General features: G+C 38.3%; 8 protein-coding genes across 10 annotated transcripts; 4 read left to right on the top strand and 4 right to left on the bottom strand.

The window, feature by feature from the left end:
- The first annotated feature begins 32,031 nt into the window (after positions 1-32,031).
- On the top strand, positions 32,032-34,644 carry LOC141622368 (polygalacturonase-like). The gene is made up of 4 exons (XM_074438408.1): positions 32,032-32,545; positions 33,720-34,009; positions 34,108-34,336; positions 34,423-34,644. The coding sequence occupies exons 1-4, from the start codon at positions 32,087-32,089 to the stop codon at positions 34,642-34,644; spliced, it is 1,200 nt and encodes a 399-aa protein (XP_074294509.1). The 5' UTR covers positions 32,032-32,086.
- A 14,580-nt stretch (positions 34,645-49,224) lies between these two features.
- Positions 49,225-57,140, top strand: LOC141618879 (inorganic pyrophosphatase TTM1). Of its 3 annotated transcripts, none has more exons than XM_074435943.1 (12): positions 49,225-49,414; positions 50,497-50,853; positions 51,542-51,656; positions 52,036-52,231; positions 52,366-52,479; positions 52,581-52,754; positions 53,590-53,784; positions 54,695-54,817; positions 54,899-55,011; positions 55,798-55,927; positions 56,279-56,545; positions 56,709-57,140. In XM_074435943.1, exons 2-12 carry the CDS (start codon positions 50,517-50,519, stop codon positions 56,907-56,909), a joined length of 1,965 nt encoding a protein of 654 aa, XP_074292044.1. In that variant the 5' UTR covers positions 49,225-49,414; positions 50,497-50,516; the 3' UTR covers positions 56,910-57,140. The 3 variants fall into 3 exon arrangements, with proteins under 3 accessions (XP_074292044.1, XP_074292042.1, XP_074292043.1); XM_074435941.1 differs by having other exon boundaries at positions 56,706-57,140; XM_074435942.1 differs by lacking the exon at positions 49,225-49,414 and having other exon boundaries at positions 49,512-50,853; positions 56,706-57,140.
- Positions 57,141-58,412: 1,272 nt separating this feature from the next.
- On the top strand, positions 58,413-61,932 carry LOC141622367 (polygalacturonase-like). Its single transcript, XM_074438407.1, has 4 exons — positions 58,413-58,903; positions 60,107-60,396; positions 61,128-61,356; positions 61,665-61,932. The coding sequence occupies exons 1-4, from the start codon at positions 58,436-58,438 to the stop codon at positions 61,896-61,898; spliced, it is 1,221 nt and encodes a 406-aa protein (XP_074294508.1). The 5' UTR covers positions 58,413-58,435; the 3' UTR covers positions 61,899-61,932.
- Positions 61,933-62,673: 741 nt separating this feature from the next.
- Positions 62,674-71,024, top strand: LOC141618888 (integrin-linked protein kinase 1-like). Its single transcript, XM_074435949.1, has 14 exons — positions 62,674-62,944; positions 63,068-63,128; positions 63,970-64,440; positions 66,401-66,475; positions 66,581-66,685; positions 67,213-67,298; positions 67,494-67,614; positions 67,704-67,783; positions 67,913-67,975; positions 68,069-68,190; positions 68,682-68,767; positions 69,486-69,607; positions 70,277-70,443; positions 70,717-71,024. The coding sequence occupies exons 3-13, from the start codon at positions 64,021-64,023 to the stop codon at positions 70,413-70,415; spliced, it is 1,419 nt and encodes a 472-aa protein (XP_074292050.1). The 5' UTR covers positions 62,674-62,944; positions 63,068-63,128; positions 63,970-64,020; the 3' UTR covers positions 70,416-70,443; positions 70,717-71,024.
- Positions 71,025-71,106: 82 nt separating this feature from the next.
- LOC141618889 (protein GIGAS CELL1-like) lies at positions 71,107-73,705 on the bottom strand. Its single transcript, XM_074435950.1, has 3 exons — positions 73,595-73,705; positions 72,400-72,784; positions 71,107-71,998 (listed from the first exon to the last, which is right to left on the bottom strand). Exons 2-3 carry the CDS (start codon positions 72,745-72,747, stop codon positions 71,672-71,674), a joined length of 675 nt encoding a protein of 224 aa, XP_074292051.1. The 5' UTR covers positions 72,748-72,784; positions 73,595-73,705; the 3' UTR covers positions 71,107-71,671.
- Positions 73,706-83,375: 9,670 nt separating this feature from the next.
- LOC141618886 (mogroside I-E synthase-like) lies at positions 83,376-85,588 on the bottom strand. The gene is made up of 2 exons (XM_074435948.1): positions 84,748-85,588; positions 83,376-84,191 (listed from the first exon to the last, which is right to left on the bottom strand). Exons 1-2 carry the CDS (start codon positions 85,450-85,452, stop codon positions 83,478-83,480), a joined length of 1,419 nt encoding a protein of 472 aa, XP_074292049.1. The 5' UTR covers positions 85,453-85,588; the 3' UTR covers positions 83,376-83,477.
- A 7,405-nt stretch (positions 85,589-92,993) lies between these two features.
- On the bottom strand, positions 92,994-94,692 carry LOC141622365 (uncharacterized). Its single transcript, XM_074438405.1, has 2 exons — positions 93,525-94,692; positions 92,994-93,249 (listed from the first exon to the last, which is right to left on the bottom strand). The coding sequence occupies exons 1-2, from the start codon at positions 94,642-94,644 to the stop codon at positions 93,215-93,217; spliced, it is 1,155 nt and encodes a 384-aa protein (XP_074294506.1). The 5' UTR covers positions 94,645-94,692; the 3' UTR covers positions 92,994-93,214.
- A 13,509-nt stretch (positions 94,693-108,201) lies between these two features.
- On the bottom strand, positions 108,202-110,934 carry LOC141618878 (UDP-glycosyltransferase 74E2-like). Its single transcript, XM_074435940.1, has 2 exons — positions 110,200-110,934; positions 108,202-109,130 (listed from the first exon to the last, which is right to left on the bottom strand). The coding sequence occupies exons 1-2, from the start codon at positions 110,896-110,898 to the stop codon at positions 108,417-108,419; spliced, it is 1,413 nt and encodes a 470-aa protein (XP_074292041.1). The 5' UTR covers positions 110,899-110,934; the 3' UTR covers positions 108,202-108,416.
- Positions 110,935-118,561: the final 7,627 nt, after the last annotated feature.

The following is a 118,561-nucleotide window of genomic DNA, read 5'->3' as shown; positions in this document are numbered from 1 at the left end:
TTTTTAGTCAACAAGTATTAGAGTCTTAGAACACGATGGCAAGGTTTGAATTAAGACTCGTTTATCGCATACCAACCTCCTCAAACGTCTTTCATTGCTCCTCAAAATTTGTGTGGACACATCATCTGACCCGGAAAACCTTCCGTGTGATTTTGGGAGAATTTTGTTCCTGGACTTGTCCCTGGATTTCTGAAAACCGTGTATTATACACTTCAATTTAAGCCGTTCGGGATGTCGTACCAGACCACGTTTCTATTCCTCCCGTTTTTTTACACCACGTGTCCGAGGTCGATTTAGGAGTTATCTTATTCGATTTCACCCAAAAATAACAAGTATTAATCCATTTTTCGAGATTATCCAAGGTTCGAATCAGTCGGATTTATCGTATACCAACACTCTCAAATTCCCTTCAATACTTCTCAAAATTTGTGTGGTCGTTTTATTTGACCCGAGAAACCTTCTGTGTGATATCCGCAGAATTTTGTTCCAGGACCCTAAAATCCTGAAACCGTGTATTATTTACACACTTCATTTGAGCTGCTCGGGAGGTCGTACCAGACCATGTTTATTTTTCTTCTTATTTCTACCACGTATCCAAGGTTATTTCAAGAGTTAACATATTCGATTTTAGCTCCAAATAACAACTATTAATCAATTTCACGATTATCCGAGGTTCGACTAATGTTGGTTTATCGATTACCGGAACCCTCAAATGTCGTTCGTCGCTCCTAAAAATAGGTGTGGCTGTTTTGTCTAACTTGAGGAACCTACTGTGTGATTTCCCGAGAATTTAGTTTCGGAACCCTGGAATCCTTAAAAACGTGTATTATATACACTTCAATTTGAGCCGTTCGGGAGGTCGTATCATCAGACCATGTTTCTTTTCCTCTCGATTTTTCTACCACGTGTTCATGGTTATTTCACTCATGATTTTTGAAATAGCCTTATATAAGACATTACAACATGCTATAGGTCAAAATTGAGTAATATTTTGAGGCATCTCACATTTTGGTAACAAGGTTATGAATGTATGGTTAATTGTTTTTGGTGAAATGTAAGTATATTATAAAAAGGATATCATAGCACAAAGGCCATATATTTCAACTACAAGAAGTTCAAGCTATCTAGCCATTCAAGATCATCATTTTTCAAAAGCTTCATGTCCCTGCTCCTGATCCTGACCCTTACCTCCTGCACAATCACCTGACTAAGCTTTTCTGGCCTGAGAAGAACTAACTCCACTTTACTCTTATTCCGTTGCTGCCATACTTGGTACATAGCACTCATAACCAAAGCAAATTGAACTCTTTTCTGGACCTTAGTCCCAGTTTTATGCAGACACCTGTCCATCAAATCATTGGCAAGGAAATCTCCCCCTATAGTCTGATTCAAGGACTGTATAACTCTCCTGCTGTAAAGACAAGTCAAAGAATAAATGTTTCTGAGTTTCAGTAGCCTGCCCACACAGGAGACAACAATCATCAGTAACAATCCCATAGTGCAGCTGCTTGCTCTTAGTATGCAGAGCTTCATGAGCCCATAGCCATCCCATGAAACTGTACTTAGGAATATTCCAAGAGCTCCAAACTACATTCATCCATCTGACCTGAGGCCTTAGCCCTCTCAACCACCTATAACACCCAACATGAGAGTATCCTTCTGGCTGTTCATGCCATTTGCCAGTAGAATAACCTACTGCTAGCTCCTGTTTAACCCTGCATATATGTCTCCAAACCCAACTTGAATTGGTACTAGGCTCATACTCTGACCAGGCCCTCCCTCTCAGGTGGTTGCATTCTACCCAATGAACCCAGACAGTGTCCCTACTTTCATATATCCAGTCCACAAGTCTACCTACCAAGGCTTTATTCCACACCTCCATATCCCTAAGCCCTAGACTCCCTTCCTCCTTAGATCTGCACTCTTTTTCCCAAGCCACCAAAGGGGCTCTCTTATAGTTAACACTTCCATCGCATAGGAAGTTCTTGCAAGTGGTTTCTACTTTATGAACAATCCCTTTGAGAAGAATAAACAAAGATGCCCAATAAGAACAAAGAGTCTTTAGGACAGCCTGGACTAATTAAACAACAACTAACAAATGAAAATACATACTAAATTAAAATTACGACGTTTATTGTTAGAATATGTTGAACGACAAATAAAAATCACATCACTCTAATTTTCCATCGTTCATAAATGCAGCTCTTTCTTTTTGTTATAATCTTCCTCAATTTCATTATATATTATATACATCTATATATACCATATAATTTAAAGGCTATAACTTGAGTAATTTCTTTGGCGTCACATGTCAAGATTAGTTATTCAAAAAGTGTGTATCTAACAACACCAAAAAAAAAGTGTGTATCTAAAAAATAAAAATATATTATTATATCTCATAAGTTATTTAAAACAATATTAAAGGGGAAGATTAATAGGTGAAATTGATAGCTTCTAATACACTTTTGACTTTAATAGCCTCAATTGCAAAATACTAACTATTAGTCTCAATATTTTTTGAAATACTACATATTATATTTATTTTTTCAAATTACTAACTACAAATCTACAGCTTTTCCTAAGTTGCTACATAATAGCTAGATTTAGGGCTTAATTAACCATAATCTATATATAATATAAAAAGGAAGCCTAAACATTAGGTTTTAACATTCACCTTTTAAGACTATTAGAGCATGCCACATCATCATTATTATTTAAAAAAAAAATTGAAAAAATTATAACATTAAACACTAATTAAAACACAATATTAATATTTGCTTTTTATTTGTTAAGAAAATTAAACAAATATTAAACTTAAAACCTAAGCCAGTATATCTAATATTAAACACAAATTATAATTCTCACCATAATCTTTCAAAATAATAATAACCATTCAATCTACCTTGAATTATCGTTCACAAATAAAAATATAAAAATTTCTATTTTGAAAAATTTCTTTTAGATTGAATTACTTACATAGCTAAATAAAATTGAAGACAATAATAATAATAACAATTATCGTGACAAAACACTAATAAACATAACAATATTCGTGGCAAAATATTAATAATTCATGGCAAACGTTTAGTAAATTGTGGAAAATATATTTTGACGATATATTATGGCAGTGTAGGTATAGATTGATAAAAAAAATCTTACGAGTCCTTTTTGCAACTGTGCTCAATTCAACTGCAAATATGGGGTTACGTAACACCACCAACATGACAATACAGTTAACCCCGCGAATTTCACGGGAAATAGAACTAGTTGTGGGTTTCAAAGACGCGTCAACCAATCTTTGTAAAATCTCCACTTGTCGGCTTTTCACGCAAACCCTACTCCACCATGTCTCTTTCCACCCTCAGAGCTGCGATAACAATGGTTGTTTCCCGTCCCTTAATTCCCCAAAAAAACTCGTCGTTAAGGTCTCCCGTAAGTCTCACAAAATCAATGAAAAGTGGATCCCTTTCTACGGTCGTTGGTCTCCAGAAATATTGTGTGTGATAGGGTTAAATTTTTCTGAGATTTTAGCAAAGTTGACCTACTTAGTGTCGGATGATACTGCTGCTGAAGATCGTAACTTCAAGCTTGAAGTGCTTTCTTGCTCTTTTCTTGGGTTGACTGAACTGAATCCCATCGCGGTTGATCTCTTTTTAACAACGATTGAAGATGATGAAGTTAGGGATTATTTGAGTCGATTGCTTTTTCAAGTTTGTTTCTTGGTTCAATTTAATTGTTTTTGCTTCTATGTCACTCGTTTTGAATGAAATTAGAGCTTTGAATCTATAACCTTAGGGTTTTGAATGAAATTAGGGTTTTGAATAAAATTAGGGCTTTGAATCAATAACCTTAGCGTTTTGAATGAAATTAGGGTACAATTCGATCTGAACTGCATCAGATTTTACATTAAACAGCATGCTTGGACTTAAATTAGCATTCTATATTTCTGTCCCCTTAAAATGAACTTATCAACCTTGGTTTTTTAATCAAATTTTAATAGTGCAATTTTGAATTAGATTTTACAATTTATACTTTCTAAATTTGGTTAGTAAGAAAGTTGATTTATTTGTATATTCACTTGCTTGTCATTATGGTTACCTATCATTGAATAGAACTAATTGAAGCCTTGCAATTTCAAACAAAACTCAGTGTCGAGCAACGCTACTATGTGCCATTGGTTAGGTTAGCTCGTCAATCGCTGAATCCACGCTCCAATCATTACTGTCCAACTGCTTAAATAACTTTAGCCACCACCTCCTCATCAACACTAACCAAATTACGAAACTTGATAGTTTATGAACTTTTATCTAATGAGCTCGGTTAGAAATGGCGATTGTCATTAACAATACGCAAAATCAAGAATGAAAAAAATACAATCCTTATAATACTGTACATGGCTTAGGTTCATATCGTGACATCAATAACGGTTAAAACATAGCCTATTGAGAATGCATTGTAAGAAAATGGAAAAGAGTAGGTATCTATATTTTTGTGATTTGCTGCTAACGGTGGATCACAAACACAATATCAAGAGATGAAACACATACAATAAACTTAAAATTTTAAAAAATCTGGGAATCAATACTAATGGCATAATTGATGAAAAACTATTTCATTCCTGAATTTGAAAAATACTTATACCTTTGGAGAACTCAACAGCAAAATGTAGCTTGAGGACTATTATTTTTTTACTGGTATGCCTCAATCCTCACCTGCCGGATAGACCCGGATCATATATCTTCTCTTCCTTGAGAGACGACGCTTAGATCCGTGCACTCCGGGCCTCTGGCTTTATATTTTTTCTGTCACCGAGTATGGTGAAAGCGTATTGGTAAAGTAAAAAAAAAAGCGGTTGATTTATTTGTCAAGCATAATTAGCGTGTAAGACGGTTTCACAGTGTGAGAAGTGTTGGAAATAGGGGCTTTGTGAGGCTTCTCTCTTTTTTCCAATTGTCCCACATTGGTGAGGAAAAGAGAGTTTCATGTGTTTATATATGTCCTCTTACCTTACACTATCACTAGTGGGTCAAGGGAGGCTTTTGTAGAAGCCTTGCGAGGTGCTTAATTCAGCTCGCGCGCGCGCCGTGCCCGTGCCCGGATCCGGATCCGGGATTTGGGATTTGGCAATCGCCTGCGGCGAGCTTTGCCTATCTTTTTGGGCCGCATTCGAGTGGGCTTCTGTTTTGTTGAAACAGTCTAATGGGTTGTTAGTGGAATAAGTCAGTGCTGTTAGTGGGTGAGTTATTCTCTCCCCCTTTCTCTCGTTGACTGGCGTTTATGGAGGAGCAGTTTTTGGCTCCTAAAACCGCCTGCTCTGCTATATAAATATAGCAGCTATTCCACACCTTTCATACACAAAAAATCATTCTCTCCTCTATTCTTCTCTTCTCATCTATCTTATAATTTCTGGGTACTGCTTTTAATATTGTTCCAAGTCTCACAGTTCCGAGTGGGCGGAACTGCGTGGAGATTGTAGTGTTATCCTTGGGGAACTACCGGCACTAGCTGATCGCCACCACGGTCGTACCGGAGAAATAGTTTTCAAGGCAGTGGCTTCTACCACGACACTACTTACGGGTTTTATTCTCTTATTTTGCTGACCATCTCTATTACGGTATTTCTGTTCCCTCTGGTTACTGCGATTATTTTTCCTACAATTTGAAAACTATTTTTAGTTGCTGTAATAACCATGTTTGGGATTTCGAAAATTGTTCCTGAATTGGCGAAACTAGAGTCGTTGGATGGTCACAATTATAAGCGTTGGTCCCAGAAATTATTGATGTATTTAGAGCAGTTAGAAATTGATTATGTTTTATTTAATGACCCGCCTAAACCTATCACCCCTACTGATGTTGAGACGACCCCTCCTGCTGCTAAAGATGTTAAGTCCAATGAAGAGGATATTGCAAAATTTGTGAAGGACAACAAAACTGCTAGGTGGCATATTTTGAATAATATGACAAACACTCTGTTCGACTTATTTGCTGTGAATAAGTCTGCTAAGTTTATTTGGGAGTCTTTAGAAACTAAGTATGGGGCTGATGATGCGGGGAAAAAGAAGTATGTTGTGGGAAAATGGTTGGGATTTCAAATGGCTGACGGGAAACCTATCATGGATCAAGTCCATGTCTATGAAAACTTATGTGCTGATGTTGTGAATGAGGGCATGAAACTTGATGATATCTTTGTAGCTAATGTTCTGCTAGAGAAATTCCCTCCCTCCTGGTCTGATTACCGAAACCAACTTAAGCACAAAAAGAAAGACCTGTCCCTTAAAGAACTTATAGGACATATGAGGACCGAGGAGGCTAATCGCCTTAAAGACCTTCCTGCTAGTCAATCTGATTGTTCCTCGCCGTTTCTTCTTTGTTAAAGCTAATTTGGTTGAGTTTGGTGGTCCGTCTAATGCTGAGAAATATAAGGGTAAGGGTAAGGCCAAGGTTGGTCAGGGTAAGAACCAGGGTCCTGCTAAGAAGAATGGCCCAGGGAAGCATACCAAACCGGTTCCTAAGATTCGAAAGTCGCTAAGGGTCCTATTGTCTCACTATGTCTGTGGAAAACCTGGGCACAAAGCCTACCAATGTTCTCGAGAAGAAATTTGCGAGGCCAATGTTCTTTGCTGGATCGATGATGTTATTGCAAAATGTGGTTGTGGAAGCTAATCTGGTGGGTAATGTTCTTTGAATGGGTCTTGATATCGGAGCTTCGAGACACCTTTGTGCTGATAGGGGTTTATTTGCTGAGTTCGAGGAAGTTGCTGATGGGGAATGCGTCTACATGGGTAATTCTTCATCTACAAAGATCACAGGCAAAGGCAAGATCTTTCTCAAACTCACCTCGGGGAAAACGCTTGCTCTCAGTAATGTTTTATTTGTACCCTCATTACGTCGAAACCTTGTGTCTGGTGCCTTGTTAAACAAAGCTGGTTTGAAACTTGTTTTTGAGGCTGACAAGGTGGTAATGTCGCGTAATGGGGAATTTGTGGGCAAGGGTTATCTTTCTGGGGGTCTTTTTGTATTGAACACTGAATCTGCTATTAATAATATTGCATCTTCTTCTGCTTATATCGCTGAGTCTATTGATGTTTGGCATGGTAGGTTAGGTCATGTGAATGTGGCTTACATTAAAAAAACTTAGAACTATGAGTTTAATTCCGAGTTTGACGAGTCAAGAATTCTCTAAATGTGCTAGCTGTGTTGAGGCTAAGTTTACAAAGAAGCCTAGTAAACCTGTGACTACTAGGAACACGAGTCTTCTTGAGTTAATCCACACCAACCTGGCTGACTTTAAAAATGTTGCAAGTAGAGGTGGCAAAAATTATTATGTTACGTTTATAGATGACTGTTCTAGATACACTCGTGTCTATTTGCTTAAGACTAAAGATGAAGCAGAACAATCTTTTATAAACTTTAAGAATGAAGTTGAGAACCAACTTGACAGAAAAATTAAAAGGGTAAGGTCTGATAGAGGTGGTGAATATAAATCCAGTTATCTAGCCGACTTTTGTGCTGCAAACGGTTTAATACATGAGACTAGTCCACCTTACTTACCCCAATCCAATGGTGTGGCTGAACGTAAAAATAGAACCTTAAAAGAAATGATGAATGCTATGCTTTTAAGTTTTGGCTTATCTGACGATATGTGGGGGGAAGCAATTCTTTCAGCTTGTCACATTCTTAACCGTGTACCTCATAAGAAAATTGACAAGACACCCTACGAGATTTGGAAGGGCTATCCTCCTAACCTGAGCTTCCTTAGGGTATGGGGTGTTTAGCTAAAGTGGGTTTACCTGATTTTAGGAGACCTACCGTTGGACCTAAGACCTATGATTGTGTGTTTATAGGTTATGCTCAAAATAGCTCTGCTTATAGATTTATGTCTTTGAGTGACCGTTTTATATCTGAGGCTAGAGATGCCGAATTTTTTGAGCATGTTTTTCCTTTTCATAAAAATGTTGTACCATCTCCTAGTTTATCTGTTGCATCTCCTGATTTGTCTTCACATGCTAGTGCTAGCACTTCTATTGATGTTTCTGTTGAACCTAGAAGAAGTAAAAGACCTAGATGCACAAAGAACTTTGGTGATGATTATGATACAACTATGTTGTCTGAACTTCGATACACTGTTTGTGCTAGTGATGAGTTTGTTTCAGCCTTTTTAATAGAAGATGACCCAAAAACCTATAGTGAGGCAATGAAATCCATTGATGCTAATTTTTGGAAAGATGCTATTAAAAGTGAACTTGACTATATTGTGTCAAATCAGACTTGGGAGTTGACTGATTTACCTAAAGGTAGTAAACCCATTACAAGTAAATGGATCTTTAAAAAGAAAATGAGACCTGACGGTACAATAGAGAAGTTCAAAGCTAGACTTGTAGTTAGAGGCTTTAAATAAAAGAAGGGTATTGATTATTTTGATACTTACTCTCCTGTGACCAAAATTTCGACTATTAGGACTCTTGTCGCCTTAGCTGCTATTCATAACCTTGTTATACATCAGATGGATGTTAAAACTGCTTTTCTGAATGGTGAACTAAGGGAAGAGATCTATATGTCTCAACCTGAAGGTTTTGTGATTGAGGGTCAAGAGAGTAAAGTGTGTAAACCGAACAAGTCACTTTATGGATCAAACAAGCACCTAAACAATGGTATGAGAAATTTAACAACACTTTGATAAGTAATGGCTATGTGGTTAACAATTCTGATTCATGTGTTTATTCAAAAATGATGGGATCTGATTGTGTAATTATATGCCTATATGTTGATGACATGTTAATACTTGGTAATAATTTGGAAGTTATAATTAGAACCAAAGAATTTTTGTCATCACAATTTGAGATGAAGGACTTAGGAGAAGTTGATGTTATCCTAGGAGTTAAGGTCATCCGAAACCCCAATGGAATCTATCTAAGTCAATCTCATTATGTTGAAAAAGTGTTGAGAAAGTTTAACTTCTTTGATGATGTGCCTGCTAGAACACCCTATGATCCTAGTGTACCACTGTGTAAAAACTTGGGCAAGAGTGTTTCCCAAGAAGAGTATGCTAAAATCCTAGGTAGTGTGATGTTTTTAATGAACTGTACTCGACCGGATATTGCTTATGCAGTTAGTAGACTGAGTCGTTATACACATAACCCTAGTAATGAACACTGGAATACTCTTCGTCGTTTACTAAAATACCTAAAAGGAACAGTTGACTTATGTTTGCATTATAGTAAATTTCCTGCTGTGTTAGAGGGATATTGTGATGCGAACTGGGTTGCAGGTAACGATGAGATCTGTTCTACTAGTGGTTATGTCTTTACCATGGGTGGAGGTGCTATATCGTGGAAGTCTTGTAAACAGACTTGTATCACACGCTCTACCATGGAATCTGAGTTCATAGCTCTTGAGTTGGCAGGACAAGAGGCTGAATGGTTGAGAAAAATTTTAGCTGATATACCAGTATGGGGCGGACGGCTAACACCGGTCTCCCTGCACTGTGACTCGCAGGCTGCTATTGGTGTTGCAAAGAATAGTGTCTACCATTCGAAAAAGAGACACATTCGAATAAGGCACGCTGCAGTTAGACAACTCCAAGACAATGGAGTGATTGCTTTGGACTATGTGAAGTCCGAAAACAATCTTGATCCCTTTACTAAAGGGTGGCTAGAGACTAGTCATTGATACGTCGAGGGGAATGGGGCTTAAGTCCTTAGGTCAAGAGTGAGACTTGACTAGGTTTAAAGCTTCTATTCCTATGGCGTTGTATGATTCATAGCCTTTATGGTGGTGCTTTTGAGACGCACCTGATGAATCATACACCAGGTTGGACTTAGTCCTTAATGACTCATGTGAGAAGTGCTATTGAGAAGCACTTGAGTCACCTACGTAGGTGTAACGATCATTAGAGTATGAGAAGTCTTCTGAACACATCTATTAGTACCGAGGTAAACGCATAGCTCTAAAAGAGCGCGTTGCACTTTCGCGAACGATCTTAATCAAGGTATGATATGTGTTGTGGGGGTATCGATCAAGCTCGCCTAGGAATTCAAATCGCAAGATATTCTGTCGCTGTAAGTAAGTTGTTTCCTCATTGCACTAAAGTGTCAATTCAAATCGAAAGATATTGATACCTAAGTATCCAATCCTTCCTTTACCCAGAATTCTTTTCTTCTTGTCTTTGGCGCTCCTAGTGGGGGATTGTTGGAAATAGGGGCTTTGTGAGGCTTCTCTCTTTTTTCCAATTGTCCCACATTGGTGAGGAAAAGAGAGTTTCATGTGTTTATATATGTCCTCTTACCTTACACTATCACTAGTGGGTCAAGGGAGGCTTTTGTGGAAGCCTTGCGAGGTGCTTAATTCAGCTCGCACACGCGCGCGCGCCGTACCCGAGCCCGGCCCTGCCCGGATCCGTATCCGGATCCGGATTCGTGATTCGGGATTTGGGATTTGGGAATCGCCTGCGGCGGGCTGTGCCTATCTTTTTGGGCCGCATCCGAGTGGGCTTCTGTTTTGTTGAAACAGTCTAATGGGCTGTTAGTGGGTGAGTTATTCTCTCCCCCTTTCTCTCGTTGACTGGCGTTTATGGAGGAGCAGTTTTTGGCTCCTAAAACCGCCTGCTCTGCTATATAAATACAACAGCTATTCCACACCTTTCATACACAGAAAATCATTCTCTCCTCTATTCTTCTCTTCTCATCTATCTTATAATTTCTGGGTACTGCTTTTAATATCGTTCCAAGTCTCACAGTTCCGAGTGGGCGGAACTGCGTGGAGATTGTAGTGTTATCCTTGGGGAACTACCGGCACTAGCTGATCGCCACCACGGTCGTACCGGAGAAATAGTTTTCAAGGCAGTGGCTTCTACCACGGCACTACTTACGGGTTTTATTCTCTTATTTTGCTGACCATCTCTATTACGGTATTTCTGTTCCCTCTGGTTACTGCGATTGTTTTTCCTACAAGAAGGTCTATTTTTATTATATAATTCATCTAATGTTAATAAACAGAGTTATCCATAATAGGACCATCTCGGTGTCTCATACTATAAAACCGTCTCACGAATAATTACTGGTGGGTGGAAAAACCACCATTGACATTGTTTGGCGTGCCTTTGAATGAGAGAATGAAGTAAAATAATAAATTAAAAAAAAAAGGAAATTTAACAAATAGACTCCATTAACAAACCTCAGGCACATCACTTTCAATAACATCACGTATCATCATCATCAAGAAATTCCAAGAGTGACAATGTTCTTAGAGCTTCTTGCTTGTTTACTCCTCAAATTTCTTCTTGCAACTCTTAGCACTCCTTTTTAATCCAACCTCTCATAACTTTCTGCTCCAACCAAAATAAAGATATAAACATGGGGTGTTTATTTTAAACACGGATCGTAAATTCATTTCTCCATCAAATTTCTACAGTAATATATGAACACGTTTTGAGACATTACAGAAAATGAATCCGTACTAAAACTGCTCCTCTCCTATTTTTACACTTTCAATAACTTAATGTAAAATCATAAATATATTCCACTGCACCTATGACGTATACGGTTAGACTGGAAACCTGGAATACCTGGCAGAAATAATAGAATTGGTAATGAATTGATGAGATTATATTTCAGTCCGATTCAATGTGTTTATTACAGTATGTGTGCTCCATTATTTATACAAGAGGTAAAGCTAATATAAGTAATATTCACAAGATAAGATATACAAGGAAAATATAGATATTTTCCTATCATTTGCCGGAAATAGGAAAATGTGAAGGTCATACCGGCAACGGCTCTTTTGTGCATGATTTGAGCAACGGCTCTCTTATTACCCCCCTCAAGTTGGTGCGTGTAGGTCCGTAACGCCTAACTTAGATAGTAGTTCTTCAAATGGAATGCGTGCGAGAGCTTTCGTTGGAATATCGGCAAGTTGACTCTTGGTAGGTATATAACCTGTGATGATGGCGCCTTTTTGGACCTCGTCGCGAACAAAGTGACAATCGACCTCTATATGTTTAGTCCTTGCGTGAAAGACGGGATTTTGAGCAATGTGTAGAGCGGATTAATTGTCACAAAGAAGAGTAATGGGCTTTGTTTGCGGTATGCCGAGAAACAAGATAAGCCCTTTGAGCCATTTGAGCTCACAAGTAGTGTAGGCCATAGCCCTATATTCAGCTTCTGTGGAAGATAGAGAGACGGTCGTTTGTTTTTTCGTTTTCCACGAAATAGGTGAGGAGCCGAGATAAATAAAGTATCCCGTGAGAGACCGGCGAGTAGTTGGACATGTAGCATAATCAGAGTCGCAATAAGCATTAAGAGATAAATCAGAGTCCGATTTTAGTAGGATACCTTGCTCCGGGGAATTTTTAAGATACCGTACTACTTGTAGTCCGGCATTCCAATGTTCGGTAGTAGGAGCATGCATAAACTGAGCCAACGTGTGAACCGAGTAAGTGAGTTCCGGGCGAGTGATGGTAAGATAGACAAGGCGGTCAACCAATCGATGATATGGTTGCGGATCTTTAAGTAATGGCGGGGTAGAGAGACCCAATTGATGATTGGGTTCCATGGGAATGGGTTTGGGCCGAGAACCGAGACCTGCTTCACTAATAATGTCCAAAGCGTATTTGCGTTGTGAGACGAACATGCCGGTGGGGTTTCGAGCGATTTCGAGACCAAGGAAGTATTTGAGGTTGCCAAGGTCTTTCATGTGAAAACAGGTACATAAATACTGTTTGAGCCTTGTAATCATCGCGAGATCATTACCGCAAATCACGAGATCGTCCACGTAGACCAAGACGTGAACTTCGGTGGTCGTGGTAGAGATTGATAACAGCGAATGATCGTATGGGCAATGCTTGAATCCATAAGTGGTGAGGGCAGTGGCGAGTTTGGCGTACCAACACCTAGGTGCTTGCTTAAGACGATAAAGAGATTTTCGGAGACGGCATACTTTCCCGGTAGTAGAGGAATTGAAGCCCGACGGTGGTCGCATATACACCTCTTCGGCCAAGTTGTCGTGTAGAAAAGCATTATGGACATCCATTTGGTGAAGTGTCCATTGCTTGGCGGCACCAATGACAAGTAAGGTGCGGACCGTAACAAGTTTCACGGTAAAGTCTCGTTGTAGTCGACGTCTTCGACTTGTCGATTACCCATGACTACAAGACAGGCCTTGTAGCGTTCAATACTTCCATCGGCATTGTATTTGATTTTGTACATCCATCCAATTGCCTTTTTATTGGGTGGTAAATCCTCGAGAGTCCAAGTATTGTTTTTCTCAAGAGCATTGATCTCGAGTTGCATAGCGCCTTCCAGTTCTCGTCCTGCATAGCTTCATGAAAACTACTAGGCTCGTGATTTTTAGTCACGGCCGACAAAAAAACTTGATGGTGAGGGGCAAAACGGTCGCAATTAACATAGTTTGCAATAGGAAAGCGAGTACCTGAGACCAGAGATATGGTGGTGAGGCGTTTGTTGAGGGACGAGTAGTTTTGACAATAAAATCTTTAAGATTCAAATTCGGGAACTTCGTTCGATGCCCACGACCCATGGTTTCGGGATTGGGGGGAACCGTGTGGGTGTTTGGTTCGGTAGAGGCATCCGGTGTAGATGTGGGTTCGGTGTTTGGTGCGGTGGGAGACTCGGTGGAGGATGATGGTGTCTTGGTGCTCACGGAAGGTGAGGAGTGAGACGGAATCAAGGATTGCATAGTGGGAGAGGTGGATGTTGTGCTCTCTGTAGAGGTCATTGTTGATTGATGAACAACAAGAACGTCATCGAGAGTTGAAGTTTCGTTTAAAAAATTGCGAGAGTCGGTGTCGTGAAGGTGGATAGATTGATAAGGAAAATTTTCCTCCCTAAAAACAACTTCTCTTAAATCAAAATAGGATCCCGTGTCAAGATCGTAGAGGCGCCAACCCTTCTTACCAAAAGGGTACCCAATAAATACACATTTACGACTACGTGATGCAAATTTATCACGACTTCGGTTAATTGTCTTGGCATAGCAGAGACAACCGAAAATGCGCATATGGTCCATTGGTGGAGGGGAGTTGAATAAGAGTTCGTAGGGGGTTTTGCCGTTTAGAAGTTTTGAAGGAGTCCGATTTATTAAATAAACAGCTGTGAGAACGCATTCGCTCCAAAAGAAAATTGGTAAAGAGGCTTGAAATAAGAGAGCACGAGCCACATTTAAAATATGACGATGCTTCCGTTCAACACGCCCGTTTTGTTGAGGGGTGTCAACATTTGATGTTTGAAAAAGAACCCCATTTTCAGCGAAGAAGTTTTGAAGGCAAGAAAATTCAGTTCTGTTGTCGGTGCATAAACATTTAATTTTCTTGTTAAACTGACGGTCTATCATGGCGAAAAAATTAATTATTTTTTGACGAGTTTCACTTTTACGATGTAACAAATAAACCCAAGTAGACCGTGAAAAATCATCTACTATAGTTAAAAAAACGTAGAGCCACATGACCCATTTTCAGAATACGGACCCCAAAGGTCACAATGAATTAAATCAAAAATAGAAATAGCATTATTCGTATTTAAAGGAAAAGAAGCCCGTGTTTGTTTTGCTCGAAGGCAAATTTCACAAGTTTTACTATGAAAAGAGGAAATAGTACGAGAATTATTAATAGAAGACGGTAAAAAACGAGTTATTTTGGTGGAGGGATGACCGAACCTCCTATGCCAAAGTTCGTTGGCATCGATAGAGCTCACCATAAAAGTGTTAGCTTCATGGTTTCGAACCTCCTTCAAATAGTACAGTCCCTCGCGTTGATCACCCGCACCAATCACTAGTTTCGAGGAACGGTCCTGAATTAAACATAATTTTGAGGAAATTGTATAGTTAGACTATCATCAAGGAGTAAGCTAGAGACGGAAATTAAATGACAATGTAAATTTGCGGCAAAAAGAACATTCTTTAAAATGAGGCGTGGTGAGAGCACAATGTCCCCGCATTGTGTAGCACGAGTTCGATGGGATGCCCCGTATATTAATGAAGTGAGAGAGGCATCCCGACATGTGATGGGATGCCCCGGTGTTAATTATCCAAGAAGAGATAGGAACGATACCGTTAAGTTGCTCGGGCATTGCGACTGGTTTGTGCGACTGTACGAGCTTGGAGAGAACATCCAACTCCTCCGGATTGAGAGAATTTAAATCAACATTATCAAAGGAGGTGACGGCCGAGGAACTAGACGCCCCCTGACTTACCATATGAGCCCGTGGAGCACTGGTCTGGCGTTTGTTCTTATAACGTTCATCCGGGATAAGAATGGCATGACTGAGATCAGTGGCGTCGGGAGGAATGATGATACGGTCGCGAGGTCTGTCCCCCCACCAATCCGGGAATTTTCCCGTAACCCGAAAACAAGATTTAAAATAATGGCCGGGTCGTTTGCAGGCAAGGCAAGTCGGTTTCGGGACAGGCTGCGGATTATCAACCCGAGGATGTGTGCCCCTATTTCCGATCGGACCTCCCCCCCGCGTATTTCGGTTTCCATAGTTGGTCACAGTCGTGGCATAAGCCATAGGTTTTGGACGTGAGTGTAGGGTCGGGTTACCAAGAGTTTGACGCATACCTTCCTCATGTTGAAGACGACTATAAATCTGATTTAAGGAAGGTAAAGGATCAGTTTCTAAAATATAGGAGCGAAGAACATCATACCTCGCATCGAGATCCATTAAGAAGGAGCAAACTCTTTTCTTATCCTGACGGCGTTCCAAATGTTTCAGCAGATTACATGAACATGGATTGCAATGACAATCAGGCAAGGCATCGCTTTCCATGAGATCGTCCCACAATTTTTTGATACGGCCGTAATAGGCCATAATCGACTCCGTTGGTCCCTGCTTACAAGCAACGATATTACTTTCTAATTGAAAAATGTGAGCATCATTTACCAGTATAAAACGTTGCTTGATATCGACCCAAAGTTGAGTCGCTTCGTTCGGCAGGGTGATGGAGGTGCGTAACTCCGGAATGATGGAATTGTAAATCCACGCTGACACCAATGCACTGCATGTGACAACCCCTCTATTGATGAATCTACGCTCCATATCCTTCGAGATTGTACCCATGTTATCTGTGTTTGGGACAATTACACTCTCCCCCCTGATTTCTACTCCCTCCCCCTCAAGCTTTGGATCAAATCTAACTGTACCTCTTCTAATAAATCCTGGGTGACCCTCTTCTCCTTTCTCTTGTGGCGCCAATGGCTTCGACGTAATGATCTTATCTTCTCTGGAAACTGCCCTCCCATTAACTGTAATTGGCTTACCCAGTCTGCTCTTCTTGCCTCCCAATGGAGTTCTGCCCAGGCCTCCTCATCCCCTGCCTCCTCGGAACTCCCTCTTCTTTGCCCAGACCACAACTTGATCCCCCCTTTCGCCCTTAACCAGCACACCACCCTTCACCAGGCTCACAACTTTAATACCCCCCCTGCATACCTCCCTTTACCCAAACTGTTGGGCCCCACCCCCGCCTTGTTGGTCTAAGATTAACGTTGATACAGCCTTCTGTCTTACTTCCTCCCTTGCTGGTATAGCGTGTGTGTCCCGCTCCCCCTCGGGTGTTTGGATCTCGGGTTGGTCCTCTAGAATCTTGTCCCATAACCCTTTCATTTCCGAATTGCTTGCTATAAGGGATGGTCTCGTCTTCGCAACCAATAGACATGAAAACTTTATCTTAAGCTCTGATTGTATTCTTGCGGTTAATGCAATTTTGAATAATACGGCTCCTTGTGGCATATACGCTAACATCATTTTGGAGTGCAGGGATCGTTTAAGAGCCTCACCTTCAACGACCATCATCTATGAAAAGCGGTCTACAAACCAAGTTGCGGATGCACTTTCCAAGCTTGCTTTGAGTGACTCGAGCCCGAACTGTGGGTTTTATAATTGAGACTATGTGCCCCCTTTTGTATTACATTTGTATAACTCGGATCTTCTTCCCGTTTGTACTCCCTTATCGTCTGACCCTCTCCCCTAAGCTGTACTAAACTCTGGCCCTTGTGCTGTTTATGCGCCTTTTATTATATCGTTCAATTCCGCCAAAAAAAAAAAAAAAAAAAAAAAAAAAAAGACAAACAAATCCCAGATTTCCAACCAATTGTTAAGGGAGGATCGGCATAATCTACTAGTCGGGTGTAGCTTTATTTTGTCTGGATTGAATTCAATTATTGCAATAATATATTTTGGTTGCTTATAAAATAATACAACGGTTAGCAACACATAACTGTTGTAATTAAGTTTAGTAAAATTCGCGCTATCCATTCTACAACATCTTATGGTGATTTTCGTGAATAAGCGTTATTAAAGGGCCGTTGTGGTTGCCTGGATTTGTAGTAGTGCTTGTAGACTTGTACACACAAGAAACGGGATTTAAGAGGAATTTGAGATACCCTTCAAAATTTTCCAATTTACTTTTGTCACAATAACTCGTTCGTTTTTATCATTTGTTTACCCTTGATTAAGGTAAATAAATGAATGTATGGGATGAAGAAAGTATTCCCTCTGTCCCGGTTATTTGTTGTTTTATTTCATTTTGGGTGTCTCAATCAATTGTTATCATTTCTTTTTAAGAATAAAGTTTTGTTCATTCACACTTTATTTGATCCACTTGTCATTAAGTAATTCGCTCCCTCCTATTTCCTTGATCTTTATGCAAAAGTCAAATTACAACAATTGGTCGAGACAAACGATTGATTACAAAGGGTAAACTAGGAATGTTGAGCTAGGGACAATTAAGTGAAAATAAAACTTATTGCTCAGAATTCCTATATCTTAGTTACTTCGTAGTAGATTAAGAACTCTTTAATATTGTACGAGTAATTAAAAGTATACTTTATTAGTTATAAAAACCCGCAAGATTTCGATATAAGATCATTACATTAAATTTAAAAAAAATTGGCAATTTCTAATCCGATCATGTAACATCTCATTTATCTTTCCGAAAATAAAATCAAATACAGAATTACAAATATTAATCAAATAATACTCCGTATGATGATATCAAAGTCAACCATAAAATGCATATATACGCCTTGCAATATCTATTGGCATGTGTGTTTACGTCTTGAAGCAATAAGTTTCCTGTCCTTTTATCCTTTTTATTTCTTATTTATTCTTTTTATTTCTTATGTTCTACTCCGTACTTTGTATTGGTACATCCAATTGTCGAAAGGTGTATTTATTTACCAATTGGAATCCTAACCATTACATTTCTCTTTTTTCTCAATGGTTTAGATTTTATTTGAGACAATCTAATTAACAGTCAAGTATTTGATGAGTTTGAAAATAAATAATAATTAAATATAATTCTACTAGAATTTATAAAAGATAAATGGAAATTGAAATGGTCCATACATGTATACATGCATGTGGGTGATGATTATTTGGTCAAGTGTGATCACGTGCTTGAATGCTTGCTAAACTCTAACGCTACGTAAAAATAAGCAAAAATGCCCTAAAAGAAGGTATCATGCATGCATGCATGCATGCATACGTTGATTCTCCCTAATCATGATCAATTAATTATTCCCCAGTAACATGGAAACCGGGTTCTGTGGATCAACTATAATGCATCTGGACAATTTGCATGCATACGTACGTTCATTAGTTATGAGCTATTTATTACCTCTGTCACCGTAAATAATTTACATTTACTTTATTTTCATCTTATAAAATAAAATAAGTTTAAATTATGCATTAATGTGATAAAAGGAGTGCTCATGATCTGGATTTGAATTCTATCAGAAACATATTTGCTTTTATAACTCGCCTCTAACAAAAAAAAAAAACAGATTTCATTAAATAAAAACGATTAATCACACCCGATAAAATGACTACTGTTGTTTTTGTGAAAAAAATACTTCATCACACCCGATAACCGGGACGAAGGGAGTACGTTTCTTTATTATCTATGTATAAACAGTAATGGTCCAGTAATCGCATCTTTAATTACTATAAAACTTTCTCATATAAAAATTTGTGCGCATAATCGCATATCATCTGTTTTATAGCCATATACGGAGTATAAGATTAGAACTGACTGTACAATTCTTGTTTACGTATTTTTATTTACTTATCGATGTTTTAATTATTATTATTATGGGCAAATTGGATGTAATTCAAGGAAAGTTGGCAGGACCGATTGTCCATATTTCACATTGAACATGTTAACGTACATGCATGAAAATAAGGACTTCAAGTCTTCAATTAGAAGCAAGGGAGTTTATAGATTACGTTTTTTTTCGATCTTATACATGAATAATATGAATGTTACGGAGTACTTTTCTACAAGCAAACAAAATCTATGATTGCAATAATTGAATTAAATCCAGACAAAAGCTACACAAGACGAGTAGATCCTGACTTCCCTTTGCAATTGGTTGGAAATCTGGGATTTGTTTGTCTGTTACGTATTTATGGGGATTTATTGTTCCATTTTATTAGGGTTACAAACATTATTGTCAAAACAACACAACCCTAATCACTTGGGCTTGGTTTTTTTTTCGATTGAAAAGAGTTGAACTGAACTGAACTAAACTTAATGAAACTGAGTTGAGTTTAACTGAACTTATATGAATGAAGTCCAAGTAAAAGTTAATTGGAGTATATTTGAACAGAATTGAATACAACTGAGTTGAGATAATATAATGAACTGAATTGAACGAAGTTAATTAGTTGAACTGAAATAAGCTGAAATTCAGCTAGAAGAAAACAAGACTTTAGAATATTACTGAGTACGGTATTATAATTCAAGATATAATTTTGGCATATTTGTCCTTTATGAATTCATGTTTATGATAATATTAATATAATTTCGTTTTGAATTGTTGTGGAAGATAAACATGTTATATCTTAAGTCGTCATCAAAACAAATTTTGAATTTGATTAACAATAAATATAGTTTTTCAATAATGATCATTTATAAAAGATTGCTCAGAATTAAGGTTTATGTAATTACTAAATCGATCGAGTGGACTAATTTAAGTAAATACCCAAATGATAGTTTTTTACCACATGGTATGACTTGACGTAGGGGTGTTTTCAATGGGGGTTCATGAAGTTCAATTGAAACCCCATTAAAAAAGAATCTATATATTTATATCTATATATATATATATAAGAGAGTTTTTTCGAGCGATCTGAGAGCGTCCACGTCATCAAAAATCAATTTAGAAAAGTATAATTTTTGATGTAAAAAATAAAGTGGAAAATCTTTTAATTTTTATAATATGTATATTTCCTAAATTATATTCAAGTGATATTTCCAATTTTTATATCAAATTTTTACATTTCATTTGGCAAAAAAATATCGTTAAAAAAATTATGAAAATAATATAATTAGCTTTGTGTTAAAAAATGCTATCATTAGAGTATAAATTTCATATTATTTGCACATATTAAAGATGGTGTACTTCTTAATACGTAAAATTGTATAATTTTTATATATTTTGTCCCACATTGGAAAATAAGTAGGTGTGGTGAATATACTACATATAAATAGTAGAATTGTCCCACATCGAAAGATTAGTATAAGGTAATGTGATCCTATGATTATAAATAAGATGCATATTTGGAACTTATGTATCCACCAAAATTTTTTTGAGTCTCATAAATATTGTTTTAAAGAGCTCTTAAGATTTTCTATCGTTATCTACGATATGATATAAAAAATAAAGTTGAAATCGTTGGGAACTACTCGGGAAAGAGTTAAGAATATGAACAAGAAAATCAAAAAATAACTAAAGGTTGAACAAGAAAATCAAAAAATAAAAGGTTTTACTAATGGTAGTCTCCTGAAACACTACAAAACTAAAGATTTTACTAATAGTTGTCTTCTGAATGCAGTAATAGAGCTTTAATGAGTCGTTATATGTACGATTTAGAGATCCATATCTAATGATCGAGACTAAGTGGTTTTTACCTTCAAAGAAAAATAATATGTATACAATAGTGGTTTTTAAGAAGAGACATGTATTTCTTGGTATGTTATATCTTTCACATTGAAAAATAATGTAGGCATTATGAACATACTACGTCTAAATAATTAAATTATGTATCTCACATTGAAATAATAGAATACGGTAGGGTGATTCTATAAATATAAATAGGAGACATCCTTGAAACTTAGGTATTAATCCAAAATTTTTTGATATAAAAGATATAGACTTTTTAGTATGTTATATGCTCACATTGAAAAATAATGTAGGTGTTGTGAATATATTATGTATAAATAATAGAAATGTCTCATATATATACATTTTCTATATTATATTAAAGTGATGTTTATTATTTTGATATAAAAACTTTATATTTCATTTGAATAAAATATCGTATGAAAATTATATAATTAGATTGTGACAAAAAATGCTATCATTAGAGTGTATATTGTATTGTATTGTATTTTCTCATTATTAAATCGGGTTGATGTCAAAGTAGGTACAAAAAAATGGTGTACTTAGTAGTTACTATGTTATTTGTCCTACATTGAAAAGTAACGTAAGTGTGGTGAATATACTATGTATAAATATTAAAATTGTCCACATCAGAAGATTACCGTAAGGCATGGTGATCTTATGATTATAAATAGAAGTCATAACCCAAAATCTTTTGATTCCCTTAAGTATTGTCAGAGATAGCTCTTAAAAGAGTTTATATTACTGTCTCTACAATAATGATTTTTAACCTAAGTTAATGTTTGGAAAATCTTTTAGTTATTATATATATACTATGTATTTCTTATTTTATATTCAAGTGATGTTTCAATTTTTATATAAAAACTTTTAAATTTCGTTTGACAAAATAATGTCGGTAAAAAAATTATGAAAATAATATTATTAGATTCATGGTAAGAAAGGCTATCATTAGAGTATATATAGATTTCATATAATTTGCACATATTAAAGATGGTGTATTTCATAGTACGTTATATCCCCCACATTGAAAAATAATATAGGTGTGATAAATATACTACATATAAAAAATAGAATTTTTCCACATCAAAATATAGCATAAGGTGGGTGATTCTATGAGCATCCTTGGAATTTAGGCGTCAACTCAAAATCGAACTAAATAGCAATTGTCCGTATTCGGTATTGGGATCTGGTTGGATGTCGAACTAAGTGCAAAAAAAAAATGTGTAATTAAAGTATGATATTTGTCCCACATTGAAAAACAATGCAGGTTTGATGAATATATACTACGTATAAATAGTAAAATTGTCCCACATTAGAAAATAATCCAAGTTTGGTGAATATATTACTTATAAATAGTAGAATTGTACCACACCAAAATATTAGTATAAGACGGAGTGATTATATGATTATAAATAAGTTAACCCACGTATATATATTAATCCTTTATTTTTTTTGCAACTCACGGACATTTAAACTAAGTTAACGTCGGAACATTATTAATGAAGAGTACTTGATCATAGTATTAAATTTAAATACAACTATTAGATATAATGAGTAGCAATTGTCCATATTCGATATTCGGGATGTGGTTGGATGTCGAACTAAATGCAAAAAAGATGGTGTAATTATGAGTATGTTATTTGTCTCACATTGAAAAACAATGCAGGTTTGATGAATATATAGTACGTATAAATAGTAGAATTGTCCCACATCAGAAAAATAATCTAAGTTTGGTGAATATTACTTATAAATAGTATAATTGTCCCACATAGAAAGATTAATATAAGGTTGGGTGATTATAAATAAGAGTTAAACCACGTATATATTAATCTTTTATTTTTTTTTGAAGGAATATTTTAATAATATGTAAGCAAATCATTAGACATAAAATGTGAACATTAAACCCCTATAACGTGTTTTTTTGCATTATAAATAAGTTAATTATCCCGTTGCAACGCACGGGCATTCAAACTAGTATTAACAATATAGTGTAATTGTTTTAATATTGTTTGAAAATGGTGTAGTGGTAAAGCTCCTTTTTTTTTGTCCAGGAGATCCTGGATCAATACATACCCACGACTCCATTTTCCTCTTTTTTTTTTTTTTTTCCTTTCTTCTAAAATTACGATTTTATGTAAAATCGAAACCCCCATCGCTCTAATCCTAGAAACGGCACTGAGTCCATGGTAAATATATAACCAAGTCCATAGATTACTTATTTATAATAGCATAAAATGATGTACGGCGAGATTTAAACTTAATTTTGTGCCAAAATAAATACAGCACTCCGTAAGACCATAACCGATAAAAATACTCCGTACTTAATATTGTCCACATTTTTAGTTAGAGCCTGGTAATGGTGATTGGTACAGGAAACGAAAGTCTACCAATTAGTCTAAAACAATTCTAGTCAAAAGAGATACGACCAAGTATTTAATTTCATGAAAATTTGAAATTTATTACGGAAACGAGGCGTTGATTTTACACATAAACTTGGCGCAGTCAGACTATAGGAAATTGCGAGTTGCCCTAACCATGCATGTCACAATAACGAGTAATTTTAGTGCTCATTCGCCAAGCAAAATAAGTTTTAACTTTCAAATTACAAATAGTACGTAGACGACGATGACAACCTAACATAGAGAATGTTTAGGAATATGACCATTAACTTTCAATTTACCTCTAACCATTAGGCTAAGTTGTCCTCATTAGTCAATTAAACTACTTCGTAGAATATAATTTTATCGAATAATATGGTACTTTGAGTGTCCTTAATTTGAAAACGCATACAGTTAATTTTAATCTTAATAGTCAACTGAACTATGATTTTATCGAAGTATAACATCTGGTGTATTTCGGATTTGAGTCGGGTAGGACCAATATTGACAATAAAGCACTTCCTTATAAATTGCATTATTAGATCATGAACTCAAAACCTCTAATTAAGTGTTCGTGAATTGAAGCTATTAAAACAGAATGATGAAATCATCAAACAATCATAAGAGATAAAGTGAACAATCTTTAATGTGTATTATTGAATTGATATTGTGTTGTACAACTTGTGATCATTACATTGAGGGAAGATTGATATTTATAGTCAGTTAAGGTCGGTCTAACTAACTAAAGGTTGTTAGTGCTTGGTTAGTTACAACTCTAGTTAGTTAGGCTCTAACTAACTTAATCCTTCTAACTAACTCAGTATCTTAACATCCCCCCCTCAAGCTGGACAATCCTTGGAGAGATATAGAAGTCCAAGCTTGGTAGACAACTGCTTGTGTTGAAGACCCCCTAAGGGTTTTGTCATTATGTCTGCTAACTGTTGATCAGTGCTCACATGTTGAGTGTATAGAAAGCCCTCCTCTTGCTTGTCTCGAACAAAGTGGCAATCCACATTTAGGTGTTTTGTCCTTTCATGAAAGACAGGGTTCATAGCAATGGATGGGCGATTTGTTATCACAATACAATGGTATAGGAAGTGGGACAAAGGACTGCATATCCTGAAGCAAAGCAACTAGCCATACTAATTCACCGGTTGTGTAGGACATACTCGGTATTCTCGCCTCGGTGGAGCTTTTACTCACGCTTTTTGCTTTTTAGTTTTCCATGATATCGATGCTTTGCCAAAGAAGACACAATATCCACCGAGAGATCGAGAACCGAATGGACATCGTGCCCAATCTGCATCAGTGTATGCCCTTAAGGTCATATCTGATTTTGCAGGATAAAACAATCCAAGGTTCACAGTACTCTTCAAGTATTTTACCACATGTAATGCTGCAGTAAGATGTGGAACTCTTGGTTGTGTCAGAAATTGACTCAGATGTTGAACTGAGTGAGAGATATCAGGTCTACTAAGACTCAAATACAACATCCTTCCTATCAGTCTTCTATATTGTTCGATCATCAAAGAATTCACCTTTATCAATGCTTAACTGTAACCCCTTTGGTAATGGAAATTCAGTAGTAGTGCAATTCTCCATTCCAATGTCCTTGAGAATGTCAAGGATGTACTTCCTTTGATTGATAATAATCCCTGTGGCATTTCTTGCTATTTCAAGGCCAAGGAAATATCTAGCTTGTCCCAGATCCTTAATGGTGAACTTCGTGTGTAACCCATCTTTCACCAATTTAATCTGGTCAAAATCAGTGCCTGTAATCAACACATCATCAACATACACTAGTGCCATGAGAAAAGCTCCAGTTTTTGTATCTTTTCTTGTAAACAAAGAGTAATCATGCTTAGACTGTGTAAACCCTATGCTGAGCAAGTGTTTGGTTAATTCCTTGTTCCATTGTCTTGAGGCTTGCTTTAGCCCATACAATGATCTCTTTAGCTTGCACACTTGTCCTGGTTTAGCCTTTGTATATCCTTGTGGTACTGTCATATAGACCTCCTCATCTAGATATCCATGCAAAAAAGCATTGTTGATATCTAATTGATATAAAGGCCATTGTTTAGCAGATGCAAGAGCAATAAGAGTCCTCACTGTAGTGAACTTTGCCACTGGTGAAAACGTGTGTCTGTAATCTTTATCTTTCACTTGATTATACCCCTTTGCTACTAATCTGGCCTTGTATCTCTCTACAGTGCCATCTGCTTTGTATTTAATTTTAAAAATCCATTTGTGTCCTATGGCTTTGTGTCCAACAGGTAGGTCAGTGAGTTCCCATGTTTTTGTCTTCTCTAATGCTGCTAACTCCAAATGCATTGCTTCAACCCACTTTGGATTTCTAGCTGCCTGTGCATAATGTGTTGGTTCAGACTCAGCAATAACATTGGTAAAAGAAGCAACATACTCATCATCAAACTGACTTAGATCAGCTAAAACTGCAGCATTCAGAGCCTGCCTAGCATGTCCCCCACTAAACCTGGTAGGAGGTTTCAAGCTACACTTGTAATCTTTGTATCTTCCTGTTGGAATAACAGGTCTAGTAGACCTTCTTATAATTCTTTCTGGTGCTGTCTGAATACCAGGATCAGGAGTAACAGAAGTAGCTGTTGGAATAACAGTAGGTGTGACATCTTCAGGGGTCTCAATAACTGTCTCAGTAGTGTTTGCTGTATCAACAGTAGGATTTGTTTGCAATGTATTTTCTGTTCTTTGTAGAATAAGGTGCTGAGATGCAACAGGATTGACGAGTGCAAGAGGATCATCAGTGGTTGTATCAACTGAGTCCTTTGTCAAATAGTTCACTGTATCAGGTTTAAATGGAAATATATGCTCATGAAACTTCACATCTCTGCTAAAAAAGGACTTATGTGTCTCTAAATCATAAACCTTGTATCCTTTCTTCCCAAAAGGATAACCAATCATGATGCATTTCCTAGCTTTTCCTGCAAACTTATCAGACTGCCCCAATGGAATACTAGCATAACATAAACACCCAAATACCCTTAGCTCTTCATACTTGGGTTTATCTTTGAATAAAATCTCATATGGAGTTTTCCAACCAAGAACTATGGTTGGCATTTTGTTTATAAGATATGTTGCAGCCAGGATACAATCTCCCCAGAACTTAGCAGGTAGATTAGCATGTAATTTTAGAGATCTTGCAGTCTCAACTAAATGCCTGTGTTTTCTCTCTACACGGCCATTTTGTTGTGGTCTTCCTGCCATACTAGTCTGATGTATGATACCTTGACTGCTAAATAATTCTTGACATTGTGCTTGAATGAACTCAGAGCCATTATCACTTCTAAAGACCTTTAGTCTCTTTTCAAACTGAGTATTTATCTGATTTAAGAACTGATTGATAATGGCAGGAACTTGCATTTTATTTTGTAGAAGAAATGTCCATGTAGATCTAGAACAATCATCTACCATTGTGAGAAAATAACTTGCACCATTTAAAGCAAGTGTCCTATAAGGACCCCATAAATCAGCATGCAATAAATCAAATGGGCAATGAGCATGAGAAAAACTTCTTGGATAAGGTAGAGCATGATGTTTTGCAATTGCACAAGTCTCACAATGAAAATACTTAAGTGCTTGTCTATCCAAACCTAACACATGCTTCAATTTCTCAAAAGAAGTATGACCCAGTCTATCATGAATCAACTGAGCATCAATAGACTTTACATTACACACTTTGCTTGTAAGAAGCTCATTATTAGCTCTAAAACTACAACTACTTATTCTAGAATTCCTGCCACAAGCTTCCCGCAATCGGTTTGTTCTCGCCAGCTTGCTCCCCGCACTGCGGTGGTTTAAGCTTGTATAAATCTCCTACCCTTCTAGCTCTTCCAAGAATGGTCTTACTTGAATGGTCCTGTAAAACACATTCAGTAGGAGTGAAATGGCAGTCATCTTAGACTGCTCAACAAGCTTATGAAAGAAGGTTCTGCTGAACCCGAATGACTAGAACATTTTCCAATGTAATTGTAGGAGTTAAATTTACTCTACCCATCTTATAAACAAACTTGATGCTACCATCCGCAAAGCAACAATAAGAGGCTTGTCCAATTGCTGTACATTACTCAACATGGACAACGAGATGTCATGTGATCGGACGCGCCCAAGATCCACTATCCAATTATAAGAATCAAAACTATTGACAACAAAGATTAGACCAACCAAATTTACCTGCAAAGTTTGCAGTAGCAGTAGAACTAGAGCTGGCCTTATCACTCAGACTTTGCATAACTTTCTGCATAACTGAATCAACAATTCCATCCACTATGTCAGAATTAAAAGCAGAATTAGCTTGAGAATTTGAATTGAAATCCATTAAGGGCTCATCTTGTATGTATTCATTATACTGCATAACATCAGCATTGTTTGCATTTCTACCATTGTATCCTCCTGAATAACCTCCTCTAGTAGATCCTCCTCTAGAATAACCACCTCTGCCTCTACCTCTATTGCCCCTGCTTTGCTTATACCAAGTGCAAATAGACTGAATATGACCCTTCTTACCACAGAAAGAACAAGTCTTCAACTGATAACACTCATCTATGGAGTGCCCTTTCCTGTTGCATTGAGTACATTTCTTGAGGGGAATTTCAGTATCAGCACCTGCTGAACTGTCAGTCTTGGCTCTTTTTGAATCTGGTTGCTTGACCTCAGCATTAGCAACATAAGCATTAGCCTCAGCAAGTACATCAACAGCCTCAGAAACTTGCTTTTGCCTTTCAATCTTTTGAAGCAATGACAAGGCTTTGTTCAGTGGTGGTAATGGCTCCATGGACAAAATATTGGTCTTAACACCCTCATACCCACTGTTTAATCCCATCAAAAACTGTATTAACTTGGTGTGAGTGTCCCTGTCAAGAATTCTCTTAAGTAATTGACAAGTACATGTAGACAATGCTCCACAAGTACAGGTGGGAATGGGATCAAGGGTGTCAAGATTCTCCCATGTCCTTTTGAGGTTACTGTAATACTCAACCAATGGTGTATTACCCTGACTTATAGCATTCAAATCCTTACGCAACTGATATATTTCTATGGCATTAACATCCCCATACCTTTCAATCATTTCATCCCACAAATCTTTGGACGAATTAGCATATGACATATTTTCTTTAATCTCATCATCCATGGAGTTACGCATCCAATGCCTAACTAATATGTCACATCTCATCCACTGGTGATATTTCTTATCAGAAATGTCAGGTTTCTTGACAGACCCATCAATAAATCCTTCCTTGTTTTTTGAAATTAAAGCAACATAAGTGTCTCTTTTCCAATTTAGAAAATTTCTACCATTAAACTTGTAATCAATAAGTTTCAGGTTTGGTTGATCATTAGTGGATAAGAACAATGGATCATCAAAGAAAGCATATGGAGAAACATCAGAATTATTGACTGTTTCAGGCATGATGATATCGTACAGCAAGATAATCCAGAGAATTTGAATACAGAATGAGACAAACAAATCAAGAAACAAGCTCTATAACAATGGTGAAGAATGAAGAATGCAATACCAGACTGAACAAGGGAGATGAATTTACAGCGGAAGAAAGAAATTAATATCCCAGAAAAGAACTTGCGATTGATACCATATTAAAACAGAATGATGAAATCATCAAACAATCATAAGAGATAAAGTGAACAATCTTTAATGTGTATTATTGAATTGATATTGTGTTGTACAACTTGTGATCATTACATTGAGGGAAGATTGATATTTATAGTCAGTTAAGGTCGGTCTAACTAACTAAAGGTTGTTAGTGCTTGGTTAGTTACAACTCTAGTTAGTTAGGCTCTAACTAACTTAATCCTTCTAACTAACTCAGTATCTTAACAGAAGCCATTCAATATCAATATAGAAACGGAAAAAGAAAGGCAAATGGAGTAAAAGAGGACGATAGCAAAGGATGGGGGAAGCCGAAATCTTCTCCGTTGTTCACTCCGTTTGTCACGTTTCGGCAAATAACTAACTTTGATTGTTATTCCAACTGCCATCATATCATGTTGTTAGTTAACTTTCCTCCTTATTTTTCCTCAAATGGAAATGTGCCTTCCCCGTTTTTCTTGAATTATACGTTGTTGGTTCCCTTGCTTACACATTCTTCGTACGTGGAACATTTTTCATATATTTCAAATGTTATATATCGATTTTTCAAATATGTGTTTAAGGGTACATATTAAGATACTAATTAAATAAAGACTGACGTTCTATTTCATGTAGTGTAGCTATATTTTAAATATTTTTTGTCTATAAAATGTAAATGAAAACTAGGCCGGAGTAGAGATGGCAACGGATCCTGGACCCTATCCAGATCCGCGGATCCGCACCCTGATGGGTAGGATATGGATCCTAATTTTTCGGACTCCGTGGATATGAGTTGGATATGGATCCACTTATTTGAAAATGGATATGGATATGGATCTAGAAAATTTGGATCCGCCGGATATGGGTCGGATATGGATCCAACGTTGGTGTGGCGGATATGGATCTGGATCCTATCAGACCCTACCCAGATCCGGTCCATTGTCATCCCTAGGCCGGAGTCTCTTAAAATTCACGTTAGAATATCCGTTACCAGAATGATGCTCATACTCGCTTAAATTTTTACAAAGTTGACAAATTATATACATCAAGTTTGTATGATGACAAATTATGTAGCATCAAGTGATTGCCGGAAACGTATTACAACATTATTCCTTCATAAATCCTACTCTATAATATACAGTCCCAATAATTAAGCTTAAATGCATGTAAGTTGAAATCTATCTCGAAATCAATTTAATATTCCCTCTAAATTTTAATGTTCTTCCCATTGTTCTATTACTCCGTATATGTAAATAGTATTTTAATAAAATGAGAAGAACATTAAAATTTGGAGGGAGTATGAATTAACTTATTATTACTGCGTCTGGTTCATGTCAAAGTACATACACTCAATTAAAACGCAACATATTTCTAACTTTTAATGTAAACAAAGAGTAAATGACATGAGAAGATAAGCAAGTATCCCGTACGTTATAAACCGTTCGAACTAATCTTCATTTCTTCATGTTCACGTTGGAAATACGGTATTGGTGCATGTAATGCAGACAAAATATATAAAAGCCTTTAATTCTTGTGGTTAAAGCAAGTTTATATAACATGGAAAATACGGTCATTTGGACTATATATACTTTAACTCTTCTAACAACATCTTTTATTACATCTTTGAGGTGTTTTGCAAAAAAAAAAATATATATATAAAAAAAGGATAAAGTGATCGTCTTATTGTTTAACGTGTATTTTAATGACGGTCTTGTTTATTTGTATGATGATTTACCTTACACATAAAAGTTAAGGAGACGAGATTTGATAAATATTCGGTGGTAATACACTTCTTCAATGATCTTGATTAGTCTTATGTAAAATTGTTTTACATATAATACAACATAGTGAACATACTGCTTAGTCGTTGATGTATATGTACAACAATTTTGTTTGAGATTTTTGTAAAACGATAAAAAAAAAATGTTCATTCAAACCGTCTTCTTTGAGATTTTCACTTTTGATCAACTTGCTTTATTTATTCACTCATTTAATTACCAAAATTTATATAAATAAAGGGAAATAATCCACATGGAAAAATATTATGGGATATTCTATGGTGTACCCTCGAGTTTTTAGTTTTCTATGTTGTACCCCTACATTTTTGAAATTCTATGGTGTACCCCTAAACTCTATACAGTAGTCTATACCATGACCTTTTTTTATTGTATTTGTTAACATAGTTTCTTAAATGACCTATTAAATCGTATATTTACCATTCCAATTACTCGATAACCTACTCATTTACTTATTAGTTCGCCGAATCACTCATTAACCCACCAAATAGTATACGAAATTAACTAAAAGTTCATCAAATCTCCATCATCATGTCATGAATCATAACAGATGTTTTTAATAGTAGTTCGTGCCTTTTAAAAGCGATTTGTGATGTTTCTCATATAGGATGATGATACAATATTAATAAGTTAGAATAAAGGTCAAATTACGGTTGTTTGATAGTGATAAAGTTAATGGATAGTTCAACGAGTTCATGATGGAGAAATAAGTATGAAGTTTAGGGGTACAATATAGAATGTAAAAAAAGGAGGGGTACAACATAGAAAACCCAGGGGTACACCATAGAATATCCCAAATATTATTAGATAGTTGGCACAAGGGTCAATGCTATACTTCCTTTAAAAGTAGAGAACATCCTCTTGCTAAGAGGATGTTCTATACATATCTACAATAGAGAGAACCTCCTCTTATAGGAGAGAGGGTGTTAAGAGGAGGGTACATCCTCTTTATTGTAGGTGCTCTTACACTTATACACATGCTTATTTCGTTCTTATTATACACTTCATCATCTCATTAATTTGTATACCTTTATATTCTTTGCGAAATTTTAATCAAATGTAACCAATGGTTGGGACATGGAAAGTATCACTTAATAAGTACGAATATATTCAGTATACGATATAGTAGTATTACACTCCGTATATCATACGAATTAGGAGTATTTTATCTATATAAATTATTGCGGCTTTCTTTACTACTCATGAACTTTTAAAATGCCTTTGTAACAAACCATAACTGAAATACAAAGGCTATAAATACCCTTGTCACCTCTTCAGCTTCCTCATCAAAACCAAACCTCCTCTCCACCTTTCGGCTTTCACTTTTTTGCTCAAAAATTAACTTTTCTAATATTCTCTCCGTCCCGATCATTTGTACGATGACTAAATTGCCATCAACTGATCTATACTTAATACTTACCTTAATAACACTAATAACTTGTGCTAAAGGTGTAATTGGAGGTGGCACGTACAATGTACAAAGCCTAGGTGGAAGACCTAACGGTCGAACCGACTCGTCTAAGGCATTTATGGCTGCATGGACCTCGGCTTGTGGTTCAACTGGCCGGTCCACTATTTTGGTGCCATCAGGCCGGTTCTTGGTCCGGAACAAAATAATATTTTCAGGGAATAGGTGTAAGAGTGATGGGATCACGTTTGTTATTAAAGGGACGATTTTGGCCCCGTCTGATTTTCGAGTTCTAGGGAATTCAGGCACGTGGTTGTCGTTCGAGAATACGAATGGCGTTACGCTTTCCGGTGGGGTGTTTGATGGTCAAGGAGCTGGGTTGTGGGCTTGTAAGAGGTTTCGCAATGGTGGCTGTCCTAGTGGTGTCACGGTAAGTGGAATTTTACATACCTCTTTTGGTTGATTATATGTCGAGATATTAATTTGAATTAGTGGTGTAAGTAGGAGAAGGCTAGTAGCGGCGCTCCTCCCTAATGACGAACATAAATTTCAAAAGTTTTCGTTAATATTTTCGAACTATTTTCAAATTTCCGTTATTATACACGTTTTTTCCCATTAAGATTTTTCATTCCGATGAATTCAAATCTTGGCCCCACCATTAGTTCAAAGTTTCAAAGTATGTCTATATTATAACTAAATCTTACATTTGACTCTACGTATACCCAAATTAAAAAAAAAAAAAAAAAAAAAAAAGAAAAAAAAAACTCTCCAAATGGATCTTGTTGTATGGGTAGTCAACGCCATAACATGCAATCTCCAATAATGCATGTAGAAATGTACAAGAATATAATTTGAGATTTCAGTCATCAATATAATTAATTTTGTAACTTAACAATCACATGCAAAAGGGTAAATACGTAAATTGCGTTTTATGGACACCCCTAATTTAAGTAAAGGGTATAAAGCTGAAGTGCAATTGACATGTTTAAGTTCACATTTATAATTCATTAGCTCAATGCGTACCTTTTGTTACCCTTGCATAGTTACGTGCATGCATGGTTTAATCTAAGTTTTAACTAACAATATACTGTATATTTTTGCCCTTCCGTCAAATTGTTTTAAGTTTCAGTCAATTGAAAATTTCTGTTGGTTAGCAATCAAGAATTCAAGATGAATACGGAGTAATTAACTAGGACATCAACAATTATTAGTCAATATAAGAAGAATTTTATAATATTCTCACTTTTTCAATTATTAGTCAACAATTAACAATGTAATAAAACTCATAATTATACCACCTTTGACAACCTCTCAATAATGAATTATGCCTAATTTACAATTCTTATTCCATTCATTATTAATTTATAAATTTAGAATATTCTCACTTTTTCAATGTCGTATTTTCACCACTACATGTGTATGCACTTTAACGAATACATCCATAAATACGGTGTAAAACAGCATACAGTTGAAAAAAAAAAAATTTGTCTCGCGTTGTAGTGCGACAATAGTGTATACAACGAAGTTTATTTTATTTACAAATTAAGTAATTTTTGTTAAGTTATAATCATCATCTGATATGGACTTTAATTATGGATATGCAGACATTGAGCTTTACAAACTCAATGAATATCGTCATTGATGGAGTAACATCATTGAACAGTCAATTATATCACATTGTTTTCAACGGGTGTAAGAACGTAAAAGTACAAGGCGTTACAATCTCTGCTTCGGGTACTAGCCCTAACACAGATGGTATTCATGTCCAAATGTCGATGGGTGTCACAATCTTAAACTCAAAAATTCGCACAGGTGACGATTGTATCTCAATTGGTCCTGGTACTAATGGCTTGTGGATAGAAGGGATCCATTGTGGTCCAGGCCATGGTATTAGGTACGTTTATCTATATAATGAATTATAAAACACTTTCCCTATTAAATATATATAGAATTATTATTGAAATCTAATTTATTTTACTTGGGAAATTTCAGTATTGGAAGCTTAGGGAAAGAACAAAATGAACCAGGAGTACAAAATGTAACGGTAAAAACGTGCAGTTTTACAAATACACAAAATGGAGTTAGAATAAAGTCATGGGGAAGAGCAAGTAATGGATTTGTTAGAAACGTTGTTTTCCAACATTTGACTATGGTCAATTCTCAAAATCCAATCATCATTGACCAAAACTATTGTCCCGGGAATAAAAATTGTCCTGGACAGGTATAACATATATTACTCTCTCTATTAATTTTATCGAATTTTCTTAATTTCATATAAACGATCTTATACAAGTGTACATTGAATAGGTATCAGGAGTAAGAATAGACGGGGTGACGTACCAAGATATACATGGAACATCAGCAACACCAATAGCTGTAAAATTGGATTGCAGCTCAAGGTATCACTGCGCAGGGATAATATTAGAAGACGTACATTTGACATACGGCAGTAACAAACCAGCATCAGCGTTTTGCACCAATGCAATCGGCTCGACTTCCGGCATGGTTCAGCCTAATGGCTGCTTGTAAGAGCTAGCTAGCAGTCTGGCACGGATATGATGCAACCATAACGTACCCATGATTAGGGTTTAAGGTTCGACTTGTGGGGTTGCGGGTTTAGATACGTAAATTAGTGTTTATTGTATAATTTACTCGATTATTGAATATGATTGTAATATCTTGCATGGTGCCAGACCCTTTAATCGGTGTTTGGATGCATGCTTTTTACATAATTTATTGGAAATTTAATTTATATTTTACTAACGTTGTTGCCTTTTTTTAAAAAATTTTGGATAATGAGTGTTTATTAGCAAATTAATTAGGTAATTAGCGTTCGTTTGAAATTATTTTGGTTCATAGTGTCTACGTCATCATTTGTATTTTTTTTTATACTTTTATATAAAACCGCTAAGATTGTTAACGGCTTTACTATTTTCATAACATTCTATAAGGTTAGTAGATTAAAAATTCAAAAAAAAAAAAAATTTAAACCATGAAAGCCGCTGAAATTATTGGCGGCTTCCCACAAACATCAATATTTTGCTAGCACCCACAAGATATTCAAGAAAATATGAAGGGCCGAAACTGCTAAGAACATTAGTGACTTATCTAAGAACGATTAAAACCGCTAACTATTCTAGCGGCGTCATATAAAAACACGACAAAAAATACAAATGATGATGTGGACACTATGAACCAAAATAATTTCAAACGAACGCTAATTACTTAATTAATTTGCTAATAAACCCTCATTATCCAAAAAATTAATTATTATACATTTTCCTTTTTTTGGGTGTGATACATTATGTAGTGTATGCTGTTTTTAATAACGGACATCTTATTGAATATTGAATATGAATGTAATATCACAAAAACTCCGAAGAGACGGTCTTTCAATAGCGTTATTGAGAGACCTCTCACATGATGGAGTGGAGAATTTACTGAATATTTTTTACCCCTATTAAGTCTCCACTAAATTAGTGAGAGACGATCTCTCATGACACCTACTGTTAAGAAATCCATTTTTATAAACCTGAGTACCCGACCAACTCATTGGTCCGGTTATTTGGTGAATTTGTCATTTATATCAGAAAACTTTAATATTGTATGTAACAAATTTTTATTTTTTTATAAGGGCTAAAGAATCAAGTCCCGGACATTAGAGCTGTAATACTACGGATTTCTTAGGCTAAGTACTCGACCGAGTAGAGCCTACTCGGCCGAGTAGTGTAGATTGTGTAGTCTGTTTGGCTACTGCCGAGGAATACTCGGCCGAGTATGATGAATACTCGACCGAGTAGAGGATACTCGGCCGAGTATACTCTATACTCGACCGAGTATCCGGTCTGGCGAGTAATATTTCAGCAGTTTGATGCGGGAGTGTTAGGGATTATTTATTCAATAAAGCAGTTTCTAAACATCATTTTACAAAGCCTATCATACTTACGACATCCTAATCACTCCCAAATCTCTCCTCTGTGTGTGTGGTCATCGTAGCTTTTGCATTCAATCTTTCATTCTTCGGTCGGTAAGTCCTTATCCCTATGTCATTGATGATTAATTCTAGGGTTTACTTTATGTATGAATTGGGGGAAAGGGAATAGTGAATTGTGCAATGTGTAATTGTGTTATATGATTATTGTATAGGAGGAAACTTCGTAGAGGAGCCATTCTAATTGTCCGATTCTCCATATTGTTGTTGTTGTTAAGGTAGGGTTTCCCTACTCAGTTACCGTTAATTGATTTAAGACTGTGTTTGTTGTAATTGTTGTTATCTGCTGATCATCGGAGTATGGGTGTTGTGGTGATGGTGGTGACGTGGTTGTGTTGTGACGGTTGTGGTGTTGTGACAGCTGTGATGCTGTGGTGGAGTCACTTGCGGGAGTGGCTTCACACCCTAGTTCGCCCTCCGTGGAACCCAACACGGGAGGGGATGTGCACATTAAGGGACAGGGATAGGCGCTCGTTGATGAGTTGGACTTGGTTGGGATGGGCTGCGGTCCCCCACCGGCGGAGTGGATTACCTGTTGCGATGGGTAATCCGGCAGGGTTACACACTTTGGTGTGTGGTCAGTTACTGTGGAGGATGATCAGCCGGTTACATTGTTTGTTTGTCTTACATTGATTGAATGGTACTGACCCCGTTGTTGTTTTGTAAAACCTGCGGTGATCCATTCGGGGATGGTGAGCAGATTGTGACAGGTAATGCAGATGTTTAGCTATGAGACAGTCATGGGGAGTCATCACTCGAGTCTAGCTTCCGCCGTCAAGAGACTTAGCTTGCATTCTTTGTAGTTGTTAGACCTTTCACAGTTGTACTTTGGTTTGGTTTCGGAAACATGTAATCACTAACTCTTTATACTTTAATAAAGGTTGTTTGGAATTGGTAACTTTGATATACTAACCTCGGAAAACCGAGATGGTAATAGTCTGTCATGCTAGGGTAGTCCTTGGTAAGGTACCTTGGTATGAGGGGGTGTTACAAAGTGGTATCAGAGCCAAAGATTCTGGCACCTAAAACTAATCAATCCAATGAACTTAGGGAGTCTAAATAAAATGAACCCGGCGAGAGTTGTTTGGAGCTACCGCAAAGACTTGGGAGACGTCCCAAAGTCGCACTAAGGCCCTTACGATCTCTAACCGGTCACATAGGGGAGTCTTGGAAACTGTTGTATGTCGAGTCATGTATGTGTAGTACTTGTAATTTGAATTTTGTGATATGATTGGTTGAAATGGTGAAAGTGATGGAATATGGTAATATATGAGAGGTGGATTGTGAATTCCTATATGATGGATCTTGAGCATGAAGAATGTGATCATTTTACCTGTTTGATAGAATCTTGAGCATGAAGCATGGTAGTGGTATTTGTACATATGAACACGATGATGTTAATGTTTGGTTGTTGGTAGTAGCATGTGATTAAGGTCATGTATCTATATATATGAATGTCATGTTTAGTTTTCATGTGGGTATGATAAAAGTTCAGCTATGTACTGGTTTTTAGAAGTGTTGGGTTGTTATTGTTGCCTTATGCATGTTCAAATTGTGTTGGTTTAGAAAAGTTGATTTGTATGAAGACTGATTATGGAAGGGCTGTCTTAAAACTGTCATAAGTCGAGTTCTAGAAATGATATTGATGTGATTCCAAGTTGAGGTGATAACTTGTCTTCTTACGATTCTAATGATAGGTCACACGCCCAAAACGACCAAGTAATGAGTGAGATATGACTGTTTTACGAAAACTGGACGGTGCTAAGAACTGTGTCGATACTCGACCGAGTAGTCCCTACTCGGCCGAGTATCTTTCATACTCGACCGAGTATTCCATATTGGGCCGAGTAATCTGTCTGTGATAAGTCTGTTCAGCTTCTGGAGTCGTGAACTCGGCCGAGTAGTCCCATTACTCGACCGAGTATCCTGTACTCGACCGAGTACGCCATGTACTCGATCGAGTACCTCAGTGGGCGGTCATTTTGAGTCGGTGGCTATGTTCTTACATTTGTTTCGAGTCGTGGGGTATGTGCACACGTATGTTTTGAGTCTTAACACATTCTTTTATATATGTGACGGCCTTGATACGTAAGTTACCGGATGTTATGATATGGAGAATGCCGGCTTATGAGGGACATGTGTTGGATAGGAAGGACATGAGTGATATGTGGTTGTGAGGGAAAGTGGAAAAAGGAAAAGGAAGAATGGTGAGCTAATTGAGGTAAAGAGCATGTTTTGTGAGATAAGGTGGGTGATATAGTCGTGTGTTGAGTAATATAAAAATAAGTATATATGAGCAAGGGTAATGTAGGTGTACAGAAACGTAAGAATGAAATATTGAGATGAGGGATGTGAATAGTGGCAACCTGAGAGATGTAAGGATTTATAGAGGGAGATGGTTAGGATTGTGTTGGTTAAGAATATATAGGTAATGAAAGGCTGTTATAGAGGGATTGAGAAGAAGGGTATAAAGTGAACTTAGATGGAGCTATATCGCGATGTGAATTTGTAGAAAATGAATGAGTTTGGGAATTTGGAATATCTAGAGGTGAGCCTAGTGTGTAATTCTTTGGACAATTAACGTTATGAGGTGAATTTTGGTTTCTAGAGATACAAAAGGGAGATACGATTAATTCAAGAGTAATCGTTAGTGTGTGGACTTGATGGTGACAAGGGTGTATGCGAAGCGAGATGAGAGGGGATAAGTGATAAGGAAGAATGATAAGATATTGATATGAATTAATGGAATTAGAGTTGTGGAGCTACGAGAAAATAAACAAATTACTAAAGAGTTAGGTAGAAAGAGGAAGGAGATGAATTATTAATTGGTATTATTGCGTGAAAAGGGGGAAAGAGGGATGGAAGTAAGTAGGAAATTACGGAAATTTATGATAGCCTCATTGGAGGGTGTGAGTTAATGGTTATATAAGAGAACAAGACAACATGCTAGCCATGAGTTTCGAGGTATTAAGGGAATAAGAATCTTGTAGAGTGTTTGCGCGATCTGAGATTTTGGTGGAGAGTTAGGTGACGATACGATAAAGGATAGAATTGGGAATGATGTTGAGGAAAATTTTGTTGATGGATCAGATGCTCGTTATAGGGGATGACAACCAAATGAGGAAATAAACTGTTGTATAAAGAAGTGATAGTGAGAGAGCGGTCATATGAAGGATGGTGGTGTCGTATTGTTGTCACTAGATGATGTTACATTAAGAAAGTTAGTTGTCCTAATGGGGTTGATTCTGTGGAGATTGATTAGTATGTATGGTTATGAGGGAGTACAAGAAGTGGATATATGAGGTGTTCGCTGGAAGTTGGGTACTGATGTTATGGCTACGTTTGCCGGGGGTGATAATTGTGTGTATGAGAGAATATGTTATGAGGGGCACCTGAGTTAAGTCCGGATGAGAGGTATTCATTATCAAGTGGTAACTTACGTGATCAGGATTGGCTAGTTAGATTCGATTATGGGTCCATGAGGTGTGTAAAACTTTGTGTGAGGTCTTGGCCTCACGAGTAATGGTGTGGCGTGATAGTTACGAGTCGTTACATGGGTGTTCCGCGTCATATGTTATACTTATATGTGTATGTATGATATCAGTAAGTAATGGTGTGAGGCTCCGGCCTCAAGAGTCATGGTATGGATAATATTCATAAGGTTGGTATTTGTGATCCCGTATAATATGCTGCGTCGTGATCTGGTAGAGCAGTTTTAAGAAGTCTTGTGGTCAAGGAAGTTGTGCTCAGTCAGTGTTATGCGATTGTAAAAGTTATGAAGGCTATCAATGTGGTGTTGTGCACTGGGCACGGTAATTCGTGTCGTGATATGAGTATTTTCATGTTGTCACAAATTGTTGTTTGTTTACTGTTGCTTGTTGTTAGTGTCGGTGTTGGCATATCGAGTGTTGTTTTTTGTGTTAATGTTTCTTATCAGTTTCGGCTTCGGATTGAGGGTAGAGTGGGATATGGAAGAAAGTTGAGTATGTTTCCGTTGTGGTCATGGTTTAATGGCATTCTGTCAAATGGGACATAGTTGTGAGAGATTGTTGGCGTACTTTTGATCTTGTTTTAGATGAGGCATTGGTGAACATAGTTGTGGCAAGGGAATTGTGGAGCATGTGAGGCATTGAACTGGAACTACATGTAGTTTAGCACCTTTCCTTGGGACAGTGAGTACGGGACTTAGTATCATGTTAGGTCAAGGGTGAGTTTTGTGGTAATAAAAGAGATGAACTTAAGAAGCTAATGTGAGTATGTGTAACAATTGTGGATTGTGAGCTAAGATCGTGGAGATTAGTGTATAAGTATATAGAAGTATGTTGTTTTGCGGTAATGTGGAAGAGATGGAGTGGTGGTTATGCTGAGGATTTTATGAAATATGTTATGTGAGTACAGAATAATTGGAGGCACGAGAACTGTTAGAGAAAAAGAGTCATGGATATTGGAATGGTGGTAGGTCTTGAGGTTATAGTGGTGATCGTTGACATACGGTGGTAATGAGGTTTATGGGAGGTATAGCAAAGGACCTAGTATTAGCGAGTTACGAGGACGTAACATTTATCTTAAGGGGAGTAGAGAGGGAAAAGAGAGTTTGATGGTTGTACATGTTATAGTACATTTGGAAGTTTGAGTGTTGGTGTAGAGTAAAGGATGGATTCGTGTTGTGGTTGATTTTATTACAGGTAATGGCAGTGCTCGTAGTAGTATGATGTTTAGGTGTGGGAGTAAACTTCGAGGACGAAGTTCGTTTTAAGGATGGTAGAATGTAACATTCTGTTTTGATGGTTGATCTTGTTTGGTAGATTGTCTTGGTATTAAGGTCCTAGTGAGAGTTATAGTAGTGAGACAGAGTTGGCAACACTTATGTTATGGTTATTCGATGGTATTATGGAGTTAGTGTTGAGAGACTATGCTGTAGTTGGGACTATATCGTGAGTCATGTTGTGGAAGTAAGTGTGCTTGGTAGACTTAGTGTTAGGTGTCCAGGTTTTATAGATTGGATTGGAATTTTGGGGACGAAGTTATTTTTAAGGATACAACGGATTTCTTAGGCTAAGTACTCGACCGAGTAGAGCCTACTCGTCCGAGTAGTGTAGATTGTGCAGTCTGTTTGGCTACTGCCGAGGAATACTCGGCCGAGTATATGAATACTCGACCGAGTAGAGGATACTCGGCCGAGTATACTCTATACTCGACCGAGTATCCGGTCTGGCGAGTAATATTTCAGCGGTTTGATGCGGGAGTGTTTAGGGATTATTTATTCGATAAAGCAGTTTCTAAACATCATTTTACAAAACCTATCATACTTACGACATCCTAATCACTCCCAAATCTCTCCTCTGTGTGTGTGGTCATCGTAGCTTTTGCATTCAATCTTTCATTCTTCCGTCGGTAAGTCCTTATCCCTATGTCATTGATGATTAATTCTAGGGTTTGCTTTATGTATGAATTGGGGGAAAGGGAATAGTGAATTGTGCAATGTGTAATTGTGTTATATGATTACTGTATAGGAGGAAACTTCGTAGAGGAGCCATTCTAATTGTCCGATTCTCCATATTGCTGTTGTTGTTAAGGTAGGGTTTCCCTACTCAGTTACCGTTAATTGATTTAAGACTGTGTTTGTTGTAATTGTTGTTATCTGCTGATCATCGGAGTATGGGTGTTGTGGTGATGGTGGTGACGTGGTTGTGTTGTGACGGTTGTGGTGTTGTGACAGCTGTGATGCTGTGGTGTTGTGTGAATGTGGTGGAGTCACTTGCGGGAGTGGCTTCACACCCTAGTTCGCCCTCCGTGGAACCCGTCACGGGAGGGGATGTGCACATTAAGGGACAGGGATAGTCGCTCGTTGATGAGTTGGACTTGGTTGGGATGGGCTGCGGTCTCCCACCGGCGGAGTGGATTACCTGTTGCGATGGGTAATCCGGCAGGGTTACACACTTTGGTGTGTGGTCAGTTACTGTGGAGGATGATCAGCCGGTTACATTGTTTGTTTGTCTTACATTGATTGAACGGTACTGACCCCGTTTGCTGTTTTGTAAAACTTGCGGTGATCCATTCGGGGATGGTGAGCAGATTGTGACAGGTAATGCAGATGTTTAGCTATGAGACAGTCATGGGGAGTCATCACTCGAGTCTAGCTTCCGCCTCAAGAGACTTAGCTTGCATTCTTTGTAGTTGTTAGACCTTTCACAGTTGTACTTTGGTTTGGTTTTGGAAACATGTAATCACTAACTCTTTATACTTTAATAAAGGTTGTTTGGAATAAGTAACTTTGATATACTAACCTCGGGAAACCGAGATGGTAATAGTCTGTCATGTTAGGGTAGTCCTTGGTAAGGTACCTTGGTATGAGGGGGTGTTACAAGAGCAATAGCAAAAGTAAAAATTTATAAAGAGTTCTTTACATGCACGTCATAATATACCAACCCTAATTTTTAAGAATTTTTATTCATAATAGAAAAACTTTATTATATGGAAAAAAACTATTAAATGAATAATGTTAAATGATTTCTCACATTTTACAAAATTATATTTATTGGTTGTACATTTTCCAATATTTACAAACTTGGTTCTTAAAAATAAGAACAAACTTTTAAATGTAACAGAAGAACTTTTAAAATAAAGTTCTTGATAACAATTTTAATACTAAAAACTACTATTATAGTATTGCTATTGCTCTTAGTTATTTTGTTCATTGATTTTCAGGTTTTTACTACCGCATTAATTTAACTAATTGAATTAACTTGTGAAAGCTACCTACTTACGGTACCATTAACATGTTTCATTAGTAATTTAGTACTCCGTATTACTTTCTTCACTAAATTACAATTAGAAGTCATTTTGTTTTAGGTTGTTTTTTCAATTTATGTGCAATATGTAGTGATTTTTTCTTATTTGATTAATCTGGTACGGTCATTAGAGTATCTCCACTGGTTGGAGAAAAGGACTTGTTTACAAGTTAAAAAAAATTCAAGCTAAGTCCTTTATATAGCTTAGCTTAATTTGAGCTACTAGCTCAAATGAACTTACAATGAGAAATATGCCCACTAAATAGATTAATGTGAGTCCATTTAAGTTAAAATACTAGTAGCTTATCATTGAAGGAACTTATAGCTTAAATTTGTTGTAGTTTAAAAAGGTGATGTGAAAAGTTAAGCTAATAGTGTTGCTTACCATTGTAAATGCTCTTATGTTCAAATTTAGCAATACTTTGTAAATTGTAATAACCTAATTGACTTATTTTGCTTGACTATTTTTATTCTGTTATCTCTAAGTTTTCAGACCAAGCTATAAAGAAAACGTGATACGGAGTATTTTGTAGATATAAGGTTACATTTATACTTGTGACGACACATTTCGACCTCCATTATTAGTATCACATAAAAATATTCCATATTCACAAAAAGTAAGAGTTAATATTCTATATTGACAAAAAGTAAGAGTTAATCACTTCATAATTAAGGCCGATGAGTCTTTGACGACTATGGACTCTACCTTTTATTTTAGGTTAAAATATTTCTTGATTTTAAAGTGAATTATATCTTCTATCTTTTTTTTTTTTTTGTAGTTACCTATATAATTTCATCACGACTTAACTGTAAATTGACTTTAGTAATTACCCAAATTCCATCACACTCGATCCAAACTAAGATACTAGGTACGGAGTACCTTTTATGGTCCCAAAAAATACAAATGCAAATTCAATATGATTTGACCCAATTACAATAGGGTCCTGCTATACGTCGTCGACAAATTACTAAATATCGTCGACAATTAACGTAAAATTCCAAGTTTGCCCTTCATATCATGACTCCATATTGGTCTCACCAAAATGCAATTTCCGTCTCAAAACAGAAATGAAATTACCGTCTCACTAAAACACAAGTCACCGTCTCACTAAAATATTTCAAACAAAAAAAAAAGTCGGGTTTTGTAATTAACAACATGAACGGGAACGATTTTAACAACGATTTCAACAATGAAGATAGTAACGAGGTTAGTTTACGATTTAGTTTTGTTAAAAATTTATGTTTTATTATCGTTTGAATCCCGAATTAGGATAGATGCCATGAATGTAGACGGAATTATGATAGAATTTGTGACGGATTTATATGAAAAAGCAATTGAAAAAAAAAAAAAAAAAAAAGAAAGAACACGGAACTGGGCTGAGACGTGGGGGTTCTTCGTCCCAGGCCCAGTCCAGACGAAGCAGGGGCTCGTCTCATGTTGGGTTTGGACGAAGGATTCCTTCGTGCCTGGCTTGGTGTTGACGAAGGAATTCTTCGTCTGGCCCATTGTTGTTTGTTTTTTTTTTTTTTTTTTTTTTTTTTTTCTTTTTGTTTTAGAGTTTCTCGTTACTTTTTTTTTTTTTTTTTTTTTTTTTGTTTCCGACTCGTTTTGTATAAAATAATTAATTTCCGTCTTTGTATTAAAATTTTTTATTTTTTATAGTTTCCGACAATTCAAATAATTATAATTAATTTCCGTTATTTCCGACTCGTTGTGTACAAAATAATTAAATGCCGTTTTTGTATTATAAAACAATTGAATTAATTAATTACCGTCTTTATATGAAATTTTTATCTTTAACATTTCCGACTCGTTTTGTAAAAAATAACTTATTACCGTGTTTGTATTAATTTTATATTATTTTATATTTACTTCGACTAGTCCCGTAGCAAATAATTGAATTAATAACTAACTTGTTGAAATGCGTCGCGCAGGATTAACGATGGAGACGGTGTTGATTACTCGAGATCATTTTACGACAACCGCATTTTTTGCATCTAGTATTGAAGCGTTTAATTGGGCATATGAGATCGGGCTCCGACTCGGGTTTGGTATAAAAAAAGCAAGCAACAAGAAAGTTGGTCGTAACACGAATTTGAGACAACGTTATTTTGTTTGTCGGATGGGTATAAAAAATGTCTTCAAAACCGTACAACATAAATGAAAACAAACACAAACTAGTCTCCCGACTACTTATCATCCTCTTGGTCGCTATCAGTGTACACACCATCTGATCTACGCTGAACAACATCACCGGATGTTTGACGAGGTCCTCGGCGACGTATGATATCCCCAAATTCTCAATCAATGGGCCGACGTTCTTCATCATCTTGCGGAGGAAGGCAAGTCGTTTCTTGTCATCCTTAATTTTTTGGCCTCGTAAATCGAAACATTACAAAGACGTGCGATCGCAAATTGACAAGAACAACTAAAACATTATAAACATTATCGAGGAACAAAAAGAAAATTATATCGATTATTACAACAATCGTAAGTAATATTATTACCTCGGCGGAATATCAAAATCCTCATGTGGCAGGGGGGCATCATGGTGGTCGGGATCAATGATGAACGGGTGAGAATTCCCATTAAACCAAGCCTCATACTCGCTCCGTCTCACCCGGAAGCTAATCGGTCTCGATTTACGAGAAAGCCGAACCACGTGATCCTCCGCCAAAGAATCCCAAAGATGATCAGTCTCCCCAACCCCAACACTAACCTCGTACCCTAAACCCGAAGCAGGACGATGCGCTGTCAATCTCATAATGGGATTGGGTATGATCTGCACATACCCAAACTGTCGTAAACACCGATCAGTGGGTGCGGCTCCGCTATGTCCATGAAACGAATACAACCGGTATACAAAGTACGAGGATGATACTCCTCCTGACGCGGCCCGTACGGATCCCACCTAATGGAAGCACAAGTAAGCCCATCTAACAACCTCCGATACTCCAACAATTTCTCCGCATTTTGAGCGAAAGGACCAACGGATCTCCAAGAACACGACCGAGGCTGAGTAGGGTCAATTGCCGAAGGTGGACCGGGTCTGAACATAGGAAAATACTCATAGATCCACGATTGCAACAAGGTCAAGCAACCACCAATAGTCTTCACACCAAAGACGTGAAGCCACCCCAACCGTCGGTACATGAAGGCAAGTACACCTCCCCCAAGCGTAGTCGTGTACACCATCGATATCATACACTAAAGGAAACAACGAGGACGTAACCTATCACACGATTTGTCGACAAAAAGTGTCGACCCCAACACCACAGCCAAAAACCCCTGAGCAAAAACAACATCACAATTAGCTCTCGCCGTTTCACAAACTGCATCTACCAATATACCCCCACTCTTGTAAATAGGGACCTTCTTAGTAGAGTTTAACGGCAACCTCAATTGCTCTGATGAAATCCCAAAGAAGCCACATACATACATAAGGGGATCCGCCAACGTCCCGTCATTACTCTCCACCTTACAACAGTTACCAGCAACCCGAACGCCTAAGATCTGCGCCACATCGTGAAGGAGTATGGACATCTCCCCAAAAGGCATGTGAAAACTGTTGGTGTCGGGTTGCCATCTCTCAACAAAAGCAGAAATAAGGGGCATGTTATAATTCTCGGCCATGGAATCTAATAGGTGAGAAAGACCAATACCGTCATAAATAGTCTTAACGCCCGGAGGGAGTCGCCAACAACTCAACAACCCCGTCTTACCAAACCGGTGGTAACCACAAAACCCAGGTCGACCAACCTCATTAGGAGTCGCCCATATGGTGTTGGCAATGTGGCCCCCGGCTAGGAATCACGTGGGAAAGTCGGGACCACCGGAACACGATGATCGATCAACCAAGAGACATCCTTACCCGACTTCTTCTTCGGAGCCACCACACTACTAGAACTACCATCCGACCTCCGCTCGAAACGCCCCTCCTCATTCCGTCTACGTGGCACCCTACGCACTCGCTCAATACCCGCCTCCTCCTCACCTATCACATCACCAGACCGAACCAGCTCCTCCTCCACCCGCTCATCAGTCCACGAATCGGTACTACCATCTCCAACCTCAGACTCAAACTGGAGCCCCTTTCGAGCTCGAACGTGACGGTCATTTCCTCCACCGGCCATCTATTCCAAAAAATAAGTTTAAGTAAATTAAAATTTAAAAAAAAAAAAAAATTAACCCGGAACGGGGTTTATTAATAATAATTAATTAATATTTTACGTAAACTAAACGAGACGCAACAAAATTATATTTACAACAACTTGATTACTTAAATTAATAAAACAAAGAATTTATAAATATAAGTTTATGTAAATTAAAAAATAAATAAAAAAACAAAATATCCCCAAAAGAAGTTTATTAGTGATAATTAATTTATATTTTACATCGACAAAACGAGACGGAAAAAATATATATTTACAACGACTTCGCCACGAACGACAATTATTATTAATAATTTATTACTTTATAACGATAACAAAACAAGACGGAACAAAATTTATTTTTTAAAAAAAAAAAAAAAAAAAAAAGTATCGACAATTTCTAAAACAAAAAAAAAAAAAAAAAAAAAAACTGAAAACTGGGCCAGACGTGGGGATTCTTCGTCCATCACCAAGCCCAGATTTAAAGAAAATTTCGTCAAAGCCCATGATGACGAGAGAATCCTTTCAAGTCGGGCGCATCTTGACGAAGAACTCTCTCGTCCCCAGTTTTTCATTTCCTTTTTTTTTTTTTTTTTTTTTTTTTTTTTTCGATTACGATAATTCCGTTTGATTTTCGCGTAACACGACTAAATCCGATTGAAATCGTAGCACCTATCCTAATTCCGTCACTAATTTGGCATCTATCCTAATTCCGTCACAAAATTACAACCTTAACAAAATACTACAAAAAAAATTTTAATAGTAATCACATACCTTGTTGAATGTTTGAATTCGTGACGGAAATTATGCGGTCGATACGTTTTTTTGTTGAAATTTGAGTCGGGTTTTTTTTGTTTTCAAATTTTCGAATTTTAAAGGTTCTTATTGAATAAAAAGGAAAATATAAGGGGGAGTGTGAGGGAGGGGCAAAATTGGAAGTTCATTAAAATTGTCGACGATATTTAGTAATTTGTCGACGACCTTTAGCAGGCAGGTTACAATATGCACCTTTTATGGTCCAAAACATGATCAAATGGGTCAGAGGTTTGGCCCAAACTGCTCGTACTCGAATCGCATGACGACCAGTTTCACACTATACTCATCCCACCCTCTAAAAACAATCATGTATGATGTACCTAAGGGTGCTCATTCGCGGCTCGGTTCACCGAACCTCTAATTTAATTTGGTTCGCACATAGTTCGGTTCGGCAAAACTCCGAACCTAAACCGCACCGTTATAAACGATTATAAACGGTTCGGTTAACCACTTTAAACGGTTATTAGCGGTTCGGTTACCGGTTAACCGATAATCGTTCTATATTACTTTTTCTTTTTCAGTTTTCGTTAATTTTTCTAATAGTTTAATTAAATTTTCATTATATATTATACCAAACAATAAAGTTAATAAGCTAAACTTTAGCATTAATCAATTTAAGAAATTTTAAATTTGGATACACTAAGAAAATTAGACGAAAGAACAGTTTTTTATATAATATTTTAATTTTTTGTTTACTTTTTTGTGAAACGGTTCGGTTCGCGGTTAACCGGTTATCTAAAATTGTGAACCTTAACCGAACCTTTTCCATAATAAAGTTAACGGTTCGGTTCAACGAACCGCTTTGTCGAAACGATTCGGTTAATCGAACCTTAAAAATGGACGGTTTTTCGGTTTTGCGGTTCGGTTATTGCGGTTCGGTTTATTCTGAACACCCCTAGATGTACCCCCTCCATCCTAACTTGTCGTTATCTTTGTTTGAAATCTTGCTCAGTCTTCATAGAAAAATAATATGAATAACTATTATTCGGGATTGATTATTGAGACAACATATTGCATTCTGAAAATCAATTAAGTTTTATAAGATCGCTAAACGCAACATTTATCATTAAACAGAATAATAGGTATTGACTATGATACAAACCTAATATTAGGACCATATCGATATTCATTGAATTCGATCTTATTTGAATTTTTATAACCAATAATAAAGAAATTGAGGCAGACTAATAAAAATCTTAAAAATCTATACAAATTCTTATTTGTGACGGGCATATCCGTCGCAACGAGTCAAGTACTATTCATATGCGTTAGCTAAGACAAAAACAGAGTACTTAGTGAGACTTATTCTACTTGACTCGTTACAAGTTTATAACGGATATGTCCGTCACAAGTAGACTTGCTGAAAAATCTAAGAACACCCAGACACTTCGGAGCAAGCATGACTGCGTGAGCACGACTGCTGAACGACTCTCGTATCAGTCTTTTTTTTTGTCTTTGATTATTTCCAGCTTCATAAATTTCCACTATCTTCATTAATCAAACATATTCCCTCCAATTAATCATAAATACTCCTAATTTTCCATTCCAGGTACGTTAATGAAAACCCTTTTTAATTCGAGTAATTATTGTGTTAGATGGTTTCTTTAATTTGTGTATTTATTGACTTTTTTTGACTTGATTAGTTTGATTTTTCAGTTCCTAATTCAATTGTCACCATACACCCGAACCAATTGGAATTAAATTAGAAAGTTGGAATTGTCAATACTTCCCATGAATAACAGAACATAATCTAAGTGATATTGAAAAAGCGTATTCTCATTGGTTAGGGTGTATGATGATCGATATTGTAAACCCGGTGTACCTTAGAATTTTTCATGAAGCTGTGTTTGTGTTGTTAGTCTGCTTTCTGTCCAAATTCTTTGGAATTAGGAGGATAGGTGGAGATTGGAGAACAATTTTGGTTAATTCCTTTCTAGAATTTGAATGAAGTAGGGGTTAAGGCGCATTAGGGATTCTTGATCGTCGATTTAAGGTTTTGGGTTTTGGGTTGTGATCATTTTTAATTAGTTGTATACTCCCTCCGTCTCAATCATTTGTTACCATTGAGTTTTGGGTTGAAATAGGGGTTGGGGCGCATTTGGGATTCTTGATCGTGGATTTAAGGTTTTGTTTTTTGGGTTGAGATCATTTTTAAATAGTTGTATACTCCCTCTGTCTCAATCATTTGTTACCTTTGATTAAAATACCCCTCACGAAGAATAAAAAAGGTTTGGACGGAGGGAATACTCGTTTAGGAGAAATTCTTAGGTACAGCCGAGATGAGAGCAATTATTTAGAGTCTGCTTATATACTAGTAGTTCTCTTTATTAAAACTTGGTTATGTACTTTCAAGGATTGGTTTCGTTATGGTGGTTGACATGTAAGATTATGTCAGGCCGAAAGAACAATCTGTATTATGTAAATGTGTCTTGTTTCTAGGTAATCTTGACACATTGATGATAGATGACAAGAAGATATTCTTCTGTTTAATTTGTGTTTAGCTGAAACTTCACCTTGATAGCGAATCTATGATCTACTATTCTATGTGGTGTAATAGCTTTAAAGGATTTAAGGCAATACAAGATTCTTTATGCATTGGATTCACTTGTTGTTCTATTCCGGCATTTGCAGTTACTGTGTGAATCTTGCAAATGGGTGAAGATCTACCTGTATTTGAATCACCGCGGCCACGATCAGGACTGTTAAGAGATCAAGTCCGATTAACTAAAAGAAAGGATTGTGATCGATATGAGATTGTTCCAATTGATGGTCGTTTGTCGTATGAGAAGGGGTTCTTTGTAGTCATCCGTGCTTGTCAACTGTTAGCTCAGAAGAATGATGGAATAATATTTGTAGGCATAGCTGGCCCGTCAGGTGCTGGGAAGACGGTTTTTACCGAGAAGATGCTCAACTTTATGCCTAGTATTGCTGTTATATCAATGGACAACTATAATGACGCCAGTCGGATAATCGATGGAAACTTTGACGGTGAGTTCAGACATTAATGTCATGTTTTCTGGATCCTAGTACAATTCTGGATTCTTGGTATACTTCCTGTAATTGGTACAAAATTGGAAAGGATTTCATGGGGATCCAAAAGGGATATAAGGAAGTTCATATATGGACAAAGGAAAAATTTATTATTAAAAAAAAAAAAAAAAATCACCCATTAAGTATGCCTCAAGTGCTTTGGTATATGCATTCAAATGATGTGATGAATATTCCATACTCAGTTTCTGGTTAGTAGGAATCTTAAGCCCCACGCAAGTGTCGAAGCTTGTATGTTGATAAATGGTGTAATGAATTCCTGTAGGCTGAATGTATCATTGGGAGACACCATGCTTCGATGTAGTAATTGTTTAGCTATATGTAATTCTTCTATTTAGCTTGTCTGCTTGCCTACTTTTGTAGGATATTTAACGAGTTTGATACATATGTGAAAACCATTATGCACTCGTTTGCCCAGTCATCCTTTTTTGTAAACGCAGGTTCTCCTTTGATGTGTTATTGCTTGCCATTTTAAACTTGTGTAATTCCTGTATAACCTTATACGCTATTCTCTAAATGCGACCAACACAATTATTCTCGCTGCCTTAGCCATAGATCATGTTATGCAGTAGGTTTGATGTGTTTAGTTTTGATGGCTGAGAGTTCTAACGGTATTATTTTCAAACAGATCCACGGCTGACAGATTACGATACTCTACTCGATAATATACGTGGCCTAAAAGAAGGAAAGGCTGTTCAAGTTCCAATTTATGATTTCAAGTCTAGCTCCCGGGAAGGCTACAGGTTTGGGTGTCTTGGCCATACTCTTCTATGTGGATTTTATCTTCCCTTAACTAATTGTGGCACATATTTTGGGCCTTCAAAGTAAACGATCTGATAGAATTCCTTCCTCGGCTTCTGGTCCCTTCATTGTGATTTCGACTTTTCGAGGATAGTCAAGTCTAAAAAAGGATGCTTATAGATAGTAGTGGGTTAATGGGTTGATGTTTCATTGATGCATTTTATTAAGATATGCCTTTTCTTCACCTCTGTTTGCTTGTGCTTGTTGTCTTCTCTAATCGCTAGGATTATTTTGGAAATTTCAAGTTAATGCTTATGCAGTACTTTTCCAAGTTTTGCCTATAATGCTCTTTGTTTTCAAGAATGTGTCTTATTTCTGCAGAACAATTGAAGCACCCAGCTCCCGGATTGTGATTATCGAAGGTATCTATGCGTTGAGTGAGAAATTGAGGCCTTTTCTAGATCTTCGTGTGTCAGTCACGGGTGGAGTACATTTTGACTTAGTAAAACGTGTTTTACGAGACATTCAACGTGCTGGGCAGGAGCCGGAAGAAATTATCCATCAGATCTCTGAAACGGTTTATATTATCACTATGTTTCTTTATTTTTTTTTTGTTTTTTTTTTTGTTTGAAATTGCATGTATAACTCGTCTAGTCTATGGGGCTTTCTATACCCTGAATTTTATGCGTGGTTTTTTTCATTGATTGGCAGGTATATCCAATGTACAAGGCTTTCATAGAGCCAGATCTTGAAACAGCCCATGTAAAGATTATCAACAAATTTAATCCATTTACTGGCTTTCAGAACCCTACTTACATTTTAAAGGTTAACTTTCCAAGTGTATTTTCAATAAAGTTTGTTCTGAAGCATTCTAAGCTGGTTTTTATTCCCGTACCTCTAGCACTGAGTGGCCTCTCTTCTTGTAGTCAAGAAGAACTGTGACCGAGGATCAAATCAAGGAAGTGATTCCAGAGCTAACTAAGGAAACTAAAGAGGAGACCTATGACATATACCTTTTACCCCCAGGTGAAGATCCTGAAGCCTGCCAGTCATATCTCAGGATGAGGAACAGAGATGGCAAGTACAATCTCATGTTTGAGGTATTGTGATGTCTTCTTTTGCAATGTTACTTGGAATATATTTTTCATCCAACTGTTGTAGGATTTTGGAGAATTGCAGTATGTTAGTTTTCCTTGATGTTGATGTTTAGTTGCAGCATATGTTATTTGGGCACGATACGAGTGTCCGATACGGGAATGGGGTAGATATCTAAGTGTGTAACTCGTCATGGCTCAAATTTTGTGTTGTCGGGACTTTGTCCAATATTAAGGACAGGTCTTCAAAACTATAATTTAACTCAAAGGTTGAAATATTAACAGTATTCTGCAGGAAAATCATGAGACATTTGAGATATAAGGCTTAAAGTTGTCAAAGATCATACTAGATGTTTCATACATCTCTTCCTTTGCTTTTGGTTATGGGAGCATCACTTTCTGCCTGGGCTGTGAGAAGTGTCGGATTGGTAACCTTGAGTTCCAGTTTACATACCCATGTCCTTGAATGTTGTGCTGGACACAGAGATAAAGTAACATAGTTTACACCAGGCTTCTGGAAAGTTATCTGGTTCGCCAAAAATAGCTGTCAACACTCGTGCACTTAAAACACATACTATAGGGGTCATTGGGGCCCAATCATAAATATCAAGGACATTATATTTAGTAATGTATTTCAGATTTAGAAGATGCGCTTATTGAATCAGGAGAAAAAACGCAATATTAAGAAGCAGTTGGAGAATAATTTGCAGAAATTCAACTGGCTCCTTCACCAGTTTGACTTTGAAATTGAGTTTGTAACGGGAAATTTGCTAAGAGCAGGACTGTTTGCATTTCAGGATGAAGCCTTTCTCTTCTAAGTAGTTATACTTGCTGATTTCAGGAATGGGTAACTGACAGTCCGTTTATAATATCACCTAGAATAACTTTTGAAGTCAGCGTCCGACTTCTTGGTGGTTTGATGGCATTGGGATATACTATTGCCACTATCCTGAAAAGACGCAGCCAAATCTTTGCTGATGATAAGGTTATTGTGAAAATTGATTGGCTAGAGCAGCTGAACCGTCAGTATGTACAGGTATTGACTTCTGGAGCATTTTTTTCCCATGGTAATGTACTGCAATATTTAGTTCTGTTGTACTTTGTGAAGTAATATTCTGATGGTGGTACTTAAAAAAAAGACATACATCTATGTAGACTGGACTTATGGTGGTCTGTAGAATTTTCAGTGTTTCTTTTATTCATGATTTTTAGTGTATGGTGCATACTACTCCATATTCGAGGTCCTTGTGTAAGCTTGATTTGGCACGGTTACTACTTATTAGGTGAGCAAGTGCAAGTGTGGTTTGGGTTGTTTACACTTCATATCCAACTTTATCCTCAACCACACGTCCACAGCCACCATCTCCATCCCCATTCCAACAACCCCCATGGCCCCACCTTCGACCTTGCAGCCCATCTATTCAACAACCCAACTCTCAACTCTCAACCCACCTGCCCACGCTCAACCTCTCCCCACCTTCATGGCCCCATAGGTCAGACACCCTTAACAACCACGAAAACCCACCACCCATCCTTGAATTTCCCTCCACTTCCTCGAAAATTCCTTTTCAGTGGCTTGTGGCTGCTTGTTGGGTGCTCAGAGTCCATTGTGGCGGTTAAATTAGCTGGTGTGGTTGGGGTTGTGGCTAGGAGAGGGAGAGAGGGATGTGGGCTAAAGGTAAATTTGTAATTTGTTGTCTAAAATATACCTATAAAGGAAAAGTAAACAAATGGGTGAGACAACATTGGACGATTGAATTGCCTCCCTCATTAAATTGAATGCTTTTTGCTTTTTAATGCTCTGTTCTTTTATGTCCAAATGTCCAATTTCTGTAGTGGATGCAATGCAAACGGCCTATCTAGATACTTTAGATTCTACTTCTTGTCTTTGACCCTTTCACGAGTTTTCGGTCTTGCAGTGTTTAAAGTATTTCCGTCATGTGTAGGTTCAAGGAAAAGACCGCTCATATGTCATGTTTGTAGCGGAGCAACTGGGTTTAGATGGTTCATATGTTCCACGAACTTACATTGAGCAAATTCAATTGGAGAAACTTGTAAATGATGTCATGGTATGAGCTCCTACTGTATCATGTATTGCCTCTTTACTAGATCGTAGTCTCTTTCCAGTGATAATATCCACCTATCTACAGGCATTGCCAGAAGATTTGAAGACGAAGCTTAGCATTGATGACGAGGTAGCTTCTAGTCCAAAAGAAGCACTTTCTCGAGCCTCAGCAGACAGAAGGGTCAAATATCTCAATCGGTATTCTTACTATTCTACATTTGCCTTCTGCTGTAGCTTTTAGTTTAAGGCTAACAAACTGAATATATATTGTGTTTTTGTTGGTTTAATATCCTGGTTTGTTGCTTCATTCTTTTTTTGTCAACTTGTAATCGTAACATCAAACTTATTTAGCATGAAATAAAAATAAAGCAAAACGCCTCATGAAATTGGCTGCTTCTTATAATGTAGCAGTCTGGTATGATTTATAATACTATGGATCATTTGGAAACAATGTCTTTGTGCCCTTTCAATAAGGGTAAGGTTGCGTACATAGATCCATCCATGCCCTGTCATTTTCGTGAGTTCTTGAGGCATTGGGTAATGTTGTTTCATCATCACCGTCATCATCTTAATGGCTTAGTTTTATATCAGAAACCACTAATCTTTATTTTTGTTAGGTATGGTAGTTGCATTAATCATATCTTCATTAATATAATGTTCGGCGCATTTAGAAAGAGATTTTATTAGGCACGTATGCGCCAAAAAAAGCACTAAACAATTTAAGAGTATGGCCATCTTGTTTATGTCAAATTCACTATTTCTTTCCCTAATAGCATGAGCAATATTGAAACCATCAAGCATATGTCAGTGACTATCAATGAAGTTAAAGATTTATAAATGCTGAGGTCATCTTGCATCTGAATGAGTTAACTAATTTGTGGCTTTTCATGAACTGCTCTCAAACATATTTTTCTTATGTTATGACTCCTCAAGGCAAGTTCCTCTGAATTTCTTCTGAACATCTCATATCTCGTGTTTTTGCAGTAACATGTCTCGTTCATTCTCAACAAACCGGGAGAATCATTTGTCTAAGCTGACAAAGCTTTCTGTCAATGTCAATGAGAGAAATTTCAATGGAATTTTACCTCGATCGCCTGCAGGAGTTGCAAATCAAGTCAGTATTTAACTTTATACACGGCAAACATGCCATTTGGTACAAATTGGAGTCGGGTAATTTAGGGTTGAGTTGTTTGGGTCATTTTGCCTGTGCTGTCAACAGGCCATTTTGATTTGGTTCGTTGTTAGGTCAATGATACGAGTCATCTTAGGGACATGGCTGTCAAAGTTTTCTCTTATATAGGTCATTTTGGGTGGGCCGATTTCCAGCCGAGTCGTTTCTGATCTGTCAATTCGGGTTTGAGTCTGCTTTGGGTTGTTTTTGAGTAATGGCGGGTTAGTCTCTTTCGCAGATGAATTCTGTTTCTAAAAACAATTCTCTTATCATTTATCTCTTGATTATAAACAGGGAGCCGTAAATCAACTTTCGGACCAAATTTCTACGTTAAATGAGAGGATGGATGAGTTCACATCTCGCATTGAGGAACTGAATTCCAAGTTTTCCATGCCAGTAATCTCTGCTAGCCATCAAAACTTGGTTGTGTCATCTGAAGCCTGTAACGGCTCCGCAACTCCCCTTCTAATGGCCGGTTTAAGCAACGGTCCAATGACTGGAACATTGTTACCACATTCCTCATCTTCCTCCCAATTAATGGACTCGCAAGTTATGGAAGAGGTACAATGTCAATTATTATCCATTTTTTTCTTAATTAACGCTGCACAATACCATCCGTGTCTGAACTCGATGATTTGGAGAGATGGTGTTGCAATTGTTATGGCTTTCCGGGTGTTACTATTCCTTTATCGTTGCTGTCTTGTTTCTACCTGTGTTGCAGCAGATAATGCTGATAGCAAGAGGACAACGCCAAATTATGCACCAAATGGACATTCTGTGCAGCCTTCTGCACGAGTATTTTGGGGAGAAATCGCGGCATGACAGGACCGAGAGGACTGTCAGTATTCTTGATTCCGCTTCTGTGATCCTCCCTCTCGCTTTAACAGTGGCGATTGGGGGTGTCCTTTTCTTCCGTAAATACTGATTCAATGTTACTCATAACTCTGTAGTCTATAGAAATAGAACGAAGAGCCGAGGAAGGAGCTTTGTAATTACATAATAATAGGCAGTATACACATACAGAATGCTTCTGTTCAGTGATCTGTGTTTGCACTACACACAGCTGATGTAATCTTAACGAATTTTGTGTAATAAATTTTGTTTTCAATACTTTTTAGTAGTTTTGAAGTATTATATCATGGAATCAAATGTTTGGCCAGAGGTTGCGATTGGGATTCGTAATCATCCTCGGACCGTGACAGTTAACTGGTGTTTAGTGTTGTATCTTCCAATTCCCAAAGTCAGGACCATTCCATAGTAAAGGGGTTTAGAAAGATGCTCGCTTATTATTCAACCATTTGTCAATTTGTGGCTCATTTTTCTGGTTGAAAGGAACTTTAATTAAGAATATTTCGTCGTACATACGATTACCCCTTTAATCTAACTCGTTAATCCTGTATTTAATGTCGAATACATACGGATTTGTGTTAATTTTGCATACGGAGTACTGTTATCTTGTACAAGACTCGCTAATTATTACTTTTTCTAAGGTTTAATTGAAATAAAGGACATCTTTAATTTAATTTTTGCGACAATTTATCGAACAACTCTCAATAATTGTCTTTTTGTGACGAGTAATCTTTAGTAAAAACTAGTTACTCCATCCCAAAAAGTTGAACAATACCATAAATGACACCGTTTTACCTGTAAGACCATTTCATATGACATCGTTGAACAATGGAGACTAATTTACCTTCTATTATACAATAAACGTTAATTCATTTGAGACAAATTATAAGAATAAGACTTTTTTACACAAATGAAGATATTTTCTATAAATAAAAGAATTATGTTACAACGTAAGACGGCATGGTCTTATACGATAATTATTCGAGGTACAGAAACTACAAATAAATGAGTGAGTTAAATGTCATCGAACGCTGGAGATTAATTGTTTACCTTCTTTTTTTTTTTTTTTTTGAGGGGATTGTTTACCTTCTTTTGTAAACATTAACCCGTACAAAAGAAATCATAGGAATAAAATTATCTTACATTGGGAGAAGATATTTTTAAATAAAATGACATTCTTCCACCGTAAGATGATCATTAAGACGGTTTTACGCGATAATTATTCGAGGTACAGAAACCAAAAATAAATGAATTAATTAATTGTCCTACAATTCCTGAGTTCCTGACTAAGTAACGTCTGCATTATCGGCTACATAGAACTATAGAAGTAGTGCTTTAGACGAGAGTTAAACACTAAGCAAAGGTCATTACCAATTAATATGCATAACTCATTATTAATACAAATAAAACTTTTAATAGTAATCTAATTAATAGCTAATTAATTTAAATAATTAAAACCAACAAATTAAATTAATTAATTTGATAATATCCCATCACTTACTCTACTAATAATAATAACTTCCAACTCCTCAAATAACTTCACAATTAACCTACCATTTAATCCAATTAGCTCAAAAAATAAAAATAAAAAAATAAAAAATCATGGAAACAATAATAATTTCATCATTACTAATTTATTTCATATTCATACCACCTACATTAATCAAAGGATACCGATACAACGTTATCGACTATGGAGCTAATCATCGCGGTAAAAGCGACTCATCAATAGCGTTTTTACGTGCATGGGAGGCCGCATGCAACGTAGACTCGACTTGGGTAGTACCACCAACTATATATGTACCGCGAGGAAGGTACTTAATTAAAAATGCTCTTGTTTTTTCGGGTAATAATTGTACGTCGATGGATAATGATATTGGAATGGTGCTTAGAATTGAGGGTACATTGGTAGCTCCGGAGGATTATATGGTTCTAGGGAATATGGGTGCTTGGATATCATTTGAGGAGGTTTCGGGTTTTACTGTCTCCGGTGGGACGATTGACGGTAAAGGTGGCCGGTTGTGGGCTTGTAAGTATGGTGAAGATAGTAACTGTCCTAGTGGTGCTACGGTAAGTTATTTTATAAATTGTTTAGTAATTGAAATTGTTTTACTCCGTAGTATTTTAAAAGGTATTAATTTTTAGGGAAATTTTATGGTTTGTACTCGAGTTAATGGCGAATCCAAGATTTGATGTTAGGGGGCGAGACAGTAAACTAGAAAAAATCGAAATTCCAACTAAAATTATTGATTTTTCAATATTCAGCATTGTTTGAATATTAAAACAATCAACCACAAACAACAAAGAATCGATCAATAGGTAAAACATCAATTTGTTTTTGAGTGAAGCGGTTTTCTAGTAATGTAAGACAGTCCTACACAAGCAATTACTCTCTTACAAAATCGCTTTATAACGATAGTGTGAAACAAATAAAAATACATTCCAAGTTCATATAAGTAGAAAAGCAGTTCTTGAATAAAACCGTCTAATAGAAGATGAGGCTGCACAAAGTGATTTCGATTATTTATCATGGATTCATAACTCAATAATACAAAATTGACAAAGTCGGGTGCTTAACCAAACTACGAAATGCACTCTAAAATAAACAAATGCATTTTAGTCAAATGAAATAGGTAAATAAATGACCACGGAATAACCAACTTCTAGATTGATCCCATTGCAATATGAGTGATTAATGATTCTAAATCGTACAAAAGCCGAAACCAATATATCAAGCAATCATTTAATCATTAAGGTAAGTCAAACGAAACACTAAATAAACAATGCATCTTAGTCAACTTTTTCCTTTCATTTATATTTTTTTCCCTGACAATTTGAAGGTGTTCGAGCTATAGCCTACCCCCTAGCTTTGTTTCAGTCAATAATATACATTTCCATTATTTCTCCCTCACAAAATAAAGCAAATTTAATTATTCATTGGAACAGAGGAAGTATTGGAGTAATACGGAGTATTATTTACGTCTTTTATCAATCGTTCACCATTTATTAATATTTGAAAAATATATTAGTATCATTCATAATGTCAAATTTTGATATCATCGTCTCACTTAATCATGCCCTTCGATTAATACCTACACGTTGCTCGATGTGGCATTAGTCACGGTACCTAATTATTAGGTAAAAAGACCCGATAACAAGGTAACTTTACATGAAACACTGAGTATCATGATTTTATCAGTTAAATTAACTAACATTGACTCGATATTACTCGGTATATATCTAATATATTCCTTTTCTATTCTTTATATACAGACATTGTCCTTTACAAAATCTAAAGATATAACGATCAGTGGACTAAGATCAGTGAATAGCCAATTATACCACATTGTCATCAACGAATGTGACAATGTCTTATTGCAAGACATAACGGTTCTAGCGCCGGGATCAAGCCCTAACACAGACGGAATACATGTACAACAATCGAATCATGTCTTGATCTCAAACTCGAATATTGGTACTGGTGACGATTGTATCTCCGTCGGGGTTGGTACAACCGATTTGTCGATTGACAATGTTGTTTGTGGCCCTGGCCATGGCATTAGGTACGCACAATTTAATTATATATATATATGTGGCATTAGGTACAATTAGTAATCAACTAGTATGAATCTTGCGCGGTATTTATAAATCTTTTAGTTTATAATGTATTATTTATATTTAAAATTGATATATTATTATTTTTCATATTTTAATATAAGGATAAAAAATTAAAATGGAAAACTAGTCAAAAGAATTAAGTAAAGTGATGAAATGTGTATTTTAATGAATTTTTTATCACAAAATTAATGATTTCAATTTATAAATTTTCTCAAATAATTTTGAAGGTTTTTTTTTTCACGAAATGAATAATATCAGTTCATAATATTTTTTTATATGTGGTAAATTTGTTTTATACGAAACTAATAATATTAATTTATCAATTTTTCATATACCAATTTTTAGATTTATACCTGTTTTATTTTATTTTAATTCAAAGGATTGTAATTTAGTTAAAAAAAATTATAATGATTAAAGATTATACTATACAGTAATTGATAATAATTTAATAAAAATAGAGTCTTATTTTCTTATTTAGCTAGATTTTTTTTGGAGGGAAAACTATTGAAATGTTTTATTGTCTTAGTAGTAAGGGAGATTGATTAATTGATTACTGACGGTAACAAAAAAAAATATACTCGGTATTTAATTTCAATTGTTTATGGTTTTCTATAACAGAGACAACTTTAGTTATAAAATCAAAGGGATTTACATTTGGTTACGGTTTATTATGCAGTATTGGCAGCTTAGGAAAGGATGTCGACGAACCAGGAGTCGAAAGTGTGACCGCTACCGGGGTAATTTTCAAAGGTACACAAAATGGTGTGAGGATTAAGTCTTGGGGGAGGCCAAGCCATGGATATGTTAGGAATGTTCTCTTCAGAAATATCACCATGGATGAAGTTCAAAATCCAATCATTATTGATCAAAATTATTGCCCTAACAATCTTAATTGCCCCGGCGAGGTAATTAAACTATTTCATTGTCAATAACGCAAAATTCCGGTTAAATTTGTGTTATACATCACTTTAGATTCGTTATATATGTTCGGTATGACCAGAAGTTGACCAGAACCCAAATTGACCCTATAATAAACATGAACGACTTGAATGATCCAACTTGTTACCATTCAGCTGAAAATGAACTAAACCTGAAATAACCAAAAAATAATAAATACGATTCAAAGTGACACATGAAACATTTGTTACAAAATGTATATGGTAAATGATGTTCTAATTTTGGACTAATGGAGTTAATTTTAAAATTGATAAAGGAGTCGGGAGTTGAAGTTAGCGACGTGACATACGAAGAGATATACGGGTCATCGGCGACGGAAGTAGCTGTGAAGTTTGATTGCAGTCCTAAATATCCATGCAGTCGTATAAGAATGAAGAATGTTCAACTTACGTACAAAGGTCAAATAGCAACAGCTTCTTGTGCTAATGCTGTAGGGACTGTGGATGGCATTATTGAGCCAATAATAAGCTGTATTATTGATCCTAATTAGATTAACACAAAGAGCTTGTTCTATCACAAAATTACAAAAACACAAAAATTGGTAGACTCTTATTAAAATAATACAAAAATCCATAATTTTTTTGGCGTCTCTAATACTCTGCTAATTTTCTAATGATTTTTCTAACGAACACCTATTGAGTACACGTTTATGATGAACATAATAAGTGTGAATTTTAAAAAATATTGATATTTTTGTGATTAAAACCCTTTTTTAAAATGTATTTCTCATTTCGCTACTTTATTACATGTCATTCTTGTGTAATACTCGAGACCGGTTTCTCTTACATCCATCCAATTACATTTTAATCACCAATTACCATATCATTGATTTGTCGGATCATCATGGGATAGTAGACTAAGGCCCCGTTTTTTTGGATTGAAACTGTCGAAACTGAACTTAATGGAGCTGAACTGAACTAAGCTAAACTTAATGGAGCTGAATTGAGCTAAACTGAACTGGAGCTAGAGTTAACTTGTGAAGAAAATAGCTGAACTGAACTGAAATGAACTGAAATTATGTCCCAAAAAATGGGGCCTAACATGCCTTCTAATATTCGAAGATGACCATATTAGTCCTATACTTTATGCAAAAGGTGAAATAATACTCGAACAAAACCATCAATATTCCAAAACTATTTTGATCTTCGAGTACAAGCTGAGTCAACCCAACCTAATCCGATCCGAACCCGTCTCCAAAGTAGACGCTGACAATAATAAAATCGGGTCCACACGGCCAATAAAAAATCTAGACGTAGATTAAAAGCAGTTAAAGAAAAGAAAAACGCGAAATACGGAGAAGCGAGTGGAACCCATACTTCCCCGCTCTTTCTTTTTCATCTTTCATCATTTTCACCTTCTTCTTCTTCCTTCCGCCATTTTTACACCTTCTTACCTTCTCTATCTTACTTTCTCCCTCTTCTACATATCAATTTCAATCCCTAATTTCTCCCCCTTTTTTGACGACGGACAAATTCCGCTCGATTTCGAGAGCTTTCACAGCTCTCGATCGAGCTCTTCCTTTGATTCTTCCTCAATGTATGTAATCGAACATTTATCTATTTTTTTCGTCATTTTTTAGTATTATTTATTGATTTATTGATATGATATTCTCTGACGTTGTAATTGACATTGATTTTATGCTTTTTTTTGTCGGTGCAGGAATTTAATTCGTTTTTGAAGATTCTTTATCGTCATCGTCAGATTAAATTCTGTAATTTAGGTATTTTTTTACACTATTTCTGATTGATTTAGTTTATTTAATGTTAATAATTGTCAGTTTTATTTGATTTTGTTTTGATGCTGTGTTTTTTTGTTCGGAATTTAGTTTGATTGATTCTAAGAACTGTTATTGTCACTTGTTTATGTATTTTAGTTCGTAATTGTAATTTTCGCAAAGATATTTGTAATTGACAGCTACGTTTCAGAAGAATTGGCTTATTTCATCGGTTTTATATGTCTTATTGTTATTGTCATTTTTTCTAATATCAAGGTTCAATCACTTGTAATTTTTGGGTTTTGATAAGGATGTTCTCGTTCCGGTCCGTCTCAATAGTTTATTTACCTTTAATTAAAATAATCTTACGAACACTTAAATTGGTAAACAAATGATTGAGAGGAAGGGAGTATATTTATCCAATAGGTCTCACTTGTAATGGATATATCCGTCACAAGCTTGTGACGGGTCAAATATAACTCACATGGGTGGATAAGACAAGAAGTAGAATGCATAGGGAATCACAGATGAGTTGTCTTTATCCTCCCATGTGGATTTTATTTGACCTGTCACAAGCTTGGATATCGTCCGTCAAAAATGAGAATTTGTGATATTTATCATAGACAATTGATATGCATGTGGACAAATTACTGTGAGAGGAAAAGGTTGGAGAAGGTAAAAATGAGAAATCTGGTAGCATTCCTTGTACAATTTTTATTATTTAAATTGCTTAAGAATTGGTCAAAGACTTGTTCGTTTTCACTGCAGCTAGATTACGATCGATTGAGTCCTTGTTTGGGATAATTTGACTATAAAATCCTTTTTCCATGTTCTTCTTTAATCACAGTGTTGCTGAATAATCTATTTCGGAACAAATAATCAACATCTCCATACAAAAATGGAGCTCGCAGCGCAACTAAAGCGAGGAATATCCCGGCAATTCTCGACAGGATCACTCAGAAAGTCAGGGAGGTTTAGTTTTAAAAGGCAGCCCTCCTTAGACCCTCAGGCTAAAAACATCAGGTTTAGCTTCGGGAGGCAGTCGTCCCTCGACCCTGTGCGACGTGCTATTCCTGAGGACGCATTAACGGTGGTGCCGGATAACTTGGATGCCACTATGCAATTGCTGTTCATGGCGTGTAAGGGGGATGTGAAGGGTATCCAAGACTTGCTTGATGAAGGAACTGATGTTAATAGCATTGACTTGGATGGAAGGACTGCCTTGCATATTGCTGCGTGTGAGGGGCATGTTGACGTAGTCAAGTTGTTACTGAGTCGTAAGGCCAATCTTGATGCTCGTGATCGTTGGGGTAGTACGGTAATTTCCTTTCTTATATTATCACTCTTTTCACATTTCATTTAACGAGTCACGTTCATTTTTTGTATGAGACTTTTCTGCCTGGATGTTGGATTGCTCTTACATATTAGGTATGCCTCAAATTAATCCTTTAGACTTTGTGAAGTCTTAACATCGATAAAATACTGCTCAATAAAACTTCTTAGAACTTTAACTGTGTACAGACTGTACACATTTACCATCACATTTGACTATGACAAAGTTCGAAGTTAAGTCTTGAAAGACTTAGACTCGCCTAGGAGACTAATAAGATGAGAACTCGACAGTGATTCAGTGACAGGCCCATGTCGAAGACAGTCTCATGCTAGCATAGATACACAAATAGTTATTGAGTTCTGTGATCGGGATTTGATTTTGTGGTTGATTCTCGGTTGTTTGGTTATTGGATTTGGTATTACTGTCCAAGGACTTGGATACTAGATTATCGCGGGGGTGCACATTATGTATATTTTGTGCCAGAAATTGGGTCATTATGAGTGGAAAAGTCATGTGAATTAATAATCCCTGTATATAAGCCATCTAAGGCGGGTGTCAGATTCTCATATGGTCGAAACTTGAAATCCAGGTTACATTAACCATCTAAACAAATCAGGGTAACATATGTATGTGTCAACTGTCAAGCATCGGCACGTCGTGTCACGCTTGAATAATTGGTGATATATTCTGGAGAAAGTTTGTACACTACAATCCACAAGAATATTATATTGGTAGTAAATTGATATGATTGGAGAAAATCTGGTAGAAGTGCTTAATGGAAGGACAAATCTATAGGGATATGGACAAGCTATGAATTATTAGTGTTTGACAAATATGTTCACAACGTATGACTTTAAACTCCAATAATGTTGTCTGTCCTAAAGACAAAAGTGATTAGATTTAAAGAATAACCCATCATTACATTCTTTAAACAATTTAAGGCTTTAAGCAAATAGCATACCATCTTTCTCTAATGTTTTTGTGTTAAGCATATCTTTTGTGCATCTTGTCCTTGATATTCTCCCTTAAACTAGTCAGACCTAAATATTCCAATTAACTACTGAATTAAGAACCCTCGTGAAAAGGATGTGTCATGCAACAACGATATAATAGAGGATGTGCTGAAGCGGAGCATATTAAGTTTAGAGATCTTTGTTTTGTTGAGAATTTATTTTGTTTGATTTTTATAGATTTGATGTCGTATGACTTTTTAATAATGAAATGATCTATTTGCTCAAAAAAAAAAAGCGTGTTGTATTAACAAATATGGTATGCGCTCATGCCGCTCAATGTTTGTCATTTATAATTGGTTGATGTAGCTTGTAAAAATTGATTGAAGAACTAGGCTAGGATTGTTGGTTTAAAACGCATTAGTTTTAAGTTCGTCGTGACAGAAAAAATACAGTTCCAAAGAAGTGAACATAGTGAATGGCTGTATGGTATTCTGTTAACAATATTGATATTGTACATGGCCGCATGGGTATGGGTTTGTTATGTAGGTGTTTCTGTGTGTTCTGTTAGTAAGGATGCTGATCCTGAATTCAGTTACATTTCTAAATTAATATCTATTAGTAGGAATTTTATAGGAGGGAGACTAAAAAATTTAAGAACTCAACTAGCTGAGTCTAGAAAGTGGGAATTTGGGAACTACGGAGTATATGTATCTCATGTTTTCTTAATGCTTGCTCTCATCAAGTATCTATGCAAATTGCCCTTAGATTAAAACATCGGTCAGCTTTTCACTTAGGGTTACATGTTCGTATATTGTGTTTTAGACAATCTACATTGCACTACAAATGCACATTTGAAGCAATGTAGATTGTTAGTTGCATTGTAGTGTTATTGTCGAACTTCCTTTTAGTTGAGTGACTTGTCTCCATGTCTACTATCCCCAATCCCAGTGCGATTAAGTAATCTACTGATAATTAGTGTGTCATTGTTACAGGCAGCTGCTGATGCTAAACATTATGGGAATACGGATGTCTACCAAGTTTTGAAGGCTCGGGGAGCTAAAACTCCGGTATGAAAGAAGACTGTCTCCTCTAATTTCTTTCTTTATTTCCTACCTTTTGCTTGTTAAAATTTTAGTAAGTTGACTTCCTAAATTATTACATTCTAAATTCAGAAAACCAGGAAAACTCCAATGGCAGTTACGAATCCTAAAGAAGTCCCAGAATATGAACTCAATCCATTTGAGCTTCAAGTTCGCAAAGCAGATGGGATTGCGAAGGCATGAATTTTTCACCTTGACTGTATCAATTTTGTGAAAAATGCAATATGTATTGGTGATGTTCATGCGGTTACCAATGTATTTATCTTCTATTTTGTGTTTTTTAGATAGCTTTAGTTAGTATGCTTTGCATTGGGAATGATGGGATCACAACATTAGATACTAGGTCTCCAAACGACTATTTAGTTTAGATTTTCATTGCTTTTCTTGTATCTTGATTCGTAGCTCACGTTGTGCATAGCAGAGATCAGAATATTTTGATTGCTACCTATAAGCATCAGTTAAAAGCTAGTACTAGTACTTAATTAAGCTCTCTAACTCCTCTGAGTGACGCCGGTATCTGCTATAGTTCATTTTAGTTTCACTCAGTGTGTCTGGTTCATATAGTGTTCTTGTTCCAGTGTGATGCTTCAATTTTTTGCTGTAAAATTTGTCTGTTTTTTCTTTTTCCTGACAGGCGCTTGTTTCATAGCTTGTTACCATTCTCTTTTTCTAAGTTCCTTTCATGTTAATCTTGCTGTTAGCAGGGTGCATATCAAGTGGCTAAGTGGAACGGCACCAAAGTTGCTGTAAAAATACTTGATAAGGAAAGTTACACTGACCCAGAAATAATGTACTACACTAAACCTTATACTTTAATCAGATATAGTCACCTTTTGTCATCCGCTATGCCCGCAGTGTTCTTTTCAGATTTTCAGAGATATCCGTATAATTATATGGCTGTTTCTCAAGTCATTGAGTGTTATGTTAACATCTAAATGGCAGCTGAGGGTTCGACATATCATATTTGTAATAAATTTCATTGCAGAAATGCTTTTAAATCTGAGCTGACATTAATGGAGAAGGTGCGCCATCCTAATATCATCCAGTTTGTTGGAGCGGTTACCCAAAATATCCCTATGATGATTGTAATTGAATACCATTCAAAGGTAATTTTAATCAAACTCCAGATATTTCAGTCCTTATACCCTGTTCCTTTCATATATCTTAAAGACTGAATTAGTCTATTTTTATACAGGGTGATCTAGGAAGCTATCTTGTAAAGAAAGGACGTTTATCACCATCAAAATCCTTGAGGTTTGCTCTTGATATTGCAAGGTATTCTTCGTTTCTAAGATTTACCCTTTATTTGGAAACAATATGCGGTTGCGTAGAAAAACAGCTTTTATTACAGTAATTGCACAGAATTTGGCGATCTGTATTCCTCACAGAACTGAACAATGTCAGGGGCATGAATTACCTCCATGAGTGCAAACCAGATCCTGTTGTCCATTGTGATCTGATGCCCAAGTAAGATGACCAAATGCAAAAGACAACTTTTATAAGTCACTGATGCTGATATTATTGTTCTTTAATAGTTGAGAATTTTTTGTAAGGTGCCAGAAATATTTTGCTCGATAGCAGCGGACAACTGAAGGTAGCTGGATTTGGTTTGGAACGAGTGTCAAAGATATCAGCAAATAAATTTAAGTTAGCGGAGACTGGGGCATCCACTCGTCATTTGAGTAAGTGCTAGGTCAACAGAAAACTATCTTTCTCATGGTTTGGAAAAAGTGGTGACTAATTCTTATGCTTTATTTGCACTAGACTTTCTTTCTGGGGCTCTTGGTTTATTTCAATTCATATTCTCGTGTGTATATCATGACGTTACTGCAACATCTCGAGGAAGAAAGCGGTGGTGTAATTGATTATCTTTGTCTGTCATGGTTGCTGATGAGTATAAATTTTGGTGGCAGTTCTCTCATAAAATGCTTGTCACTGAACCTCTAGCCTAACGAAAACTGGAATGTAGTGTGCCTATCTAAATTAACTTTTGTCACTTGTAGAAGGATTTGTTGGGTTTTACCAACCAAATAATTAAAGCTAGTGATGTAACCTTCGTACTAGTTCAGATGAGTAATTTTCATCTTGGGAGTAAAATTTTCAAAAGTTAACTAGGTTGAAGTAATATATGTATATTATGTAATAACCAGGCCTTCTTTGTTTCTGGATGTAGGTATCTACACAGCACCTGAGCTCTATAAACATGAAGTATTTGACAAGAGTGTGGACGCATACTCCTTTGCTGTAATCCTTTATGAGGTAACTTTGAGGCTTGTTTTTTTTTTTTTTCCGGCCTGTGGGGGCATCGAGTGGGTTAGATGAACCCAATCGGATGGAACACTTCTATCTACTCCACCTGATACATAGATTACATTATGTTAAGCTAACCTACTGCTTGGTTTTTTTCCTATAATACCATAATGTCAAACCAGTGCTCCCAAATTTTAAGCCGATGGTGTTTGTGTGAGGTTAAGTACAAGTGTCTTAACAAGTGTACAACCATGCTTATATCTACAATATAGGAGAGGTGAATACTTGAATAGTTAATTTTCAGATGCTAACCTGCCTGTTGATTATCATTCTGCTGTGTATGCTTACAGTGAGCACCAGGCAATATTTTAAATTTCTAGCTAGTAATTCATTTTGGTTATTAACCTTCTTAGTTTCAAGGAAGATTTGTTTTTCATTTATTCAGTAATAGTAAGTTTAATTTCATCTAATCTACATATTAATGGATCTTAACATTCTACCCGGGAATTATTATCGTACTGATAGTTAGAAATGCACTATAATATGCGAATTTGGAAGAACTAGTTGTTGATCCCCTCTTGATTTTGCCATTTAGGAAGGTAAATGAAAACCTGAAGACGAGACAGGGTGTTGAAGAAGTTGTCATGTATTCTTATTTGCTTTTGTGAACCAATTTGGAATTGCTTGATCTTTGGCTCACTATGTATGATTCTTTTTCTTGCTTTAGATGATTGAGGGTGTTCATCCTTTTCACCCGAAGCCTGATGAAGAAGCTGTCAAGCTTATGTGTTCGGAAGGAAAGAGGCCACCTTTTAAAAAGTTGAAAAATTATCCATCGGACTTAAAAGAGTAAGTTTTTTTATGCACTATTTCCTTTCTAGGGCTTGTTGAATCTTGACTTCATGTTTTAATAATTTCTGCTGTTAGTTTCCACAGTGATTCTCTGTAGTAGTCTTAAAATATTGTTTCGAGAGAAAGTCTCCCAATAAAAGGTGCAGTCCTTATTATAGAAAATCAGAAACTTCACTTGATTGCTGTGATCGGTAGTTATTGAGCAACTATATTTCGACGACATAATGCGGACTGATATTTCTCAGGTTCATGCCCTTTTGCGAATTCTTGGATCCGCCAATTCTTTGGTTAATTGTCTGAAATGTTGGTAAACTGTCCTTGATTGACAGGGTCTTGTCCCAACCCTATCAAATATTGTGAAATTCCTGATTGGGATTTGGATTTACCTGAAATCCCTAAGATTTAGAATACTACACCATAAACAACAGTACACAGCTATTTACGTGAAACCTTCTGATTAAGATTAGGATTACATTGGAATCCCGTTGATCTGTCGATAATTCGGTATGGCTTATTTGTCCAATATGCTAAGTGAACCCCTGATAAGGATTTAATCCCATTGATCTACCGTGATAACTGAGTGATTTGATGATGTTTCTGCCTAGTGCTGCTGTAATATATAAGCCCATGAATGTCTGAACTAATGTAGTTAGAATGCAAACACAGATTGCTGGAGGAATGTTGGAGTGAAGACCCTACTATTAGACCGAGTTTTTCTGAAATAATTGCGCGGTTGGACAAAGTAGTAGCCCAAGGTTCTAAACAAGGATGGTGGAAGGACACCTTCAAGCTTCCATGGTTGTAAGGAGTGGGAGATTCATAAAATTCACGTGGTATGCATCTCGTTTAAGTATTTGCAACATTCAAATGCTCACATATTACATAACCATAGGGTTTGAAGTTAGAACTCGAGTGATTACTAACTTACTATAAGACTTCAGTTTTCACCTGGAATCGGTCATGGAACCATTGCAGTCTAAACTGAGTCTTAGTGTGGCCAATAACCTTCCGAATCTTAACGATTTAATATCATCATTTTTGCTGAAGTGATAATATGACTAGCTATTAATCCAAATGATATGTAAAGGACTTTTTTTTTTTTGTAGGGATTGCAAGAACTCGCGTGTGGAAACTGCCCGGTGCTTTGTAAAAGATCACCTAACCCCTCAAGAATGGGCGTTAGAGGTTCCAGTGTACTACCTCTTGTAATTTTTTTTGGCTATGGCACCTGCTGGATGAAGAGAATTGGTCTGTAAACAAATAAACACGTTACCACCAGAGTACCAGCCCATACGAGTCTTTAGTTTTTTTTTTTTTTTGGAATGATTCAGAACTGTCTCGTTTCTTGTATATTTTACGCAATATATAAATCAAAATTGTTTATACCACATTAATACAGTTAATGTTTCTGTTCTTTCTTCCGCAATCCCTTTCCATTTTCCCTTTCTTGTAGGATTTGCCAGTAAATTTATGTATGGACAGTATGACTTCAGAGATAATAAAAAAAGAAGCATGGTATTCGGGTAATTTGCCTTCAATACTTGGAGCTCAACAGTTACAACTTACAATTGCCATTACAAATACTCATGATCAACAAAAAATAGATCTGCAAAAGAAGACGGAAAAGGCACCGTCAACAAGGTGATTGGGTGATTTTTATGTACATACAGGAACTGCTTAAATGGCCAACATCAGAGGGCATCTGCTGTCAATAACTTTACACTGTTAGCAGAGGCTAACACTTAGTCGTATGCACAGAAACCATCTTCTCCGATCACCCTAAATCAGATACACTCGTGCCAAAGCCGAGATAGTCAGGCACAAATTGTGAACGAGAGAAGCCGCCTTATCTTCAGTAAACCCACATCATTTCTACACTTCTACCCATGAGCCCTCTTGGCATCTCTCATGCTGCACAAGCTTATATGAGACGGTCTTACCTATGAAACTAACCCACTAGCCCTATACTAAATGAAACAAAACTATGGGTTAGTCTCACATTTGAGATCGTCTCATACAAGATTCAGTCATCGGTCTAATACTCTAATGTCATTAAGCAACTCATCGCATTGACATTAGAGTACGGACCTTTCTTGCCCTCTCGGCCTTCTTGGCAGCCGGTGTATTTTCTACCCTCTGTTGCTCTTCCACCCAAATTTGCCTCACCTTATCTATTGAATTAAGCAGCTTCTTCTGAGGAGTTGCCATTTCTAATACATTCGAGTTCTCATCAGTTACATTGTCCATGTTCTTTGCGGCCAAAGCTAGGACGGGTGCCAATATGTTTGTTTCGTTCTCAAGTTGAGAACTGGATGATGGAGCATTCACTTCTTGTTCTGGTGCTTCATCTCTCTGATCTCGCAGTTCAGCTCTTCTCCTTTCTATTGCCTGTATAGCACCAAGAGAATCTTATCATTAGCACCAATTCTCATTGAAAACGAACACTTTTCGTCACAAACTGAAGACGGACTAAATGTCGTCATTTTAACAACAAAATGTGACCATATTAATGACAAATTATTGTAGTTTAGGAAATTGTTCTGGCAACTTTTTAGGTAAAATGGTTACATTTTAGTCTTAAATGGGTCACATTTTACCCCGTGTTCAGCTTATGACAAAATGTACCCGTCACAAGCAAAGACGCTTTGTATCATTAGACAGTCTCGTGTGAAAATTCAAGACCACTGAAAATTTAATGTCCACAGCACATAAACAGAAACATGAAATCTGTGACGATTTTCAGAAGATAAAGTACATGAGTGAACAGCTTATGAAGTTAGAATAATTACCCTAACAATAGCAGTAATGTCTCGTAGAGGGGTGCGAGGATAGTAAGATGGTAACAAACTGCGCCTCCCTTGACCAGATCTAACAGTCATAGGAGATCGATTTTCTTGATCAACAGGCAACCTATTCAAGTATCTTTGATGTCTCATTCGCGTTCTTTGAGCTTGAAGGCTGCGTCTACGCAGCCTTCGAGCACTACCACTAGATTTTCCTGTCATAACATTTTGTGAGGATAAGGTCCTCAACCGTAACCCAGGCTCATCTACTGTAAGATTTGCTCGTCGTTGAGCATTTGGTAGAAGGGTTGAAACATCAACTGGTCTTGACCGTCTGTCTCTTGATACAGGCATCTTTCAGCCGCTGTCTGTTTAGTACTCGTAATTTTTACTGCATAAAGTCAAATAAACTCCCATTAATCGTCTAATTTCTGTAAACAGCATCGCTCTTTTGTTGCAGAGCCGATGCAAACAGCAGCATAACAAGACTAATTTCTGTAAACAGCATCGCTCTTTTAAAAATAAATAAGCGTAACAAGTTTATTGAGTCATTTTACATTATTCCACCAAAATCTCGAACCAAAATGAATGAGCCAATTTGATGATTTGCTTCAAATTTTAAATTAAAATTATTTATAGTGCTAAAGAAATGCAGTATCTCCACACTGTGCACATTGATACACTTGTTTTAGATTTGATACTCAATTTATAAATGTATTTGCCGAAAACATAATTAGCTATTCTTCATCTTGTAAAGCCCAGATTTCGCATCTTGTTAATTTGTTTCACTTATTACTAATAAGCAAAACAAAGATGCGAAAGCTTTACAAGTTGAAGAATAGCTAATTATGTTTTCGGCAAACACATCTTATCCAATTAATTATTATTAATCATAAGTTGAAGAATTACTAAAAAACACACTTAAAAATACATACATCCTACGTCTCAATCATTTATTTACCTTTTTAATTCTTTGTAACGGATATTTAAATCAAATGTAAACAAATAACCAGACCGGAGTAAATACAATATAACACTATGAAACTAAACTAACTATCCAGATGAACTAATTCAAAAACCCAGATAAAATATACACAGAATTAACCAATTAAACCAAAAAGATCCAAACTTTCATCAAATTTCACAAAACTAAAACCAACCCAGATGAAAAACACAACTAAATAATCAAAAGAAAGCTTACCCAGATTAGATTTCTGCCAAAAATGGTGAACTAAGTGAATAAACTGATAGAAAGAGAGTTGAAGAGGAGAGAAGAAGTGATGAAACGATGAGTTTGAAGAGAAGAAATGAGAGGAGTTTTTAAAGGAGATGATATTGGTAAAGGTGTCAGGAGTGTTTGTGTAGTGCAAAAAAATGGTCACATGCCTTCTTACAAATTGAAATCTTTGAATTTTCATCAAATTTTTCAACGGTGAAACTTTGGTTTGTGTTAAGGGCGGGATTTTGAACTTGTTTGAAATATTTTATGTCAAAAATTGAAAATGAAAATGAAAATTTCGAAGCCATTGGTTTGGTTTTAGATTGGAATATTTGGAATCTTGGATTGTTGGACATAAATTGGGCTTGGTTGACTTGTTAGATTCTGTGTTTCTTTTTTGAGTTGGAAGTAGGCTTACCAAACGGGTAAACTGGGTCGGGTTAATTTTGGATCGGATTATTTTTGAGTTTGCGAGAATTCAGGTTAAATTGGGTTAGATAGGGTTATTTCGAGTTCGGTTCATTTTCGATTATATTATTATCAAGTTTTTATGCATAATAATCATTTTTGCAGCGATAAGCGTATGGTCGGACCATATTGGTTCGGGTTTATTTGGGTTATGACTCATGCTCGGGTTCTGAGTTCAGTTGTCGCGGCTGTTATTTGGGCCGGATCAATTTTGCCAAGTCTAGTTGGAAGTCATATATATATATGGGCTCAAACTCTTGTTATCTTGATGAGAATAAATTCGACGGTAAAATGACCTGATTTGATCATGGATGGTAGTGGATTGGGATGGATTGGATCTTGCAAGATCCAAACCCGATCTAACTTAGTGGATCACCGATTCATATCCAAACTCGCTCCATAACCAGAATTTCAAAATCCATAGCCAATCCATTATTCATTTTCTGAATCTATCCCCGCTCCAAATTCATACCCGATCCACCATATAATCTAAAACTCGATCCAAAACTTGGTTTGATTATATAAAAACTTCATCTTATATGACAAAATTGAAATTTGAAGTACAATAAAGCCTAAATTTTCAAAAAAAAAAATAGTGGATCGGGTTCTGGTACGAATGGATCGGGTTTGGATTTGATTCGGGTTTTCCAATAGTAGATTCATATATGAGTTTTTAAATAGTGGATCGGGTATGGGTTATTAAGTATTTGGTTTGGATTGAATTTTTCCCTTCGGGTTTATTAGATTTCGGTTCAGTTTAAGCCATAATTGTCATCCCTAATATGACATTATGACCACCGAAGACTCGTTTTAGACAAAGACGTTAATAGCCAAAGCTGAAATATAATACGACTATCCTCTCCTTAATGGTCACTTAAATCAATTGAGATTCTCTCCCAATTCCTTTTTCTCTTCATTTACTTCCATTTCTTTCAATGGTTCAGATTATATGTTAGATCGATCTAACGGTGTAAGTAGTTGATGAGATAAGTGAGGAATAATAATTAGACCTGGCAAACAGATCGGGTCGTGTCGGATTCGTGTTCGTGTCACATGTAAACGGGTCACAAACCCTTCAACCCAAACCCGACCCGTTTAAATCTCGTGTCGTGCTCGTGTCGACCCACTTACATAAATGGGTCGTCAAGCCTCAACCCTAACCCGCTAATATCGTGTCGGGTTCAAGTCGTGTTTTCGTGTCATGTCAATATTTGGAAAGTTTTAAGTATATTTATGTGATGAAAGATAAAAAAATTAGGATTAATTTATTAAACAGGTCATTCGTGTCGGGTTCGTGTTTAGAGAGCTCAACCCAAACCCGACCCAATTAAATATCGTGTCGTGTTCGTGTCGACCCACTTACATAAATGGGTCATTGAGCCTCAACCCAAACCCGTTAATTTCGTGTCGGGTTCGTGTCGTGTCATTATTTGCCAGCTCTAATACTAATATAAGATTATGAGAAAAAATGGATAGAAAATGGAGATAGGATCCTTACTCAACTTAAATGTCTTGATTCACGTTCAAGTGACAAAATGATTAAATAACGACGATATTCACCTGCAATATTAGGGGGTGGGGAGTAGGGATGGCAATGGGTCGGGTTGCATCGGGTTTTGCAAGATTCAAACCCGATTCACTTACTTATTGGATCACAGATCCATATCCATATCCAAAATTTTAAAATCCATACCCGATCCATTATACTTTTTTCAAACTCATACCCGCTCCAAATCCATACCCAATCCACTACATAATCCAAAACCCAATACGAAACTTGATTTGACTACATAAAAATTTAATCTTATATAAGAAAATTTAAATTTCAAGGTTAATAAAGCCTAAATATTCAATAATATCCACTTGGATCGGGTTCGGGTATGAATGGATCGGATTTGGATTTGGTTCGGGTTTTCCAATAGATATGGATATGGGTTTTTAAATAGTGGATCGGGAATGGGTTTTTAAAGAGTGGGTTTGGATCGAATTTTTTCCTTCGGTTCGATTCGGGTTCGGTTCAATTTGGGTCATAATTGCCATCCCTAGTGGGGGAGCGAGGGCATTCGTGCATTTGCATGGTTGCACTCCCAAATATTTGAGATAGAATAAATTTGGTGTAGTAAAGCATGTATTTGTTAGATGGGCTTAGGCCTTGTTCTTTTGGACTTCAAGTCACTTAATTTAAGTTCACTTCAGATCCTATAAGTTCGATTCGATTCGATTCGATCCTATAAGTTCGATTCGGATCCAATAAGTTCGATTCGATTCGAATCCTATAAGTTCGATTCGATTCGATCTTATAAGTTCGATTCGAGATCCTATAAGTTCGATTCGATTCGATTCGATTCGATCCTATAAGTTCGATTCGAGATCCTATACCTCACTTAATTTAAGTTAACTTCATCCTATAAGTTAAGTTCAATTCGATTCGAGATCTTATAAGTTCGATTCGATCCTATAAGTTCGATTGATTCGATCCTATAAGTTCGATTCGATTCGAGATCCAATAAGTTCAGTTCAGATCCTATAAGTTCAGTTCAGTTCAGTTCAAATCCTATAAGTTCAGTTCAGTTCAGATCAGATAAGTTTCAGTCCAAAAGAACAGGGCCTTAGTGTTAAGAGTCCCCGTTTTTTTTTTTTTTTTTAAAACAGGTGGAAAAAAAGTAAAATTATATACTAATGGCTCTTTTAGCTAGTCTATGAACCATTTTATAACAAATTTTAGGGATATGACTAAAAGAAACACAATGAAAATAACAACTTATGCTTACAATACCCCTTACGATAACTTTGGTATCAATGTTGGTTCGAAACTCACATAGATAAAATTTTGTGATTGTTTATTTATTTATATAAATCACACAAATCTTATATAAAATGGACTTTATAACATATACTCCATGCTTAAATGCAATATTGTGTTACATACTTAAGATTTGAATATTGTTAAGACTATATTTAGTCTTAAAAATCTCTCACATCAGTTTTTCACTAATTTTTACCCCCTCATGTTTTATACATTATCTCTCATTCTTACATAAAACTCTACATTTTCATTTTTGATGTGAAATTAAATTACACATGCGGGTCATTTATTGGATAACATCTCTAAAAGGTTGTGCAAAGACTCATGGTGAGTCTTAAGTTGAGTTTTGGATTTAAAAACTCAAGTTATAAACTTCGTCAAGACTTTGATAGGCAGTAGGTGGATTATACATGTGATGTAGGTTATTGATAGTTTTAAGTGAGCTTATGTATCTAAAAATAAAAATTTTGAATGAGTTTTGTCTCAAAATTTACCAATAATCTTATCATTACACTGTGATTCTATTGCCTAATTGGTAGTCTAATGAAATTCTATTTTATGGATCTTAAAACTTAATAGCATTTATTGCGGATTTTCTTGTTGTCTTTCAAAACAATTTTGATGTGTTTCATATTGATAAAATATCAGTCTATATATCCTCTAAGTTCACTGCTGAAATGACATTATAATATTTCAACCAAGATGACATGACATCTCATGGTAAGACTAAAAAATAATACGTATGATATATGAAATCACATAATTGATGCATTCAATCAACATAATTATTGCTATAAATGAGAATGGCAAAAGATTTCTTCCAACTTAATATTTCCATAATTTGTGTAGAATATCATCTACATTTTCACCACCTCCAATGAAAATGAGTCTACAACATAAAAAAAAAGGAAATAAAAAGATATTATTTCTATGAAATAATATTAAATAAAAATACTGTTCCGGGTGTAATTCCAGAGCAGTTATTTGGTACCACCCGTGCTTGTAGAATGACGTCTTTGATTGAATCCTCCTTGCGGTCTCCTGAAACAATGAACAAACTGAGGGCTCGGCTTTGGACCGAGCGAACTCACTCCGACGCTCAAGTCAGTAAACTTAGAGATAAGTTGTTGTTACTTGGCGAAGTATGTATTGTAGAGAGATAAGGAAGATATTACCAGATGAATAGTGTATTTTAGGTTCGATTGTGGATCCTCTCCCCAATGAGAGTTGAGGAGTATTTATAGACTTTCACCTTTTGTCACGTAGTGGCCAAGTGGCCAAGTGGCTAACAGGTGGAAAGACTGATCTACCCTCGGCCGAGGGACCCATGGCAGGTCGGCGGGCCTTGTTGACTCGCCGCCGAGGGGTCTTGGATATGAGTTCGCGGATGTGTGCCCCGGCTGGCTAGTTGCCCCGGCCGGGACCCAAGAGACAGGCCGACAGGCTGCGTCGGTTAGGCTGTCCAAGTTGTTGACTTGTTTGTGGATATCTTTGACCTTGCGCAATATGTTGACTCGGTCAGAGGGTGCAGAATATGCCCCATCAATTTTCCCCCAGCGTAGTCTATGCCGCGGTATGGGCTCCGATGTCTTTTGAGCGTATATTCTGCGTAAGACAAAATTTTATGCCCCGACTTCTTCTACCTCGGCTTGGTTCTGCTTAGGCCGTACCATATCCCCCCCTCCACATGGATGTGTAAAGGGCATCCGATGTGGAAAAGAAAGTGACGCTGGCTGAGACCAGGGTTGAGAGTGCCGGTTGTTTTTGATTGCCCCCGGCCGGTGCTACCTAGCTTGGTTGATCATGTGGCCGGCGGAGAACAGATACTTAGGAATTTGTTGTGGAAGATGAATAGGCAGAGAGATATGAAGGGGCGTGTTGAAGACGCTTGGTCACTGTTTCATTGATTGACGTTCAACTGTTGCAACGATTGACATTCCGTGGTTGCATGTCTGACACGTGTCTGTTCGCTGATTGGCTGACGTTTCATGGGCTGTGCCCTGATTGGTCCTTCTTCATGGGCTTTCCCCTATAAATAGGGCGATTAGTCCCCAAATTGGCCACCAATTTCATTCTCTCTAAAATTTTCTTCTCTCTAAACTTTCGAGGGCTTCTTTCTCTTCTAATCTTCAGAGTCGTTGCTTCGGCTAGTGCTTTTCTTCAAGGTAAACAAACAAATTTTTCTTAATCTCTTATTTTGTTAAGTAATTGTTGCTACCATGTCGTCTGCTGATACCGGACCTAGTAACCGTGCGCCGGGGGGTACCCCGCCGCGTCTTGATGAAGAGGAGGCACTGACCGCCGTCCCGCTAATGTCCGGGGGTCCTAGGTCTCCTTCTCCCGAAGTTGATCCAAAGGCTCTGGAGGGCTGGGAGGATGATGATGATGTTGACGATGACTTTGATGATGACGGTGAGGAAATGATTCCTTCTGGTGTTGAGAGGCCGCATATCCTGGATCACGTCGAGGCCTGCATGACTGGTCTTGACTGTGGCTGGACCAATAAATTCGCCAGTTGTTCCGGTGGAACTCTTTTCGAGGGTCATTTCTCCTTTGGTGAGGGGTACAAAATTGTTATCCCCGAGGAGGGTCAGCGGTCTGTTGCCCTCCCGGTCATATCGGCGTATATATCGTGCACCGGAGTATGGGCTCCGGTTTCCTTTGAATGAATACGTCACGGCCATCATCAAAGCTATGAACGTCGTTGTGGCTCAACTGCATCCGTTGGCCATTAGGACGATAGTTGGCTTTGTGTGGCTCTGTCTCTTTAAGGGGGAGGCCCCTACGCTTAACCTATTCCGCCGCTCCATCATCTTCGCCATCGACCCCGGTAAAGTGGGGTGGTACAGCGTGCGATGATGGAGTCGGGCTACATTTCCGTTGATAAGCTTTCCTCCTGCAAGGACTGGAAAGAGCGGTGGGTGTACGTTAAGGTGCCGGATGACTATCCGCTGCCCCGGTCCTTCCAACACCAAGTCAACTTACGGTGCGAGAGTAAGGGGGAGCGTGAAAAATGGGTCTCCCGAGTAAGCTCAAGATGGACGCCGTAGGGGTTCCTCTTAATGCGGATGAGGAGCGGGTCGATGCACCTGTTTGATGCTTTGAGAAGGGATGGGTGCCCCGACTCGATTATTCTTCGTGATGAGCCGCTTTGCTTTGCGTCGGCCTCATACCGGCCCTCAACCAGGGTGAGTAGGGTCGGTGTGAGGCCCATCTTTGCCTGTTATGCTCCTGTTTTTAGAGCTTTGTTTTGCTTTTTTTTTTTTTATGTAACTCTTGTCTGGTTTCTTGCAGACCGGTTTGGCCAGGATCTGTCTGAGGGGACCTTGAAGAGGTTAGGGCTTGATAAGGACGGGAAAGTCGTTCAGCGGCATCCTCACCGACGCGCATGATCGTAGACGGCTCCCGACGAACTCATGGACAAGCAAACAAAGCACCGGATCCGCGCCGGCTCAAGCACGGGTTCTCGGTGGCGTGCCAAGAGAAAACCAAAGGCAGCGTCCAGTGTCGGCGACGGCGTCGATCCCCAACTCCCTCTTCAACCCCGGCGGTCCGGAAGGAGCACGTGGAGGTCGTCGATATTACCGCGGAGGTGGTGATCGTGCGAGGGGCCCTCCTCCTTCAAAGAAGAGAAAAGAACCACTCGGCTTCTACCGTTTCGGGAAAAGAATGATTCACCCGGTCCTTCATCTAAGAAAGTCCAGACTGGTACGGACCTAACTCCGTGGTTCGACTTAGCCGGTTCATTATGCATTCCCGATGACAGACTCTCGATGTGTCAATGAATGTTGACATGGATGCGCTACTGTGTAAATTTTTTGTAGATCCGCTGTCGGCACTCGCCGTTCTTACCGATCGGCGATTAGAGAAAGCAAACCTGAGAAGGCGGGTGATAGGAATGTCACCGTTGACTCCTTACTCCAGAAGGTTCCCCCCTCCGAGCTTGTGGCAGAGGGTATGAGAATATACAAGAGACTAGCGAAATGGACTCAACTAGCCGGCTCCCACATTATGGAGCAAGAAAAGGCTATGGCCCAAGCTGGGCCATTGATCGAACGGCTTAAGCTTGATCTTGTATATTCTCATACCCTCTGACCGAGTCAACATATTGAGCAAGGTCAAAGATATCCAAAAGCAAGTCAACGACTTGGACAGCCTAACCGACGCAGCTTGTCGGCCTGTCTCTTGGGTCCCGGCCGGGGCAACTAGCCAGCCGGGGCACACATCCGCGAACTCATATCCAAGACCCCTCGGCGGCGAGTCAACAGGGCCCGCCGGCCTGCCATGGGTCCCTCGGCCGAGGGTAGATCAGTCTTTCCACCTGTTAGCCACTTGGCCACTACGTGACAAAAGGTGAAAGTCTATAAATACTCCTCAACTCTCATTGAGGAGATGATCCACAATCGAACCTAAAATACACTATTCATCTGGTAATATCTTCCTTATCTCTCTACAATACATACTTCGCCAAGTAACAACAACTTATCTCTAAGTTTACTGACTTGAGCGTCGGAGTGAGTTCGCTCGGTCCAAAGCCGAGCCCTCAGTTTGTTCATTGTTTCAGGAGACCGCAAGGAGGATTCAATCAAAGACGTCATTCTACAAGCACGGGTGGTACCAAATAACTGCTCTGGAATTACACCCAGAACAAATACAATATACACAATATATATAATGGTATCACAAATTAACACCCATTCATATATTTCATATATTTCTTATATATATTTCCGTGAGTTGTGCAACATAAGCGAAATCAAAAAATATTCTTTCTATTCTATATTCCTATATTTCCTATAATCTTTTCTATATTTCTATATTAATAATATTCTTCCCAAAAAATATCTTTACAATAATTAGACATGTATATAAATACATCCTTACACAATGTACATTTCTACACACATTCAATCAAATTGTTATGGCTCAACAAAAAACCTCGTGACATACATAACTTGAAAAACCACCCTTGTGACATCCTCATCACTCAACTGAAGGAAAACGTAAGAAATCAAACCGTGATCGCCCTGACTATCTTATCACTAACCAACATGCGAGCATTGAAATGCTATTACTAGACACCGAGATAATTTTTGCTTAATACAACCTAACAAGTACAAATCATCATCAATATCAACATATAAATATATTTGTATTTGTTAGATTGTATTAAGTAAAAATTACCCCGTGTCCAGTAATAGCATTTTAATACTTGCATGTTGGTTAGGGATAAGATAGTCAGGGCAATACCATTTTTGGACAACTCTAGCAAGCACAGTTTGATTTTTTCCCGTTTTCCTTCGGTTGAGTAATGACGGGTGTCACAATGGTGGTTTTTTGAATTATGTATGTTACAAGGGTTTTTTGTTTAGCCATTTTCTGGTAGGTATCCTTGAAAAATAGGAATGGCCGTGATACCACTATATATTACGTATATTTTATTATTATTTAATATTATTTTATAGAAGGAATATTTTTCGAGTTCGGTTTTTATTTCCTTTTCTTATGTTGCAGACGCATTTTCATTGGAGGTGGTGAAAATGTTGATGATTGTCTAGACAAATCATGGAAATGTTAAGTTAGAAGGAATCTTTTGCCATTCTCATTTATAGCAATATCAATAATTTTTTTTTTTTTGGAAAGTATAATATTCAATAATTACGCTCATTGAATTTATCAGTTATTCTCATTCATATCAATAACAATAATTACGTTGATTGAATGTATCATTTGTGATTTTATATATTATATGTATTATTTTTTTAGTCTTACCATGAGATGTTATATCATCTTAGCTGAAATATTAATATTGACATTTTAGGAGTAAACTTAGAGAATTAATATATAGAACTAGTTTAGATCCCGCGCAATGAATGCGCGGTATTTATAGAGTTACTAATATAGACCCCGTGCAATATATGCACGGTATTTATAGAGTATTACTTTCTAGTCTATTATTTATAGAATTTGAATTGACAATTCACTTATTTTTCATGTTTCTCTTAATGTATTTTGATTGGTGAAATAAATAAAAATTTAGATCGTAAGAAGTAATAAAATGAATATTTTTTTTTGTTTTTTTACTGAGAAATTAATGATGTTAATTTACAAATATTTACTAATAACATATTTTTTAGCTGTAAATTTTTATCATAAAACGTTAATGAATTTTTAGCAAATATTGAATACTCCGTAATATCATTTTTTTTAGCCGCAACTTTTTATTATCATTAAGTTATTTAAAAAAAAAAAAATTCCTTATCCTAAAAATATCGGAGATAAATTTGTGCAGAATGTGAAATATTAAATGTATAAATATTTAAATACAAAAGATTATGTCCATTTATAAGTTATCATGTCCACAACTTGTATGTTAAAAATACTACGCATTATTTTAGGAAATATCTTTTAGGCGGGAAAAATGGGAGTTTCGCTTATTTATTTAGTAAATAGGGGATGATGCTGACAAGATTTACATTAAATCAGGAGTACATAACAACACAAAGCTTATATCATAATTTCTCTTTGTAAGCAACAAGTATACAAATTAACACAAAGTATAGATGAACAGATTCTCTTTTGAGATAATTTTTAAGTTGCAAATTGTAATTTGGTTACAAACTCTTGAATATTGTTTGCCGAAGTATGACCCTCAATAGCAATTTGCTTCCATTTCTTGGCATTTTCTCTCATCTCTTTAGCACTTTCACCTTCCATGACTTCATCAATACACAATTCAATTTCCTCCCCTGTCACAAAACCGTCCTCGTTAGGCTTCACTCTAACTCCGATTCCCCAATAATCCTCGATACATTTGGCATTTGTGGCTTGGTCCGACCATTGTGGAAGTCCCACCATAGGCACTCCCAAGCTTATGGCTTCTAATGTCGAGTTCCACCCACAATGTGTTACAAAACAACCTATTGCCTTATGAGCCAAAACCTCGAGTTGTGAACACCAATTGACAATTAAACCTTTTTCTGACGTATCTTCCTTGAAGTTCAATGGGAGTTTGTTCTCTTCCGATGTCCTAACAACCCATAGGAAGAATCTATTACATTCCGACAATGCCATTGCAATTTCTTTCATTTGATCGGGTTGTAGAGATGCCATGCTGCCCATTGATACATAAACAACCGAGCCACTCTCCCTTGCATTGAGCCATTGTATGCAAGCATTGGTTTCGGGCTCAAAAAGGCTAAGGCCATAGTCAATGTCATCCGGTATCTGATTATCCAAGTACTTGGAGGGGATACATGGTCCTATGGCCTTCACCGGACATATATTTTCCATCCACTCTATAACCTATTAATTCAAGAAACAATAAATATTTAATGTTTTTCATTTTAAGTTGCGATGAATAATTAGGTAAAGGCGTTAACTATAGAGTTATACAAGGATAATCACAGGATTGCGGGGCTTTTGGAGGACCTTCGGGGTTCTTTTAGTTTCTTTCATTGTTTATGTTTTAACTTTATTCCGAGGCAGCTAAATGGCCCTGCGCATAGCCTTGCTAAGCAAGCCATGAAACTGTAAAACCTTCATTTACAGCTGACCAAAAAAAAAAAAAAGAGTTATAAGGTTCTCTTGGGGTATGAAACTATCACACCCTGATATAATAAGTGTCGGAGCCAGAATGGTAGTGATTGTTCACTCTTTTCCTCTTTTATTAATCTTTTGCACGAGAGCATGTTAACGAGACTCAAACACAGGTCATGATCACCCGCCTATAAAGACGACTTTACTTAGTTGTTATCTACCATAGACGATAACTTACAAGTCCAAATAGCATTTCACTAATTTTGTAATTATACTGGCATTGCGCCTCATATCAACGAAATAAAAAGCTAAAACGGCGTACCTCAATCTCAAGCTTATCCAAGGTATTGACAAACAAACAAGCTGCTTCTTTCACATTCGAAAATTGATTAATAACTATATCCCGAGCTGCAGCAGGGTATGCTTGCCCTGCAGAAGTTACAAAGCTAGGTAAATCATCAACCTTCAGCAATGATTTGATGGCAGGGAGAGACACAACATTCGACCCGGTAATTGGAATCTTCAACTCTCCTTGACTGACATGGTAATAAATGGAATTCACCACACAAGATTGAGTAAAAAACGGAGCTCCCTCACACCCATCTTTTTTAACCACATCTAAAACCCAAGGCATCAGTGAATCATAAATTACCATTTTCGGTGTAGGGTGAAGTTCTTGGTTATTTTTCTTGTAGTGATCAAGGATATCAGACAAACTTTGAGAGGTCGAAGTCCTTAACCGATGAAGATAAGCGTCTACATCACGCTTATCGGGTTCTTCTTCATAACCATCGAAGATTCTTACAAACTCAAGGTCGAATGATTGGTGCTTATTTTGAAAGGATGCCTGATGGGAAATGCTGGAAGGTACTAATATAGTAACCTTAAGGCCTTTAAATGCCAAGCGTTTCGCAAACTGGAGAATCGGGTTTATATGGCCTTGAAGGGCGTACGGGAGAACTAGAACATGAGCTCCTCTAGTAATTGTTCTTCCAAGGATGGTGGCTTCATTGTTCTCCATCACCATTTTTTTTTAAAACTTGTATAAATGTATTTGTTTGATATAATTGGTATATAGTTTGTGAAACTTTTTGTGATAGAAAGATAGTGGAGTTAGTTAAAGATAGTGTATCTCTCGATGTAACATGTCAACAGCGTCCTGTGACCAAATTTTGGAAATTTTGGTTGTTTTATATATTGCGATAAGTCGATAAAGGCCGCTGATAAATTGTAAAATGGTTTCCTTTCATTTCCTAAAAAAAAAAAAATCGAGGTCCAAACTCCAAACTCCTCTTCTCATCTAGAAGACTACTACAAAAATATGTAGACTCTTTAAATGAGTAAATGGACCGTCATTTCTTTCTTAGAAATAGAAAACCTCCCTAGTACAAATCAGTAAACGATTTTGAGTCGGTTTGAGTTCAAATTAACCTAATCGGAAAATTGGCCAATCCATACAACAATAACAACATCAGAGCCTTAATCTCAAAATGATTTAGGATTGGGTGACATCAATTCCCCTAAACAACCAAACCCGAACCATAGTCAAAAGCACAAAATAGCTCAAAAGGTGTTCACGGACCAGAATTGATGGGAGTGTACAGAATACAGATATAAACAAAAAATATATAATTGCAGTTGTTTAGGACACAGTGGGGTAAGGGGAACACCCACACTATAATATGGACAACGAGATCACGCAAAAAAGTTGGCAGCCTAAACAATTTACATAAATTCTCATCTGTGACACGTCATAAGTTGTGTTGGAAAAATATGATCATTTTATGATAAAATGTAACCATTATCTGATAAATAAGAATTTGTAAATGATTACTTTTCATCATAAAATTACCACATTTTCTCTGTCACAAGAGAGACCAACTCGACAATTTAAGTTGTACATGCTTGAAAGATAGCCATAAATATTGCATCCAAAGTCAGCTTATTTGCACATGCTTGAAAGTTGGGGAGTAGATGGGATAAAAGATTGAAAATTACGATTGAATAATATTTGATCGGAAAATTATGGCTAGAAAAGTTTGACAAATTTGGAAGTGCATTACTCCGTATAATATAGGAGGAATTAATCAAACCTGGTGGCTCGTACTTGTTGTCCATAATTAATACGTTTGTCTTGACCATTACTGCATGCCATCAGAAATTGAAGACACTAAAACTGCATTAAGGGTGTGTTTGGATTGAGGGATTTGGAGGGAAAAGAAAGTGAGGGAGAGTAGGGGATTTTAAATCCCTTGTTTGGATAGGAAATAAGTGTGGAGGGAAATGGAGGGGGAGAGATTTGGAGGGATCCATTTTCCCTGCAAATCGAAATCTCTCCACAATAGGCGAGAGATTTGGAAGGAATTGTATCCAAATACCCACACGCCATTTGCCCTCCCCTTCCCTTACCTTCCTTTCTCTTCCCTCCTTCTCCCTCCCCTCCTTTTCCCTCCGCTTTTGCTATCCAAACACACCCTAAGAGATTTCAGCCAGACATTAGATGGCCCAACTATTATAAATATTCCTATTACGCTCCCTCACTCAAATGCCCGTTGAGGCAGAAGAGTGGTTAGTTATCTTGCAAGCTCCCCGTGCCGTGTGTCTTTGGGTTTCCACTTCGAGTTTTGAGGTTGCCAGGATTTGAACCCGTGACTTTCGGTCACACTGGCTCTGATACCATGATAGATGAACCAACTCAACCAAAACCTTAAGGTGATGGTTGAGGCCCAACTATTATAAATATTCCTATTAAGAGTTTACATGGGTTTATTTATGGGTAGGAGCCTATACAAATATTGCTAAATAATTACAATGTGATCTTTTCTATATTTACAATGTGTAATCAATCAATTAGCCTTGATTTGAGGGGATTGTGATGCTGTAATATGTTTGCTAATATTATTGCTGTTAATAGGGTTATCAAGCTAAGGTTAACGTGTATTGCCTAGATTAAGATGGAACACGAAAATGGGTTAAAGAATCCGTACTCCTATAAATACGACAATACAAAAACGCGAAAGGAAACAGTTGTAGACTATCAAATCCAACAGTTCACGAAGGAAAACATAAGCAATCAATTGGAGTAGCGGAGTATGATTTAAAATTGAACTGACCATTTTTTCAAGCTCTACAGTATGTTGCATCAGCAAGAATCCTCTTAGTTGTACTGATGTAGAGTACTGCATATAGATAACAGATTTAGACAGCATAATTGAAATAATCAAGGGTCGAACAAAAGGAAAGGAAATAGAATTCAGAACAGAAATGGAGTTTCTCGCTTTCTTGTAGTTACCATTGTTTCCTCGAATGAATGTGTCACCATATTTGTTTTTCAGTTGGCCATTAACACACATTTTTGTTTGCTCCATTGCAATGTTCATGTATCCATCAGGGCAACCTGCAAATGTTAATGTTTCCGAAAACCGGACAATTACAGCTTGTTACGGACTTACGGTGTTTGTTTTACTAATATTGCCTCTCCATTGGCTGTTTTACTCCACCAGGCCGGCCTCTAAGTCACATTGTAACATTTCAACACATTCTCCGACATTGAAAAAACGATACTGCCATACAGAATTTATAATCTGAGGAGAAGGCAGACTGATATGAAAAGTTTTCGACTTTAAAATGATCACCACAAAAAAAATTATTTTTGGGAAAAGGAGAAGCACTGATAACTTCACCGTATCATTCTAAGGTACTCCTCCAGTTTATCTAGGTAGCACCTCATCGTCTAGTATTCCAACTTTATATTTCCAGTTTTGGGGTGTAAGAACTAAGAGGAGCATTTGAGTGGGAAAAGAATATATAATCAAGTAAAATCAATTATCTTCAACAATATAGAATAGCTGATGCAGACTATGTTTGGCCCAAGCTAAATGTCCTCAAAGACAACGATAACAGAGTTATGGAACATTTCACAAAGTCAGATGTACATTCTCAGAATGGCCTTCTCCCACAGTCGAAAGATATTACATTCTCAACTTAACAAATTACAGCTTGATGAAAATATACTATTTCCAATCTCACGGAGTATGCATCTCGTTAATGCAATAAGATTTTGTTTATTTTGAACCTCTGTAAAATTTCACTAAAATATACTATTTCCAGACTGCTGCCACAATATATTATAGTCATCTATGGCTCAAAAATTACGCTACACACAAAACTGATCATATCAAATTACGAAGTTCATAGCTAGTATCCTCTCATTTTACTCTGACCCCGACAACAACATACCCCTACATTTCAAAGGATCCTGCCATGAAAGAATGGGCTGAATGTAGGCTGCCTTATCCCACTAAAATGAGGCAACTTTTTCTCAAAAGAAGACATGATTATACCTAATTCAGCATCCCTTGCACCACAGAAAAGCAGCATTCCTTCTAATCAACTAAAAAATATATGTCATGGACTTGTGAAATATATGTTAGATATCATCAACCTACAATTCATTGAAGACTTTTTCATCCATGATAAACCACACAAATATGTCATCAATCAATATAAGGAACTAAATAAACAAACAGCCTGCAACCAAACTACTCCGTATGTTATAAAGGTGCGTACAAAAAAAAAAACGCACCAAACCAACAAAACAAGGCTCATTCAGATGAAAATCTAAAGATAAAAAAGGGGCTAAAATGCTAAAATATCGCGATAATTGACACCGTGAGTTAACAGCCTCTTATTAGGGTTGAGTTGGGAAGGTGGTGATTGAGTTATCAAGGTTAATGAGTTTTCGATGGAACACGGAAATGGAACAAAGAATCCATACTCCTACAAGTACAACAATACAAAAACTCGAAATAAACAGTTGTAGGCTATCAAATCCAACAGTTCATGAAGGAAAACATAAGCAAACAAATGGAGCAGCGGAGTATGATTTAAAATTGAACTGACCATTATTTCAATCGACAACGCTGCATCAGCAAGAGTCCTCTTCGTTGCACTGATGTAGAGCACTGCATATCGATTTAGACAACATAGATTAAACAATCAAGGGTTGAACAATAAGAAAGGAAATAGAATTCGGACAAGAAATCGAGTTTCTCACTTTCTTGTAGTTACCACTGTTTCCTCGAATGAATGTGTCACCATATTCGTTTTTCAGCTGGCCATTAACACATTCTTTTGTTCGCTCCATTGCAATGTTCATGTATCCATCAGGCCATCAGAATACCTGCAAATGTTAATGTTTAAAAACCGAACATTTTTACAAAAACCAGGATGAATTAGATTACATTCCAACTCAACCATTTTCTCTAGCAGGCTATAAATTTACTAATACTGCCTCTCCATTCGCTGTTTTACTCCACCAGGCCAGCCTCTAAGTCACACACATGTTGCAAAACATTTCAAAACATTCTCCGACATTCAGAAAAGGTTACTGGCATACAGAATGTTTAATCTGAGCCAAAGCAGGCCGATATTAAAAGTTTATAGCCAGTATCCTCTCATTTTACAGCTTCCCTCTACAACAACACACTTCTACATTTCAAAGGATCCTGGGATGAAAGAACGGGTTGAATCTACACTGCCTTAATCCTTATCCCACTAAAACAAGGTTAATGTTTCTCAACGGAAGACATGATTACACCTACTTCAGCATCCCTTTGGAAGTGTACCACAGAAAAGCGGCATTCCTTCTAATCAACTAAAAACATGTCATCGACTTGTGATATTTATGTTTTGCTAAAGAATAGAATAGATAGGAACATACAATCTGCCTTCCTTTTGTTATTAGAATCGGTATTTATACAACTTAAGACCTAGGGAACGAATTAGGGTTGGTACACAAACCAAGCCCAATACAAATATCTCATAAACCCGATACTTAGCTTATTACCCCCCCTCAAGTTGGAGCATACGGATTAAGAATGCCCAACTTGCTAAGTAATGCTAAAAGACGAGTGGAACCAAGCGCCTTGGTAAGGACATCAGCCAATTGTTGAACCGTGGAAACATAGGACGGGGAAATCAACCCATCTTTGATAGCGTCACGCACAAAATGCAAATCAACCTCAATGTGCTTAGTCCGTTCATGAAAGACCGGATTGTGAGCGATATTTAACGCCGACTGACTGTCAGAGAAAACAGGTATGACCTTAGGGAGAGCCACACCCAAACTCAACAAGAGGCCCTTGAGCCATTTTATTTCACACGTGATGGCCGCAAGGGAACGATACTCAGCTTCTGCTGACGAAAGAGATACGGTGGGTTGCTTCTTAGTCTTCCAGGATACAAGAGAAGAGCCAAGAAAAACAACCCACCCAGTAAGGGAACGCCGATTAAGTGGGCATGCTGCCCAGTCAGAGTCACACCATCCTGTGAGGGACAATTCAGCATCAGAACGTAACAAAATACCCTGTCCCGGGGTACCCTTCAAGTAACGCACAGTACGAATAGCTGCATCCCAATGATCCTGTCGTGGGGCATGCATAAACTGAGATAAAATATGAACCGCATACGTCAAATCAGGACGAGTCACAGCAAGATACACAAGGCGGCCAACAAGTCTGCGATATTGCTCGGCATTGACCAACGGTGCATCCTCTGTCCGACCAAGCTGATGATTCTGCTCTAAGGGTGTGGGACACGGCTTACAACCCAAAAGTCCAGTCTCAGCCACAATATCCAGGGCATATTTCCTTTGACACAAAAAAATCCCATCATTATTCCGAGCCACTTCGAGCCCGAGAAAATATTTTAACACACCCAGGTCTTTCATATGAAAGCACGAATGGAGATATTGTTTGAAAGTGGTTATTGCAACGGAGTCATTGGATGAAATAATTAAATCATCTACGTACACGAGTACATTTAAATGGACAGGACCTTGGGAATAGGTGAACAATGAATAATCGGAGAGGCTTTGGACAAACCCATATTTTTTTAATGCTTCTCCCAATTTCGCAAACCAACACCGTGGAGCCTGCTTGAGGCCGTACAACGATTTTCGCAATCGACACACCATTCCTGGTACATTAGGCTGAAACCCAGGTGGAAGCTTCATATACACTTCCTCGGTTAGATCCCCATGCAAGAAAGCATTATGGACATCCATCTGATGCAACATCCAATTTTTAGCAGCTGCAACTGCCAGAAAAGTACGTACTGTAGTCATTTTAGCAACCGGAGCAAATGTCTCTTCATAGTCTATCCCTTCCGTCTGATGATTACCAAAGACAACTAAACGAGCTTTCAGTCTTTCAATCGAACCATCGGACTTGTATTTTATTTTGTAGAGCCATTTACTTCCAAGAGCACGTTTGCCCTCAGGTAACGGCTCCAATGTCCATGTGCCGTTCTCGTCAAGAGCTTTCATTTCGGCATCCATGGCTTTACGCCACCCTTCATCTGCTACTGCCTCTTTGTATGAGCGAGGCTCCTTGTGAGTCATAATGGCTGCTAAAAAATTACGATACTCGATAGAAAATTTATTACAATTTATATAATTCACAAGGGGATATTTACCTGAGAACGGTGATGACGTAGCAATATGAGAGGCATTGGACTGACGGCTACCTCGAATAGTGTTGTCAAGTACATAATCACGGAGAGAAGTAGAAGGTATTTTAGGACGATGACCACGTCCCATTTGTTGCGGAATTGACGAGCTAGTGTCAGTCCGTATTTCGTCCGTAGCTGACGGTATATTTTCATTCCCACCTTCTGCGCCATTATCAGTAGTACCCTGGCTATTGACGGTAGAATCCGTAACCGTGGGAGTCACAGTGGGACCGTCATCAACACGGGCTTCCGTCGGTGGCACTGTCGTACCATGGTCAGCCTCATTGTCACTCTCCACAAACTCCTCACTTGGCTGGTAATCCCCCTCTGCAGCTAACAATTCCTTACGTAAATATGGGAATTGATCTTCGTAAAAAATTACATCGCGGGACACAAAAAATTCCTGCCGATCCATATCATATAAATACCATCCTTTCTTTCCGGAGGGATACCCTAGAAAGAGGCATTTACGACTCCTACTAGAAAATTTATCCCCCTTTGCTCGTTGATTATGAGCATAACACAAAGACCCAAAAACCCGCAAGTTTTCAAATGATGGAGGCTTACCAAACAAAATTTCATATGGTGTTATCCCGCCTAATAAAACCGATGGCGTGCGATTTATAAGGTAGGCAGCTGCAAGGGCACATTCTCCCCAAAAGGTGATGGGCAAACCAGCCTGAAAGCGAAGGGCGCGAGCTACATTAAGCAAGTGTCGATGCTTACGTTCCACCCTACCATTTTGCTGGGGGGTACCAACACATGAGCTATGAAACAAAATACCATTCGTTTTGAAGTAAGGTTGTAAACAATTAAATTCAGTCCCATTATCACTTCGGACAATTTTGATTGCAGCGGAAAACTGACGATTTATTAGAGCAACAAATTCCAAGAATTTTTCATGTACTTCCGTTTTAGTGGACAACAAATAAATCCATACGGCACGCGAGTAGTCATCAACAATAGTAAGGAAATAGCGCGAGTTACTCGTAGATGGAGGGTCGTAAGGCCCCCATAAATCACAATGCACAAGCTCAAATAAACTACTGCTTTTATTATTACTCAAAGGAAAAGTATTTCGAACATGTTTCGCACGATGACAAGTCTCGCATGGTTTTGTCAAAGTGTCCTTATTACTAACAAACGGAAGTAATTTAACAACTTTTTCGGAAGGATGACCCAACCGCCTATGCCATAAAGAAATACTTGTACTAACACCCACTGTACTCGTGACAACACTCGGCTCCTGTCGAAGGTAGTATAGTCCGTCCAGCCTATCACCCTTGCCAATCACCGTTCTCGTACATCGGTCCTGAATAAGACAAAGGCTAGCATTAGATACAAATTCACAATCAATGGCATCACTTAATTGTGATGCAGAAATTAAGTTACACCGTAATTGTGGAACGTAAAGGACAGGATCAAGAGAGATAGTCGGAGTTAGAGTGGCGCAGCCAACTTGAGAGGCATAAACTTGCGTGCCATCCGGGAGACCAACAACACGACTAGGAATCGCACGGACATTAGATAGAGAATCCAAGTGTCCTGTTACATGATGTGAGCATCCCGTATCAATGAGCCACTTACCAGAGAAGGTATGAGACGGTGTGCCATAAACTGTCACAGGAGGTTGCGACGATTCTTCGACTTTGGAATTAGTATGGATGGCATTACTACTCTCTGTTTTCGAGCCCGAGGCACTGTCAGTCCTAGGCTGACCAGTGCGAGATGTTCCAGTTCCTCCACCGCGCCCTTTAGGCACATACCCACCACGAGATGCTCCAGACCCGCCATGGCCTGGTGGTTTTTGTCCACGAAGTTCATACCACCAATCGGGCAACACTTCCATCAAATCAAAACACATACTACGATCATGCCCCTTTTTATTACAATTACTGCAAACCAGTTTCTGACGCTCAGAGCGCGACAATTGAGACGAAGGACGATCAATACCTGGCCGCGGGTTATTTTGACGCAGGGCAAACGTTGCTACTTCAGCGTGGGGAGCGAGTTCAGTGGTTTTATGGAGGCCCTTAACCCGCTCTTCTTGGCTAATTAGCTGAAACGCACGGCCGACAGTGGGTAAAGGAGATTGAGACAGAATAACTGACCGAAGGGTATCATACGGAGAGAGGAGACCGAGCAAAAATTGATGAAGACGGTCTGACTCTCGACGCTCCAAGTGTTGTTTCCCGACATTAGCATCGCACTTGCAGCAAATAATTGGCTCATATTTATCCAATTCATCCCACAGTTGATTTAAAGTACCGTAATAGACAGCAATGGACATCGTCTCGGTTTGACGACAGTCACGTAAGGCACCCTTAATATGCTGGATGCGAGGTCCATCAATAATATCAAAACGATCATGAAGATCGTCCCACAAGCGCTTTGCATCCTCATACTTAGATAAAAGACAGCGTACCTCAGGATCAATTATATTCATCAACCAGGAGACGAGCATGGAGTGAATCGTTTCCCAGTCATCCTTCGTACAAGGAGGTTTTGGCTCGGTGAACGTACCATCGAGGAAACCAAACTTACGTCGCGCACGGAGGGCGGTCCGCACCGCATGAGCCCACTCATCAAAATTGTGGAGATTAAGCCGAATGTCAGTTAGACGATCACCAGGTTTATCATGGTTGCCGATATAATATGGGGAAGAAGAATCAATTTTTAGGGGTGGTGGGTCAGCATCCCCAGACATGACGGCAGAGACGGATGTTTTGATGATTTTAATTTTGGGTATTTTAGGTTTTCCCTGATACCATGCTAAAGAATAGAATAGATAGGAACATACAATCTGCCTTCCTTTTGTTATTAGAATCGGTATTTATACAACTTAAGACCTAGGGAACGAATTAGGGTTGGTACACAAACCAAGCCCAATACAAATATCTCATAAACCCGATACTTAGCTTATTATGTTTGCTAACCAAAGATATCATCAACCTTTATCCCACACATAAATATGTCGTCAATTGATATTAAGGAAATAAATAAACAAACAGCCTGAAACCAAACTACGTTTTAAAGGCGCATACACGGAAATGAAGCACCACTTATCCAGATTAAAATCTAAAGATAAGAAAGGGGCTAAAATGCTAAAATATGGCAATAATCCGTAATAGACACCATGAATTAAGCTTGACAAAAACACGACAGTCTCAAATGAAATTAAATGAGAATTTCAAATGATTGTAACTACATATAACAAAAGCAACAACAATCAAAACAAATAATTCTGAATTAAACAAAGCTAATCGCGCGTAATGCTAACGGTAATAATAAAATGAAAACCTAATTTGAAAAGGGGAATTAGGGTTTATGAAATGAATAATTCAACATCATGAGATCTGAATCAAATGCTACTGCTCTAGGGTAATAATATCAACAAATCAATTTGATTATTAACATTGAAGGATGAAGAATGCACCTGTCTTCAATTGAGAGCCTTTGACAGGGAAGATGTTTGAGGGTTTGTAGTTGGAGCTCAGTTAAATCTTCCCGCCACAAGCATTCAATCAACACTAAAAATAAAAAGAGACCGTTGAAAACTGTCAATCTTCCGCAAAAACACTTGCGGTCTTGTTTGGATACCAAAATATGAGGGAAAGGGAGGTGTGGGCGGAACCGTACACCTGGCAAACGGGTCAACCGGTCGGGTTTGGATATCAAAATAGGATGGAAAAGTAAGGGAGGGCCGAAGGGGAGGGTACCGTAAACCTGGCAAACCGGTAAATTGGATTGGGTTAAATTTGGGTTTGCGGGCTTTGGGTTGGGTTTGGCTGGTCCGCCAAGTCATTTCAGATTTGGTCATTTTCAGATCAACTATTATCAAGTTATTCATGGATAATTATCAGGCTATCAGCGGTACTTAGATTTTAGAAGATCACCGAAAACTGTTGATTTCCAAGGCAATTATTATTTTATTATCCACATTTTTTGCGCTGATTAACCCCAGAATTAAAGGTCTCAAAATTCAAACTAAAATTAGGTTGCGCTAATTAGGTCGCGGCTCGGTTTTACTCTTAAGCTCACTTTATTTATCTTGACCCAATTTCACCCTCTCAAGCAGAAGGTCACGACCTAGTTCATCAACCCAATCATTTTTCACTTTCCAACCAATTACATCTCTGCACATTATATCACCTTTTCATATAGGAGTATATTTCTTTTATTAATTATTAGACCATCCTCAAGCAAATGTCGCGTTAATTAGGTCACGACCCTGTTTTACTCTTAATCCTACTTTATTTATCTTGACCTACTTTCACGCTTCCAAGCAGAAGGTCACGACCTTGGTTATCAATCCAATCTGATGGGGCATATTCTGCACCCGCTGACCAAGTCAACATATCGAGCAAGGTCAAAGATATCCACAGCAAGTCAACGACTTAGACAGCCTAGCCGACGCAGCCTGTCGGCCTGTCTCTTGGGTCTCGGCTGGTACAACGGCTAGCCGGGGCACATATCCGCGAACTCATATCCAAGACCCCTCGACGGCGAGTCAACAGGGCCCGCCGGCCTGCCATAGGTCCCTCGGCCGAGGGCAGATCAGTCTTTCCACCTGCTAGCCACTTGGCCACTTGGCCACTACGTGACAAAAGGTGAAAATCTATAAATACTCCTCAAACCTCATTGAGGAAAGGATCCAGAAATTAACCTAAGAATCACTCTTCATCTGGTAATATCTTCCTTATCTCTCTACAATACATACTTAGCCAAGTAACACACAACTTAGTCCTTTAAGTTTACTGACTTGAGCGTCGGAGTGAGTTCGCTCGGTCCAAAGCCGAGCCCTCAGTTTGTTCACTGTTTCAGGAGACCGCAAGGGAGATTCAACCAAAGACGTCATTCTACAAGCACGGGTGGTACAAATCACTGCTCTGGAATTACACCCGGAACAATTGGCGCCGTCTGTGGGGAGGGCATACTAAAAGCTAATCAAATCCCTTAAAAACACAAAACAAAACCCACCCAAAAAGCTAAGAAGATGTCGAAACAACAAGAGGTATTCGTAACTGACGAAACCGAATTCCACCAAGATGATATTGTCCACAATTCTGGAGTTGCGCAGCCCTCCACCGGTCAGGTAATTCAACCGGAGTACGGGATGCCAATAATACCAGATACGCCGCTGCCCGCCAACCAGGTCACCATCATGGGACATGTGGTTGACGCAGCAAAACTGAAGCTACTCCTGGACCTAATTGGTAGTACGCCGGCTCACACTGTCACACCGACAAGAGCGGCGGAACCCGTCCAGGAGACCAGGGCCCAGAATGTGACTCCGAGAAACTCGAACGGAGCGCTGGAAGAGGCTGGCCCTGTCGAGACGCCGGAGGAACCCAGAGTGCCAGTGGTAGACCTAAGTCCTGACCGCACTCGCGGGAGGACAGCGTCGCCGCGGCACTGACGAGGCCTGCCTCAGAGGAGCGAAAGAAGTCCGACTCGTCAGAGTCGGAGAAGAAGAAGCCCGACTCGCCAGAGTCAGAGAAGAAGCCCTTCCCGTCACGGGGAGAGGAGCCGGACTAGGGATGTGAGGAGCCGATCGCCACGTGCCGTTCGACACGTGGTCAGACAGTCCCTCAGCGACTACGTCCTAGAAGTCCCGGTGCTAACTAAGCTAAAGTTGCCACCCATATCATACACAGGAGAAGGCGACCCGACCGACCACGCTGAGGCTTTCGAGTCTCACATGTCGGTATGGGAACAGCCTGATGAAGTTTGGTGTCGTGTCTTCCCAACGACCTTGCATGGGATGGCACAAAGTTGGTACAAGGGACTACCCGACGGGTCGATATACGGTTATGGCGACCTGAGAGAAATATTTTTGGCCCAATATTCCTGCAATAAGAGGAGGGCCGTCGAGACATCGGACCTCCTGACTATCAAGCAGGAGGGAGGCGAGTCTCTCCGAAGCTACGTGAAGAGGTTCGACGCCAAGGTTCAGCAGATTCGTGATCTGAACAGCGAACTGGTCGCCTTCGCACTAATGAAAGGCCTCCCAAGAGGGGACTTAATAAATGAGCTCATCAAGTGTGGCGGCCAGAGACTAGACTCCGCCAGGAAGATGGCCGATCAAGCCATTAAGGTGGAAGACTACCATAAAACCTGGGTAGGCCCAGCGAGGCCGGGCACTCAGAGAGTAAGAGCCGCCGGGAGGACAACCCGGATGAAAGGCGCCGTGACAATGATAGGTCACGGTCTGACAGGCCCGCCAGGAAACAGAACTCGGCGGGCGCCGGGGGGAGTTCGGGACCGTTCTACCCAAAGCAGTATAATGATCACACCCCCCTGGTCGTATCGGCCGCCGAGGTCTTTGCCCTAAGCAAAAACAAGGGTCAGAAGTGGGAAAGGCCCCCCAGGCCGAGGAGTGACGGTGACACGAGCCAGTACTGTGAGTACCACGGCCACACCGGACACTTAACTGACAATTGCCGGCATCTGAAGAATGCCATTGAAGAGCTGATCCAGAAGGGGAGCCTCGGCAAATACGTTGCCAAAGGCCAAAAGACTGATGCCGGTGGTTCAGACAAGAAATCCGTTTTTGAACGGATAGGGGTCATCCACGTTGTCATCGGGGGCAACGAGAACGGTGGGTCTGCTCATGGGCACAAACGACACCTGAATGAACTATATCAGGCCATCAACTTTGTGCCCAACACAGCGACCCCCGCTTCCAACATCCCCGATATAACTATTGGGAAGAAGGACTACGAGGGAGTCATCGCCCCTCACAGCGACCCACTCATAGTCCACTTAGACATAGCCAACCACCTGGTGAAGAGGTGCCTGATTGACACAGACGCCTACACGAACATCATGTTCAGAGAGTGCTTTCTCGGCCTCGGTTTGAAGGTTGAGGACCTGAGTCCCTGTACCAATCCACTGTACAGCTTTTCCGGGGCCGGCCTGGTACCCCTGGGGTCAATCAGACTGTCGGTGATGTTCGGCGAGAGGAATGCGGCCAAGAACGTCCTAGCTGAGTTCGTGGTCATCGACGGCTCGTCCGCCTACAACGTTCTCATAGGCCGAGTCACTCTGAGTGAGGCCGACGCAGTAATGTCCATCCGGGCCCTGACACTGATGTATGTCTCGGACCGGGGGGAAGCGCATAAGCTCGTCTCAAAAGACGAGAAGGACGAGATGGTCAACGTCCAGATATCTGCCAGAGGGTGCAACATGCAATCCCTCAAAGTGGCAAAGAAGTCCGAGAAAGGGAAGAGCCCATCCTTACAACAGGAGGGCGACCACATGGATGCAACCGTCGGCATGGTTGAGGGAGCCGAGACTGAAGAAGTGGAAATTGACCCAGGACGCACCGTAACTATTGGTGTCAACCTGGAACCAAAATTCAGGGCCACTCTCATCGATCTGCTGAGGAAGAACAAAGACGTCTTCGCCTACTCAGCGGCCGAGATGCCAGGCGTAAGCCGGGAGGTAATTGTTCACAAGCTGAACGTGCTCTCCACCGCTCGCCCTGTCAAGCAAAGGATGAGGAACTCCTCAGCCGAGAAGGATGAGGCCATCAAAGCCGAGGTGGATAAATTACTAGCGGCGGGCTTTATCATGCCTTGTACTTATCCTGAGTGGTTAGCTAATGTTGTCATGGTGAGGAAGTCATCGGGGGCGTGGAGGATGTGTGTAGATTTTACCAATCTTAATAAAGCGTGCCCCAAAGATTGCTATCCCTTGCCTCGAATAGATAGTTTAATCGACGCGACGGCAGGCTACACCATGCTGAGCCTGCTGGACGCTTTCTCAGGGTATCATCAGGTATTCATGGCCGAGGAAGACATGCCTAAATGCGCATTCATCACCGCTAACGGCACATACATGTATAAAATGATGCCGTTTGGTTTGAAGAACGCCGGCGCAACCTACACAAGACTGGTGGACAAAGTGTTCCAAAATCAGAAAGGGCGAAACATTGAGGCTTACGTCGACGATGCTATTGTAAAAAGCAAGTCTGACAGCGAGCACTTAGCCGATTTACACGAGACATTTTGTTCACTAAGGAAGTACAAGATGAAGCTCAACCCAATGAAATGCAACTTCGGTGTCCGGGCAGGTAAGTTCCTCGGCGTGCTCGTCAGCGCCAGGGGAATTGATGCCAATCCAGACAAAGTCTGAGCAATCCTGGACCTGCCAGAGCCGAGGAATCGGAAGGAGGTTATGATGCTGACCGGGAGGATGGCGGCTCTAGCCCGTTTCATCTCTCGGTCAGCCGATAAAAGCACCCCATTCTTCAAAGTGTTGAAGGGGAATAAAGACTTCAGCTGGGGGGAGGAACAGAGCACAGCTTTCAAGCAACTCAAAGCCCATCTTCAAACTCTCCCAACCCTGTCCAGACCGGTGCTGGGGGAGACGCTATATCTATACATAGCAGTTACCTCGGCCACGGTCGATCTTTGTGATCGTCGGGAAGAAGACAAACAGCAACACCCAATCTACTTTGTCAGCCATACGTTGTTGCCCGCCGAGAGAAATTACCCGCTGATTGAAAAAGCAGCCTTTGCTGTCGTCGTCGCCGCAAGGAAACTAAAACCTTACTTCGACGCACATCCCGTGACGGTCTTAACCGACCAACCGCTGGAAAAAGCATTGGAAAAATTTGAACAATCCGGCAGGCTCATCAAATGGGCAGTAGAACTATCCGGCTTCGGCATCCAATACAAGCCGAGGCCCTCGATAAAGGCGAGCACTTGCGGACTTCCTCGCCAGTGCACTTACCAAGAAGAGCAAAACCCCGGAGTATGGGAAGTATTCACCGACGGATCCTCCACGACGAACAGCTCAGGAGCCGGCGTCCTAATCATCAGCCCAAACGGAGACGAGTTTGAGTATGCCTTGAAATTTACCTTCCCGGCCTCAAACAACGAATCCGAATACGAGGCGGTGATAACAGGAGTTGAGCTGGCTAGAGCTGCCGGAGCAGAACACATTGTGTTAAAGACGGATTCATTGTTGGTGACTAACCAAATCCGAGGAGAGTACGAGACTCGAGACGACGGGATGGTAAGATACCTGGAAAGGGTAAAAGCTGACACTTCTAAGTTGAAATCTTTTCAGATACATTGCATTCCCAGGTTTGAGAACAACCGAGCCGACGCTCTCTCAAAGCTTGCCAGTTCAACCATCAAGAATGTCAGCCGAACCGTGCTGGTGGACATCAGGAATGCCAAGAGAATCACTGAGGCCGTCGGCATGGTGGGCGTCATAGAGACCGAGACGACGTGGATGACTCCGATAATGAAATACAAATTGACAAATGAGTTACCGGAGGACCGCAGTCTCTCGCAGAAGATAAAGAGGATCGCAGCAAGGTACTTGGTATTTGAAGGGGAACTGTACAGGAGGTCCGTAACAAGGCCACTCCTGAAATGTGTCGGACCAGCCGACGCGGAGCTAATACTGACGGAAATTCACGAAGGCATCTGCGGCCATCACATGGGGGCAAGAACGCTAGCCCACAAAGCTCTCCGAGCCGGCTACTTCTGGCCTACCATGCTTGTGGATTCCAGAGCCAAGACCAAAAAGTGCAATAACTGTCAAATGCATGCTCCGGTGATACATGCACCTTCCCGAGACCTGCAGCCGGTACTTAATCCCCTTCCTTTTGCACAGTGGGGGATGGATCTACTAGGGCCATTTCCAACGGCATCCGGAGGAAGAAAGTATTTGATCGTCGCCGTTGACTACTTCACCAAATGGGTTGAAGGCGTAGCAAGATACCGGCAAGACGACGACGAAATGCCAGTAAGAAAGGTAATCTGGGAAAATGTCATAACTCGCTTTGGGTTACCCCAAGTCATGGTGTTTGACCACGGCAGAGAGTTTTGGAGTGACACAATAATGAGCTGGTTGGAAGAACTTGGTATCAAATTTGCGTACTCCTCCGTCTGCCACCCACAGAGCAACGGGCAGGCGGAGGCAACCAATAGAACAATCCTCAACGGTTTGAAAAAGACAGTTGAAGACCTAAAGGGAAGATGGGCCGATGAACTACCCGGCGTCCTATGGTCCCTGCGAACCACGGAGAAAGAAGCAACGGGGTACATCCCATTCCACTTAGTCTACGGGTCCGAAGCAGTCCTGCCAATTGAAGCAACGGTGCCGACATTCAGAACAGCCACCATTGACCCGGTTGAAAACGAGGAAGGTCTGAGAACCTCCCTAGACCTGGTCAAAGAAAGCCGAGATACAGCGCGCCTCAACTTGGCAGTATACCAAAACCGAATGAGAAGAGCCTACAACCGAAGAGTCCACAAAAGGGACTTAAAAGTAGGAGATCTAGTCCTAAGAAAATCAGCCGCCACCAACAAAGGAAACATTCATGGTAAATTGACGGCTAACTGGGAGGGTCCCTACAAAGTTGTTGAAGAAATGAGGCCGGGTACATACCGGCTGACAGACATGGAGGATGTGCCCTTGATGAGCCATTGGAACACTGACAATCTCAGAAAATACTTTGTATAGCGGCGGAGGTGTCCAAAACAATTGTCGGCACCCCGGCGCGTATCCATATCTAATAAAGAATCATCCAAGCTTTCCATCAAAATACTCGTCCCCTCCATAGTCATGCCAGAGTAGACGCCGCAAATTAAGCCGGGCAGTCACAACAGACATGTTCACAACGGTAGTTGGGATAGCAAATCTGACCGCCTCGGCTAAGACCGTGCGCGTAGGAGGAAGCGACCAACACGCCAACATGCACAAAACTGCGCAGTCCATCCTTATTAGGAAACACGACTTACCAACAGCAAGTTGTTACTCGCCACAACGATCAGCTTGCTTAGGAACGTATAAGCACTGTTGAGCCGCAATTCTAGTCACTCCAACGGCATGTATCCGGGGGTGGCAGAGGAAGTGAACAATACGTCTACAGATATGAATACCTCGGCCGTTACCCCGAAGAATGACGGGGACACAACGGCTGATACGTGACATGTTCACAGCGGTGGTTGGGATAGCAAATCTGACGCCTCGGCCAGACCGAGAGTGAAAGAGGAAGCGACCAACATGCCAACATGTTTAAAAGACGTTAAACACAGTTGAGAAATGCATTCTAACTGCCTCGGCCAAGCCGAAGGTAAAAACGAAAAGGCACTCAACTAATAACGCACGAAGACAAATGAAGGATTGTGATCAAAGCCCCGGCCAAAGCCGAGGGCCCCAAAAGATAACAAGTCTTATTAAAAATGATAAACAGGTTACAAGCAAGGGGAATAAAGACGACGGCCGTCCCCATAGGGATAAGCCAAAACACAACCTACCAAAGTTTTACAAAAAAACGAGGAAAAGAAAGGCAAAAGGTTACAGACATGTCATTTGAAACACCAAAAGATGGCAGGGAGGAAAGGCTCAATAGTTGGCCCCCGAACAGCTACAGCTATCCGAGATGCCGGGTGAGTCTGGTGACGACCGCCCGTCTCCCTATGCTTGTTGCTGCCCTCCATCGGCAGCAGTAGCATCATCAGCAACAGCATCATCTTCGTTGGCCGGCCCAGAGGAAGGCTCCTCACCTTCACGCGCCTTTAGCCTCTCAGCCTCCTCATTGGCCTCCTTCACCTTTGCATCGTAGGCCGCCTTGGCCTCAGCTATTTGAGCCGCCTTCGCCGCCTCCGCCCTCTCCGCAGCCGCCTTCTCCGCAGCAGCGGCCATCTCATCCAGAAGCTGCTCAAATTTTTCCCACGGGAAGGAGCCTTCAGGAATGAGTTTCTTGATCGCCTCCCTAGTCGCTTCCTCGGCCTAATCCCGGAATTGAGCGCACATGTTAGGGATGATCTCGTCCTGAAGCATCTCGATATCTTTCTCCCTTTGGGCAAGGACATCCCTTGTGTCCCTATGTGCCTCACACTGATTTGAATACAGGTCCTTCCATTCGTCCCTCTTAGCAACAACGGCGTCGTAGCCACCCTTATATCTGTCCCGCTCCTCCAGCAGCTGGGCAGTGGCGGCATCAGCAGCCTCAACTTTGGCCCTCTCGGCCAATAGCTGCTTCTCAGCTTCCTCCGCACGCTTTCGTACAGCAAGGAGGTCAAGCTTAGCCTTCCCGGCTTTCCCCTTTGCAGCGGAAAGATCAAGCTTAAGCCATTCGATCAATGGCCCAGATTGGGCCATAGCCTTTTCCTGCTCCATAATGTGGGAGCCGGCTAGTTGAGTCCATTTCGCCAGCCTCTTGTATATTTTCGTACCCTCTGCCACCAGCTCGGCGGGGGGAATTTTCTGGAGTAAGGAGTCAACGGTGACATTTCTATCAACCGCCTTCTCAGGCTGCTTCTCTAATTGCCGCTCAGTAAGAACGGCGGCTGCCGACGGCGGATCTACAAAAAATTCACATAGCGCAGCCATGTCAATATTCATTGACACATCAGAGAGTCTGTCATCGGGAACGCATAATGAACCAGCTAAGTCTGAACCACAGGTTAGGTCCGTACCAGTCTGGACCTTCTTAGATGGAGGACCGAGTGAATCGCTCTTTTCCCCGGCAACGGTAGAAGCCGGCAGTGGATTTTTTCTCTTCTTTGGAGGAGGAGGGCCCTTCGCAACGGTCACCACCCCCTTGGTGATATCGACGACCTCCACAAGCTCCTTCTGGACCGCTGGGGTTGGGGAGGGAGTTGGGATCGACACCGTCGCCGACCTGGACGCCGCCTTTGATTTTCTCTTCGGCACGCCTCCGAAAACCCGCGCTTGAGCCGCCGCCGGATCCAGTGCCTTTAGCTGTTTGTCCATGAGTTCGTTGGGAGCCAATCTACGATCACGCGCGTCAGCCTCAGGATGCTGCTGAACGACGTTCCCGTCCTTATCAAGCCCTAATCTCTTCAAGGTCCTCTCAGACAGATCTTGGCCAAACCGATCTGCAAGAAACCAGACAAGAGTTACATAAAAGAAGTAAAACAAAGCTCTAAAAACAGGAGCGTAACAGGCAAAGATGGGCCTCACACCGACCCTACTCACCCTGGTTGAGGGCCGGTATGAGGCCGACGCGGCAAAGCAGCTCATCCTGAAGAATAATCTGAGTCGGGGGCACCCATCCCTTCTCAGCATCAAACAGCTGCATCGCCCGCTCCTCATCCGCATTAAGAAGAACCCTACTGGCATCCATCTTGTGCTTACTACCGGAGACCCATTTTTTACGCTCCCCCTTACTCTCGCACCGCAAGTTGACTTGGTGCTGGAAGGACCGGGGCAGCGGATAGTCATCCGGCACTTCGACATACACCCACCGCCCCTTCCAGTCCTTGCAGGAAGAAAGCTTATCAACAGAGAGGACGCCCGGCTCCATCTGCACGCTGTACCACCCCACTTTACCGGGGATCGATGCCCGAAGCTGATGAAGCCGGCGGAATAAGTTAACTGTAGGGACCTCCCCCTTAAAAAGACAGAGCCACACGAAGCCAACTATCGTCCTAATGGCCAACGGATGCAGTTGAGTCACGGCGACGTTCATAGCTTTGATGATGGCCGTGACGTATCTATTCAAAGGAAACCGGAGCCCATACTCCAGCTGCCTGATATATACGCCGATATGACCCGGGGGAGGGCAACAGACCGCCTGACCCTCCTCAGGGATAACAATTTTGTACCCTTCGCCGAAGAAGAAATGACCCTCGAAAAGAGTTTCACCGGAGCATCTGGTGAACTTACTAGTCCAGGCACGATCAGGACCAGTCGTGCAGGCCTCGCCGTGATCCACGACGTACTGCCTCCCCTCCTTAGGACGAGCCCTTTCCTCATCATCACCGTCATCATCTTCATCGTCATCATCCTCCCAATTCTCCAAAACTTTTGGATCGACTTCAGGAGAAGGAGACCTAGGGCCCCTAGACCTTATCGGGACGGCGTTTAGTATCTCCTCCTCATCAAGACGCGACGGGGAACCCCCCGGCGCCGGTTTACTAGGATCGGCATCAGCAGAAGACATGTTCACAACAATTACTTAACAATTAAAAGTTGAAAATTTGTTTGTTTACCTTGAATAAAAGTGATACGCCGACGTAACAACCCCGAAGATTAGAAGAGAAAGAAGCCCTTGAAAGTTTAGAGAGAAGAAAATTTTAGAGGAAATGAAATTGGTGACCAATTTCTGAGACTAACTGCCTTATTTATAGGGAGAAGCCCATGAAGAAGGACCAATCAGGGCACAGCCCATGAAACGTCAGCCAATCAGCGAACGGACACGTGTCGAACATGCAACCACGGAATGTCAATCGTTGCAACAGTTGAACGTCAATCAATGCAACAGTGACCAAGCGTCTTCAACACGCCCCTTCATATCTCTGCCTATCCATCTTCCTCAACAAATTCCTAAGTATCTGTTCTCCGCCGGTCACATGATCAACCAAGCTAGGTAGCACCGGCCGGGGGCAATCAAAAACAACCGGCACTCTCAACCCAGGTCTCGGCCAGCGTCAGTTTCGTTTCCACATCGGATGCCCTTTACACATCCATGTGGAGGGGGGATATGGTACAGCCTAAGCAACACCAAGCCGAGGTAGAAGAAGCCGGGGAAGAAAATTTTCACTTACGCAGAATATACGCTCAACGTACATCGGAGCCCATACCACGGCATAGACTACGCTGGGGGCAAATTGATGGGGCATATTCTGCACCCGCTGACCAAGTCAACATATCGAGCAAGGTCAAAGATATCCACAGCAAGTCAACGACTTAGACAGCCTAGCCGACGCAGCCTGTCGGCCTGTCTCTTGGGTCTCAGCTGGTACAACGGCTAGCCGGGGCACATATCCGCGAACTCATATCCAAGACCCCTCGGCGGCGAGTCAACAGGACCCGCCGGCCTGCCATAGGTCCCTCGGCCGAGGGCAGATCAGTCTTTCCACCTGCTAGCCACTTGGCCACTTGGCCACTACGTGACAAAAGGTGAAAGTCTATAAATACTCCTCAAATTTCATTGAGGAAAGGATCCAGAAATTAACCTAAGAATCACTCTTCATCTGGTAATATCTTCCTTATCTCTCTACAATACATACTTAGCCAAGTAACACACAACTTAGTCCTTTAAGTTTACTGACTTGAGCGTCGGAGTGAGTTCGCTCGGTCCAAAGCCGAGCCCTCAGTTTGTTCACTGTTTCAGGAGACCGCAAGGGAGATTCAACCAAAGACGTCATTCTACAAGCACGGGTGGTACAAATCACTGCTCTGGAATTACACCCGGAACACAATCATTTTTCACTTTCCAACCAATTACATCTCTCCACATTATATCACTTTTTCATATATATATTTTTTTATTAATTATTAATATTGTCAACCAATCACATATCGCCACATATAGGTCATGAGTTGGGTCAATTTGCTCCACCAAAGGTCACAAATTGACCTCTTCTCTCCAAAGGTCACCATAATTTTTTTGTTAATTGATGATTAGTGTGACCAAGTAAGGTCATGACTTAGCAATTGACCTTACTTGGGGATGGTCTTATTATTGTCGACCAATCACATATTTCCACGACTCCACATATAAGGTCATGAGGTAGGTCAATTTGCTTCACCAAAGGTCACAAATTGACCTCTTCTCCCCAAAGGTCACCATAATTTTCATTATGAATGGTGATTAGCGTAACCAAGCAAGGTCATGACCTAGCAATTGACCTTGCTTGGGCATGGTCTTAGACTTAAGAGGACTTTTCGAGTCTTAATGAAAATATATAAAACAACAGTTAGTCTTTCTATAGACGGATATATCCGTCTATAGCTAAAGACGGGTCAAATAGCTTGAAAGTGGTGACATTTTTTGCCCCCACCACCCCACTTGTTACTTGTCCTATTAGAATGGGGTATTGTATTTGGCCCGTCTTTAGTCATAGACGAATATGTACCGTCTAGAATGAGATTTTGTGATAAAACAAATTCTATACTACATTCTAAAGTCATTTAATAAAGTTGAACAATAGTCTAATTCAAAAGAATCCATGTCTTGTTTTCCATATCATTATTTTTTTAGATAATCATTTAGTATAACATTTCAGTAAAAAAAATAAATCACCGTTTTTGAAAAATTGCCGAAATTCGCAGATTAATCACTCTATAGTCCATATACTAGTAGGTGATAATGAGACAAAACAGCTTGTGAGGAACTCGAGATCGACTCAGTCAAAGCTCGACTCATAAGAGCTTGAGCTCGGCTTGGATACTTTAAGACATTTTAATGTCCATAGAGTAGTTTTGAAGTCGGGTCGAAATTAAAGAAACAAGCCATTAATAGGCTGCCCGATAAAAGATCTCGAAATTTGCACAACAATCACTCAATATCATATAAAATCGTCACAACTTACATAAGGAACATACAATTTGAACAGTGATGATTTTAAATTACGAAAAATTGTTGTGTTTTCGAAAGGACCGTCTTTACACCTAAACGCAATATACCAAAAAAAAAAAAAAAGAAATTATTAAGACTTGGGTGTAAAAAGTACTGTTCTTCTGGTAACACAAGATTTTTTCTTAAATTACACATTGTAATTTGGTAACAAACTCTTGAATATTGTTTGCCGAAGTACCACCTTCAACAGCGAGTTGCTTCCATTTCTTGGCATTTTGTCTCATCTCTTTAGCACTTTCACCTTCCATAACTTCATGAATACGCATTTCAATTTCCTCCTTTGTCACAAAACCGTCCTCGTTAGCCTTCACTCTGACTCCGATTCCCCAAAAATCCTTGATACATTTGGCATTCGTAAATTGGTCCGACCATTGTGGAAATCCTACCATAGGCACACCCAAGCTGACGGCTTCTAATGTCGAGTTCCACCCACAATGTGTTACAAAACAACCTATTGCCTCATGAGCCAAAACCTCTAATTGCGGAGACCAATTGACGATTAAACCTTTATCTGACGTATCTTCCTTGAAATTAAACGGGAGTTTGTTCTCTTCCGATGTCCTAACCACCCATAGGAAGAATCTATTACATTCCAACAATGCCACTGCAATTTCTTTCATTTGATCGGGTTGTAGAGATGCCATGCTGCCCATTGATACGTAAACAACCGAGGCAGTGTCCCTTGCATTGAGCCATTGTATGCAAGCATTGGTTTCCGGCTCAAAAAGGCTAAGGCCATAGTCCATGTCATCCGGAATCCGATTGTCCAAGTACTTGGAGGGAATACATGGTCCTATTGTCTTCACGGGACATATATTTTCCATCCACTCTATTACCTATTAATTCAACAAACATTAAATATGAAATTTTTCATCTTAAATTGTGATGAATAATTAGGTTAAGGGGTTCACTATAAAATATACGGTGAAGAAGACATTACTAATTTAAGGTGTGATCTATTACTATATATATACACGTAAGTTTCATGTCCAAATAACGTCACCTTATGTAATTATATTGACAATTTGACACTAGTCTAGAGCCCGTGCAATAATGCGCGGTATATTTAGAGTTTTAAATTTTAATATATTACTTTTAAAATTTAAATTAACAGTTCACTAATTTTCATATTTCACCTAATTATATTTTAATTTGAAAAAAAAATGATCTCAAAACTAATTGAGAGAAAATGTTATGTAATATGTTTTTAAATGAAAAATATTATACCCCAAAGTCAATAATTTCATTTTATCGATTATCAAATTATTATAATGAATTCCTTTTTTTGTCGCGAAGATTAGTAATAATACGTTTATAGTTTAGTTTTCTACATAATAAGAAATTAAAGATTTAGTCATTTGTAGTTTATAATTTGATACCTATTTTATTTAATTTATTTAAAGGAAAATAATTTAGAGTTTATTGAAACTATTATAGTTTGATTAAAATACTATTATTTTAATGAAAAGATTTATTTAATGAAAAAAAAACGTTTATTTCTATATTTGAGTCGGGTATTTTGGCGGAAATTGTTTTCAGAATGCATATTCTTTTAACAGATATAGGGCCTAGGGCCTAGGGGATTGATATCTTATACTTCCTCCGTTCCATTGAATTATTTACGTTTGCTTTTTGGGCACTATTCAGAAGTGAGAAGAATCTTCAATATAACTTCTAATGTATAACATAAAAGATAGTCATGTGATATCTTGTTTAAATTGTCTTACCGAGTGCATTATAAATATCAAATTTTTATAATTTTCAATGATATGTTACTAAAGATATGAACAAAAAAAAACAAGCATTGGCATACGTGCATAAAGCAAACGTAAACTATCATATGGAACAGAGGAAGTATAAAATTATAAACTAGTAAGAATAAGACAAAATATTAAAATGGCGTACCTCAATCTCAAACTTGTCCAAGGTATTAACGAACAAACAAGTTGCTTCTTTCACATTCGAAAATTGATCAATGAGCATATTGATAATTGCACCAGGGTATGCTAGTCCTGCAGAAGTTACAAACCCGGGTAAATCTTCAACCTTCAAAAATGATTTGATGGCAGGTAAAGACACAAGATTCGACCCGGTTATTGGAATCTTCAACTCCCCTTGATTGAAATGGTAATAAATGGAATTCACCACACAAGATTGGGTAAAAAACGGAGCCCCCTCAAACCCATCTTTTTTAACCACATCCAAAACCCAAGGCATAAGTGAATCATAAATTACCATTTTGGGTGTAGGCTGAAGTTTTTGGTTATTTTTCTTGTAGTGGTCAAGGATATCGGACAAACTTTGAGAGACCGAAGTCCTTAACCGATAAAGATAAGCGTCTACATCGCGCTTATCGGGTTCTTCTTCATAACCATCGTAGATTCTTACAACCTCGAGGTTGAAAGATTGGTGTTTATATTGAAATGCTGCTTGATGAGAAATGCTGCTGGAGGGTATAAGTATAGTAACCTTAAGGCCTTCGAAGGCCAAGCGTTTCGCAAATTGGAGAATCGGGTTTATATGGCCTTGAAGGGGGAACGCTAGAACTAGAACATGAGCTCCTCTAGTAATTGTTCTTCCATGGATCTCTTCATTGTTCTCCATCACTATTATATTTTTTTTTTCCAAGACATGTACCCTGTATTTGCTTGAAATAATCTAGTACTCCGTCTTATATATATATATAAACTGAAAATTAAGGGACTTTAATGAAATGACATTGACATATAAATTTTCACTTCATTTTATTTCAGTTCAGTTCAATCGAGTCCAGCTTTATTCAGTTCAGTTCAATTCAGCATTGCTTTTCACAAATTAACTCTTACTTCAATTTAGTTTAGTTCAGCTTCATTAAGTTCAGTTCAGTTCAGACGGTTTCAATTCAGACGAACAGGACTTATATAGTTTATATGTATAAAAATGTTAATTGTTTAGCACACATAAATAATATGAGTATAGGTTAGGTTTTAGGAACTATAAAAATTTAAATAAATCAAGATTTTCAAAAGATCCAGTATCCCTAATTCTTTTAGAATTGTACTTTAATTAGAGTATAATATAATAATGAATGAACGCGTTTAATTGATATTCTTATCTAATATTTACTATTTATTTAAATAAATAAGTCTAATACAATTAGATAACCAATTGAGATGTCGTTTGGTAGGCGTACATGATATGTGATTATCTTATAACATTTTACCGCTTATTTAATGCCTTATCACATGTCATTTCCGCTCGTTTGAGCGATTTTTGGTACTAATAGCTTCCCTTTAGTCCATTTGGCTTTAGATAATATTTTGTAGGTAAAACAAGGTAAAACAAGACGGAATTAATGCATATTGGAGCCATTTTGGATGGGTTAAGGACTTGGGTGCAGAATCCTAGCTTGGAAGCGGTCTCATCTTACTTAAAGATCATTTGGATGACCTCCCAAGACATCTTGATCCTTAAAGAGAAGCTATGAAGCAAGTAGAGTCGTCCATATGGCCATCCCTAAGGGACAATGACCGATATGGAAGAAGGGGAGCAAGAGCGAAGTGCTGGAGTCCGTCCCTAAACCCATCCCATCGGGAGTCCGAGGCAGCCACCGGGACAGACAGAGGCCGTATCGGCCGGGACATATTTCACCCCTAAGGGACGGTTCACTTCGCCCCTTTTCTCTTCCGGTTCACCTCCATTTGTTTTGCAAACACTATATATACTCCCACTTTGTAATTTTTGAGACACAACCCTAGATCTAGTTTTCCATTTCCCAAGTTTCAAGCTTTGTTAATCTTTCCTTAATCATATTCTAATCTTTCAATAATTAGCATAATTTTAATCTTTGTAATTGGGTTGTAAGAGAATTGAAGAATCTTTCATTCTGATTTCAATCCAATTTTCCTTCTTTGTAATTGAGTTGGTATTATTCTCTCCTTTTAGTTCATTTGTTTACATTTACTTCCTCTTAATTTATTTTGATTGTTTATGCTTGGATTTCTCTTATTTGTTGCTAGAATTTTTTTTCTTGTTCATGTTGTTTGTTGTTGTTGCTCTTATAAAGTTGGAACCTTTGATTAGTTGTGACAAAGCTTCCTCTTTTTTACATTCCCTTATCTTAATCTTAGCTTATTTAGTTAATATTCCCTTTCTACATATAATCACTACTACAAATCCAGGCAACTACAACGCCCCTTTAACAACGTTTATGCACGAAAATCCCAATAGACGTTGTAGAATGTATGACGCGATTTTTACTAAACTTAATTACAACGGGTATGGTTATATAACCGTTGTTATAAGTTTTAACAACGGGTTAAATTTGCACAACCGTTGTTAATAATTTGGCACAAAATTGGCGCAAAGTTAGTGAAAAGTAATCACAATGGGTATTTTTAAACCCGTTGTTAATACTTATTTGACAACGGTTGTTGATTTACAACCGTTGTTAATACTTATTTAACAACGGTTGTTGTTTAAGAATCGTTGTCAATACTTTCAATACTATAAACCACACAAACACAGATCAGCTACAGCCACAAAACACATACATAACCTAACACAAACACAAACACAGACAAACACAAACACAAACACAGCAAACACACTTTCTCATCGTCTCTTTCTCTCTTTCTCATCGCCGCTTTATCATCTCGCCGTCACTGTTGGTTTCATAGTCTCTTACTTTCTCTAATTATCAGGTAAATCTCGCCGTCACTGTTGGTTTCATCGTCTTTCATCGTCATTGTTTTCTTTTTTTAATTATTTCATTTGCATGTATATATGATGGGTTTTTATCGATCATTATTATGTTATTATTCGCTTAATTAGCTCGTAAAACAAATTAAATAAAATAAAACAAAGAAGAAGCAAGATGATAGAGAGGAATGCATGATAAACTTAATTAATAATTCATTAATATATATATATATATATATATATATAAATACATAAATTAAAAAAAGAATTACATTTCTAAAAATGCAATTCTTATATTTTCATAGAGAGTCTTATTCTCTTCTATGATATCCCTGCTCTCCTCCTTAGCTATTTGGAGGTTTCGTTCGCCAGATTGCTATATCGTCATATAGCCGCAACAACACGCTTTGCTCTCAAGCCATTTCTTTTGGCGTCCTTGAGTGCGGCTTGAGCATCCACAACATAGCTCTTAAAACTGTCCTCGATGTGGAGCAACCGGCGGATGAAGCTGTTGTTGTTCTCGGTCATAGTAAGAGTTTTAAGGATGTAATCATTCATTTTGTTGATGAACTTTGGAGTTGTTTGAAAGATTAATTAGGGGTTGGAGATTGTTTTAGCAGTTAGGGTTTGAAAATAGTGAGATAATGGAATGGTGGTTGAGATAATGTATGTATTTATACTAAGTAATGTGTCCTTTGAGTTGTTTTTTAATTAATATAATATATGCATGTTTAGGAAGTTGTGCCATAATCATCATATCTCCCTGCTTCAAATCTTATGTAAACTCTTCTCATTCCATATATTGTCCATTCATATGCATAGTACAGGGATGACAGTAATAATGCATGCATCGGAATTATAACGGGCCCCGTAATTATGCATGCATCTAGTAATATTAATTTAATTTTTTATTATTTTGTAAATACAAACAACAACGATTATGTAGATGCAACCCGTTGTCTTTAGTTATAACGACGGTTCTTTGTAAATTAACCGTTGTTATAACTTTCCCACCAAAATTGAGTCACACTTTCCACAACGGGTTTTGATACTTAAAACCGTTGTTAAAAGTTTTAACAACGGGTTGGTTAAGAAAACCAACCGTTGTTAAAACCTTTTACAACGGACGCTTTAACAACGTCCGCTATTTTATATAACAACGGTTTTTAGCCGTTGTTATAGCCTGTATCTATAGTAGTGAATTATTTGCATGTTTAATTGTAGAAATCAATTTATTATCATGTTTATTGTCAAAGCTTCCCCCTTTATTAAATGTCTTGCCGTAACAATCATGATTAGTGAGTAGTCTCTTTGCTAGGGTGTGATTGGGTCCAACATGAGTAATTAACATGCTTGATTCCATCTAAATTTGTTGTCAAAGGGAAATTAGTGGGGTTTACCAAAGGAATTGTCTTGTTATTGTTGTAATTTGGGATTTTGGTTGGTTTGGTACCCTTGTCCACCAATGGGAATTGGTTAGGTGCTTAGTTGACTACCCTTTTACATTCCTTGCCAATCAAGGTTGAACCAAAAGGGAGAACCATGGGAGGGTGCCTTTGGGGAACCGGGTTGACTTTCACCTTTGGGAAAAGGGTTAGAAAACCCGGGAATTTATCGCATACTTAGTGCCTTCTAGCCTTGGGTCGGGGATCTTGAGAATGACGCGCATTTTCGGGTCCTAGAACCTTGGTTAGGAGAGGTCTGAGTCACGAATCCGGAAGAAAGTTGAGTCGGGAATCCTAGTGTCTTAGTATGAGTCCGGGAGGAAGTTATTAAAGCGAATTAGAGGCGTTTTCCCCCACCTAGCTACCCCTAGACAATAAATTTACGGAATCAATATGTTACTTATGAATTGTTAATGACTTAACCACACCCTAGGCCCTTTCATCAATTGTTAAAACCATATTTGATTGCTTGTTTCTTAGTTTTAGTATTTACTTAGTCTACTTACTTCCTGTTCTTTAGTCTAGTTGTTAGATAATATCCAAACTTGTTTTTTATTAGACTTAGCTAAACCATTGAACGTAACGATTAGTAGTCTAATTTGCTCCTTGTGTTCGACCCTTACTAGTGGAACGATACGTTGACTTGCGAGGTTAAAACTCATACCATCAATACGGGAATTAATTTCCCATGATTTTACAAAACACATGAATTGGACAATTAATGTGAATTGCCAAAAATTCGTTAAGTTGGCATCTTGGAGTTAAATTGACAAAGGAGTTTCCAATTACATAGGGGACCTAGCTAATCAATCATTAAGGAGGAGTTGACAATTCATGAAAAAAAAAATCCCATGATTTTGGGTAACCAAACATCTCCCATTTTTTCCAAATTATGGGATTTTTCAATTTACTCATTTTGTTGGGGGCAACCAAACAAGGTCTGATATAAAAAAATAAGTTTGATGAAATTAAGTAACAGATCGATTTAATGCAAATGTGTAATATATTGTTTACAGTATGTAAGCGTAATAAAATTGCATAAGTAACAAAAATAACTATGTTAGTAATGAACAGTGATTGTAGCAACATCAGATGTTTTAAATATCATAGCAATCACCCATGTCGGTAGTAAAAGTAACAATAATAGCAGTTAGGTAATGAAAGTAATAGTAGCAGCAACGGGAGTACTGAAAATAACAATATTAATTCGGGAGTAGTAATGAAAAATGATTTTAGCAATATCAGATGTAATAAATATCATAGTAGTCACCCATGTCGGCAGTAAAAGTAACAATAATAGTAGCCGGAGAAGTGAAAGTATTAGTAACATCAACTGGAGTAGTGAAAATAACAATATATATTAATTCGGGAGTAGTGAAAACAACAATAATGACATATGTAGTTAACTTTACTTACTAACAAGACTAACAACTACGTAAGAATAGTAACAGCTGGAGAAAGTATGAAAAATTAGGTAACCAATCGATTAAAGAATAGTATCGTTTTATTTATTTAAAATATACTCTCTCCAAGTCTCTCATTTCTTCCTTCTTTGTGTGCACAAAAATTAAGGAAATGAACTTGGATTATATAAAATAGACTGCCTCACATGTAATTGAATTTGAAACACACAAAACACATCACATCCAAAAAAGAAAAGTGGGGAGAAAATGTGACTTGAATGAAAAAAAGAAAGAGAGAAGAAATGAGAAACTTCGAGAGTTGGAGGGTGTATAAAATTGATAAAATTAAGGAGAATAGTAAATTTAACCGTGAAAATAACGTGTGTAGTTAAAGAAACATTTGTAATTACAGGAGTGGTGAACATAACAATATTAACAAAAGATGTCATGAAACTTAGAATATTAAGAACAGAGTTGTGATTGAGTCTCATAATTTGGTGATAAATTTTACGTTTCATCGTAATTTCAAGATATGTTATATAAAAATATATTATATATATAAACGATAAATGTATGAGTTGACAAGTTTAACATATTTTTATTTCATAGGAAATAAAATTAAAATGGTAAAAAAAAAAAAAAAAGGTTGCCCGAGCGGAGCCAGGCATCAGTTGGGTATTTTGTGAACCTTTCCATGATAGAAACAAAGTGGAGTTGGTTTAAGAATTCTACATGGTACCTAGGTGTGTAACCGAGCCGATTTGAGTTTGAGCTCGGGTGGGCTTTGAATCGGCTCGAAAACATGAGTTCGAGATCGGAATCGGCTCAAAATTTTCCGAGCATAAAAATTTAAAGCTCGGATTAGGCTTTAGCTCGTTTCGAGCTCGCTTAAATCATTATTTTCTTTAATTTTTTAACTATTAAATCAAATTAAAAATAAATAAATAAATACTCCCTCCGTACCAGGCCAATGGTAACACTTACCTAATACGGCCGTACCACACCAGCGGTAACATTCCTTATTTGACCCACAACATTACCAAGTTATCCTTATACCCATTTGATATTTACACAAAATGCCATTACATACGCCACATACCAACTCACAATTACATATCCCACCTATTTTTTTCCTTCTTTACCCCTGCTTTTACCCTCTTTTCTTAAAAACTCGATTTTTTATCATGTTACCATTTGTATGGTACAGAGGGAGCATATATTATGAAAAATGCAAATATAAATTACTTATCAAATATAATAAAAATATAATCATAAATGCTAAAATAACAATTTATTAAGAATAAAAACAATTGTAAAATGTCAAAGTTAAATAAGAGAAAATGGTTGATTACAGCTTTATAAAACCATTTTTTTTTTAAAACTACAGTCTTATAATATTTTTTTTTGAAAATTACATCCATAGTATTACTCTTGATCATAAATTACAACCAAAACAATAACTCCGACCGAAATTGATGCCTTTTTGAATTTTTGTGACTTAAGTTCATTTTTTAAGACCAAAATATCCTTACCCTCAACCTTTATAAACCCTTATGTTCATACCAAAATCAGATTTCACAACTCATATTCTCTTTAATTTCATTTCTTCAACAATATCACCTAATGTAATTCACCCCTTTTATTTAAATTCTACCCTAATCAATTTAACTTAATCTAATTCTATTATTTTCATCTTTTCTTAAAATTAATTAGTGTTCTTTATCATCAATTTTCCCCAAATTGAAAATAATTAGGATTCATGATTAATTTTCCCCAAACTAATTTTAGACATAAACCCTAAAATTCGATTCAATCAATTGAAAAAAAACAAATTGCGGCACATTGTTGCAGAGCTCTTCATCGTTGAAAGGCATGTGAAAATGCAATAAAACAACAATAAGAGAGTGAAATAGAAAAGGGTGAAAAAGCGAGGAGGATTTCTGGGAAAATCTGCAGCGAAAGAGGACATGGACATTAACGCCTTTCTCCTTAGCTTGTCGTGGCGATTCAACATTATCTGTTAGTATTAGTGAAGCAAAGAGAACGAGTGAAAATGGAGAATGGAAAACGAAAAGAGATTGGAAGAATATTGCGTTGTGAGAGAGGTAAATGATAGGTAAAGTGAAAAGATTTGGCTAAGTAGGCAAACAAATAGGCAAGGGTATATCGGTCAGTTTTTGACAAAATTTACCGAAAACGTCATCGTTGTGCAATTTTCAAAGAAAACTAATATTATGGATGTAATTTTCAAAAAGTGGTTTTTATAACACTGTAATCAACAATTTTCTCGTTAAATAATGATAAAAAAAAAAAACATAAAACGAGCCTAATCGAGCTTCCAATCCGAGCTCTACTAAGCTCGGAATCGGCTCGTATTTGGTCCACCTCGGCTCAAAATCGACTCAAAATCAGCTTTGACCGATTTTAAACCAAGCTGATTCTGAGGGTTAAACGAGTCAACTCAAATCATTTACAGCCCTACGTACTCTGTTGGCCTTAACAAGTCAATTGCATCATGTGACCAAGTACTAAGTTCGAGTTTGTTCTAAGTGACAATAAAAGTCGCTAAAAATTGAAAAATGGATTCTTTTTATTTACTCAAAAGAAATTGAGATCCAGATCCATCTTCTCATTTGAAGGTCTACATCTAAGTTTTGGAGTCACCAGATATTAAGCCTAATATATGCTCACTTCCGTTCAATCTAGCTAGTTTTAGCTAGCAATGGGTCTTGCTTGTGA

The sequence above is a fragment of the Silene latifolia genome, chromosome X (assembly GCF_048544455.1).
Source record: "Silene latifolia isolate original U9 population chromosome X, ASM4854445v1, whole genome shotgun sequence".
NCBI lineage: Eukaryota > Viridiplantae > Streptophyta > Magnoliopsida > Caryophyllales > Caryophyllaceae > Silene > Silene latifolia.
The sequence above is the reverse complement of the archived record's forward strand: the minus strand, read 5'-3'. Positions and strand labels throughout refer to the sequence as shown.

Excerpts from the sequence above, each read along its gene's own strand:
- LOC141622367 (XM_074438407.1), top strand. The coding sequence starts at position 58,436 with ATGGAAACAATAATAATTTCATCATTACTAATTTATTTCATATTCATA. Across the intron at positions 60,397-61,127 it reads GGCCCTGGCCATGGCATTAG|TATTGGCAGCTTAGGAAAGG; the intron begins GTACGCACAATT and ends TTTATTATGCAG. Across the intron at positions 61,357-61,664 it reads ATCTTAATTGCCCCGGCGAG|GAGTCGGGAGTTGAAGTTAG; the intron begins GTAATTAAACTA and ends AAATTGATAAAG.
- LOC141618886 (XM_074435948.1), bottom strand. The coding sequence starts at position 85,452 with ATGGTGATGGAGAACAATGAAGCCACCATCCTTGGAAGAACAATTACT. Across the intron at positions 84,192-84,747 it reads TGGATAAGCTTGAGATTGAG|GTTATAGAGTGGATGGAAAA; the intron begins GTACGCCGTTTT and ends TTGAATTAATAG.
- LOC141622365 (XM_074438405.1), bottom strand. The coding sequence starts at position 94,644 with ATGTCTGGGGATGCTGACCCACCACCCCTAAAAATTGATTCTTCTTCC. Across the intron at positions 93,250-93,524 it reads ACCGTCTCATACCTTCTCTG|GACCGATGTACGAGAACGGT; the intron begins GTAAGTGGCTCA and ends TGTCTTATTCAG.
- LOC141618879 (XM_074435941.1), top strand. The coding sequence starts at position 50,517 with ATGGGTGAAGATCTACCTGTATTTGAATCACCGCGGCCACGATCAGGA. Across the intron at positions 51,657-52,035 it reads AGCTCCCGGGAAGGCTACAG|AACAATTGAAGCACCCAGCT; the intron begins GTTTGGGTGTCT and ends TTATTTCTGCAG. Across the intron at positions 55,928-56,278 it reads CTGCAGGAGTTGCAAATCAA|GGAGCCGTAAATCAACTTTC; the intron begins GTCAGTATTTAA and ends GATTATAAACAG.
- LOC141622368 (XM_074438408.1), top strand. The coding sequence starts at position 32,087 with ATGACTAAATTGCCATCAACTGATCTATACTTAATACTTACCTTAATA. Across the intron at positions 34,010-34,107 it reads GGTCCAGGCCATGGTATTAG|TATTGGAAGCTTAGGGAAAG; the intron begins GTACGTTTATCT and ends GGGAAATTTCAG. Across the intron at positions 34,337-34,422 it reads ATAAAAATTGTCCTGGACAG|GTATCAGGAGTAAGAATAGA; the intron begins GTATAACATATA and ends TACATTGAATAG.
- LOC141618888 (XM_074435949.1), top strand. The coding sequence starts at position 64,021 with ATGGAGCTCGCAGCGCAACTAAAGCGAGGAATATCCCGGCAATTCTCG. Across the intron at positions 66,686-67,212 it reads AAGCAGATGGGATTGCGAAG|GGTGCATATCAAGTGGCTAA; the intron begins GCATGAATTTTT and ends TGCTGTTAGCAG. Across the intron at positions 67,615-67,703 it reads TAATTGAATACCATTCAAAG|GGTGATCTAGGAAGCTATCT; the intron begins GTAATTTTAATC and ends ATTTTTATACAG.
- LOC141618878 (XM_074435940.1), bottom strand. The coding sequence starts at position 110,898 with ATGGAGAACAATGAAGAGATCCATGGAAGAACAATTACTAGAGGAGCT. Across the intron at positions 109,131-110,199 it reads TGGACAAGTTTGAGATTGAG|GTAATAGAGTGGATGGAAAA; the intron begins GTACGCCATTTT and ends TTGAATTAATAG.
- LOC141618889 (XM_074435950.1), bottom strand. The coding sequence starts at position 72,747 with ATGCCTGTATCAAGAGACAGACGGTCAAGACCAGTTGATGTTTCAACC. Across the intron at positions 71,999-72,399 it reads ACATTACTGCTATTGTTAGG|GCAATAGAAAGGAGAAGAGC; the intron begins GTAATTATTCTA and ends GGTGCTATACAG.